The sequence below is a fragment of the Microcebus murinus genome, chromosome 18 (genome assembly GCF_040939455.1).
Source record: "Microcebus murinus isolate Inina chromosome 18, M.murinus_Inina_mat1.0, whole genome shotgun sequence".
NCBI classification, from domain to species: domain Eukaryota; kingdom Metazoa; phylum Chordata; class Mammalia; order Primates; family Cheirogaleidae; genus Microcebus; species Microcebus murinus.
The window spans coordinates 44,938,611-45,079,122 of NC_134121.1; the positions used below are offsets into that span (position 1 = coordinate 44,938,611).

Here is a 140,512-nt window from a genome sequence, read left to right on the forward strand (position 1 = left end):
GCACACAAATTCAGAAAAGAATGAAGGACTGAGTTTCCGTGTGCTCTGTTCATGTAAGGGAGCGGCGACAGTGAAAATGCCTCAACACACACGGTGAGACGATGCTGCACGGCTTCTATGACGGCCGTGCTGGTTTTGAGCCTGACTGTACTAGGGTTTTCCAGAGAGACAGGACCAATAGGATGTATAGGTAGACAGATGAGAGGGGATTTATTAGGGGGATGAGCTCACAAGATCATGGAAACCGAGAAGTCCCTCGATAGACCTTCTGCAAATGCTGGTAGCATGGCTCAGTCCAAGTCCGAAGGCCTCGGAACCAGGGACGCAGATGGTGTAACTCCCAGTCCCAGGCCGAGGCCTGAGAACCCCAGGGCAGGGGGTGCTGGTGTGAGTCCTCCAGTCCAAAGGCCGGGGAGCCTGGAGTGGTGTCCAAGGACGGGAGAGGAAGATTGTCCTCTGGTTCCAGCAGGCAGATCTACGTGCTCACCTTTGCTGTTTTTGTTCTCTTCAGACGCGCAGCAGATGGGATGGTGCCCGCCCACGTTGAGGGCAGCCCTTTCCCACCTAGTCCACTCAGACCAGTCTCCTCTGGAAACAAACACCCTCACACACACCCCCAAAATAATGCTTTACCAGGTTTCTAGGCATTCCTTAATCCAGTCAAGTTGACACCTAAAATTAACCATTGCATCGACTTTTTAGACTTTCTATTTTGAAATGACAGATTCGCAGGGGCTGCATATAAATGTACAGGGAGGCCTCCTGTGCCCTTCGGCCAGCCTCCCCCAGTGTCAGCATCTTGCATAACTGTAGTACCTTATCAAACCCAGGAAGCTGACATTGGTACAATCCACAGAGTGTGTGCAGATCTCATCAGTTATACATGCATTCCCTTGTGTATGTGTGTATACAGCTCCATGCAGTTTTGTCACATGTATAGCTTTGTGCAACCACAACTACATTCGAGATAATTAACTGTATTATTATCAAAAGACATGCTTAGGCCAGGCATGGTGGTTCACACCTGTAATCCCAGCACTTTGGGAGGCTGAGGCAAGAGGGTCACTTGAGGCCAGGAGTTGGAGATCAGCCTAGGAAACTAGTGAGACCCTGTCTCTACCAAAAAAAAAAAAAAAAAAGACACTCTTGCACCACCATCCCTAACTCCTCAAAATCACCAATCTGTTTCCCATCTCTATGTCATTTCATGAGTGTTACATAAATGGCATCATGCAGCACGTGTCCATCCTCTGGAGACTGGCTTTTTTCACAAAGTATAATTTCCTTGAGGTTCATTCAAGTTGTGTGTGGAATAGTTTATTCCTTTTTATTGCTGAGTAGCGGTCCACGGTATGGATGTACCACAATTTATTTAACCATACATCATTGAAGGACATCTGGGTAGTTTCTAATTTTTTAAATATCATAAATAAAGCTGCCTATAAACATTTGTGTACAAATTTCTGCATGAAAATAGGTTTTGATTTTTCTGGGATAAATGCCCCAGACTGCAATTGCTGGGTGGTATGGTAAGTATGTTTTCAGTTAAAATGGAACTACAAAACTACCTTCCAGAGTGGCTGTGCCATTTGACATTCCTACCAACAATGGATGAGTGCTCCAGTTTCTCCACATCCTCACCAACATTTGATGTTATCACCATTTTTTATTTTAGCCATTCAGATATGTGTGGAGTGAAATTTCATGTGGTTTTAACTTCCATTCTTCTAATGCTTAGTGAAATTGAACACCTTTCACGTATTTCTTTGCCATCTGTATGTCTTCTGGTGAAACGTCTGTGTATGTCTTTTGCTCATTTTCTAATTGGATTCTTTATTTTTTAATAATGAATTTTGAGAGTTATTTACATGTTCTAGATACAAGTCCTTTGCCAGATATGTGCTTCGCACATATTTTCTCCCAGTCTATAATTTTTCTTTTCATCCTCTTAATAAGGTCTTTTACAGAGCAAAATACTTTCATTTTGATGACATCCCATTTATTAATGATCAAACTGTTCTATATCTTGACTGTATCAATGTTAATATTCTTGTAATATTGTACTATAGTTCTGCAATATGCTACCGCTGGGAGAAACTGGGTAAAGACTTTATGGGATCACTCTGTTATTTCTTACATGCATGTGAATCTACAATTATCTCAAAAGGTTTAAAGAAAAAATCAAGATGCCCAAATATAAATTCATTACTAATTGGTTCCAGTTAATCTCAGTTTGAAGAAGAACCATTCTTCTAGATGTCCAAGTTAAAAACCTACGATCATCCTTTATTTCACACCCTCTCTCATCCTGGCCACCTTCCTACATATCTTATAGCTGCAAGTCTTACTTCTCAATCCATATGTGCTACTGCCTATATTTCAGGCACTTGTGCTTAACAACTGGTGTGATTTCTTTTCTTTTTTTTTTTTTTTTTGAGACAGAGTCTCTGTTACCTAGGCTAGAGTGCAGTGGTGTCATCATTGCTCACAGCAACCTCAAACTCCTGGGCTGAAGCGATCCTCCTGCCTCAGCCTCCAAGTAGCTGAGACTACAGACACGTACCACCACACCCGGCTAATTTTTCATTTTTAGTTGAGATGAGGTCTTGCTCTTGCTCAGGCTGGTCTCAAACTCCTAACTTCAAGCGATCCTCCTGCCTCAGTCTCCCAGAGTGCTAGGATTACAGGCATGAGCCACCACGCATGGCCCAACTGGTATTAATGCAAAAATATGCCCATATCACTTTCTGCTTAATACCTTCAGTGACTTGCCGCTCTTCCAGAATGAGCTGGAGCTTCACATGTGGCATGCAAAGGCCTCTATGATCCTACCTGTGAACTTCTCAGGTTGCATCAGGTGTAGTTTCAAATGTTTAGAGATTGTTCCGTTGTCTTTCTGCTATTGAATTTTAGTTTGATTCCATACTCTATAACTTCAATTCTTTTAAATTTCTCAAGGACATGTTATGACCCAGGATATGGTCTATCTAAGCGAATATTTTATAGGCATTTGAAAAGAATATGTATTGTGCTGTTATTGGGAGGAGATCTAAATGTGAGTTAGATTCTGTTGGTTAATAGTATTCTGTTTTATATCCTGGTGGTTTTCTGTCTAGTAGTTCTATCAATTGCTGAGAGTAGGATGTTGGCATCCCCAACTGTAATGTGGATTCATTTGTCCTTTCGGCTCTATCAGTTTTTGCTTCATATATTTTGAAGCTCTGGTGGTTGGTGCATACATATTTAGAATTGCTGCGTCTTCTTGGTGGATTGGTCTTTTTATTATTATATAGGGCCCCTCTTTGTCCCTAGTAATTTTCTTTCTCTGAAGTCTACATTATCTGATATTAACATAACCACTACTGCTTTCTTAAAATTAATATGTGCATTATATATTATTTTTTATTCTTTTATTTTCAGACTACCTATGTCACTATATTTTAAAAAACACACACTTGCAGAAAGCATATACACATGGTCCCTGACTTCTGATGTTTTAACTTGTGATATTTTTATTACATGATGGTGCGAAAGCAATATACTTTCGATAGAAACCATACTTTGAGTACTCACACAACCATTCTGTTTTTCACTTTCAGTACAGCATTCAATAAATTACATGAGATATTCAACAATTTAGTATAAAATAGGCTTTGTGTTAGATGGTTCTGTCCAACTACAGGCAAATGTAAGTGTTCTGAACACATTGAAGGTAGGCTCAGCTAAACTATGATGTTTAATAGGTGTACCAAATGCATTTTTGACTTAAAATATTTTCACCTTACCACAGATTTATAGGGACATAATCCCATCGTAAGTTGAGGAGCAGCTGAACTTCTATTTTTACTCATTCTATTGTCATTTATTTCTTTCCGAAGGTCTCAGTCTCCTTCTGTTAATTTCTGTTTGGAGAGCTTCCTCGGCCATTCTTTAAAGGCAGGTCTCAACAAATTCTCTTCATCTGAGAATGTCTTTATTTTTTCCTTTCATTCCTGAAGGATAGTTTCACCAGATACAGGATTCTAGGTTGACAGTTCTTTGTTTTCAGCACTTGATAAATGTTGGGCCACCATAGTTTTCTTTTTTTTTTTTTCTTTTTTTTTTTGAGACAGAGTCTCACTTTGTTGCCCAGGCTAGAATGAGTGTCATGGCATCAGCCTAGCTCACAGCAACCTCAAATTCCTGGGCTCAAGCAATCCTCCTGCCTCAGCCTCCCAAGTAGCTGGGACTACTTGGGACTACTACTCCCAAGTAGCATGCGCCACCATGCCTGGCTAATTTTTTCTGTATGTATTAGTTGGTCAATTAATTTCTTTCTATTTATAGTAGAAACGGGGTCTCGCTCTTGCTCAGGCTGGTTTTGAACTCCTGACCTCGAGCAATCCGCCCGCCTCGGCCTCTCAGAGTGCTAGAATTACAGGCATGAGCCACCGCGCCCGGCCACCATAGTTTTCTTTATAGGCAATGCAAAAATAACTGTCTGAACTGGCATTCCTTCCTGGTTGTTTCTCCTTGACTGTTTTTAAGACTTTTTTTCTTAATCTTTAGTTTTCAGAACATTAATTATTATGTATTTTTTCTATTTGGAATTCAATCAACTTTTTGAATCTGTAGGTTTACATCTTTCATCAGAAAGTTTTCAGTCATTTTTTCTCTGAATATTTTTCAGTCTCTCTCTTTCTCCTCTCCTGCTGAGACTCCAATGATACACACCTTAGTAACTGTTTGGGTTTTTTTTGAGCATTTATTTTTTTTCCAAAGAAATCCATGCAGAGAGAGAGAGAGAGAAAGAGACTCATAGAGAGAGAGAAATGTTTTTATTTTTTTTAATTGTCTCACGGGTCCCTGAGGCTCTATTTTTTTAGTCCCTAAGCTGTAGGATTGAGTAAATTTAATTGATCTGTCCTCATGTCCTGTGCTCTGATTTTATCTTCTGTTATCTTCACTCTCCTATTGAGTTCATCTGAATTATTTTATTTTGCTTATTGTATTTTTCATTTCCATAATTTTCATTTGGTTCTTTTTCATATCTTCTATTTCATTGCTAAGATTTTCTATTTTTTCATTTGTTTCAAAAGAATTTATAATTAACTTGTGAGGCATTTTTATTACAACCACTTTAAAATCCTTGTCAGATAAATTCCAACATCTAAATCATATGGGTGATATTGCCACCAGTCGACTGTCTTTTCTTATTTAGATTGTGGTTTTCCTGGTTTTAGGTAAGATGAGTGATTTCTTATTGCATCCTGAACACTTGGGTTATTATGTTATTTTTCCTATTTAAATCTTCTATTTTAGCAGTAGTAGTAGTACTGTTTAGGTACAGTGTTCAGGTTCTTGCCTTTTGTTTTTAGTTCCAATGTAAGTTCAACTTTCAGAGCCCTTACAGTGCTATTTTCTTGTCTGCTTTGTGCTTTGGGTGCTGCTGAGCTGCCACTCAAGGCTTGCTGATGTCTTCCCCTGCACCAGAAGGTGCTTCCTGGATTGCATGGTGTCACCGGACTACCTTCTGCAGAGGAGTGGCCAGACACTGCTGGACCTGGGTCTCTGTATGCTGCCAGGTGGAGGGCAGAGAGACACGGGCTCCACTGCTGCTACTCATGAATCAAGCAACCTGCTGGTGACCCAGCGTAGAGCTAGGGTTGGAGATCCCCACTAGGTCTTCCCCTTCCCCATCCTTTGGCCAGAGAAAACAAGCTTTTCTTGTTTTTTTTGTTTTTTTTTTTTTTTTTCTAGAAAGTTAGAGGTTGCAGCTTTTCTTGTTTTTTTGTTTGTTTTATCTGCCTATGCCCGTTGGTAGTTCTGGGTTGCAGGTCTCTCCAGGGTCCAGTCTTAGGTACACAGGAGAGAAAAAGAAAACCCAGGGAACTCACCACATTGTTGTTTCTCAAGTCCCCAAGTCCCTAGTCAGCCACCATCTTCTTTCTAGCTCTCAGAGTCCTTTTACCATTGTCTGTTGAATAATTTCCAAGGTATTTAGTTGTATTTAGAGGAGAGGAGGAGGAAAAAGTGAATCAACATCATCTTGTTCTGAAACCACAAGCCTGACTTAAAGGAAGCAATGGTTGGTGACTGTATTCAAAGGTCAGGAAAACAAAGAGTAAGCAACTGATCAGTATTAACTCCACCAAATAAAGAAATGCTGCTTATTGGTTCTTAACTATCTGATTAAAAATAGGCTTTGTGCATATATTGAAGTCTGTAGTAAATAAGCCATCAAGCGCTATCATTGTTTGGATACATGATCCTGTCATTGGTAACATAAATGCTGTGACACTAGATAAGTGGATACACAGTTTGATTTGCCACATGTTTAAAGCATGTATGTATCCGAACATACAATGGGAAAAGCACAATGGCTAATGTTTAACATATCTGAGCACTGCCTGTGAATGACAGATGGTTGTAACTTTCTTAAACCCATCTTATTTTTATTTTATTTTATTTTAGACAGAGTCTCAGTGTGTTGCCTGGGCTAGAGTGCCGTGGCATCAGATTAGCTCACAGCAACCTCAAACCCCTGGGCTCAAGCAATCCTTCTGCCTCAGCCTCCCGAGTAGCTGAGACTACAGGCATGCACCACCAAAGCTATTTTTTTCTATATATTTTTAGTTGGCCAATTAATTTCTTTCTATATTCAGTAGAGATGGGGTCTCGCTCAGATTGGTTTCGAACTCCTGACCTTGAGCGATTCTCCCACCTCAGCCTCCCAGAGTGCTAGGATTACAGGCGTGAGCCACCACACCCAGCCTAAACCCATCTTCTTTCTGCAAAGAATGGAATGGGTGGCAGGGAAGCTTACAAATCACTGGAGAAAGGATGGCAAATGGGATTAACTCACTTGCTATTTATGCTAAATTGATACTAAACACTGTGTCCAGAAAGATTCAAAGGCAGTGCCTAGACTCAACAGAAGAGCGCTGTGATCAATTAGTAATGTCTGCCATAGGTGCAGGAATGGACAGTTGCAGTGCATATGCCACTCATTTAACATCCCTGACTTAGAAAATTTCTCTAGAGCTCACATTCTCTTTTGTTGTAGACACAGAGAATTTACCTGTGTTTGAAGACTTAAGAATAAAAAAGGTACATCTTGAGGGGTTTGTAATAAGGAGATTTATTGGTGCAGGGGCCCACAGTGATGGACTTTTTCAAAATTTTGCCCATGGACTCAGATCATATGTACTGCTACCACTTCAACTGACAATTGTGTAAAAGTACTGTGTAAGCAGCAGAAAATGTGTGTTGAATGGTATGAAACACAGAAAAAATGTCACCTGTTGCTCAACCACTGTATTTCAACACTAGAGGAAAAACCAGAATTCTGAGAGTTGGTTAGGTCTCTATCATGTTGCCTCCTTAGGGTATTTTTAATAGTTCAAGAGTAATTTTTACTTATGTGTTTTTTTTGTTTGTTGGGTTTTTGTTTTTATTTTTGCCTGTGAGCAGCCTTTAGGTCCTAGCTGTCCTGCATAACAACTTTGCATGTGCCATTCATGCTTCAGGGGGTAGCCACCCTCCCTGGCCTGGTTCTCTGTGGAACAGCTCAAGACTAATTTCATTTGATAAGAATCCAATACTCCATAAATACAAAGAAGTCCCCATCCTTTTGCTAGACAGTTCTGAAGAATGTGACCCTGTTAGGTTGACCTACCAGGTTAGTGAGCTAGAGAACTGCAAAGGTGTCCTTTTGTAAGAAGGTAAAATAGAAATTTCTACATGAGCAGCAAACCTTCTCCCTGGTGCTTCAGCTTTGACCTGGCCTCCTTTTCTTCTCATGAGTAAAAGAATTTGAAAATGTACACATGTGTAAGCAGCCTCTTTTAAGGCTTAGAAGTTATAGCCACACTGCAAATTATTGTTAATTCTAGCTGTGAACACATTCCTCACTTATAAGTCAATTATGTTAAAGAGTAGCCTTGGTTATGAGACCACAAAGGAACGAGGCAGTAAAATATAGTGGCTAATGATCATTTCTGGTATTTGGAAGATTTAGGCTCAAATCCCATAGCTCTGCCATTTTTTTTTTAACCTGTAGAAGCTTGGGCACATTATTTAAAATTTCTATGCTTTATTTTTTTCTTATTCACATAATGGGATGATAAGAATCCTACCTCACTGGCTTGGTATATTTGTCAGGGTCATGTATAGAAAAGCCTTAGCATGGCATCTAGCACAGAACAAAGACTTATAACTGCTGGCTACTAATAACAAATAAAACCCTCTGAGCAGTAAGAAAAATCACAAATCCTGTGTGACATTCATCATTTTTGCTCAGAGACAACCCATCAGGCCCACACTCTGAGTCTATATACTTTTATTTGGACAGAAATGCTTTACCATGGCTTAGACAGAGTTTTAACAAGGAGAGGCATCTGGTTTCCCACCATCTAGCGCGACAGAAGCCCCTGTAATCTCAAAGTAGGGACAGGCTAGAACCGAGGCAATCGTCAGTAACAAGAGGGACAACTGATGACATAGACAAATCAAATAAAGCAAGGGCTCAGTTTTAGGAATCTGAGGGTATTTAGAATGGGGAAGGCGGCCTTCCATTCCTCAAGAGTCCCTGAAGGCACTACCACATTACACAATAGCACAGTAATTCACATTGACGGTGAAGTGTGCCTCAGTCTTCCAGAAAAAGGTCACGTATGATCACTATATAAAAAATTAGAGAGCCAAGTTTTCTATTACTAGGCAAGCACTCACTATCAAAAAAAAAAAAAAAAAAGTTAAAATCAACATTTTAGTGCTTGAAGACAGGAAAACTTCAGTTACATGGAAAATTCTCTTGGATAAAACAACTTAGCTTCCAAGAAAACTAGATAAATGAAGTGTCACTATGTTTATAAAGCTTAAACATCTCTACAAATCAGTGCTGTATAAATTAACCACCACCACCCCCAAAAGACAGTGGCTACTTGACTTTGGTACAAAGAATCAGGGTCAACTTGCCTGTGATGCTTTAATGAATAAAATGTGTTGTTTTCTGATATGCCCTTTTCAACTCACGGTCCCAAGAGGGGCAGTGCAAAACAACAGACAAAAACCAACAATGAACAAGACTTCCCACTTCTACTCTTCTTGATGATGGAATCTGTGGAGATTTCTGCCCCTCTCTGCACTTGAGATTCCCGATGGTGAAATGAGGGAGACTGGACTACACGGTCTTCAAAGTCCCGTCCAGCCGGGCTGTTCTGGGATAAAGTTACCTGACCCAACTAACAGGCACCCAGTGAGTGTCCTTGCTCAGCTTCTCCAAGACCACTTTGAGCTGGCTGTAGGTGCCCTGCAGATCCTCCTTCACCAGCACAGTGTCCACCAGGTGCCCGTAGTGCTGGTCTATGAATGCGGCAGACGCGGCCATCTCTTGCTGCTCCTCGTCCTGCAAGGAAAGGGGCAGTATGGAGCAATGGGCTGCTCTCCTATAAGAAACCTACAGCCTTTGCCTTGGGCATGTTCCAACCTTAAATTTTTAAGTGATTAGCGGATGACTGTGCCCATGACTAACCAACTGTGTACACAAGAACAGAGAGTAGGGACAACATCACATCAAACTTTGAAGAAAGTTAATGGGCAGCAGACATAATCACTGCTCATTCATTCACTCACAAAACAGCTACTGAGGACCTGGGAACTGAAAGCCATGATGTGAAGTGCTTTGGGGGTTGCGGATTCCTTCTCTGTGATTATACGTCCACATCTCCTGCCCCTAAAGTAGTTCCAAAGAAGTATTATTGTGTTGCATGGCAATTTAATACACAGGTTAAATAATTACAAGAACGAATGATAAATAATATTAACTGCATAAAGGCAAAGTTAGCCTTTCTGGAATCAACCGGGCAAGAAGAAGGAGAATAACGCCCTTCTGCAGGTTCCTAAATTCATAATGCAGAACTCAATTCTTTCCATTTCCTTATACCAGGGCCAAACCCTAGCACAGTAGACAAAGTGAAGTTATTTAAGAAAGTGCTGAGACAACTCTAATCAAATTCCCCATTTCCTTAGGGCACTGGATTTCTTTAAGACTGTCTTCCTGACATGTAACATTAAGGTATAGAAAACAACCCCATCTTACCCAATGTGAGCACTGTTTGCTTCTTCATTCAAAATAACCTCTAATAAGTAAACTTCAGGTGGGTACTTGATTGACAATTAGTCTGGTTTTTGGAAAAAAAGAAAGTGGCAGATCCACTCTAAGAAAAACTACAAAACAAATTTTTCACTGGCATTCCCCCACTTCCCTTTCTGTCCCTTTCCAGACAGACCTCTATTGCCTTCTCCCCTCTGCTTCTAGGGGCTCAGTGTCTTCATGCTGCCATTAGGGGGCAGGGATGGTAAGTTCTGTCCCCTCCCAAAGAAACGTCCATACTCCAAAATATTTCCTGCTCCTCTTCTCCCTGTCACCAATCAACACCTGATTCCTACTTTAGTGAGAATATCTGCAATGTCAGGAGATGCATTCTAAAGTTCTAGGAAACAGTTTTTGCTTGCTACCACAAAGTCTGAGATAATTTTTTCCTCTTACTTCTTTCTCCCAGGAGGGAAAAAACTAGACTAAATTGGGAGATGCTTCCAAATTCTAGATCCTATATAGAATATTCTATCAGGGCTACTCTTACACTCAGAAGCAGTCTACAGTGTCCCAGTGCTGCTCCTTGACCTTCAGCCCCACCCCCCACCCCATTATACACACATCCCATGGACCTGTCTGATGCTTCCAGAATTTCTCCTCCTTCAGGAACTCACAAGGTTCATCCTGGAAGCATTTAGCTATTTAAGAAATTCCAGAAGGAAAATTTTTGCTAGGTACCACCATCTTCCTAGTAAATATTTTCATCTGAAAAGAACTCAAGTAAATCTCTAATGGAGTAAAATGTGCGACATTTACTTTGTCACCATAGATCCCATGAACCCTTTTCCTGGCCTGTAAAGGCGGAACTCAGCCACTTACGGCTTCAGTAAGAAAGTCACAAGCCTGATGATCACATAGGATCCCCCATACTGGCCCTCGCCCCCTGCTGGATTAGCTTGCTGGATCAGAAGGCAGAAGCCCCATTAACTTGTTGGTGGCAAAGACGGACAGAGGATGTGACCATAGGGTGTTTTATATAATAGGTCCCCCTACCTGAACTTCAGGTACCAGATAATGGACAAATATTTAACATTCCACAAAACCCAGGCTTTTGTGAGGAATTTCTCCGAATGTGGTCTGGGGTCTGCCTACATAATCAAAGTCACATGAAAGGATGTATGTTAAAAATAGAGATGCCTGAGCCCCACTCCCAGCCTCCTACGTCAGAATCTCTGGGAGTAGAGCCAGGGACTCTGTATCTGAACAGCCTCGCTGTGACCCTACTTACTTGTTTTGAAAATGACTGTGGCTTCCAGCTTTTGATTTAAACAGAGAGAGAGAGAGAGAGAGAGAGAGAGAGAATGACTGTGGTTGCAGGGTCTGGAGACACTAAGGGGGCAAGACAGGATTTCACAACTGCCAGGTGAACCCATCCACAGACAAAGGAAAACATCACCCTCGCACTTCATCATTAGCCCAACTGCTCAAAGTGCAGCATTGTGACGGGTAATAATGGAGATGGAACAGATGACAAAACTGGTCAGGCTAGAAGGACACACTGGTAACAGACTGCAGCTCTGCTTCTCTTCGACAACCATGCACCAGAGACAGTTCTGACTCCGAGAAAGCTGGCACTTCCTATGGACTTGATGATTTGGCAGAACTTTCTTTGTGTCCTTGGGAAGCTGTCTTTTACGATCCTTTATGCCTTCCTGACTCTTTTTAAATAAGGCTTTCCTCCCAAGTTATCAAATTCTTTCAATCCTGAAATATTTGTAAAATAAAACAAATCCCCCCAAAATATAGTAAAACAGATTGACAAACTGATCCTAAAATTCCTATGGAAGTGCAAAGAACAGCCAAAAGAATATTGAGAAAGAACAAAGTTGGAAGACTCATACTTCCTGATTTCAAAACTTACTATAAAGCTAGTAATCAAAGTAATCAAGACAGTGTGGTACTGGCAAAAGGACAAACATACAGATCAAATCAGTGGAATAGAATTCAAAGTCCAGAAATAAACCCTTAGTTTTTTGCCAATTCATTCTTGTCAAGGATGCCAAAATAATTAAATGAGGAAAAAACAGTTTTTTCAGCAAATGGTGCTGGGACAACTGGATATCCACAGGCAAAGAATAAAGTTGGAACCCCTACCTCACACCATACACAGAAATTTACTCAAAATGGACCATAGACCCAAATGTAACAGCTAAGACTATAAATATCTTAAAAGAAAACAAAAGAGGAAATTTTTACAACCTCAGATTAGACAACAGGTTTCTTAGATAGGACACCAAAAACATAAGTGACAAAAGAAAAGATAGATAAATTGGACTTCACCAAATGTTTATGCTTCAAAGAACACTACCAAGAAGAGACAACTTAAAGAATGGGAAAAAATACTTGCAAATCATGCATCTGATTAAGGTACTTAAGTCCAAAATATATAAAGAATTCTTACAATTCAATAATAAAGAGACAAATAATATAAATTTTAAATGGAGAAAGTATTTCAATAGATATTTCTTCAAAGAAGATATAAAAATGACCAACAAACACAGGAAAAGATGCTTAACATGAATAATCATTAGAGAAATGCAAATTAAAACCACAATGACACACCACACCCACTAGTGTGGCTATAATCAAAAAGACAAACGATGACAAATGCTAACAAGGATGCAGAGAAATTGGAAGCTTTGAACACCTTTATTGGCAATGTAAAATGGTGCAGCTGCCATGGAAAAAAGTCTGGCAGTTCCTCCAAATGTTAAACATAGAGTTACCATATAACCCAGCAATTCCACACCTAAATATACACCCAAGATAAATAAAAACATATGTTCACACACTAACTTATACATGAATATTCATAGCATTATTCATAATAGTTTAAAAAGTAGAAACAACCAAAATGTCCATTAGTTTATGAATGGATAAACAAAATGTGATATTCTATATAATGGAATATTATTTAGCCATATAAAAGAATGAAGTACTGATTACATGAATGAACCTTAAAAACATTATACTAATTGAAAGAAGCCAGATACAAAGGTCACATATTATATGATTCCATTTACATGAAATGTTTGGAAGAGACAAATCTATAGCGACAGAAAGTAAATTAGCAGTTGCCTGCAGCTAGGAAGGAGTTGGAGGGAAACAGAATGGGATATTCTAATGGGCTTGGGGTTTCTTTTTGGGATCATGAAAATGTTCTTAAATTGACTGTGCTCATGGCAACAACTCTGTGAATATATCATCAAATTGTACACTTTAAATGGGTGAACTGTACGGTAGGTGAATTTTATCTCAATAAAGTTGCTAAACCCCCTCTCAAAAAAAAAAAACACATAGTAAAACAGAAAAGAAAATAAAAATTAGTCATGAGCCTACTATTCAGGGAGAACTGCCTTTGGCATTTTAGTGTATCTTCTTTGTGTATGACATAAAATTAAAATCATAATTTTTAATTTTCTGATTTATTTTCATTTGACATTTTATTGCATTTGGCTATGTCATCAGAATATTCCTCAAACACAGGACTTTTAAATGGCTATAATAATATTCCATTCCCTTCTGTGTCACATAACGCAGTGTATTAAACTGAGCCTCACTACTGAACATTAAGGTTGTTTCTGATTATTTTGTTCTTGCTACTACAACCACCATGATGAACATACTGTCTGTTTCTAGGTGATTCTAGACCAAGCTGATGATCTCCTTAGAGTTCCTAAAGGAGAAAATTTCTAATGTTCCTTCCAGGCATGTCATTCTAAATAATTTATCGATGTGGACAATTAAAACAGCAAATTAGTACGAACTACGATTGCATCAAAATGTTTACTTGGAGGGAACTTCTTGACCAAGGGGAAGGACCTGAAAAGGTTTCCTTCAGCTGAAACCAGCTGTATAGGATGGCAAGCAAAGTCTATTCCGGAACAACTTCCATCTCATTCCCGTAACCAACCCTGTTGAAAACCAGAAAATATAAGTCACCAAGCCCATGTGTCCTGGAAGAACTTGGTCAAATATTTCAAGTTTGGGGTGAGGGTCCTGACACAGACTGCAGTCAACAAAGAACTTACGACAGTGAAGCAGAAGTTCATTTAGGAACATATTAGATTATCTCACCCACTCATTTTAGAAATAGATTCATTCTCTGATGATTCGAACTGGTGTGAAAGCAATGATAATGACCTTGTTATTAATAGTTGGCATTGCAATTTATACTGGGGTTTGGCTTCAGGTCCCTGAGAGATGTCATGATTTGGGGGACAGGTGCTTACACGAGGCAGCGGAAGGTAGTGAGCCCAGGCAGAGCCACCCCTGCCTGGTTTGGGAGGCACTTCTGGCTGTTTCACTTTGAGCCTTCTGGCCACGGGACCATCTTCTCTAAGCTTTGCCCTCATGCAAAATGGAAAGATGGTTTCGTGCAGAAGGTATGCACAGCGTCCCTCTTCAGCTGCAAGCACCCTCGTGCTTCGGCAGCCTCCTGTCGGCCTTCAGAAAATAAACGATCAGCTTTAAACTTACAAGCGGCGCTGCTGTGTCCTCGCAAGCTGGGGACATAGGTGACGTCTTTCTTTTCTCCTGAATTGCAGGCTTTACAAATATAACATAGGGTTTGAACTCTGAGGTCCTCAGTTGTTTCAGTGCCTAAGAGAGAAAGTTCAGGATTATATACTTTTGAAATACTTTATTGTGAAACATACTTTTTAAAGCCCAAGGATCATGTGCTTCGATTCTATAACCTCAATGGCAAAGGTCCTGGTTACACTGATCCCATGACAATGGACTTGTACTGGGCAGATCAACTGCTCATTTTCTCGTCCTTCACTTTGACACTGAACTCAGTGGGGCCCTGAAGGCAGGTTCGCTGAGAACTGAAGGTTCCAAAGCCTCAGCTCAGAGAGTTACTGTCTCTCTTAGCTCTGGTCCCTCCAGCTCTAATTAACCTTCTAAGGCTCTGCCTCTTCCTGCACGCTCCTGCCAGACAACAAGGACTCCACGTGTATCTATTAATATTTAGTTAAATATCATCAATCTGGACTGCGCTAATACAAAATGTGTGCTATCACACAGCCCTCCTCTGGATAGTCAAAGAAGAAAAGCTTTGCAAAGCAAATGAGATCACTTGAAATAAAATTGCAGACTGTAGGTTTTTGATATGCAAATCGTGTAAATTAGTGCATTTTATCTGCCATGTAAGGGCTTCTATTTGAAAACAGTATTAAAATGCTGTATGCACTATCTGAATACACAAAAAAATCAGTAAAATCACTTTTCAAAAAAGTTTTTGAAATTTGGACTTTTAATTTTGACTACTAACTCCTAGTAAATCCAAATGAGTGAGGGTTTTCCTTCATAGGCATAATGTCATTTTTTGGAAATGTTTGTTTCAAGCAAACTTGTATAAAATGAAGCCTGCGGTTTATATAATAACATAAGAGATATGCTTCCATAGAGGGGAAAAAAAAATCCCCAGACTGAGTTGAAAGCTTGGAAGTTTTTCTGAAAGACAAGGTTAAAAAGACAGTTAAGCCCCCGCAGAGCCAGCAGCATGCTGGGCGTGCAGAACTGGAGATGTGTTTGAAGCACTTCACGGGGTCATGTCTTCCTCCTTCCTTTTCCCTTTCAAACTGCTCTCCTGACTGCCCCCCTCACTGGTCCCCTAAGCCACTGATTCCACCTACTCCAGCTGGGGCGGGGGTGGCCAGGAGCCACAAGTTCAGCCTCAGCTTTGCCTGAGGCTGTGGGCCACCCAGGGTCCATGAGCTCCCTACAATGAATGCAGTGTTTGTGGATAGAGGGGCATGTTTGGGGGTACAAAGCTTTCATCAGATTCTCAAAGGGCGAGCCAAGGAAATTTAACATCCAGTGTTATGGACTAAAAATTTCTTAGTCTGAGATCAAGTGCTCTTTAAGATGCACAATCTCCTACGTTATAAATTCTGTTAACCGGAAATGCCCAACTAGCCCAGGAACTCACTTCCGGTTCCACGTCCACCAAACAAACTTTGTTTTTGGCCATGACAGCCTGAATGGCATCCAGGCTGGTTCCGTAGAGATTCTCCTTGTACTCGCCGTGCTCCAGGAATCTGAAACGCCACCAGAGGAGAGAGGACCTTTAGTTCCCAAGCGTCCCTGAATTAGCAAAGAGTGGACGTCCCTACACCGCTTTTCTCCCGCTCCCTCCATCCTTTCCGGACACCCTTCCTGGGGGTCCAGTGGCCTATGGGACAGTCACAAACACCCAGGGCCAGTTGGCCCATCAAGCAACATACTTGTTGTGGTGTAGGTCAGCCTCGAACGCTTGCTTAGAGACAAAGTGATATTCCACTCCCTCCTTCTCATGGCTCTTTCGGGGCCTGGTGGTATCTTTTCAAGGAAAGAGAAGGACAGCTGGGCAAAGAGATGTCACATCACAGTGAGAAGGCACAGCAGCAGGCCTATGCCCTCACTCAGGGGGTCACTGTTGATTTGGGTGTGTAAACCAAACACTTCCATTCATCAGGCTCTCTGCCTTTCCAGACATACCACTGATTCGCACAACTCTTTGTGATGTAGGCGAAAGGAGGTGTCCAATTTTGCAGCTGAGGAAATTGAGGGGCAGGAGATTGAGCACCACGCCCAGTGGCCCTGGCTGCCAGTAGGGAGCAGAGCCAGCGTCAGTCTGTCTCATGCCAGGCACATGCCCTGAGCCACTCTGCTGAACTGCCTCACCACGGATGCCGTCGTGGCTTTTAAAGAATCACTTAGAAGACCCCAAGTCCTAGCTTTTATTTCTTCATTGTTTTTCTTTTTTGAGAGCAAAGTGGCCACAAATACATTTGACCCTGCTCTATGCTTTTAATTCTTTATTCAATTACTTCTCATTTGGGAGAAAAGGAGACATGAAGATAGTCCCTTTATGGATTAGATGTTTTTCAATAAGGCTGGCTCTCAAACAGAAATTTTAAAACACATAGAGTTTTCCCATTGATTTCCATAATAGAATTGAGATGTGCACTTCTTAGGAAAATCAGGTCTTCCACAGAAAAAGAACACACTCACGAAGCAACACATAATTTTTTCCAAATGAAAAGATGGCATCTTGGGGGACTGTGTCTCTGGCCCTTTGGGGACCCCAGGGATGCTCTGTGCTCTACGTGCAGCATCTTAGTCCCACCTCTGGTACAGGGTCACTTTTCCAACTACGTCATTCCCTTCTTAAAAACTTTTATCCATCTACGGATTACATGCTAAACACTTTAGATGAGTATATAAGACCTTCGTGATGTGCCCAACCTCTGACGCAGCTTCCTCTCCCGCCACATCATCCATGCTAATTTCCACCATCCCTAACAGCGCAACTCTGAGTCACACCTCCATCCAGGGGGCACATGGGGGTCCCTAGTGTCAGGCTGAGGCTTCCACTTTGCCTACAGTGTGCTCTGAACTCACTCCCCACCCCAGGCAAGAACCAGGCGGGTGGTCCTCCAGCTTCAGTCTCAGAGGGTCCTAGTGGACCACTGGGAGTGGTTTTCTTCCCATCATGCCTTGGTCCCACAATCCGCCTAAAGCAAACAGTGCCTGGCAGTCCCTCAGATCCAAAGTAAGGATTAGGATGGATCTAGGGAGTCAAATCCCCAAGAAATATTCATGTTTGTGCAAACAAACACACCCCCACACCCCCTCTTACGTGGAACAGCAACTCCAAAGTGCTGTGGGTTCTCGGCCACCACCTTTTGCTTCAGCTCGTGCAGTCGGGCTCCCAGAGACCCTGGGAAACAAAGGGCAGGCTGACCAGGGTCCCTGCTGAGCGACCTCCCTACCCCCTGGGGAGGAAACAAGCCCACTCCCTGGGACCCCAGGACGTCACCTACCGATCAGAACCACCAGGCGGGGCCGCTCTCCGGGCTGGTGTTGGTACCTGGCCACCTCTTCATATGTCAGCAGCTCCGGAGGCTCCGCTACTGAGGACACCTTCCCTTCCTGTGAGCCACCCAGCCTCTCCCTACAGCCCAGCCGGAAACTTCTCCGAAGACCAGCTTGGAGGGAGGAGCAGAGGGCCCCTGTGGCATTTGTCCCAGGATATTCCAGGAGAAAGTAAAGACTTTCTCCACCTGGCCACACTTGGAGGTAGGACTGAGTCCCCTGACTTCTCCCAACCTTCTCCTGCTACAGAAAGGGGTTGTCCAGCAAGCACGATAATATGATGACAGGGTGGTCCCTGGCATCCACAAACTAGGATTCAAGGTCACTGTTTTATTTGGCATGTGACTGATCTTGGACAAGTCTCTTCATCTCTCTGAGCCTCGATTCCCTTATCTGTGAAATGCGGATACAAATCTACAAAGGCAATCTGTGGTCCTAGATTGGATCCTGGACCAGGAGGAAATGCTCTAAAGCTGTGGTCCCCAATGTCCGGACCACAGACTGGAACCAGTCCATTGCCTGTTAGGAACCAGGCTGCAGAGCAGGAGGTGAGCAGCGGGTGAGCGAGCGAAGCTTCGTCTGTGTTTACAGCTGCTCCCATCGCTGGCAGCACTGTGAGCTCCGCCTCCCCTACCCCACCCACCCCAGAAAAATTGTCTTCCATGAATCTCGTCCCTGGTGCCAAAAGGTTGGGGACCACTGCTCTAAAGGATATTATTGAGACAACGGATGAAATTTTAATGACAGTATATAAGATAATAGAATTGTATGCATGTTAAATTTCCAGAATTTGATAATCGCCCTGAGAATGTCCTTGGCCTTGAGAAATACACACAAAAGTATGGCAAAGCGGCAACAATTGGAACGGGGTGTTCAATCTATGAGAGTTCTTTGTACAACTTTTACAGCTTTTCAGTAAGTTTGAAATTACTTCAAAACAAAAGTTAAAAAACGTTTTGCCTATCTCTAAGGCCTCTGAAAAAACCAAAATAAACAAAGTGAAGGTACTTTGGAGTACCTCACTATATGGTGGTGGTGTTAACGCTGAATAAATTCCAATTAAGATGATGATAATAAAACTGGTATTAATAGAGGGGCCTGTGCCCAGTGGCTGGGTGGGGGCCCAAGGCCTGTGAAAGCTCAGCCGCTCCTCTGGCTGACAGAGCTGAGGGGAGACGTGGGTCCCGCAGGCTCAGCTGCTCCAGAGGGTTCTGGAGCCCGAAGTGGGCGGGCTGTGTGTGGGGGCGGGGGTGTGAGGGAGAGCCCTGCTACTTACCCACATAGTGCCCTTTGAGGTACCCCTCACAGTCACAGGTCTCTGGAAACCAAACAGAGGGAGGGACACTCAGCCAGCCCAGAGGGACCCAACACCTGGAAGGCCAGGCAGGAAGCACCTCTGGGATAGTGTCCCAGGGGAGCTGGGAAGAAATGCCATGTCCTAGCCAGCCCAGGAAAACAAGTTCTGTCTCACTCAGGCCTCCACGCTTAGGGCCCCAACAGCCTTCCCGGGACCTGGCGGAGGTGCTAGTCACAGGCCCGTCCCTGAGTTGGGACGGGTGTGAACAAGGAAGAAGGATTCATTCCTCCCTGCCCCCCCGCCACCCGCCGTCTCCTGTCTCCTACCCAGCCCAGTCACGGGGACGGTTGGGCCCTGCGTGCCAAGTAGGCAGGGAAGGGCCCCCAGGCCTTGAACCCTGTCCCTAGCAGCTCTGCCCACCGCAAGAAACAGACCAGTCCTGATGGCAGAGCAGGGAGAGGTGTGCAGAGTGCCAGAGGGACACAGTCACCCAGAATGGGGGAAGGAAAAGAAGCCCCTCCAGCCCAAGATGTTCTACAAAAAAGGGGTCTAGCCCATGTGCACAGGGGACAAATGCCAGGCCTACCTTTTTCACAAGGCTGATCATCTGCGGTTTGCACAAAAGACAGATGGAACAGCATTAGTGGAGAGGAGCAGGGGCCCTGAGGCTGAGAGGCAGCCACGGCCCTGGGCGCCTGAGGAGCCGACCATCTGGCCTCTCTCTCCCCTCCAACAAACCTGTGATCTGAGCTGCAGTCCATTATTAAACCCCAAGACCTGCTCTAATTAGTCTTCTTGTGAGTGTCTCATTAGCAGCCCAGAGAAAGAAAGCCAGCTCATCACTGGCGCGGGCGGCCCCAAGGCCAATGCACCCAGTAGCCCCTGCAACCTGACAGCATGTCTGGAAACGTGGCCATTAGCAGTCACCCATGGAGCGGCTCACTCCAGGGCTCTGCAGTGGGGATCGGACCTGCTCTTTCTCGTCCGGGCTTTGAGACTTGTTCAGGAAAATGCAGGTGCCAGAGGATGGAGCAGGTAGAGCGGAGCTGCAGGCCAGCCGTGCCCTGGTCACAGGACACCTGCTCAGGCCTCTCCTCAGTTACGACCCCACAATCTCCCCTGACCCCCAGAGAGGTCACACCCTGAAAAAGCTTCCTCTCTGTATGGGGCCCTACGCTGGGACTCTGGTCACAGGCCTTCTGGAACCTGAGCCCAGCTTAACTTAACCTGTGAACCTCCATTTCCCACCTTGGAAAGAAGATGCCCCACGCTACCTACTTCACAGGGTTGCTGTGAGGGTGAAAAGGCAAGAAGGCTGGTGGACGTGTTTTCTAAAAGGTAAAGTGCTACACAGAGTAGGGTTGCCAGACAAAATACAAGGCACTCAGTTAAACTTGAACTTCAAATAAGCAACACATAATTTCTTAGTATAAGTCTGTCTCAAATATTGCACAGGACATGCTTATGCTAAGAAACAGTTCGTCGTCTACCTGAAATTCGAATTTAACTGGGCACCTTTTATTGGCACTTGCTAAATGAATCCGGCACCCCTGACACAGAGACACAGGATCTCTCGAGGGCTTCTCCATTCCCTTCCAACATCAGTGTTTCTTCAATCTGCAGGGTCAGAGAGCCCCTGGACTCCAATGAGCACTGTAGACCCTCTCCCAAACACACACACACACACACACACACACACACACACACACACGTTTGCACACCATGTGGGGATAGGTGTTAACATACCCCCCAGTGTCATCTATGGGTCCCAAATATAGAAGCTCCTCTCTTCTTCGGGAATAGCTGCCCCTAACCCACCCCGTTTCTCCTCCTCATGCCTCTCCCCACCCCCTCCTTCCCCTGGAGGCCCCCCAGTCCCATCCTCGATTCTTCCCGGCCCCTCCCTGGAGTGTCATCCGTGCTCATCTACTCACAGGGGGGCTTCCTGAGGCTCTGGGGGCTCGGCAGGGTGCCCGTGGCTCTCCGGTAGCTTAGTCGTCTGCGGGGAAACGAGGGGATGGGTGGGCCCATGATCTGGGCCAGAGAACCAGTTGAAAGGAGCCTTCTGGAAAACTCAGGAAACAGAGGCTGGATCCCACTGGGCACGAGCTGGCACTCTGAGGGCCACCTGCTTCGCAGTGAGTTCCAACGGTTCCCAAGGAGGAGGAAGCCGAGTCTCTCCCTCTGAGAAAGCTCGTCCAGCCCAAGCTGGCCACGCGCAGGATCTAGCCCAGGGTCCACGATCACCAGCTGGTCATTACTTTCTTAGGGCTCATTCCTGAGAAAAGGAGGCCCCTCTCTACTGTCACTCAGCGTCCCCATTGCTGAGGAAGCTGGGAGACAGCAGAATGACTCCCAGGAGAGGCTGAGGACAAGTGACCCTAATTGAACGCCCCTCCCCTGCAACGGAGAGCCAGCCCCGGGGCTTATCCAGTATGGCCATCAGTGGACAGGTGGCCAGAGCCTCACCTCTGAGTTGAGGAAACAACCCAGGTGTCTCGCAACTGTCTCGATTTCCACATTTAAATGCAGCTAAAGAACCCTCCCCCACGCCTTCTGGCAAGATGTAGCCAAGACCTGTGAAGTCAAAAGTGCAGGTGGGTCTGGGGCTCCCCTGAGGAAACGGAGCAAGACCTCCGCATCTCAGAAGCACCTGGAACGTCTGTGAACACAGGTCTCAGAGTCTGCCCTGGAGTTTCTGATTCAGCAGGTCTGGGGTGGGGGCCAAGGATGTGCATTTCTAACAAGTTCCCAAGTGATGCTGACAGCCTGGCCTGGGGACCACACCACAGAAGCCACTGAGGTTCTGTTGCCACTGCATCCCTCACACGAGATGGAGAGAGGGCTACAGGACACAAGGAGGCGACGCAGTCATGACTGACACAGCCCCAGACCCAGACTTTACCCTCTTGGAAATCTATACTAAGGATATCATTTAAAATATCCAGAACAGTCTGTGCAAGCTAAGTATTGCAACCTTATAACGGTGAAAAATTGGAGACGACCTGAAAGTGCAGCCAAAGGAAAGGAGTGAAGTCACTTACTTATGACCCTTCCTCCAAGAAGCCCTCCTTGCATGCCCAGGTGAGGGCGTAACCTTCTAATACGAACTCACAGAGCACCATGTCCTCCTGCCTCGCACCCATCACATTTATATACTGTTCGTTTGAGAAATGTCTGACTTAAGTGGGAAAACTAAACTACAAGCTGCTCCAGAGCAGAAACCATCGGCACATGGCAGTCTGCAAGACGCCAGGCACAAGGCCTGCTCAATTCATAATAAATACTTGTTGCCTAGGAATGAAAGGTTTGTCTCCTGATGAAATATTATATAGCCGTTAAAATCACACTGCACAGAATATGTAATAATATGCGAAATGCTAACATCAAATTATTAAGTTAAAAAAAACCACCAAGACCCCAAATTCTATATGTAGCACTCACAGAAAAAGCACAGGAAGGACAGAAATAATGCTGTTTAGATAGTGGCAGGACTTTGGGTAACTTTTTTCCCTAGTCCTCCACTTCTACATCATTATATTTATGTATCAACTTTACACATTATAAAATATATGTTAACTTAATAACATAAGTTTTCATATCTTTCTTTAAATCTTAAAGCAGCCCTCTTGTTAGGGAACAAGAAGAACAAACACAAGTGAAATTGGCACGTACCTCGGGGAACAACCCAGTGGGCCAAGCTGGCAGTGGTGGCAGAGACTAGGGGGTTTGGCATGTACCCGAGCCTCTGCCATTCTGGAACCAGCTCTTTACGACACGCCCCGGACTCACCTCTCCTGGAACCGCTTGGACGGGATGAGGCCAGCTCGGAGGTTGGTGTCCCCTACTCGCTTGGCCTGCCACCACGTGGGGTCGTCCTGGCTCACCACCTCCAGGACCTGCCTGCGCTGGAAGGGCAGGCCCGCCTCCTGGCAGGGGATGGCCCGGTCCTCCCGGGGGTTGTAGTGGAAGAGAGCCCGCATGAACACCTGCACAGGGAGGGCTCCGGTCAGGGGGCCCCTCTCTACGTGAGCCGCATCGAAGGCGGAATGACAGTGACTGACCACACTTAGGAAGAACAAGCAGCCTTGAGACTAGAAAGTTAATCAAACACACATTGCACCTAGGTTCTTACTGTTGTTCAATCATTATTGGATATTATCGTCAGGAAATTCATCCCGAATCTAAAAACTAACAGATGGGCAGAGGACTGAATTTCTCTTTCCCACCTAAATATCGCCCTATTTACCTGACCTGCTGTCCTCCTAACAGCCCCTTAGGCACACACACAGCAACAACTACTCCTGCAAACAAAAAGTAAAGGCAAGCACAATTTCTAACTCGAACGTTATTTCTGACATGCCAACTGCTCCTAAGGAAGTCAGCCGCCATCTGTTACATAAGTAATCTCGATGTTTTGGTAAGAACACAAACATCAACAAAACTACTGTTGTTACTGGTTCCTCAGCATCACTTTTCGGTGGGTAATTGACACCCACAGTTTTCACAGCTCGGTCCTGCCTCATCTGCCACGGACGTGGCCGAGCCCCAAGTCCCCCCTCCCCACTGGAGTCACCCCCACTGGAGAAGATGGGGTGAGGACACAGCACTTGTTCACACCTGCTTGTTCTCTTCTATAATTCAGGGGCATGCATTTATTTTATTTATTTCTATTTCTAGACCATTGAGGCCCAATGGCTTCAGCAGGAAATTGAAAAAATAAAGCAATCAGGGGTCTTCCTCGGACAGATCCAAACTCTGTTACTTTATGTGCCAACCAGAAAAGATCCAGTCAGACCACAGGAAGAACTTTCTGGCCATATATCGTGGGAACAGACACCCCCATCCAGCCACCGGTGTTAGTTACTTGGGTCCCAGGCACTCGGGAGATGGTGTGACCAGCCCAGACCAACCATCTGAATCAAGAATCAATGTTGGCCAGGCGCGGTGGCTCACGCCTATAATCCTAGCTCTCTGGGAGGCCGAGGCGAGCGGATTGCTCGAGGTCAGGAGTTTGAAACCAGCCTGAGAAAGAGCGAGACCCCGTCTCTACTATAAACAGAAAGAAGTTAATTGGCCAACTAATATATATAGAAAAAATTAGCCGGGCATGGTGGTGCATGCCTATAGTCATAGCTACTCGGGAGACTGAGGCAGGAGGATTGCTTGAGCCCAGGAGTTTGAGGTTGCTGTGAGCTAGGCTGACGCCACGGCACTCACTCTAGCCTAGGCAACAAAGCAAGACTTCGTCTCAAAAAAAAAAGAATCAGGAGGGAGGGACTGAGGGGCAGGCTACCCGTATGTCCTCTGGGAAAACCAAGTTCTCTCCTGTATCAAGTCAGAACCCCCAAAGCTGCATATGGGACCACATTAGCTTGTCCCAGGAAGAATCACCTTCCACCAGGTAAGAGTCAATACTACTTATGCCCCGGATTTAATCAAAGAGTACAAATCAAAAATATCCATATAAACATTATTTCTTCCTTGCTATAAAAAACTGTCATTGACACTGTCCACTATTAATCCTCATTCATCAAAGTATTTACTGACATCTCTTCTGTGCCAAATGCTGTAATGTCTCTCTCTTTTTTTTTTTTTTGAGACAGGGTCTTGTTCTGTCGATTGGGCTAGAGTGACATCATTACAGCTCACTGCAGCCTCAAACTCCTGGGCCTAAGGGATCCTCTGAGTAGCTGGGACTGTAGGCACGTGCCACCGTGCCCTGCTAATTTTTTTCTTTTTTAATTTTCTTGTAGGAACAAGGTCTCCCTATTGCCCCGGCTGGTCTTGAACTCCTGGCCTAAAGTGACCCTCCCGCCTTGGCTTCCCAGATTGCTAGAATTACAGGGGTGAGCCACCACACTCAGGCCTGTAATGTCTCTTCTTTCATACACTTGAGTATTGGGAGGGCAGGATGGGAATCAATCTTGAAAACGTGCCATACTTCCTTCTATCCACTGACAAATAGTATGTAATTCATTGTGTTCTCCTTTCTGCCTTAGCTGCCAAGAAGCTCAGATCCAAATTTATTGTGAAATCAAAGTGATGACCTCCTCTCTATACTCCTCTACCACCACCTCAGTTCAGGTCTTAATAATCTCTCACCTGGGCTTTTACAACAGCCTCCTACCAGGCCTCCCTGCCTCTAGCCTCTACCCACTCCACCCTCCTCCATGTGGCTGCCCCCGGGAGCTTTCTAAAACACCAGTATGGCTGCATCACTCCCTTCCTTTAAACAAAAAAAAAATCCTTTAAGAGCCTCTCACCACTTATGGGGATATCTTGTGGGTGGCTCCCCCATCCCCCAGGGCTGTACCATTTCAGTGCACCCTGGGCTGACTTCCAGGTCAGCTGCCGGCACCTGCATCTGCCGGCACTTGCTGGCAGCACTCGCATCTCTTTGCCTGAGGACTTCCACACCTGCACCCGTCTCTCTATGCCTAAGGATTTACTGTCTCTGGCCACTGGAGCCTGCTCCACCCTAATCGGTAGGCAGGAATTGAGAGGAATGAATCCCAGGAGCAGCCTGGCAGGAGTTGGTGCATAGATCCCCCAGTTCCCAGGTCTCTTGGGTGGGATGATGGAGGTGCGTGTTCTACAGGGGATCCCCAAGTTTCCCAGCAGGATTAGCTGTACGTGCCCACAGTAGCAACTTGCTTGATAACACAGCCCTTGTCAGATTGGCTGCCTTCCCTTCTGCACGCCTGTGCTGGCCTTTCCTGGGGTCGCCTCCCAAACAAACCATTGGCATTCAAATCTTTGTCTCAGGGTCAGCTTCTAAGAGGCCTCAAACTAAGCAGGGATTATGCCCAAACCCTTAACAAAGCATTCAAGACCATTCAGAACACAGGCTCAGCCCAGCTCCCCAGCAAAACCCACCACCACCCTCCCCAAGCGCCAGCACACCGCCCCTTCCCACCACTCCGGACACACTCCTCTCCGTGATGCCCCGGAGCCTCTGCACCTGCTCCTCCTCAGCCTCAGCTTCCCCCCAAGTCCTACTCATCTTCTTCTTCCTCAAGCCTCAGTTCCATACCCCCACTGTGACGCCCTCCAAGGTGACGGTAACTCTCCGTACAGAATCCTGCCAAAGCACTTATCACATAGCAATGAAAGACTTGCTCCCTGGCACCAGGAGCCCTTGAAGCCACTAATCGTCCCTGTCTCCAGCATCTGGCAGAGCGCCTGGCACAGAGGAGGTGGCCAAGTAAGGTAGGCTCGAATAATTAAGCAAATGGCAATTACTTAATTGGTCCAGAATCCGGCACATTTCGTGCCTTTTCCTCCTCTTCACGGCCCTGAATTTCTATTTCAATTCAAATAACCTTGTCTTTTATTAGTAAGTTACATCAAATCCTGTTTAAAAAGAGGCAGAGTACAAACAAATGAATCACTTTGTGACTGAATTAAAGTCCTCTACTGGGCACAGGTTACTAGGACCAGATCTGTGATCTGTTCCCGAATGATGTTTCAAAAGTCTGGACTGGGGCCGGGTGCTGTGGCTCACGCCTGTAATCCTAGCTCTTGGGAGGCCGAGGCGGGCGGATTGCTCAAGGTCAGGAGTTCAAAACCAGCCTGAGCAAGAGCGAGACCCTGTCTCTACTATAAATAGAAAGAAATTAATTGGCCAACTGATATATATATAAAAAATTAGCCGGGCATGGTGGCGCATGCCTGTAGTCCCAGCTACCCGGGAGGCTGAGGCAGAAGGATCACTCGAGCCCAGGAGTTTGAGGTTGCTGTGAGCTAGGCTGACGCCACGGCACTCACTCTAGCCTGGGCAACAAAGCGAGACTCTGTCTCAAAAAAAAAAAAAAAAAAAAAAACAAAAGTCTGGACTGGATCCCGAGCAGAGAGAAGCCCCGAGAGCCCACCTCCCCTACCTTGCTCTCCTTCAGGCGGTCCTCCTCCTGGGTGGCGGGGATGATTTTTAGGGTGATGGATCCTTGGGACTGGGCCTGGAAGGAGAGAGAACAGAGGCTCATCACCTGCCAGGTCCAACCCTTTGTGGGTCCAAGTCTTACTTCTCAGGTCCAAACACTGATATTTGGAATGAAAGTCAGACTCACAGCCGCCCCTGAGGCCCACCTTTCTAGGATGGTGCCCTGGCTGAGCTAACTAAAGCAAAACTCAGAAACCAAGCATCTGCATTTTCAGAGGACAAACAGACGGAAGATTTTAAATGGGAACCCAAGGATCCTCCATGCACTGAACCCCACCTCTTCTCCCTTCCTGATCTCCAGGGCCCCTTCCTTGCTTTCCCTTGGGTCGTCTGAACACCCAATTTCAGTCTCATGTTCCTCTTTCCTGCCTGGTTCAGGGCTGGGCCCTGATGAGTAAGTTCTCCCGCTGTGCTTCCATTGTCCCCAGCAGCGCTCCAATATCAGGCCACTCCCAGCTTTCTAGAAGTTCCCCTTCCCTCCACTCCAGAGACCCTGCACCCCAAGGCTGGGGGCCACGACGAAGAATGCTGTCGAGCCAGGGAAGCACAGCCCCCCCACATTGTCTCTGGCCCTGCGTCGCTACCCAGGACGCCCCCACCACGGCTCTGAACACTAGGAGGTTGGCACCCAAAAGCTGGGGCGAAAGGACTGAACGGCCTGCCGCACCCTGGGTCCCCTACAGCGGGGCCTTAAAGAGTGGGCCTCACCTCTTAAGACCTCATCCTGTTTCTGCCCCCAAAACAATCAGAAGTTCGCAAGGAATGTCATGCCGGAGGAGGATGCCCGAGGATGAAGAGAACAAAGCTACGGTGGGGGCTTTTCCGGGGAGTTTCAGTGTTGACTTAAACTCCCCAGAATGGACTATGGAGCTTGTTTCATCCCAGCATTTAATATCTAGAATCCCCTTATAGTAGCGAAGGACTGTATCCTGTTCCAGATGTTTCCACCCTCATGATAACCACATGTTTGTTGAGAAACCATCTCTATCCCTACTTTAGAAGAAAGGAGATTGAAAACTGAGATGATTTGATGACTTGTCCAAGCTTGCACTGCTACAAAGACTTGGAGCCAGGATTCGAACCCAGAACCCCTCAGTGTCCTCCTGAAAGGGAGCAAGGAAGGAGGAGGCAGGGAGGATGGGCTGTGCTGAAGGGTGGGTCTGAGAGCAGCAGGTGGATGGAAAGTCCCCCTCCTCCTGTCCCACCCCAGACCCCGGGCACACAGTAAGGCCACTGTGCCTGACGCCTCCTCACGGCAACAGCGAGGCTGAGCCAGAGCCTGCCCTGGCTCCAGGAAACGCCCTGCTCTTGGTGTCTGAAGCCCCCACATTCCCGCGGGCACGCAGCACGGACCAGGATCTGGCTGATCTCGTCGGGGCGCTTGTGCAGGACCGCGATCCCGTTCACTTCTCGGAGCTCGTCTCCCACGTGGACCAGGCCTAGGGGACACAGGAAGGACACATAGGACAACCATCAGCACAGGAAGAGGCCCCCAGAGCTCTGTGCTCTGAGCATCCGAGGAGCCCACTGCAGGGCAGACTCCAGGCGCTAAGGCAGCAGGTGGGACTGGGGTGAACTGAGCCCTACTGTGTCCTGGGCACTTCACTGGGCATGGCGGTCTCACAATCACCAGTCAAATCTCCAATTTATAAATTGGCAGCTGAGACCCAGGAAGATTAAGCAGCCTGCCCAAGACTATGCTGCTAAGAAAGAATGGAGCCAGTATTCAAACATGGCTATCGCGACATATAACGCCTGTGTTCTTCCTACTGCAACTTCTGCTTTTTAAAAAATATCAATTCTTCCCCTTTCTGGGTTTACAGACACACTCCAACAATGGCCTTCCTAAGTCTCAACAAGGAAACTTAAAGGCCCCAGATGCCATCAAGAGTGTTACACACACCGTCTATCAGCCGGTGCTTGACGACAAGTGTCCCTGCACATGGCGGGGTCCTATTTACAGCTCACCCTGGGCACTGGGCTGCAGCAGCAGTGTCGCCCAGGGGCAGGTGAGAAACGCAGAATCTCAGGCCCAGCCCAGACCTGCTGCACCAGAACCTGCAATTTAACAAGCTGCTCAGGGCATGCAAGTGCTCCTGAATGTTTGAGAAGCACTGGTCTAGGATTCTCTGCAACAATTCCCCAGTGTCCCCTGTGCCAGGTTTGCTTCGCAGCTTAGTAGTTCCTCCACACACCAGTGATTCTCACCTTGTTTTCCACCCAAACAAATCTGGGACATGAACACCCCCTCTCCATAAGAGCAGCTTGCAAGGCACCTGGGGTTAGGAGGAAGGTGTCATCCCTGCCCCCCAGTTAGGAACCTCCCCCAGCCAAGCCCTTGCTATGTGCTTAATTATCACAGACCTCAGGCTAAGCCAATGCATGAGCCCTCTCCTGGCGGCCCCAAAGTCCTCCATGACTGTTACACTTTCAACTAAAATTTCTACGGGGCTTGGGAGGAGATGAGAATTCCAGCCCCAATCCCAGAAAGCAAAGCACATCCCAAACAAGTGACCCAACAGGAGGTGGTAAGGAGGCCTGTGAGCAAAGGGGGAAGGCCCTGGGATGATGGCCGTCATCCTGGCCAGGCGATGCCACCACTCACCACTCCGGTCTGCCGCGCCCCCTCGCATGATCCTGGCCACCACGACAGCCCCCGAGCGCTCGTCCCGCCGGATGGTGGCACCCTGCATCAACACAGAGCAGGCAGGCGCCTGAGAAGCCATCCCAGACCACAGGCCTCCCCCGTCCCGCCCTCTGCCACCCCCTGAGCGCAGACCAGTGGGGACCTTCCCAATGTGGAGGACACAATAAAACCGACATCTCCCATTAGCACAGCACTGCACTCTACAGTTTACGAAGCACAATAACCATGAGACATTTTAGATGAGGGACTGGTGCTCAGAGAAGTTAAGCTTCCTCAAGGTCGCCCGGCCTGTAAGGTGGAAAGCTTTATGCGATGCCAAACCCTGTGCTGTCACTATCACCTCTCTGCCATTTCACAGCCCTGTCCACTTGCAAAGATGTTCAATAATGAGGATAATATGTGCCAGCAAATCCAACCTGCCTCTAGCCAACCACAGGGTTACTGTGCCTTCTGTTGTTGCCGAGGGGAACCAATTATGCCCCAGCCAGAGCTTCAGGACAAGGACTTGGTCCATGAAGCATAGTGATGATGACGCCTAGGATGACAAAGGCACTAATGAGCCCTGATTCCCTGCACCACGCTGGCTGGATTGTTGAGAGTTCTAGAGTTGAACAGCCCTGGGTGTGAACCCAGCTCTGCCTTTTACTAAAAGCATGTGGCCTTAAGCAAGGAAGTCCCTTATCCTCTCCGCGCCTATTTCCTGGGGGGGTACAGGATCGCATTTAACTGGAAGGGTTGTTGCAAGGATTACACCAGGTAATGCACGCAAGGCACTTGGCACACAGTAAGTGCTCGACTAATGTTAACCATTTATTATTGGCCGTAACTGCAAACAGCTTTGCACACTTATTAACTTCAGCCTTGTCACCTATTTGACTTGTCTAAGGAGAAGTCATCAGGTCAGAACTCCAAGGCCTCTTGCCCCCCAGACCTGCAAACCTTCCAGCATCTCTGCCCATCACTTATTCAGCTCTGAACTGCAGGCACCCAGCGTGGAGCCTGCACAGGAGGGCCCGTGCTACATAGCTGAATCGATGGCTGTCTCCCTACTGACAGATGAGGAAACAGAGGCAGAGAAGAGATCCTCATCTGTCTGCAGGAGTCGAAAACACGGAATGCCAGCTGGGGTGTTCTCTGGAGCAAGCACTCAACTGTCTGGACTTCCACCACTTTCCTCCTTCTAATAAACAACCCTGTCCCCTTGCTCAGTAAATCAATGCTGAACCAGGACCAGACAGACAACAATCTGTCAGCTGGGTGGAGGAGCGCTGGGCCCCGCGCTTCCCCAGGATTCAGAGCAGGGATCCACAAACTACTTCTATAAAGTGCCAAATGTAAATATTTTGAGCTTTGGGGGCCACATGGTCTCTGTCGCAACTTCCCGACTCTGCCATGGCAGTGGAGGGGCAAGCACAGGCCGCATGCAAGAGAGCAGGCACCGCCGTGCTCCCAAAACACCCTAGTTACAGAAACAAGCCAGGAGCGGGGCTTGGCCCTCGGGCTGCATTTGTCCTCTTCTGGGTCAGAGAGTGGTCAGGGCTGCCCCATGCAGCTGTGCGGGTTATTTACTGCACCACATGGCTTGGCCACGGTGGAGGGGGGCTATGTCCACCCAGAAAAATGGGGTGCCCTACACACAAAGGTGCTGCAGGGGCAGTGGCAGCCCTAACAAAGCTGCCACCACTCACTCTGAAGACGTCAGGAGGTCACCCAGTTTTCTGGGTGGGGGTGGGGTACAAGGGAAGGGTGGGGGAGGGAGGGGGAGGGAGGGGGGCACCACGTACCAGGGGTTCCTTGTTCTTCACCAAGCGGACAATCTTCACTGATTCCTCATCAAAATCCTCGTCGATATTATCAGGGAGAGGGGGGAGGACAGGGTCGAAATTCTTCTGGGCAACTGTGTCATGGACCATGAGCACAGCCTGTCGGGAAAGCAGGAGAAAGGGCTGGCCCGCGGCGCACAGGGCTCGGCAGGCCTTGGCTGAGCAGTGGGCTGGAGGGTCTCGGACGTCGTGCCAGAGAGACAAGCACCCCAGACACTGGGGCGAAGCAGCCTCCCTCAGACGGCTCCCTGAGGAGCGCTCCCACCGCCCCCATTCCCGGAGACACAGAGGCGTGGGCGGGCAGGGGCTGCAGCGTGACTACCCTGAGGTGGGGGGTGGACAGCAGCTGGAGCAGCTCCCTCTCCTCGCTGTGCACGGAGGCAGCCTGCAGCTCCTCCATCACCTGCAGGGGGATGAGACAGAACACCATAGCCAGCTGGGGGTGTCCCTCGCCCCAAGTCTACTGAGAGTCCCTCCTCCCTGGACCGCAGACTCAAGGGCACCCCCAGGACAATGCACCCAGGGAAGCCACGCCAGGTCTCAGGGGTGCTTGAGCAGTTCTATGGGGCTATCCTATGAGGGGCTAACATATTGAGCCCTTCCTGTGTTCCATCTGCTCTATGTGGACCTTGTCACCAATGCTTGCAACAAACTAGATGTAGCAGGTCCTATTATTTTGCCATTTTATAAATGAGAATTCCGAGGTTCAAAGAGACTAAACATCTTTTTTTTTTTTGAGACAGAGTCTCACTTTGTTCCACAGGCTAGAGTGAGTGTTGTGGCATCAGCCTAGCTCACAGCAACCTCAAACTCCTGGGCTCAAGCGATCCTCCTGCCTCAGCCTCCCGAGTAGCTGGGATTACATGCATGTGCCACCATGCCCGGCTAATTTTTTCTATATATATTAGTTGGCCAATTAATTTCTTTCTATTTATAGTAGAGACGGGGTCTTGCTCTTGCTCAGGCTGGTTTCGAACTCCTGACCTCGAGCAATCCGCCCGCCTTGGCCTCCCAGAGTGCTAGGATTACAGGCGTGAGCCACCACGCCCGGCAGAGACTAAACATCTTGCCCAAAGTCACAAAGCTATAAGTGAGCACAGCTAGGCTTCTGCGACTCTATTGTCTGTGCCCTCGCCATGATGCTATTTTATGAATGAGTTAACTGGAGGCGAAGTGGCCTGTTAGGTCATAGCACTACGGGTAAAGGCAGCGTGGAGCCTGGGAGCCGGGCAGTCTAACATGCACGTTTGGTGCAGGAGGGCACAGGGGAGGTGCACCCATCCGTCGCCAGGCCATCTCCTGGGCTAAGGTGATTGGCTCAGGAGCGATGTTAGTCATCAGCTGGGACACTTTTTCCCCAACCATGCTGCGCAGAGGACTAGGTCCACAAGAAAATAAGAAGCATTCCTTTAAAAAATGGGAAGCCTGAGCCAGTAACTGGGGACACAAGGCAGGTGGTCCCCTGACTTCAGGACTTCACACTGGCTTCCCAAAGCACAGTACAATGTGCTTACGTCAACTATTCAAATCGCCAGTGCTCAGAGCAGTTTGGGAGCTGCCAAACTGATCCAGCAAGGAAACTGACTTTCACAAGAACTTTCTCAAGAACATGCAGTAAGTGGGAGGCCCCATGTCACCGTGTCTCTCAGCCTGGACAAGGCTCACAATTTTCCTCCCTGCCTGTCGGGGGACCCAGGTAGGAAGAGGAGGAGGAGAAGGAAGGAGACACTTCTTTACTTTTGGACTCCCAATTCCCAATGTCCCCAGGCTAAGCAATGGTGACAAGCAAGATGAGGCAGCCCTACAGAGTGGGGACTTATAAGGAAACCTGGGGCTTACATCCTCCGCGAGAGCCACAGCACTGTGGAGAACTGGAGTCGGACTCTGCCGTTCGTAATAGCGAAGCTTCTCGTGAATCTGCAAAGACAGCCGACGTCACCACACACCCACCCACGGCTGTGGGAACACCTAGGGCCGCAGACGGGGTGCTGGGGCAGCACAAAACAAAGTCCTGCCTAGTTGGTCAGTGAAGTCCTTCCTGGAGCAGGGGGACGGCTAGGATGACCTCTGAGAGTCACAGACAGTTAGTAAGACCTCTAGAAACCCTCCCCAGGTGGGATAAAATGGGACTTCACCTTCATTAAGTAACTGAGGCTTTTTTCACTGAAAACGTCCCTCAGGAAGCCCATTTCCTCCTTGTGGTTGGAGTCAGGTCTGAGCTGAGAGGTGAGCAGTGCCAGGGTTTCATGCAGACCTGCAGAGACCGTAAGAAAAACAAGGTATAGCCAACACAATTGGTCGCCCCGAGGACTCTGGACCCTCAAACAACATTTCAGTCCTGCCCGGGGGACATTCTCTCCCCAAGCTCTCTTTGCTAGGGCTTGGAGGCTGTGGGGCTCTTGTCTTCAGGGCTGTGGAAGGCCCAGCCCAGGAGAGACACTCACCCGAGTCCTCCGATAGCACCGGCATGCCTGTGCCGGCCAGGTCCGGAGCACTCCCTGCAGATCCTGGGAGAAAGTGGGCAGGGTAGGTGCTGAAACTCCATCAAGCATATTCACTCAACAAACAGTAATCACACAATTTCTGTGTCTGTCTATGACCAATTTGTGCACAGAGAGGATGGGAACAAATAATCCTGCCCACTTTTTTCAGAAGGGAAGGAAATACATCTAAGATTTGCTGAGTGCCCCCAACGTGCCAAGCACATTGTGATGGGTGATTTACGTGATATTTTTCTGAATCTGGGTAAAGTCCTGAGGAATGAATACTAGTGTGCATTTCACTCATGCAGAAACAGAGGCTCGGAGAGGCTAGTGGGTAACTTGTGGGGCACAGTCCATACTTAAGTGGATCTTCCAGCCTGGCCTTGGAGGTGCCAGTGACTCCTGCCTGACAGTGGATGCTTCCCTCTGCAGCACCCCCCACTGTCACCTTCTAAGAGGCCCTGCTCAAGTCCCCAGACACACCTTCAACAAGTGCTGGGCCTACAAGCCCCTCTCCCCTAAACCTGGCCCCAAGCCCCAACCCAATGGGAGTCTCCAGAACGGAGCGCAGAGAAGGAGTGCAGAAATGAAAGTCAGGTTTCTACTACGCGGGAGGGGGAAGACCGCTATCTCAGGAGGCCCCCAAAGGTGCTCTGCAGCACGTGGAGCTCAAAAAGTCCTCCTTCAGAAGGGGACAAGGAGAGTCATGATTCATTCATTCCGCAAACATGGAGCCAGCCCGCCGCGCCGAGCATCAGTGACACTAAGAGGCGTAAGAACGGTACCCGTCCCTCCAGCCCCGCCCCCCCACGCCGGACTCACCGCGGCCGCTGCCAGCCGTGCCCGCCCCGGTCCCCCCGGGCGGCGGAGCGCCGGCTCCGGCTCCCTTCGGAGAGAACCTGTGGGACGAACAAGGAGCGCTGCTGGGCGAAGGGGAGGCGAAGCCCAGGGGACGCTCGGAGGGCGGTCCCGGAGGACACGGGGCTGCGGGGAAGGAGCGGGGCGCCCGCGGGTGGGGGTGCGGGAGGAGGGAGGCGGGGAACCGAGGGGCGGGGACTGAGCCCCCCAAGCTGGGAGCTCGCCGGGCCGCGAGGCTGCCGCGACACGCGCAGGGCGGGTCTCGGCCCATCCTCCCTCCCCGCCCGGCCCTCCCGCCTCGGCGACCGGTCCCTTGTCGTTCCTACCTCCTTGCGCCGGGATCTCAGCTCCGCGACCCGCAAGCGCGCGGGTGCCCCAGCTCCGCGCCGCTGGCTCCGCCCTGCCGGCCCCTCCCTGCCGCGGCCGCGTCGGGCGGGGGCGGCGGAGCCCGAGGAGGCGCGGGAGGAGGGGGAGGAGCGCAGGCAGCCTCGGCGGTGGGCACCGCTGTCCGCCGCGGGCCCCGGCTGCGCTCGCCCGCGTCCTCCCTTCCCGCTCTCCGGAGCCCCGAGGACCGCGCGAGCACGCGCGCGCGCGCGCGTGTGTGTGTGTGTGTGTGTGTGTGTGTGTGTGTGTGTGTGTGTGTGTGTCCCCTCGCCCGGGCGCACAGCCAGCCTTCCCCGTGACCCCACCGTCCGCACAGCCCCAACCCCCCGCGAGTGGAGGCCTGGACACCTGCTCAACGTAGAATTTGATTATGCAAACATTTAATGAGCTTCTTCCAAGTGCCAGGCACTGTGCCAGGGGCCGGGGCTTCAAAGACGACCAAAGCAGAGATCCCGGATTTGAGGAAGTCCCAAGCCGGGCGGGGGGCCGGGCAGACGCGAGGGCAACTCGCTGTAACAATGCAACGTGCTGGGAAAGATTTATAGGTGCGCGCTGCCCTGGGGCGCGGAGCGGGGAGGCAGGAGAAGTCGCGCCGGGGAGAAGGCGGGCTCGGATCTGCCGGGCTGTAGCCGGGTAGGGCTGCGGGGCGTGGGGGGTGGGGGAGGCGACTCGTGTCCACCGGGTTAAAAGCTCTGAAATGGCCATGACTATCGCTGACTTCTATTGTGCTGTCTCTATGCCCAGGTACTCCTCGGATCACTTCGCATCACATTAGCCCCTGAGATAGATACCATTATTATTTTGGCTCTGAAGTTGAGGATACTGAGGCCCAGGAGTGGACGGATGTGTGCGGAGGAGAGGGCAGGGGCTGCTGCGTGAGTGAGCAGGTGGCTGTAGGCATTAGAGGGTGAGCAGTGGGCAAGTGGGTGAGTCCCCTTTCCTCAACCCCAGCAGCAAAGAACAGCGCAGCAGATACCGGGAGGGCTGGACCAGAGGTTCAGTCTGGGAGTTGTTCTAGCACAGTCCATCAACCAGAGCGAATGGGTCGGCAGCCCCGCCCCCGCCTGTGGTGCCTGAGCTGGCTGGGAAAGGCAGCAAATGTCATGATGACGCTTCCCCTCGTTCCTCAAACATTACCCACACCAGTGCTCCTCAAATGTAACATGCCCGTGAATCACCCGGGGCTTGTGTAAGGCTGGTGTGGTGCCAGATTCTGAATCTCTAGCAAGTTTCCTGCCGATGTGATGCCACTGGTCTTCAGACCACACTTGGAGTAGTAAGAGATCACATAAGACACATTTTTAGCTGGGGTGCTTAGTGTTGGAAAGATATCAGGAGCTGTCTGACATAGGGTCAGATGACTTTCAAGAAGTGCACCAAGGGGTGTTGGAACAACTAGATATTCGTGTGTGAAGGGACTCAATCCCTTCACGCCATATTCAAAAATCAATTTAAGAAAATATCATAGGCCTAAACATATAGCAAGTTGGTAAAGCTACTAGAAGAAAATAGGAGAAAGTCTTTTCAGTCTTGAGGTAGACAAAGATTTCTTAGAAAGTTTACAAAAAGCATGGATCCTAAAAACAGTTGAGACATGGAGTTAATCAAGATGTAAAACTTCTGCTCAGGAAAGAAACACTGTTAAGAAAATAGATAGGCAAACCACAGACTGGGAAGAAATATTCATAAAATTTATATCTGCATAATATAAAATAAATGAAAAAATAAAGACACAGATATGCTAAAAGAAAATAAATGAAGCCTGGCACAGTGGCTCACTCATACTTGTAATGCTAACACTTTGGGAGGCCAAGGTAGGATGATAGCTAGAGGCCAGGAGTTTGAGACCAGTCTGAGCAACATAGCAAGACCTTGTCTCTACAAAAAGTTAAAAATTAGCCAGGCATAGTGGTGCACACCAATACTCCCAGCTACTCTGGAGGCTTGAGCCCAGCAATTTGAAGAAATTGCTGTGAGCTATGATGACACCACTGCACTTTTATTTTAGACAGAGTCTCACTTTGTTGCCTAGGCTAAAGTGAGTGCCATGGCATCAGCCTAGCTCATAGCAACCTCAGTCTCCTGGGCTCAAGCTATCCTACTGCCTCAGCCTCCCAAGTAGCTAGGACTACAGGCTTGTGCCACCATGCCTGGCTACTTTTTTGTTTATATATTTTTAGTTAGCCAATTAATTTCTTTCTATTTTAAGTAGAGACGGGGTCTCACTCAGGCTGGTTTTGAACTCCTGACCTCGAGCAATACGCCCGCCTCAGCCTCCCAGAGTGCTAGGATTACAGGCATGAGCCAGCAAGCCGGGCCTGACACCACTGCACTTTAGCCTAGCAACAGAATGAGACCCTGTCTCAAAAAAAAAAAAAGAAAAAGAAAAAAAGAATTTAAAAAGTCTTACTATAGAAACACTAATTAATAAAGCTGGAGTGACTGCATTATTATAAGGCAAAGTAGACCTCAAAACACAGAATATTACCAGGGATAAAAGGGGACATTTCATAATGATTAAGGAATCAGTTAATCAAAAAGGCATATCTTGGCCAGTCGCGGTGGCTCGCGCCTATAATCCTAGCACTCTGGGGGGCCGAGGCAGGAGGATCACTCAAGGTCAGGAGTTCGAAACCAGCCTGAGCAAGAGCGAGACCCCGTCTCTACTAAAAATAGAAAGAAATTAATTGGCCAACTAAAAATATATAGAAAAAATTAGCCGGGCATGGTGATGGTGGCGCATGCCTGTAGTCTCAGCTACTTGGGAGGCTGAAGCAGGAGGATTGCTTGAGCCCAGGAGTTTGAGGTTGCTGTGAGCTAGGCTGACGCCACAGCACTCTAGCCTGGGCAACAAAGCGAGACTCTGTCTCAAAAAAAAAAAGACATGTCTTATGTCTTTGTGTCTTATGTGTATGAAACTTACATGTGAACCTTAGATGTGTATGAAGCTAATAATCAAACCTCAAGGTGCCTACCAACACCAGAGTCCTTTAATATCACTCTACATGTGATAGCCAATATGAGTAAATGAGAAAAAGAAATAACATTATTATAAAGAAAGAGGCAGCACAGGTGATACATGGGTATACCTAGAAACCTGAGAGAATTGACTAAAAAGCCAATAGAAATGAGGAGGAAATCAAATAAGTGGCAGAATACATAATTGATATTAAAAATTCATGACTTTCCTATGAATAAAAATAAAGCATAATGAGGCCGGGCGTGGTGGCTCATGCCTGTAATCCTGGCACTCTGGAAGGCCGAAGTGGGAGGATTGCTCAAGGTCAGGAGTTCAAGAATAGCTTGAGCAAAAGTGAGACCTCATCTCTACTAAAAATAGAAAGAAATTAGCTGGACAACTAAAAATATATTTAGAAAAAATTAGCTGGACATGGTGGCGCATGCCAGTAGTCCCAGCTACTTGGGAGGCTGAGACAGAAGGATTGCTGCACAGAAGGCTACAGCACTGTACCCTGGGCATGAGAGCCACAGTGAGAGCAAGACTCTGCCTCATAAATAAATAAATAAATAAAGCATAATGAAAGGAAAAATTTCAAACTAAAATAGCAAGCAAAATATTAAATATCAAGTTATAAACTTAATAAGAAAAGTGAAGGAGCTATTGATATACAGGTGGAAAAGCCTTTAAAATGCTATGGAAGGAAAAAACATGTTTCAAATGGAGAAGGAACAGGACAGTTCAATACTGTAAATATGTTCGTTCATTCCCAAATAATCTCCAACCCAATGCAATTCCAATTAAAATAAAAGGATTTTCAGCCGGGCGTGGTGGCTCACGCCTGTAATCCTAGCTCTTTGGGAGGCTGATGCGGGCGGATTGCTCAAGGTCAGGAGTTTGAAAAGGATTTTCTAAGGGAATTTATTAAATGATACTAAAATTCATCAGGAAAAATAAACATTTGGTGAATAAGAGGAAAATTCTTAAAAAGGAGACTTATGGGACCAGGGAGGTGGGATGTAAGGTGCCACTAGCCCTTTCATAGAAGAAACATCTCAGATATGAAAACAAGTTTTAAAGTTTAGTGCCAAAGAGGCAGTCAACAGCTAGACAAATAGAACAGAATTGAAAGTACAGAAATAGTCCTTATGTATATGGTCTTTTAATTTTTGAAAAAGGTGACATGTTCAATAAGTGGGAGGAAAGAAATTACTTTTTTTTTTTTTTTAAGAAACAGGGTCTCATTCTGTTGCCTAGGCTAGAGTGAAGTGACATCTTCATAGCTCACCACAACTTCAAACTCCTGGGCTCAAGTCATCTTTCTGCCTCAGCCTCCCAAGTAGCTGGGACTATAGGCATGCGCCACCATGTCCAGCTAATTTTTCTTTTTCTTTTTTCTTTCTTGTAAAGATGGAGTCTTGCTCTTGCTCAGGCTGGTCTTAAACTCCTGGCTTCAAGCAGTCCTCCCTCCTCAGCCTACCAGAGTGTCTGGCCTAGGAATTACTTTAAAAAAAAAAAAGGGTGTGGGGACAATTACAACTAGCTACTTTTGCGGGGGGAAGGAAGAGAAAATTGGGGCCAGGTGTGGTGGCACATGCCTATAATCCCAACACTTGGGGAAGCTGAGGCAGGAGGATCACTTGAGCCAGGAGGGGTTTGAGATCAGCCGGAGAAACACAGCCAGATCCTGTCTTCACACAAAGTAAAAAAATTAGCTGAGCATGGTGGCACATGCCTGTAGTCCCAGCTACTCAGGAGGCTAAGCCAGAAGAATCCCCCGAGTGCAAGAATTGGAGGCTTCAGTAAGCTACAATTGAGCCACTGCACTCCAGCCTGGGCAACAGAGTGAGACTCTGTCTCTAAAAAATAAATAAATAAATAAATATAGAAAGAAAGAAAGCTGGATCTACCTTACTCCTCATATCAAAATACTTTCCCAATAGATTTATTTTTATCATTCTTGTCGTGAGAGAAAACCATTTCTAAGCAAAATCCAAACCCAAATCTATAAAGAAAAAGGTAGGTATGTATGACTACATAAAATGTAACCACTGTTACAGACAAAAATATTATTTGCAGCATGATATGATGTCATATGCAATATGATAAATTTCTTAATGTACAAGAGTTTACACTAATCAATAAGAAAAGATGAAAAATAAAAAATGGTCAAGAAAATACAGTCTGCTACAAAAGAAATACATATAGTCAATAAATGTACAAAAAGATGCACAACCTCACTCAAAATCAAAGAACTCTATACCCAAATAGAAAGTGATGTCCTTATCACTGACTAAGACAAAAATGTTTAAGTTTGTTGACATCCAGTGCTGTCAAGTATGTGGGGAAATAAACATGTTTACAGAGTTGGAAGGAATATGAGTTGGTGCAAACTTTCTGCAAGATGATTTAGCTATATTCACTAAAATGTTATATGTACATGTCCTTTAGGCCAGGGGATATTTGAGCAAGCAGGTTGGAAAGAAAGATAAGCACAGAGGGAGAGAGAAAGAAAGAAAGAGAAAGAGATGTTTGGGCGAGAGAGTTCAGAGCAGGACAGAGCAGGTGATGAGAGGGCAGAGCTGGCCAAGACAGCTGGAAGCCCGGGACAGAAGTCACCTCACCCAGCCAGGGCTTGGGCAAGGTGCTCTGTCCGGAGCAGCTGCGGGAGGAGGGAGACAAGCTCAGTGCCAGAGGAATGCATAACTCCGGGGGGCCATCTGCACAGGGAGCCTCAAGCTTAGGAAGCACTCTCTGGAAAAAATAGAATGCCAACGATCCTTGAAGAGGTGACAGAGAGAATCTGCTCAGGCTACAGGTGTGTAGCGTCATGCACTTTGGCATTCAGCCCAGACACGGAAGGGAACAAAGGAATCGTTCCAAGAACAGAAATGGGCACACTGGCAGGCACGCGTCGGGAGGGCACTGGGGAAAGGGCAGGCTCAGGTCTGCTCACATCTCAATGAGAAAAAGGGAAATTACTGTACATTTTTCCAGATTTCTGATAATTTTTCCTATCATTTGTGGCTTTTGTTACCCTATTTCTCTTTTTAGAGAAATAGTTTAGTACCGTGGAATAGAATGTGTACAAAGGAAAGTGTGTAAAACAAGACAACTTCACAAAATAATGAAAAGAGAACACCTGTGTAACCACCACCCTGATGAAGATATAAACCTTGCCGGCCCCCAGAAGCCCCCGAGAGCCCCTAATAGATCACAATACCCCCCCATGAAAGTAACCACTACCCTTTTATAGTCATCACTTCTGTGCTTTGCATTATGGTTTCAACATCTAAGTATCTATATGTATATCTCACGATACAACACCCTTTCATTTGGTCTAGGTTTTTTTTTTTTTTTTTTTTGAGACAGAGTATCGTTCTATTGCCAAGGCTAGAGTACAGTGGCGTCATCACAGCTCACAGCAACCTCAAACTCCGGGGCTCAAGCAATCCTCTTGCCTCAGCCTTCCTAGCAGCTGGGACTACAGGCATGTGCCACAGTACCCAGCTGTTGTTTTTTGCTTTTTTTTTCTATATTTAGTAGAGATGGGGGTCTTGATCTTGCTCAGGCTGGTGTCGAATTCCTGAGCTCAGAAGGCAATCCTCCTGTCTTGGCCTCCGAGATTGCCAGGATCACAGGCGTGAGCCACCGTGCCTGGCCCTGCTTTCATTTTTTATACTTCCCAGTTCTCTGCCAAAATGTCAAGCTTGGCTTGTACCTCCTTAAACACAGTAAAAATAGTTAGGTGAAGGCATCCCTGCATTTTGCAGTGTCTGGAGTCCCCGCTGGTCTGTTTCTGTTGTCCACTGTCTCTGTATGTTCTTGCTTATGGGGTCTTGCCCCCTCATATATTTGGTTATCTTTGGTTGTATAAGGGTTAGATTTGAGAAAACTATTTGTAAAACCAATTTGAGGTTTAGGCTTATGCTATTTTCCTCCAGAAAGGGTTTTTCACTGGTATCTTTAAAGTAGCTAAGAGTAGGGATGGGGAGGGCCCTATCAGACAAGAACCACTTTTAGTTCAAGTTCAAAGCTTGAAGGTTCCCAGGACACCTAAATATCAGGAAGCTGAGTGAAAGCCCACTGTGGCCTGGTTTATTTCCCAACATACAGCGCCTTGGGGTCCCAGCCTAGTGTGATAAAAAAATATGCCAAATTCCATTCCCCACCCTTGGAGGGCCCTTGACTCCTAGGGCATCCTCGTAGCTACTTCTGAATCAGTAAATGCTCCCAAGGACAAAAGCACCTCTCACACTGAGGTCATCTTTCTGGGTTCCTGTCTACTTGCAGACCCCGGCCTGGGAACCTCGTATGCTCTTGTAAGCTCTTCGCTGCTTTTTCTTCTTAATAAACTTTACATTTTGGAATAATTTTAGATTTATAGAAAAGTTGCAAAGACGGTACGGAGAGTCCCTGAATATCCTTCACTCTGTTTCCCCTAAGGTGACATCCTACATAACCATGATACATTTTTCAAAACTAAGAAATTAACATGGGTACATTGCTATTAACTAAACTGCAGACTTTATAAATATTCCACTAGCTTTTCCACTAATATCTTTTCTCTGTTCTGTGATCCAATCAAAGATACTGCATTGCAGTTAGCCTTCGATGGTTTTGAGAAAAATTTTAAAATACGTATCTGTTTCACCAGCTTCTAAGGGAAGCCAAGGCTAATTGCCCATTAGAGCCCTTCCCCACCATTTTCTTGTCATTCTTAGAAGTAAAAAGTCCTTATAACAGTGCCCATTAACAACTTGAAAGGCAGTCTTCAGGTTTGTTTCAGGGGAGGAAGTTGAAAAATTGAGTTTGCAACTGGCTGGGGATGGGAGGGCTGTGGGTAGAATGGAGAATGGAGTGTATGAGAGAAAAATTAAAACTTTGTGGAGGGCTATGTTACCACAACAAACAGACTGCAAGATTTCTGCGGCTAAACACAGAGAAGTCTCTGTCTTGCGCACGCCAAGTCTGCTGCAGGCTTGGTGGCTGTCTAGGGCAGCTGTCTCCCAGGTGGGGGCTCAGGAGTCCAAGTCTCCTTGTCTGTGGCTCACTCCTCTTTGAGGAGAACACATCTCCCCTCTCCTGAGGTCTCCTTCCACGAGAGCCCTGCTGGTATAACATGCTCGGTCTCTCTCCACGCCTTTGCTGATTTGAGTGATGAATGTGGAAGGAGGAACAAGGCGTGTGTCACCCAGCCCTTTCCTTCCCTCTCCCTGGGGAGCTGGTCCACCTGCAGAGAGTCTGTGTTCTGCCTGCTACACCACACCTTCCTTACCTTGAACGTCACAGGGACAACCCCAGCCCAGGGTTGGGGGAAGGGGACTGCCATTTTACAGCACTGCCTATGACTGCATAAAGTCTACCTAATTCTGGGGTTCAGTATTAGGAAGCCTACTCTCCCATATCCAAACCCTTGTTGCGACACCCGCAAAACCACAATTATACAAAAGTACACTTGTTTGTTCTGTAGATTTATTCATCATCTAAGGCAGTGGTTCTCAACCCAGAATATTTTTGCCTCCCAAAGGGACATTTGACAACAGCCTGGAGACATTTTAGATTGTCACAGCTGGGGAGAGAGAGACTCCTACTCTAGCATCTAGCAGGTAGCAGCTAGAGGTGCTGCTAAACACCCTATAAAGCTCAGGGCAGCCCCCAACAACAGAGAATTATCTGACCCAAAATGTCCATAGTGCTGAGGGTGAGGAACCCTGCTCTAAGGGGACAAATTACCATCTCAGACCAGCTGAAGTGACTTAGTCTCAGCAAGTCCAAACCAGAGAGGAACTGGACCAGGATGACCATCTGAGACCAAGCACCTCAGTCCCCTCATCCCTGCCACTGTGCCCCCAGGCCCCGCCGACCCGCTCTGGAGCACACAGAGCCCTTCCCAAGGATGTGACGAGGCTGCCGCCAGCCCTCCAGCCCTCTGGCCCTGTTGCCCTTCCCAGGCATGGTGATCCGGGTGTGAAGCAGGCCACTAGGGTCCTCTCCTCTCAGATCCCCAAACCCGCCATGCTGGTGTATCCCTTGGCCCCATCCATGCCAGGGTGTGGCCTGCGGGTAGAACCAGGTACAGGGCCCAGACCAGCACCTCCCTGATGCCCCCTCTCCAACTCTCCACTTCCCGGCCTGGCAGATCTGTTTCCAACAACGTCCTCAAGCCCGGCTCCTGGGCTGGGTGTGGGGCTGGTGGGGTACAGGGGGAGGACGTTCCCATTAGACTCTACACACTATATAAATAAACATTTAGTAACACCTCCCTTACTCTCCTGAAATGACAATCATAAATAACATGCCTTCTCATGCACTTAATTTTTTAAAATCTCAATATAATGCCTAAGCTGTACTAGGAAGAAAAAATAGAAGGAAACCAATTTATAACCAAATAACACATATTTCAATATGCCAGTGCTCAGGGCCCATGACACTAGAAAACATAATGAAGTGCCAGATGCTTGTCCCCACTTATAATAATTTTATTTAAATCCAATAGGATTTAAGAAAAGTAGAAGATTGGAAATTATTCTGTATAAGGACAAAAATAAATAAAAGAGCAGAGATAAACTGTCAAATGCAACAATAAATATTATTTTTATCTCTGTGGGGTTTTTTTTGTTTGAGGAGGTTGTTGGCTGGTTGTTTTTTTTTTTTTTTTTTTGAGACAGAGTCTCACTTTTGTTGCCCAGGCTAGAGTGAGTGCCGTGGTGTCAGCCTAGCTCACAGCAACCTCAAACTCCTGGGCTTGAGTGATCCTTCTGCCTCAGCCTCCCGAGTAGCTGGGACTACAGGCATGCGCCACCATGCCCGGCTAATTTTTTTTTATATATATATATCAGTTGGCCAATTAATTTCTTTGTATTTATAGTAGAGACGGGGTCTCGCTCTTGCTCAGGCTGGTTTTGAACTCCTGACCTTGAGCAATCCGCCCGCCTCGGCCTCCCAAGAGCTAGGATTACAGGCGTGAGCCACAGCGCCCGGCCTGGCTGGTTGTTTTGAAACAGAGTCTCAACGACTCTGAGTGCAGTGGCATCATCCTAGCTCACTGCAACCTCGAACTCCTGGGCTCAAGTGATCCTCCTGCCTCAGCTTCCGGAGAAGCTGGGACTACAGGCACACACCACAATGCCCAGCTAATTTTTCTTTTCCTTTTTTTTTTTTTTTTTTTAGTAGAGACTGGGTCTCTCAGAGTGCCAGGATTGCAAGTGTGAGCCATTGTGCCCAGCCAATCTGTGTTTTTTTAAACTGCAAAAACGGATTCTCTTTTGTAGTCTGTACATGCAAAACAAAAGGAAGTCAGGTTCTGGGCTGAGATCATGGTACCAGGGTTTTCACCAACATGAACAGCTGCTCCTGCCCATTAAATGGCAGCAGAGCTCCCCAATCATCGTGAAACCAAAGCACATCCCCCCACACTAACTCACACACACACAACTTCCCTTCCCAGAACCAGAGTTAATGCTTTAAATATTAACCTGCCAAGTGGGTAGCATTCCATCTGTACATTTGGAAGAATACATGCCAAAATATTAAAGGTGATTTTCCAAGGCAGAAGGAGAATTACAGGAAACATTCTCATCCTTATTTTACTTTTTTAGAGACAGGCAGTGGGCAATCTTGCTATATTGCCCAGGTTGGTCTCGAACTCCTGCCCTCCAGCCATCCTCCGGCCTCAGCCTCCTGAATAGCTGGGAGTACAGGCGTGAGCCACACCACCGGGCTTTTTACATTTCTGTATGGTGTAAAATTTTGCTTACAGCCTATTTGAACTTTGCAATCAGAAAAAAAAAATGACAGCTATTTTGGAAACTGATGAGTCAGGGCTCCGTCTAGCGTGCGTGTTTTCCTGTTCCTCTCAAGGAGGACTCAAATCTGCTGTGGGGAAACCACTAATTCGCTTTTTCAGACTCAGCGGGTTTCAAGTCCAGCCTTGCTGGGCGGCTCAGCCCTGCTTCGTTCAGCTCTGCCTGCACCGCCTCCCTGTGGCCAAGGGCGGTACGACGCCCTCTGGAGTCGGCCAGGGTGGGGCAATGGGCCCTGCCACAGGGGCCCTAAGCTCTCTCTGTACCACCGACCACGTGGCAGTGCGGTGAAGCTTATGGAGCCCCCGCTCAGAATAATGGCCCAGAAATACATAAAATAAAACACATATGCTTAAAAGCAGTAACAGCGAAATGGTTATCAAACTATTAAATATTTATGGTTGTGCAATATAGTAATAAACGTGCTTCGTTATTAGTGCTTTAAATAACCAGCTCTAGTGGCAGGTCTACTAACCAATGATTTTCCAAGCAGTGAGGAGTATACACAGTGTTTGGAGATATGGGAAATCACTTGATATGGTTGTTTGTTTTGCTTGTTTGTTTGTTTGTTTGTTTGTTTGTTTAAGAGACAGGGTCTCCCTGTGTCGCCCAGGCTGGAGTGCAATGGGGTGATCATAGCTCACTGTAGCCTCCAACTCCTGGGCTCAAAGCGATCCTCCTGCCTCAGCCTCCAGAGTAGCTGACAGTACAGGCGCGCGCCAATTTCTTTTACCTTAAATTTTTTTCTTTTTTCTTTTTGTAGAGATGGGGGTGGCTCTCAAGCGATCCTCCCTTCTCGGCCTTCCAAAACCCTGGGATTACAGGCGTGAGCCACTGCACCCGGATTTGGGATTTTTGCTGGTAAGAAAGTTACAGGTACTGCTAACACTACACTCCTAACGGGAAAAGCTAAATATAACAGGTTTGTCAAAGTCAATATGTTAATTTCTTCTCATCCAAATTCATGGACTCCCTGAGTTCTACTCACAGAGCTTGTGGGGTGCATGGCCCACAGGTTGAGGCCCCTGGAAGGGGCGGAGGTGGGGAGAGGTTGGCATGGGTTCTCGGGCCCAGGAGGTCAGCAGCAGCGCTGAGCACTCAGTATACGGAAGGCAGAGGCCAGGCGTGCAGAGGGGGACCCGCACGGCCCCTCCCATCCCTTCCGCATCCTCCTGGAGGAAACTAAAGCCCTGCGTGGCCGGGAGGGGAGCTCACACTTCCTGACGTCTCCTCCCGAGGTGTCCGGCGCCCACCATGCGGCCCCTGGTCCTGCTGTGGGGCTGCCTGGTGCTCCCAGGTGAGATGGGGAGGGCGTCGTGGGAGGGATGTGGGGCTCACACCCAACCTTGCCTTTGGGTCTGCAGAGGAAGGACCTCTGGGGCCATCATTTCCTTTCCCCAATGTGCATGTAGCTGTGACCATCCCCAGCGCCCGGTCGTTCCAGGCTTCACCCCACCCCACACACCCTCAGCCTCAGGTCTCATAGGGAGTCCTTGCTGTTTCTGAACCCCACCGCCAGGTTTTGTCCGCCTGTGGGTTCCGATTCCTTTATGGCCGTGTGGCTGCCAGAGTAGCTTTACCTCTCTAACCTCCATTCCCTGCCCTGCACCACGCCTGGAGGCACACAAGACAGCCCCCACTCCCAATCTGGTTGCCCAGCAGGCATCTATTGAATCTCTTTCTCTACCTTTGAACACTTAAAATCAGGCTGTGTTTTAGAACTGATTGTCAGTTGTTCAATTGGCCATGTTGTTTCTTAGTGGTATATACGATTATGGTATGTCTTATATATGATGGCATCTTAAATTCAGTGACATAGGGCATCATTATCTATAAATGAGAAAACTTAGAGGCCCAAAAAGTCAAGCATCTTCCCCCCGGGTCTTAGAGCTAAGTGGCAGTGCCGAGATTCAAACTCCCCCCACCTCACCCCTGCCCTGCAACCCTTCAATGTGCCAGGGTTAGGGAAACAGGAACAGGGCTGCCCCGAGGTTTCCTAGGGGGGAGGGGAGTGCTGGCTCTTACAGGGCTGTCCCCAGAAGGAGTTTCGAAGGAAAGCCTTCCTTCTTCCCCACAAAATGGAAGCTTCTGGTCTTGACCCTGATACTTGGGTCCTGGGGATTCCAACCTCCAGCCCTGCTGTGGTTTCAGGTTATGAAGCCCTGCAGGGCCCAAAGGAGATCAGCGGGTTTGAAGGTGACACAGTGTCCCTGCAGTGCACCTACTCGGAAGAGCTGAGGGCCTATAAGAAGTACTGGTGCCGGCAGGCCGGGTTCCTACTCCTCCGCTGCTCCGGCATTATCTACGCGGGAGAAGAAGGCCAGGAGACGACGCAAGGCAGGGTGTCCATCCTAGACCGCCCCCAGGAGCTAGCCCTCACCGTGACCCTGCGGAACCTCACCCTGCAGGACGCCGGGAAGTACTGGTGTGGGGTAAAAAAACTGGGCTTCGATGAGTCTTTCCTGGTGTCTCTGTTAGTCTTTCAAGGTAACAAATGCCTCTCCTTCCCCTGGCTGTGGGCCAGGAGGTGCGGAGGGAAGAGGGCGGGGCCGTCAGACCTAATCTTGGCACTGACCTTGAGGGGCCTCTCGATGACTCGGGTCAAGTGTGGAGCAGTGTCAGGACATTGGCGGGGCCGTTTGAGTCTCACGAGTTCTTTCACTCTTGCTGCCCAAGGTCAGGCCACTAGTAGAAGGCAGAGCAGGGTGGAACCCACATCTGTCCAGGACTATGGTCAGGGTCCTTTCCTCTCTGCCCAGATGTGCCAGAGGGAAATTGCCGTGGGTTGGGGACAAGATGGACATCTCAGGGAATACAGAAGACTCACTGCCTGAGGCCCCTGAGGCTGGGCCAACCATTGCATTATCCCTACCCAGCCCACAGCATCACGTAAGCGCTGGCCACGCTGGCCTCTCCCTGCTTGTGGCCCCAGCTCCCCTTCTTTGCCCTCCTTGTCCCCAGATCTTGAAGTCCAGGGACAGGTTCTGGGGTGCCTGGCAACCAGCCTCTGGGTAGGATGCCTGAGGGAGGGTCTTGCTGAGCTCAGGGACACTAGAGACAGGGGATAAAGCACCTGTCTGAGTGCCTGGAAACCCACCTGGACCTGCTGAGCTAAGGCGAAAGAAGCCAGGGAGAGCCCAGGGGAGTGGGAGCCCCAGCTGCTGGTCAGTGAGGGCCAGATAGGTCTTTATAGCCCCATTTCACAGATGGCAACTGAGGCTCTGAGAGACTAAGTGATTTGTCCAAGTGATTTGTCCTCATGACAGGAATCGGCAGAGCCAAGATTCAAATGCAGGTCATTGCTGGCTTTGGTGTCTGCTCTTTCCCTCTCCTGGCCTCATAGCTGGGACTTATCCCAAACCCAGGCCACATCCCCGTCATCATGGGTCTTTATTTTAATTCAGGGAAACAAAGTTAAACTCACCAAATAATAACAGTAGCATCAAACCACATTGAATCTGTTCTCCATTATTTACAAGATTCTCTGATCTCTTCCAATCTTACCAGTATTCCCATGTCATTTTTACCTAGTTATGATCAATTTTACCTATATTTGAGGCTCTCCTGTGTTTTATACTTACCCTCATTAATAATTATTTATTTGTGCATGATATATGCATTATCCCCCTGTGTCAGATCTTGTCGGCCTCTGATGACAGTTGGGATGTTGAAAATGAAGAAGACTGGCAGAGGTGTGCTGGTCAATGTTTAGCAACAGGAGAGGGTGCTCTAATTTCCAGTGTTTGCCAATTTCTGTGGTGTAAATGCTCCTGCCATGGCCAATTTCCAGCCATCGACAGTTTAACAGCTGTCTCGCAAAATTCCTGAACAGTTAACAGTTCGCTCTTGGGAGCCATCGTGAGCCATCTCCAGCACCCCACTGAGTGTAGTGAAACGTTAGAAGAGTTTCTGGGAGGGTCAGAGCTAGGCAAATGTGATTTCTTTTATTCATCTTCGCCTTGGAGGCCCTAGGCAATGAAATATGACACGATAAAGAAGTATAAATATTGGAAAGGAAAAAATAAATACTCTTTATTTGCAAAAGATTTGGATCATCTACTTAGAAAAATCCAAGAATAAACTGACATAGTATTACAGATTGAGTATCCCTAATCCCAAAATCCAAACTGCTCCAAAATCTGAAGCTTTTTGAGCACCAACATGACGTCCAATGGAAATGTCCCTTGGAGCATTTCAGACTTCAGATTTCTGGATTAGGGTTGCTGAACCAGCAAATGCAATGCAAATATTCCAAAATTTAAAACAAAATATTGAAATCCAAATCATGTCTGGTCCCAAGCATTTTGGATAAGGGACACTCAGCCTATAGAATAGAGAATGAGGAGGCCACAGATGGACACCAGGGAGTGGGAGGCTCAGCAGCTCCTGGGGGACTGGTCACACCAGGTTTCTACCCACTGTGCTGGGCACGGAGGATCGGCGTTTGGTCCTTGAGGAGTCCCAGCCTAGTGGGAAGACCCCCTAAACCAGTAACTGTGGTGTAATTGCACAGTAGCAGTGACGGAGGCACACACAGGGTACTGGGTATTGTGGGTGCCCAAAGGAAAGAGGGACTTGCTCCTTCTGGGGAAGGCATTAGGGAGGAGTTGACTTTTGAGCTGGTGCTAAAGGTGGGAAAGAAGTGTGTTAGGCAGAGATAGAAAGGTGAGGGAGGCGTCACACGCTAAGGAGCAGCATGTCAGAGGCAGGGGGTGGTCAGCAGGCTCGCTTAACAGGACAACCCTGCACCGAGCCCCTGCTGGGGAAGAGGTGAGGCTCACAAGGTGGTTTGAAGTCTGAGTTTAAAAGGCCTAGAGTCCGGGCGCGGTGGCTCACGCCTGTAATCCTAGCACTCTGGGAGGCCGAGGCGGGCAGATTGCTCGAGGTCAGGAGTTCGAAACCAGCCTAAGCAAGAGCAAGAGCCCCGTCTCTACTATAACTAGAAAGAAATGAATTGGCCAACTAAAAATATATAGAAAAAAATTAGCCGGGCGTGGTGGTGCATGCCTGTAGTCCCAGCTACTCAGGAGGCTGAGGCAGCAGGATTGCTTGAGCCCAGGAGTTTGAGGTTGCTGTGAGCTAGACTGACGCCACAGCACTCACTCTAGCCTGGGCAACAAAGCGAGACTCTGTCTCAAAAAAAAAAAAAAACAGCCTTGAAAGGCGTGCTAAAAAGTGTGAACTTCGGTGTATAGGCAATGGGGCCACCAACTGTTTTGAAGCAGGGAGGGCGGAGGATGTGATGGGACTCAATATAGACCTGAGAGACCAAGTGGCACCAGTGAAGGGTGGCATGGAAGGGCAGGCTGAGGGGCCAGGGAGAGGGTGGGGTGATGGTGCTGTCAGAGCTGAGGGTCTAAGCTAAGCAGGAGGCCAAGGGGGCTGCAGGAGGGGCAGACCCCGATCAGCAGGAATCAGCCCTGGTTGGCGGAGGTGAGAGGATGGCAGTGGTCCTCGCTGAGGTCGGGGGTGGGAAAGCAGCTGGCTGCTCCCAAGGAAGGAAAAGGGGTGCAGAGCAGTGACCCGTGCAGCCCCTGAGAGCAGCCTGTCCCTTTCCTCTAGGGCCCTGTTGTCCTCCCTCCCCCACTCCCTCCTTCCAGCCTCTTGCTACAAGGAGCCCGAAGCCCAAGGCAAAAGCTTGGCAAACGCAGCCCCCAGAACCGAGTGAGTGAATGGTTCTTCCGTCCCTCCTGCCCCCCAGGTACAGAAACACCCACTCAGGACCTCCCTGGTGCCAGCTGCTGCGTTTCATGCCTGGGAGCTGCATTTTCCAGCTGTGGAATTGGAGGCTCAGTGGGTTAGGTCACTCGCTCAGTGTCGCACGGGCAGCAGCAGAGCCCGGAAGTGGTCACAGCCTGACCCCAACGACCATGTTCTGTCTGCTCCATCCAGGGTCTGGGGGACAAGCTAGAAGGGCCAGGTCTTGGTCCCCAACCTCTGCACTTTTCCCTGCCACCCTGCCCTGCCTGTCCTCATGGCTGTTGATGGCGGGCAAGGCCCTGGTGGGGCGTGGTGAGGGGGAGCCAGCATTGGATGGCGATAAGAGGGCCCGCCCTTCCGGTGAAGAAGGAGGTGACAATTGGCCAGGACTGGAGGAGGAGGATGGGAAGGTGTGGTCATTGAGTGGTCATTGTAATGGGTCATGGATGTAGGGGTGGGATGTGATTGTACCCCCCACAGAGCGGACAGGCTGTGGCACAGAGAGACTCAACACTGTGCGCAGGTGTGGGTGTGCGTGGTAGATGACGTGCTTGCTCCAGGTGGCTTCATCTGAGCCTGTTTGCTTACTGGGTTGTCCTTTAGCTAGGGTTGTTCTGAGAAATTGGTCTTGGGGAGGCTAGGGGTCAGGGGTCAAGGGTCAGAGGTCTGGGGATGCTAGGATTTTAAGGGTCAGGAAAGGTGCTGAGGCACTGCTTTTGGACTTGTAGCTTCTCCTGGTCGCTACCCGACAGTCACCACAGCCAAGCAGGGGAAGACAGGGGCTCAGGCCTCTCCGGTCACAGGGACCTCCCCGTATGGGCACGCAGGACCCTCCCTGCACACAGGAACCTCTCCTCACGCAGCGACCTCTCCTCACGCAGGGAGCTCCCGCCCAACTATGCAGCTGGACTCCGCCCGGGCAAAGGACACCAGGTCTGTTCCCAGCAGGAGCAGCTCCAAGCCCAGGTGAGCCCGAGGTGACCAAGGTCACCTTTCAGGCCATCACTAAACCATAAGGTGTCTTTGAGCAAATAAGAACCGACACTCCTTCCTTCAAATGGACACACCCTCTTGTCATGGCCACAGCCTGCAGCACAGAGGGAAGATTTCAGTCCCCATTCACCAGACATAGGGGCCCTTGAACAGTGGACAACCTGCACTACAGGACCCAGCAGCCCTGCTGTACCAGATTCAGGCCCATCCAAGGAGAAGGTCCACCACGGCCCTAATCCCCACCAATCTTGCTGCCCCAGCCTCAGGGACGGCCACCCAGTTCAGTAGCTTTTGCCAGTACACTTTGCACTGAGTCCTGTGTCAAGCATGAAAATATGGAATCTAAAAGAGAAAAATGTTTTTCCTTACCCAGCTGCAGTCCCAACCTGAAGGATCGGTGCAGGGGGTTATAACCGCACTCAGTTACTGACATCCAGGCAGCCGCTGGCCGGTTCAGGCCCAGCTAAAAGTGAATCCAATGCTGAAAGTTCAGCAATGGCGGGGAGGGGGGTTCCTTCCAACCAGTTAGGGCTGACCAGGCATCAGGGCCCTGTGCCCTCTCATCTCCCAGGAGAGACAAGGGACAAGGCTGGACTCAGAAGAAGATACCATGTTACCCACGTGCCAGTGATGCCAACCCCCATACAGGCCCTGGAGAACTCCCTGCACACCACCGGGCTTAATCTCCTCATGTGTCGGTCTCCCCCGTGCAAAACACAGGGTCGTGGAATTTAACAGCTAATGCTGACGTAGCGAATGGCGAGTGTCAGGCCCTGGACTAAGCACTTTACATATCCCAACCTGTCTGGTCCTCATGACAGCCATTTTACAGAGAAGGAAATGGACCCCCTGGGAGATTTAGTCACTTGCCCAAGGTCACCTATCTAGAAAGTGGTGGACATAGAGTTTGAAGCCAGGCAGCTCAGCTTCAGGGTCTGTGCTAATTAAATAGCATATGTCAAGCGCCAATGGCAATGAATGCTCTGCCAGCCTTTGCCGCATTGATTTGGGTTCACACTAGGGGTTGGCTTTCTCGGTCTGTGCCTGGGACCCCAAGGGTCATAGCCTTTGGCTTGTCTGATGACAGCCACTAGGCTCCTTTCTTCTCGCCTCCAGGGTGTCCATCCCGCTGGTCCGCATGTTGGCCCCGGTCCTGGTGCTGTTTGGCCTTTTGCTGGCCACGGGCCTGATCGGCCTGGGCAGCCGCATGCTCCGCCGGAGAAAGCAAGGTGAGCGACAGCCGATGGGAGAAGGGTGGGACATGGCTGAGCCAGGGCCTCACTGGGACCCGCAGCCGCCCCCAACCCTGGAAAGACCTTGTGGGCCCCAGCGTGTCTGTCTGAGATACGGGGCATCGGGAGCCCTACTCCTCCTGCTGAGCAGTCGACATCAGGAAGGAGCAATGACGGGGGAGTGGGAGCATGGAGGGGTCCTCGGCTCCTTCCTGTCTGCCGAGCCCAGCAGTCTCTTCTCTCGCTGTCCCTCCCAGTCTCTTCTCTCCCTGTCCCTCCCGGTGAATCCACCTCCCGCCTCTGCAGCGCCAGCTTTTGTAGCGGACTGACTGCAAGGGGGAACGCAGGACTGAACACTTGAACTTGAGCAGGGCAGATATTGTGGCCCCATTCCTGCCACTGCATCTCTAGAGGTGCTCAGTCCTTTTCCCAGGTTTGGGTTCAAATCCCAGCTCTGCCACTTTTTAGCTGTGTGACCTCGGGCAAGTCATCTAATTGCCCTGAGCTTCAGTTTTCTTAAATGATAGATATACATCAAACAGAAATAGCCATATATACAATTTAAATTTTTCTAGTGTGAGCAGACATGGTGGCTCACGCCTATAATCCTAGCACTTTGGGAGGCTGAGGCAGGAGGATTGTTTGAGCCCAGGAGTTTGAGGCTGCAGTGAGCTTTGATGACACCACTGCACTCCAGCCCAGGCAACAGAGCAAGACTTTGTCTCAAAAAAATAAAAATAAAAATAAATAAATAAAATTTTCCAGTAGCCACATAAAAAAAGTAAAAAGAAACTAGTGACCTTAATTTTAATAATATAGTTTATTTAACCCAATATATGCAAAACATCATCATTTCAACATAGAATCAATATGAAAATATTAATGATACTTGTTACACATCCATTTTTTTCAGATTGAGTCTTCAAAGCCTAATATAATTTGAAGTCGTAACATTTCAGTGCCCCATGGCCATATGTGACATGTGGCTCCAGTGCTGGATAGCACAGATTTAAAGGATTGCCTGAAATAACAGCAATAAGAGTTACCTGTCTGCAGCCTGTGTCACTTATATCCTTTAATCTCCTCAACACTGCAGAGTACGCCCATTGTACAGGGGAGGAAACTGAGGCACAGAGCGGTTAAGCAGCTTGCCCTGTGCACTGTGTTTGCACAGCTAGGCAGTGGGGGAGCCAGGAAAGCATCTGCAATGTCGTCCCAGTGAAGGTGGTGGGGGCGGGGAGTCCTGGGCCTTGGAGCAACCCCAAGGAAGAAGTGTCTGCTTTGCCTACCTCCCCAGGTCCCCTCAGAGAAGTTGGAGAGGGAGCAGGCAGAGTGGGAGCACTCCCGGTCACAGCCTCAGAGCTACTTAGCACCTTGCCTCTCAAACTGTGGTCCCCAGCTAACGGCAGTGGCATCCGCTGCTCGCCAGTTAGAAATGCAGACTCTCAGGCCCCACCTACTGAATTAGGATCTGCATTTTAAGAAAATTTCCAGGGGTTCCTGTACACACATTAAGGTTTGAGAAGCAATGACATTAGTACTCAGATTTCTTTCCCCAGCCAGCTTCCGGCCCTCACCAGGTGATCCCCACGTACTGATCGCAGAAGGCTGCGTCATTCCCGAGGGCTGAGCTGTAAGGGCCTCCTCTGCCCGCCCTGCCTGCCAGCTGCCTCTGGGCATGCCCTTCCCCTGGGTGTAGGGAGGCCAGTCCACCTCTCTGGGAGCAGCTACAGGCCACTCCTGGCTACTCCTAGCTTCAAGGTGCTCGTTTTGTGTCTCTTTCAGCCCAACTGGCCGTGGAGACACAGCGGAATGAGAAGGTCTACCCCTCACACTTGGTAAGAACGGGGGCAGCCAGAGCCCAGGCTCAGATCCCCTTGGGGCTGGAAGTCAAGATGCCTGGGCCTGCCTCTGGGTCTTGCTACCTACCTGGTCCTCCATGTCTGACCTAGAGACCAGGCTTGCTCCCCAGCCTGGAGGAATTTGTGTGAGCCCCAAGACCAGCCCTTCGGGGTGTGGGCCCGATGGAGTGCCCATCCTCGCCACCAAGTGCCAGGCAGGGTGTGCACAAGGAGCCATGCGAGCACCCCCACCCCCAGGCCAGCACCTTCCTCCTCCCCTCCCCCTTTAGAATCAGACAGCCTCAAAGCCAGATCCAGAGGAAGCGTTCTATGAGTCTGAAGCAAAAACCCTCTTCACCGCACCCGGGGATCAGGGAGCTGTTAGACACGCACTTTCCCAGGCCCCAGTTCCAACAGAACCCCATAGAGGTAGTTGCTAGTGCTTTTGCAAAAGATGAAACGGAATCCCAGAGAGGGTAAGTTCTTGCCCCAGGTCACACAGGACCCACATTTCTCAACTCCCTGCTCTCCTCTTTCCAGAACACCCTGATGTTTTCTCCGAGCCGTCCAAGGGGGCATGGCTACTCTGGGACCCAAGCTGAGGCTGGCACTCTGGGGACCAGGGGGCAGAGGGAATGGGGGTCCCAGTCCCCATCTTCCTGGAGCAGGGAACCTGCCCCAAGGCTACTCCTGCTGGAGGAGTCCCTGCCCTCCCATGCCAGCACTCTTGCTGAGGGCCTGCACACTCACACCTCAGGAAACAGAACTCCCTCCCCCCTCGCCGGCCCCCTCCCCCATCTGTTTACTGAGATGCCTCCACTCTGATTCTCTTAAATGGGAGGGCAGGAAAGGGGCCTACCATTGCCTTCTTTCCTGGCGCCAGTAAGGACAAAAGACCCAGGCCTGATTCCCCCAGGGAGGGTTTGAGGTGGGAATAGGATCCTGGGCTTAGGAAGCAGCCGATGTTGTCTCAGGAAGCTCAACAAGGCCAAAGGTGGTGGAAGGGACTGAGGGAAAAGTCATGGAGACAGGCGGATGGATGGACAGGGGTCACAATGGCCCCTCCAGAGCCCGCCCTTGGCTGTGCGTCCTGGGGCCTGGGGCTCATGCCACCCAACTCCAGAAGAGGGGCTGGGTATGGGGAGGCCAAGGGCACCTGTACCAGCCACACTGTCCCACGATGCTGCCTCCGTCCACTCTGGGAATGGCTGCCTTGGACTTTTTCCTGCCCATGGCACCTGGCCCTGACCCGACTGAGGCGAGAGGGGACAGGAAATGGCACAGGACCAGTGGGCAGAAGGGCTCTAGGGGACAACCCCTTGTTGGGGAAAGATGGAAGGGCCCCCCCAAGAGGGCCCACACTGGAGCTTAGTGTTCTTTCCCTCCTTGCCCCTCCCTGCCTTGCCCGCCCCCTCCCACGTGTCCTTCTTCTTGCCTGGGCTCAGCCCGGCTCGAGACCATCTCTGCTGCCAAGAACGGGCTGTTCTGACCGCGTCTCTGTTACAGCCGCTCGGGAATGGCCGGGACCCAGAGGACGCTGTGATCCACCTCACAAGGCCCACTGGGCCCCTCGCCAGACCCGAGCCCTCTGCTCTCTTCTACTCGCAGATCCAGGACCCGAGCCAGGTGTGGACAGAAGGGCCTGGGGGTCTGGGGCCACCTAACCTGACTCCACTCTGACAATGCCAGGAAGTTGGGGAGGTTCTTTCCTCAGCAACTGCTCCCCACACTCCACACGCCTGCGCCTGCCCACCCACCCCACTGTAGACACGGCCCAGGCTGTTTTACCCAACAAGCCAGGGTTCTTGGCCTCATAGCCTCTTTTTATCTGGTCCAGAAAATTCCTGCATAGCTTGTTGGGAGTCAGGGCTCAAAGAGCCCTGGGGTGGCAGGATGCCTGCCCACAGCTGCGGCCAGAGCCTGGCCCGAGGCCTCGAGGGTTCTGCCCTGGGAGGGGTGGACTGGGGTTCCGGGGAGGAGAACCTGTTAGGTCCCGTGCCCCTGTGGGTAGACGGAGGCCCGGACTTGTGGGAAAGGCTGGGGTGGACAGTGCGGCTACCTAGAGACCACCCCCAGCCGGTGCTCCCCACCCCCACTGTTGTCTTCACAGACTACGGAGGAAGAGGAACCCCCTTCCCAGGACCTCGAGGGGGACATGATCCCAGTGCCTCCCTTCCACATGTCTGAGGAGGACCTGGGCTTCTCCAAGTTCATCTCCGTGTAGCTGCAGAAGGCCCTCCTGGCTGGGCAGCCGTGGAGCTGAACAGTGGGTCCTGCAGTGGCTCCCACAAGCTCTCTGCCTTTCTCCCCACCCTCCCATGCTGCCCTCCTGCCTGCGCCAGCCTCAGCTAGAAGCATCTGTCAGCCCTGGAGCCCGGAGTGGTGGCCTCACAGTTCCAGCTAGAGACTGGGACTTGCCCACGTGTCCACCCCTGAGCAGCGCACACAGCTGCTGGAGCCTCCCGGGGCCGGGCAAGGCTCAGCAGGTCTGGTCCGAGCTTGTGTCTGCTCCAGGAGACCCCTGGAGCCTGGGTGCCAGCGTCAGCCCCACTGTCCTCCCTTCTCCTCTCTTCCTGGCACCTGACTCGGCACCATGCTCCTGCACCAGCTGGGAACAAGGCGGAACGTGCTGGGGTCAGATCGGATTCTGGACTCTCAAAGCATGGCTATGAACCACCTGCATCCCAGCCCTCAAGGGGCTGTTAAAAATGTAATTTTTGATCCACCAAAGCCATCTCTGAGGCTGGGCCCAGGACTCTGCATTTCTAAAAAGCACCCCAGCAATTCTTACATTCGAGTTTGAAGACCAGCCAGCCTGATGAATGCTCAGACCCTTGCAGCTTAGAGTCTACATGAGTAGGGGTGTGGGGTCCCTCGCTTGCCCCATATACTGTCTGCTCTGTCCACAGCACGGTGACCCGGTTGGGGGCTTCCCTGGCTCCCCGCTGAGTCCTGGCCCAGGCCAGAAGCACAATAGAAGGGAGTGGCTGCCTTTCCATTCGCCCTGCCCTGCCGTGCATTCCTGTCTTTGCAAGAATGGTGGAGGAAACCTCGGCTCCTTCCTTGTCTAGGAAGGGTCACTGCCACTGGGTTTTGGTGGCTGGGGTGAGGGTCTAAAAGGGAGGAGGGAGGGGACAAGGCAGGAACCTGAAGGTGACCCTGAGTCTAGTCCCCTAGAGAAGGGGTGGGAGGTGTGGGTATCATAACAGAGCTACTGGGTTTTTTTCCTTTTGCTATTTTCTTTAAAAAGTGATATGGGGGTTGCTCAGTATGCAAAACTTAGAAAGATGAGGAGAAAAAAAAAGAAGGAAGAAAACAAAGTCACCCATAGTCTCACTCCTCTCCAGGGACAATCATTATTTCACCTCGTTGTATTTCCCTCCACTCTTTTTTTCTCCATATAATTTGCTGGTGTTCTTTTTACAGAATAATTATCTTGTATGTTCAATTTTGCATCTTGCTTTTCCCGCTTAATTATTCCATCATAAGCATTTCTCCGTGTTTTACAAACCTTTTATAAATAAAATGTTCATCAGCTACATAATATTTCATCCTATCAGTGTGCCTCAATTTATTTAACCAATTCTCTATCATGCAATATTTAATCTGTTTCTATTTTTGCTGTTATAAATAACAGTGTAGTGAATCTTTGCCTGGGGCTTTATCTGGATTTTGAGATTTCTTAAAGAAGGGCTTACATGCTTGGAAGTGCCAGGTTGCAGGGAGCGGACATTTTTGAAGTTACTGGTGCCCATTGCCAAACACAGCTTTCTAGAGTGTTACTCACACCAGGGGCTTTCAATCACCTTTTCTCAAAGTCCTCACCAGCCTCTGCACCTGTCCCTGCAGCTCAGTAATGCCCCTGTGGTCAGAGCCTCGAGGGCCCGGGGGGCTGGGTGGAGGTGGAGCCAGTCCAAGCTCACCAGAAGGTGCCAGCCAGTGCCCAGGCCCCAGGGGCAGGGTACACACCTCTTACCTTCTCCTGGAGGGAGAGAGCGCTCAGGCCTGAGCTCTGCGGGCTCTGCCCAGGTTCCAGGCGCTGCATGTGCCAGATGTTGGGGAGGTAGGGAGCAGCGAGTTTCAGGTGGTCTCAGAGAGTCCCTAACAGCGCATTCTAAGCAGATTTTCCCCTTGAAAAGCCCCTCGGCTGGGGAAAAGCCCCAGCACTGGAGGCAAAGAGCCAGGGCTTCCAGGGGACCAGGAGGTGCTCAGCTCCATCATCCCACTTCTACCCCTGCCTGTTCAAAGGCTGCGTCCCAACTAAATAAATTGCCGTCTTTCGTGAGACAGAGCTCTCTCCAAAGCAAACTAGGATTGGCATCCATGGATTCCCAAGTTTCAGTGGACTTAGCAGACACTCATCGTCACTCGTAGACTCTCCCTGTACTCTCACAGTGCTATCGAGATGCCCCAGCAACATGCAACAGGCAGGGGACAAAGACCACTCCCTTACCAGTTGCCACTTTGCAATCCCCAGTTTTGATTGGTTTTATATGTGTACACCAAAATAGTCAGATCTGCATTCTTTGTGCATATGTGCAATTCTATTCAATACCCTTAACAAAAGAACACAATGAGTCACTGTTCACCCATCCTGAGGACAAGGGTTTCTAGTTCAGGGACTTTTGCTGGGAGGAAAAGCTTCAGAAAAAAATGGGAGACTATCAGAGTTTAGTTTTGCCAAATTGGGATAATAAATGTAACAATAATAAACTATAATAAACCATTTAATCTGTTTCCTCAAAAGAAACATTTTAACACCAAACAGGTATATTGATAGGAAAAACGGATGAATTGAGGCCTCATTCTCCACCTCTCCCCTGGCAAAGAATTGGATATCATGATTCTAATCCACTGAGGTCCATTAAGGAGAGATTTCATAAATTCATCCAGAAGGTGGATGAGGGGGAGGGAAAGTGGAACGCCCATACCATGTGCAGTGCGCTGGGATGTGCTTTGGGGGCGTCTCACCCAAAAATGAACTTTAAGAAGCAACTTAAAAAAAAATTTTGTTGAGACAGAGGCTCTGTCACCTGGTTAGAGTGCAGTGGCATCATCACAGCTCCCTGTAGCCACAAACTCCTGGGCTCAAGCAATCCTCCTGCCTCAGCCTCCCTTGTAGCTGGAACTATGGGCATGTGCCACTACCCCCAGTTAATTTTTCTATTTTTTGTAGAAATGAAGTTTTGCTTTTGCTCAGGCTGGTCTCGAACTCCTGAGCTCAAGCAATCCTCCCGCCTAGGCCCCCCATAGTGCTAGGATTACAGGTGTGAGACACCACGCTGGACCCCAAGGCCCATATGCAAGGGAGCATCTTTCTAGCTCACTAATCTCTTTTCAGCTTGTTTAATTTGCTATTAAACCATCCTCCTCCAAAAATTTTTATTTTAATTATTATATTTTTTATTTCTAAAACTTCTGTATGATTCTCTTTCAAACCTGACTGGTTATTATAGTGTCTTGTTGCTTGTTCATTTTTATAATGTCATCTTTTATTTCATTAAACATTGTACATGTACATAGTTATTTTATATTTTGTGCCTAATATTGGAAAGCCTTGGAGATAGAAATATGTTGCTGTTTTTGTGGACTATCGCTCATTGTGGCTTGTTTCTCTGTGTTTTTTTCTTTTTTACTTTTCTTTTTTTTTTTTTTTTACCACTTTACTGCAGCTGCATATTAACAGATAATCTTTTTTTTTTTGAGGCAGAATCTTGCTCAGTATCCCAGGCTAGAGTGCCGTGGCATCAGCCTAGCTCACAGCAACCTCAAATTCCTGGGCTCAAGCAATCCTCCTGCCTCAGCCTCCCAAGTAACTTGGGACTGACTACAGGCATGCACCACCATGCCCAGCTAATTTTTTCTATTTTTGGTAGAGATGGGATCTCGCTGTTGCTCAGGCTGGTTTCAAATTCCTGACCTTGAGGGATCCACCCGCCTCAGCCTCCCAGAATGCTAGGATTACAGGCATGAGCCACTGTGCCCAGCCTGTTTCTCTGTGTTTTGAAATCTCACATTATAAACTCATGTTTGGATGATCTTAATCTATAGACAATCTGGGGGCTGGAATTGAGTGTGCTTCCTCCTTCTGCCAGGTCCAGAAGGTGATTCCAATTTGGGACCAATTTGGCCCCTTCCTTGGTCCCCACCTTACCAGAATCTCAGGTTGCCTTAACTTGCTTCCTATTTATATTTAATTTTCCAAATGTGATGCTACTACTGGCATCTCCACCTGTTCTGTATGCCCATCCACTTGCCATGCCAGTGAGGGTTGTCGTGTTTGGTTTCGTGGTCTCTAGAAGATTTCCCTTAACCCAGCAACACAATGAAAATTGTTTTATGTAGGATCTCACCATTTCGAAGCATAAGGTACCATGTTCACCACTCTGCCTGAAATAGAACCCTGGACTCCCATTGTCCAGCCACTGTGTAAGCCACGTAGATTTTTGTGTGACTCTAAGAAAGGGAAGACACCCTCCAAGACAGGACTGAGGTTTCCTTGCTTTCCACTCTGATGAGTAGGGGCTCAGGGGAAGATTTGACTCAAGTTAGAAAAATGCTGGAATATTTCTTACACCAGCATGGGATGGAATAAAAATCACCACATCAGAATAAAAGATAATCATTAAAATTAAATATGTTCAGCTTACTGAGAAACTTTCAGCGTTGTCCTTAATTTTCTCCTATTGCCACAGACAACGTTTGGGCAACATCACCACATGATACAAGGGAAGTTTCATGGGGAACTGCAGAGAGAGGAAGATCTGTTTCCAGAAGGAAGACTGAGCCCTAACAAAAATGGTGAGGGGGTCTTAACCACTTAGATAACTTGTGAAATTGTCAGGCACCGCGCCAAGACTTATGAAAGTGAAATATGAGAGGATACAAGTACAAACAACATCCAGGCTGGGCGCGGTGGCTCACACCTGTAATCCTAGCACTCTGGGAGGCTGAGGCGGGAGGATCACTCGAAGTCAGGAGTTCGAGGCCAGCCTGAGCAAGAGCAAGACCCTGTCTCTACTAAAAAAAATAGAAAGAAATTAGCTGGACAACTAAATATATAATAAAAAAAAAATTAGCCGGGCATGGTGGCGCATGCCTGTAGTCCTAGCTACTCAGGAGGCTGAGGCAGGAAACAACATCCAGATGCTGCCTACACTGGACTTTCTCCCTCTTTGGCAGGGACAATGGTCAGAGGTGCACACGGATGCCCGACAGCCCTGGCACATCCGGCTCCCACAGAGCAATGTAGCTCCAAGATGGGCTTTTCCCAGGGCATTGGCTGTCCCCAGGGGCTGCTCTCCCGCCACCTGAGAGATGTCCTTGGTGAAGCAGGTGGAACCTTTTCAATCATCAGCTCCGTCCTCTGGCAGCTTTCCACAGACGTTCCCTCAGGCTCAGTCTCACTTTCCAATTTCTTTTCTCCTTGCTTCCTTTGCATAAAATAAATTTTCAACTCACTCGTGACAATGGCTACCAATATATTATTTCATAACCGTCACAGTCATTACGGAAATTACCAAGTACTTTGAAATGGCGCCGTAGCTGATCTCAGGCGTGAAGCTGTAGTGGGGGGAGGCCGTGCTTGTGGGTCTGTCGAGAGAGTGTTTACACTCTTTATCTTCTAATGTAGTAATTCTCAAACTTAAACAAGCCTACAAACCACCAGGGAATCTCGTTAAACTGCAGACCCCCTGTCAATCTCGTTAAACACGGGGTGTTTCCTGCATTACAGATGTGTGCTCACTCCTCAGGAGACAATCCTGTATTTTCCTTTGCCTACTCTGCCTCTTCTGATGACTTTCTGACACTTAGTACCTTTTTAATATTTTACCTTTTAAATACATCAGCGTAATTAATATTGATGTATTAATGCATTCTTATTATACATAATTATATGGACACTACCAGAATGTTCTCCCCGCTGGCCCCGCCTTCTTCCTCCTGCCCCACGGGGACCCCCACGCCACTGTCCAGAGGTAAATATTGTTGGCAGGATCATGTGTCTCCTTCTAGGCCTTGTTTCAGTGGCGTGGAGCACGTGGCAGTTGAAGAGAAGGATTGGGAGTCTTGGGATGTGCAGGCCTGGGGAGCCCACAGAGCGGAAAGAAGAGAGAAAGCTGGAGGCAGCTCAACCCAGAAGAGATTGGCTCATTACATTCCCATGTGTCCCCATGCTTTTGTCCCTCTTTGGAGAACACAGCTTTATTTTCTCCATTAAATAAGTAGATAAAGACACACCTTAGCCTCCAGACAGGCAAAAGTAGGGGCACTCATCGTATGGCAGCAATTCTAAGAGTCTGAAGTCGGGCCCGAGGTCAAAGCAGATGAGAAATCGAGGGCCAGGGGTGCTCTGTTACTAACTTGGTAATCTGTGGGTGGAAGGCGGAAGAGAATTTGGTGATCTGCACCTTAAGCAAAAGCTCCACCACCGTCATCCCCGTCTCACTCATGTGCACACATTCACGTCTAGGATCCTGTGGTGGACAAATCCAATACTAAAATTACCAAATACCTATCCTTTCTCAACGTACAGCAAGCATTCATCCATTCACTCGGCAAACATTACCTTATTTCCAAGAAATCACTCCAGCATCAGCACCTTGGAAATGCTTTCTGACTGCCCCCGCCCCCAAACAGGCTGATTGAGAGCCTCCCTCCTGGCTCCTAGAACAGGTTCTCGGTACAGTGCCACCATCAGGGCTGTCTTCCTTTCTCACTGGGCTCTGGACCTCTGGATGTTGGGACCTTGGCTTGTTCAAAGGTTCTCAATAGACGTTGACTGAACACTTAGGCTCTATGTTATAATTTTTCAAGGAACTGGGCGACTTATTAGACAATGGGGTGGGAAAGACCCCATTCACAGTAGTAACCTGGATGCAAACATGCAAACTACTCAGCCAAATGCAAGGCACCTGTGTAAACCTACAGAGCGCTCAGATCAAACTTGAGAGTTCACAAATCCGATAGGTTTTATACACATATAGATAGATAGTCTATTTATGCGTTTAGAAACAAGCCAAAAAATTCTAATATCACAGTTCTTTTAACCCCAAAGAATAAGGGGTGGGGGAAGAACCTAAGGATAAACGGCAGGGTTTGTGGTTTTTTTTAACCACTTCAGTACCGCGCTCACCTGCTGCGAACCCTTGCCCACAGCCGGCACTCATAGTCTACAGGATAGTTCGTGCTGTGCATTGACGACGAATCCATTTTGCTCTTGTGTGACGAGGAAAGCTTTAAAGCACTGAAAGCTTGTTTTACTTTACAGGCAGCTTTAGGAAAATAACTATAATAACTCCTACTAAGGACTTGTTAAAAGGTCACAGATTCATAGTAACTTATTAGCTGAACGTGCACACTGCAACTGCAGAGATAAAAGCTGTAAAAGTAAAAGCTTTTGGCTGTTGACTAAGTCGATGCTGGGCTGTGCGTGTTCATCTGTGGCTATGGACTATAGTGGACGCTCGTACCGAAGTGGTTAGAGAAAGGAATTTTGCTTTATAAGAAAGTCCTGTGTTATCTTTCTTTTCCTCACATTGCTACTGGCTGGAGAACATGCCAGTCGGCTTAGCAGACAAGCAAGTGGAGGGCCCTGGGCTGAAAGGAGACCCAAGTGCATGGAGAGGCAGACCTCGGTTCTGGATGGGAAGACTGAACATGGAAGAGTGCTAATTCTTCCCAAATGAATGCACCAATATAATGCTATTCCAATTAAGATCCTGATAGGAAGAGAGTGTGCTCTGATGAAATGATCCTAGAGTCCATCTTCTAGGACAAACAAGAAAGCATGGCTAAGAAAAGATAATTGATCAAGAGAGTAGTTGGAAACATTCCTTTTTAGATAGTAAAACATAAGAATCTCTAAATGATTAAAACTGTAAGAATGGCAATTAGATCAGATGACTAGATCAATAGAACCAGCTAGATGGTCCTCCCTGCTCCCTTGCACCTCTGTCCCCTGGAGGTCTTGGTCACCCGCAAAGCCAGCCATGAGTGAGATAGGGTGGAGTCCCAGGATGTCCCTGGTGATGCCCTCAACCACCTAGAGCACCTGGATCTCTTGAAGAGCTGAATCTGGAGACGACAAAGTGTCCCACACTCTCCCTTGTGGTCCCCTTCTTCCCCCATGTTCCTGCTCAAAGAGTGCTTCACCAAGCACCCCTCCCCCTGAATCTAGTCAATCCCCCCAACTCTGGGAGGCAGCATGGGAAGAAAGCCCCAGACTGGGAGCCAGGAGTGCTGGCGTCTGGTTCCAGCTCTGCTGATGGCTGTGCGTGACAATGGACAAAGCTTTCCACCTATCTAGTTTCCCAACAATGATGGGATAAGAATCCATTCTGCCCTACTAACCACATGCTATTGTGCCAAAACAGGAAATGGATTTTTAAAAATAAAAACAGACTGGTAACACGATTACTTTTAGAATTCAGCTGTATTTATATAGGAAAATACCTTGATGCCAATTAGGGGCCAAAAGAAATTTCCTCGTGGAAACAACCAAAGTGCCCATCAATACATGAGTGGATTAAAAAAATGTGGCATAGGTATACCATGGAGTACTATTCAGCTATAAGAAACAATGGTGGTATAGCACCTCTTGTATTTTCCTGGCTAGAGCTGGAACCCATTCTATTAAGTGAAGTATCCCAAGAATGGAAAAACAAGCACCACATGTATTCACCAGCAAATTGGTATTAACGGATCAACACCTAAGTGGACATATAGGAATAACATTTATCGGGTGTCAGGCAGGTGGGGGGGAGGGGATGGGTATATACATACATAATGAATGAGATGCGCACCAACTGGGGGATAGACATGCTTGAAGCTCTGACTCAAGGGGGGAGGGGTGGCAAGGGCAATATACATAACCTTAACATTTGTACCCCCACAATATGCTGGAAAAAATAAAAAGAAATTTCCTCCACCCCAAGTGTATGGCTGAAATGGACTAGCAGGGATTGGCAAACTTGGTTACACATTAGAATCACCTGGGGAGCTTTTAAAACAAACCGCTTCTCAGGCTGCACCCTCAGCTGGGCAGCCTGGCTGGATCCTGATTCCTCTTCCTGAGCACAAAGAAAGACCAAATTTCCCAGCCTCCCTTGCAGCAATCTGGGGCCACAGGACTAGGTTCTGGCGAACAGATGGGGGCACACAAGCCTAGCCCACAAAATTCACGAGCAATCTACACTCTCTCTTCCTCTTAGATGACACCTATGGAATCCAGTCATTAAAGACGACAGTATCCTATAATCCTAGCACTCTGGGAGGCCGAGGCAGGCGGATTGCTCAAGGTCAGGAGTTGGAAACCAGCGTGAGCAAGAGCGAGACCCCGTCTCTACTATAAATTAATTGGCCAACTAATAGATAGAAAAAATTAGCCAGGCCTGGTGGTGCATGCCTGTAGTTCCAGCTACTCGGGAGGCTGAGGCAGCAGGATCGCTTGAGCCCAGGAGTTTGAGGTTGCTGTGAGCTAGGCTGACGCCACAGCACTCACTCTAGCCTGGGCAACAAAGCGAGACTCTGTCTCAAAAAAAAAAAGACGACAGTATCACAAGATGGAAAGAGGCTAGATCCCTGAGTCACTGCTAGGAGCGCCACCCAACCCGAATGAGATGTGATGTGAGCAAGAAATGAATAACAGAGGCGTTCAGTTACTGAGATGTGGTCATTAGGAGAGTTAGCCTTTCCTGAACTTCTGATTCAATTGATCTGGAGAGGGGCCCAGACAGTTGTTTGTTTTTTAACCCCCCAGGTGATTCAAATGGGCATCCAAGTCTGAGAACAGAACTACAAGTGCAGAGTTGCTAGGTACAGTAGACAAATACTGAGTTTCCAGGGGTGACCCAGGAGATGGCGAGAAGGTTGTCCAGAAATGAGAGGAGGGAGCAACATGTTGGGAGGCAGGGGGACCCAAAGAGGAAAGGTTGACCAGAAGATATTCTTTGTGCTGGGAACAGTCGGGGGGCACTTTAGAATAGGGGTGTTTAGTAATCAATGCTAAATTCTCATCAGAACGGTAAGGTGGGTGACATGAGCCCCTATGGCTGCCTCCAAACCCTCAGTCCAATTGACCCATGCTCATCCCTGTGTGAGTGGGTGCTTTGGGGAAGTCCAAGGAAGGACACCAGCCGCACATCTGGCCATTGCGGGAAGGAGGGGACAGTCAAAGGCCCCTCTTAAGAATCCTCTTACAAACAATCCCTAAGGAGTGGCAGGCCCGGCTCTCCCAAAGAGGGCAGGTGGGAAGGAAGGTGGATCCTTTAACCCCAAAGGATTTTCCACACACCCCCTGTGGTGACATATGGATGGCATTGTGATGCCACCTGTGGCCCCTGTTGTTGAGCAGCTGGAACCAATCCTACTGTTACCACTGGGAGAACCCATGACACTTTCACAGAGGGTGAGCCTGTGGCCACCAGTTCCAAGTGGGGCTGAGTGGATTGGCCGTGGAGTCCCCACGTACGCTCAGGGACTCCTGGCCCAGCCTACAGAAGGAGCATCTTCCGGGGTTGCGGAGTGCGGAAGGGAGGGACGGGGAGAGGAAAACATCACAGAACACAAGATGTGTCGCTCTGACTTCCCTTCTAGAATCATCTCTGCTGTGCTCCCCGCTCCACCCAACACCAACCAAAGACAAACAGAGCCAGAAGTCTTTCTTTTTCACATTTAATCAAGGGAAAAGAAAGAAAACCAGTCAGAGAGAAAACTGGAGAATTGGATGGCTGGGGGAGGGGAAGGGCTGGGACGGAATGTGGACGGTGGGCGGCTGGGTGCTCACTCTCCAGAGTCCCCCAAACACAGGCATTCACAATGGGAGGAGGGAGGGCAGAGTCACAGAGCTGATGCCTGTCACAGAGCACACACACCTGTTCCACCCCATCCCCAGCAGAGATGGTGGTCACTGGTTGGGGGCTTCGGAAGGTTACCAAGGGGCAGGGTGGCTGCAACAGCAGATCCTTCCCAGCCTCTACTCCCAAGTCCTACAGGGACAGTGGGAACTGGCAAGTGACCCCATGGCCTCAGGGCAGCTGGAAAACACCCTATTTTCTCCCCACGTCCAGTCCCTTTAGGCTGAGGGTGAGGTGACTCGAGGGAGAGCTGAATCGAGGATGAAAAGGACACCAACTAAAGGGGAAAGAAGAGCACAAGGGTGACTGCATAGCGTGCGCAGAGCTACACAGATGCAACAGGTGCAGGCTGACCACTACATCTCCTGTATCTCCTATGCAAATGCAAATGAGAGTCTAATATAATAAATATATTTCTAACATTTGTAATAAATATTCTGTGTTTTCTCCCTCCCCTCCCCTAGGAAATGGGCACACAGTGGTTCAGGGGCCAGCTTTGGCTGACACTGCAGCAAGGACTAGACACTCAGAGGAACTGGGAGGCACAGGGTTGGGGGTGGGGATGACCTGGGTGGTCCCCCGGGAGGTCCCCTGGGAGGGCAGTGGTGGCAGAGGGAAGAGGGATGAGGATGAGATGCCTGGGGGAGTCTAGGACAACATTCTTTTCTTAAAGGGGATTCTATTTTACAAAACTGCCCTCCCCAAGGACTGGAAGGTGGCATCTAGGGTGGGGGGACAATAAGAGCAGAGGAGACATCTGGGGGAAGGGCAAGGCTCTGGAAGCTGGGACAAAGGTTTCATAAGAAATAGGGCTGGTGGGGAACCCCCAGAAAGGGGCCACTCTCTCCCCTTCCCCAAAACCACACACACACACACACACACACACACACCAGTGCCCCAGCACACGGACCCACAGGCTGTGCAGACTACAGTATGAATGGCGCCCCCTGGAGTTGTGCATGAGGAACCTGCCAGAGGGCAACCATCCCTCTCCAAGCCCATGCTCAATGCCCTGGGGCTCACGAGGGCTCCACTGCACTCCTCCTTAGCCCCTCCAGGCCAGCAGCCCTAATGCAAGTGGGCTAGCAGGACCCAGCCCAAAAGAAGGCCAAAATCGACAAAGGTCATGGTCTGGGAGCCCAAATGTGTCCCCACTGTGGGCCATGGAGAGCTGGGGGCTCTTCGGTCAGTAGTAGCAGGCTCCTCATCACAGGGCTCAGCCCTCTAACCCATCCCTCCCCCGGATGACCCGCTGGCACTGCCAGCCTTGCCCGCAGGGAGCAGGGCTGACCTGCCGGGCACATTGGGGAAGTCTGTGGAGAGACTCCGGCAGTGAGACGCTGTGGGTGAGGGGTGGACAGGGCAGCATCTGCCCCTGGGACCTGCCCTTCTCTGAGGAAGCTGAGAGCTGCACTGCTCCCCAGCTGGGGCCACTGGCTCTCGCTTTGGCCCCTCCAGCCTTTGGGATGGCACCAGGCTAGCACCACTGCCCCAACTGCCTGGCTCCCAGTGGGCCTGGCTTCCCTGGCCACATGGAAAGAGCCCAAGGCCTGCTCCTAGGATGCAGGGGTGAGAGGTGGGAGGAGCCCAGGCACAGGGTGAGGGTGGCCAGTCCAGAGGAGAATGGGTGACCAGGGAGAGGTGTCGGGGGGCAGGGCATCTATTGACCATGTGGTCCCAAAGGAGCTTCTTTCTTCTCTGGACTGAGCCTTATGGAGGGGACGCTGACATACTCCTAGGCACAGCTTGGCCCTCGGGGGTGATATCTAGTGGCCAGTGGACACTGGGAGTAGGCAGCACCTGGGCACAGAGGTACCCCACGAAGCCCACCTCCCTGGCAGTGCATGTCTATATGCTGGAGCCAGACCGAGGGCCTGCCGGGAGCTGTTACCCAAGGAGGGCCAGGGTGGAGGCTAAGGACTGCGGCAAGGGGCCAGGGTGGGGAAGGGGATGGATTCAGGTTCTGGGGCTCAATTAAAGGGAGCTGAGGCCCAGCTGAACAGGCTCAGTACACCCAGCTGACAGGCACCCACTGGGGCTCTGTCCGAAGCTTCTCCATGGCTGCCTGGAGCTCGCGGAAGGTCCTCTCCAGGTTGCTGTTCACCAAGCTGAGGTCAAAGTAGTGCCCGTAGCCCCTCTGGATGCGGCTGCTCTCCTCCACAGTCCGCCTCAGGTCGGCCTCCTGCCGGGCACCGGGGGACCTCCCTCCAGTCAGGGGGCTGCATGGCCTGCCTCACCTCCCCCTCCCCAAACCCAACCACACCCCTCCCTGCATGTCCCCAAGATGGCTCTACTGCCATTGTGGACAGATGAGGGAAGCACAGAAATAAGTTTTAGCATGTGCCAAGCATGACACCAAATGCTTTGCAACCCATGCAATTTTCACTACAGCTCTGCAAGGCTGCAAGGCAGGACGAACTAGCTCCCATTTACTACAGAGAAAACTGAGGCACAAAGAGGTCCCACAGCCAGCCAGGGGCTGAACAGGGTCTGCCTGACTCCCAAGCCAGTGCTCCCTCCAGTCTGACTGGGGCCCTTGCAGTGTGGCGACTGGTACCAGGGCAACCCCCAAGTGCCCATGGCAACCCCCAGCCCTGGCCCAGGGGAAGCTGGCTGGGCAGGGAACTGGACAGCTGACTTAAATAAACCGAATCCAGCTGTGTCCCAGCAGCTCCAGTTGGCCACATCTGTTGCCAGGGAGGAGGTGGCCAGAGTCCCCTGGGGGAGGAGGGGCCACGGGGAGAAGGGAGTCCAGCCCAGGCAGCGTCTCCTGAGCCCCCGCAGACCTGGGGCCTAAGAGCTGCAGTACCAGGCGTGGCCAGCAGAGGGACCCCTGAGCTCAGAACTCTGCGAAACCCACACCTGGCAAGGCCCGCATCCTGCTACCAAGCTCACAGCCTCTCCTCCAGACACTGCCTGCTTCCAGTGCTAACTCACCCCTCCAGCCAGCCGTCCAGCCTCTGGCTTCCTCCCTCCCTTCAGCCTCCCCCGAGCTGTAAGCAACCCCTAGCCCACCTAGCCCACCTCTGGCCCACAGGTCTTCCACTGGCCTTTGGAAGTCCTCTGGCCAGCCCTCTGTCCCTGCAGAGTGGACCCAGCAGTGGGCCTGGATGCAGAAGCTCCTGCGCCCCAGGCTAGCTGTGTCCCCGGCTCGCTCTGAGACTTTGGACACTTCACTTCCTCTCTCAGACCTCCCTTTCCACATCTATAAAGGCAGGATCGCAGTCCTCCCTCGCTGACAACCTCAGAAGACACCTCTCCCCTCACCCAATACCACCTCCTTCTCTTCATTAGCCGGGTCTGTCCCCCAGCACCCCAGGCAGCCAGCGGACCCCTCCCCCAATGCCTCAGAGCCCTCACCGTCAGCTGCTTGGTGGACACTCCACTCTCTAGGGCAGCCCGGTTCATGGCCCGCAGGGTCTCAAAGTCCGGGGCCTCGATGAACACCACGTAAGGGACAAACTCCGCTGTTCTCAGCACCTTCACGGCCTGCAGGAGGAGGATGCGGGGGTCTGGGAGTATACCCCCACGTCCGCCCTGGGAGTTGGAGGAAGACTACCTGGGGTGACTGACTGGGTGGTGGGCACCTGAGAGTGGATGAGAAAGGAGTGTCTGGGGCTCTGGGACATGAGTCCTGGGGACAAAGGGTTGCCCGGCAGCCCTCATGTGGCTGGAGGAGACCATAGGAGGAATGGGAGACTGAGAAAGAGGTTCAGGGTGGGCTGGGTCCCTCGCAGTAGTTGAGGGTGGAGGGGGTGCATGGGTGTGCTTGGCTGACAAATGCCTGGAAATATATGGGGGAGCACAGAGGATGCTGGAAAGGAGTGGGTGGGGGCGATACCTGGGGGTTGACATCCAGCACGCACACCTTGCCGGCAGCGACCACACCCCGGATGGAGTCGATGCGTGTGCCATACAGGTTGCCCTCGTATTCACCGTGTTCCAGGTAGCGCCCGGCACGGATGTCAGCCTCCATCTCCCCCCGGGACACAAAGCTGTAACCCTGGCCTTCCCGCTCTGAGTCCTTGGGTCGCCGGGATGTGTCTAGGGTGTCGGAGGGGCCGAATGGGCACAGGCAGATCATCCGCCTCAGACACTCATGCACACGTCCTACCTGTGCTCCCCAGTTCTCACCTTGCCAGCACTGCTGCCTCCCACGCCCCTGCCCTCATCCTGGACACTGGCACACACGCAGAGACACGAGATGTCCATGCTGGGAGGACCGGGTCCAAGCCAGTGTGCACAGATGGGAGGCTGAGGCCCAGAAAGGGTAATGTGCAGCCCAAAGCCACACAGTAAGGGCCAAGCAGACCTGGGCATTCCTGCCCCCAGCAGCCAGGAGCTTCCACCACTCCCGCTGGTCCTGTCACTAAGAAGCCCTGTCTTCCCCAAGGGCACACGCAGCCCATAGCGTTGTCTTACCCGGGTCCCCAGTTGGACACTCATTTTTTTCACAGCTTTTATTATAGCAAGTGAAACCTGAGAGAAGGAAAGCCCAGCCCACTTGGCCACCCGCTGGGGGGCAACTCCCTCGCCTCTCCGGAGCCTGCAGGTCCCCCACCTACCCGCAGAGGGCGCACACCCCACACGGCGCACCCCAAGGTGCTACCTGTGCCCATTCGGTGGACCCATCCCTGGCTCCCAGGGCAGCCTCTACGCCATGCCGCCCACTCAGCAGTGCCCAGCAGAATCCACTTACAGGGCACCGTGGTGCCGTAGCGGTCTGGATCCCACATGATGAGCTTGTTCTTCAGGCTGCGCCGGCCAACACCCTGAGCGCCAATCAGCACCAGGGTTTTCCGGCGGAACGGGGGCATGCGGGCCACCTCCTCGTAAATGAGCAGCTCATGGCGGTCAAACTCTGGACATAGGGAGATGGCACTGCTCACCAGGCTACACGGTGGGGGAGGGCAGAGCTCTCAGGGAGGCCGAGGGTAAGAGGGCTCAGGACCAGGGGAGCAGGGAGGAGCTGGGAGGAACCGGGCAGGCCAAGGGACAAGGCTGGTGGGTGTATTGACAAGTCATGGGGCGGGGAGGGAATATGCAAGGTCAGAGGAGGACAGGGTAGGGGGGCTCTAACACCCACCTGCATTCTTGGTGGTTAAATACATCATTCTCTTCTTTTTCTTTCCTGAAAGGCTGCCACATAGGGTCCCTAGCCATAGTGAAATGGGTGAATGAGGCAGGCGGGGCCCTGCCAGGTCCCAGTTGAGGTCCGGGGTGGGGGGACCTCCTACCTGAGGTCGGTGTCAGCTCCAGGTCCCGCTTGACAAAGGCTTTCCGCTTCTCCTCCAGCAGCTGGCTGGGGATGAGCCCGGCACTGCCCCCTTCTACGTGGCATGCCTGAGACGACATGAGAGGAAGACCTGCCTCAGCCCGAGGACCTCTCCCTACACCTTCAACTACCCCACACGCCATACCTGGGGAGGCTGCAGGGCACCCAGGGCTCACCTGCCACCAGTTGGCATCATCCTGGTTTACAATCTGGAGCAAGTCCCCAGCGTTGAAGCGCAGGCCTGCTTCCTTGCAGGGGATGAGGCTATCTCGGACCGGGTCATAGTCAAAGTGGCATTTCACAAATACCTGGGCCCAGGAATCGGTGAAGGGTCAAGGGAAGGGGGAGGGGAAAGCTCTCGAAGGTGGGGGTGGGGTTGTCACACAGTCCACCCCCTGCCCACTCCCCTCATAAAGATGCAAGAGGTGCTGGCACTGCCCCCCCATAAGAAGAGTGATGCCACCAGACCCACCCGACCCACCTCCCTGGTACCAGCATCCCTTCGCACGCAGAACTAAGAGGACTAGATCGAAGGCTGGGGAAACTGCTCAGGGCTGGGACGGGCCTCAGGACCAAGGAGGTGGGATTACCGGGTAGTGGACAAGACCTTGGCACCTAATCCTGGATCCCTCCCTCCACCCACCTGCACCCTTTGGAGGAGTCTCTAGTAGGGGGTGAGAAAACCAATAGGAGAGATAGGCAGAGCAACCAGACCTACGCAACCCACCAATCAGGAGGCAGCTGTTTGGGACACGTGACAAGTCCCTCCCCCCCCCCCCAAGCATGCGCACCCGCACATGCACATGAAGACCGCTGCACACAATGCAGGTGCTCACTGGGACACATTCCGGGTAAGGATGTGTACACAACCTTTGCATATGCGCGTGAGTGTCTGAGCATAATATGGGCAAATGCATGAGCACATGCACGTGCATCACACACAGAGGCCTGAACTCAGCTGTCCCCAGCCTGCAAGTCCCACTCCCCATCTCGCCTGGAGCAAACACACTGGAGGGGAGAGGCTCCATGAGACCTGCCACCCCAGCAGCTAGGAGGCTCGGCCATCCCTTAGGCCTTGAGCTGGGTGAGGGACTGGGTGGCGGGGCCCACCTGGCGGGGTAGATGCGGCTCCTGGTAGCTGGGCAGGATCTTGAGGATGACGCTGCCGCTGGCGCTGCGCAGGAGCTCCTGCAGCGCGCGAGGGTCGCTGCCCACCGGCTGCCCGTTCACCTCCTTGATGATGTCGCCCACGTGCAGCAGGCCTTGCTGAGCCACCATGCCCCCGTGCAGAATGCGCGCGATCACCAACTCACCGCCCTCCACGCGGAACGTCACACCCTGGGGGACCGAGGGCATGTATGATGGGGCTCCAGCTGCTCCAAGTCAGAATCTTCAAATAGGTCTCCTAATGGCCCTCCATTCCTGTCCCCACCTGCCCTCACATAGTCGTTTTCCATCCTCTGCCCAAATCCTTCACTTATAGGAGGTGCTAACGGGGGAACCGGGCAGACGGAGAGGCTCCTGACCCACGTATGCGTGTACAGTGCGTGTACAGTGTCTAAACAGGCCCTGCCTGGGGCAAAGCTGAGTCCATCTTCCTCATCCTGGTAGGGTTTTTTTGTTGTTGTTGTTGTTGTTGTTTTGTTTTGTCCTCGACTGGTTACACTCAATCCCCGCCCCCACCAGACCCCACTCTGACCCCGCCCAGCCGCTCACCAGATGCTCTCCGGCCGTCTTGCGGATGCCCACCATGCGCACCGCGTCGGGAGGTACCGGCTGGTTGCTGAATGTGGGGTCCAGGCCAGGGCTGGGGGGTGGTGTCTCATAGGTCTTTGAGGCCACGGAGTCGTGGGTCTCCAGAAGGGACTGAGGAGGTGGCGGGATGAGGAGGAACAATGGGGCAGTGCCCTGTGGTCCCTTCCCATCCCAGCTCCCAACTTCCTGCCCGCCCCTCCCCCAGCGGCACGTCCCAGGTGCCACCCTGGCCCCCTTCTGCTCTCCCGCCCCAGCCCCAGCAGCCAGGAACCTGGAAGTGGGGCTCCTGGAGGATGCGGGCCAGCTCGGCGGCGGTGCTGCTCTGCTCCGCCAGCTGCGCCAGGTCCCGCAGGATCTCCTGCACCAGCTCCAGGTTGTTGTCTCGGACAGCTTCCAGCTTCGTCTCCTCCAGCCTTTCGTGGGCCTGGGGGTGGAGGCAGAAGAGGTGAGGTTGGACTCTTCCCCAGAAGACCCCAAACAGTGGCCCCTCCTCAGCTCCCAGGCATTTCCCCACCCCACCCCCAGCCCCTTCACAGCTCCAGCCCCGAATCCTGACTTCAGAGCCAGCCACAGCATCCTGCTCACTCCCTCGTGCACAAGCACACTCACGAAGGAACGCATGCAATTCCTTGCTTTCTCCTTTCTTCCCCAAAATGATGATTAGGACCCAGTTCAGGGGAAGGAGAATCCACAAGACAAACCTTCATTTCCATCTCCTTGCCACAGAGGTCATCAAACATTATCAAACTGCCCCTAGCCCCCAGGACCCTATGCAGATCTGAGTTCAAGGACAGCTTCTTCTCCCCGACAGCATGGTTGGGTGTGGCCTTGGAGACCCTGTAGCCCAGGATGAGGAAGCCAGGAAGGTGGAGTAACTTTCCTAAGGTCACTGGGACTTGAACCTGGGTCTCTAGGCCCTCAATCCAGTGTTCCCAGTGAGTGAGGGAACAAAGTATCAGTACATGGTGCCAGGAGGGGGCCCTGCACCTACTTGTTGCTCTACTGGCTCTGGGCTCCACGACAAGGTGCTCTGAAAATGGAAAAGGAAGCCTTCACCAGTGACAGCCCAGTGAGGAGCATTATGTTAGGTGGGTCAGAAGGAAAGGAGTTGCATTTCAGGAATATACGTGAAGACTTTTTCCCCCTCTAAATCATTTGGAAGATAGTTGTAAACAATACCAGCCACTTCATCCCAAAGTATTTCAGCATGTATCTCCTAAGAACAAAGACATTCTGCTGCATAAACCAAAACACCATTATCCTTGCAAGAAATTTGATATATTGATGCAACATTATTTAACAGAGCCTATATTCAAATGTTCACTCTTGTCCAAAAATATCCATTATACTTCTATTTTTTTTTCTGATCCAAGATCTAATCAATCATCATATGTTGCATTTGGTTGTCATATCTTTTTATTCTTTTATTTAGAACAGATGCCAATAAGTTTCGGACTTTCAGGTATTTTTAGATTTATCTGATTGTTTCGTCATGTTTACACTTGTTTTGGGAACGGTTCTACACAGGTGATCTTGTGTTTTTCCCATCCTTTGAGACCATGTGACAATGCTGTTCCCCAATAATCCTTCACCAATGGATTTAGCATCCATGTACGGCCCTTGCCCAAATCAATCATCATTAATATATTGGAGACTGCAAAATTCTACTATCTATCTTCCCTTCTACATTTATTAGGTGGCATTCTACTATAAGAAAGAGCTCTTCTTTTCTTCCTCCCACCCTGCCCACCTCCCTCTCTCTCTCCCTCTCTCATGGTATCACCGTGGATTGTTGTTTACTCAATGTGTTCCAATCCATTACTGTCACTATCTTCATTGGCTCAATTTATCCCGAATTTGTCCAGTGGGTGCCCCCTTCATACCTGTGGCCTGTTGACATGTTCTCATCATTCTTTTTTTTTTTTTTTTTTTTTTTGAGACAGAGTCTTACTCTGTTGCCGAGGCTAGAGTGCCATGGCGTCAGCCTAGCTCACAGCAACCTCAAACTCCTGGGCTCAAGCAATCCTCCTGCCTCAGCCTCCCCAGTAGCTGGGACTACAGGCATGCACCACCATGCCCGGCTAATTTTTTCTACATATATTTTTAGTTGGCCAATTAACTAATTTCTTTCTGTTTTAGTAGAGACAGGGGTCTCCCTCTTGCTCAGGCTGGTTTCGAACTCCTGACCTTGAGCAATCCACCTGCCTCGGCTTCCCAGAGTGCTAGGATTACAGGTGTGAGCCACCGTCCGTGGCCCCCATCAGTTCTTAAGAACCTCCCTCATTCTGGCACAGGCTCATCCGACACTTTCCCCACATTAGATGTGGAATCAGCAATTTCTCCATGCAACTCAGACTCCTTTTGGCAGGGAACGGTATTTAGAAACCGAGATCTGAGCACCCAGTACTCATTGCTTCTGATGTGTCATTTCTCCAGTAGACATCTGTCAATACTAATAGCTCCAATTAATGTCAAACTCTTTAGGATTTTCCCCGTCTTCTCCCATTCCATATTTGTATTTCTCTTCTCCTTCAGTGGAACTTATTTCCCCAGAACATCAACATATTTATTTTAGGCTGGGCATGATGGCTCACACCTGTAATCCTAGCACTCTGGGAGGCCGAGGTGGGAAGATCGCTCGAGGTCAGGAGTTTGAAAACAGCCTGAGCAAGAGCGAGACCCCGTCTCTACTAAAAATGGAAAGAAATTAATTGGCCAACTAAAAATATATAGAAAAAATTAGCCAGGCATGATGGCACATGCCTGTAGTCCCAGCTACCTGGGAGGCTAAGGCAGGAGGATCACCTGAGCCCAGGAGTTTGAGGTTGCTGTGAGCTAGGCTGATGCCATGGCACTCTAGCCCAGGCAACAGAGTTAGACTCTATCTCAAAAATATATATATATATTTATTTGTTCTGTCCTTTAATATTCAAAAAAGTATCAGAATTGCTATATTACCACTACTCCCTATCACAAAACCACTAAGAAAAAAATCAAGATGTATCTGCAATTCTCTTTGTCCTCAGAATATTGATGTCTAATAGAATTTACAGCATTAATGGAAATGTCCTGTAGTTCTTCTGTCCAATATGGTAGCTGCTGGCCACATATGGCTATTGAAATGTGGCAAGTATCTTATTTAAGCATTTTAGTTTAAGTATTGCCTTAGTCTATTTTTGCTTCTATAACAAAATACTTGAGACTGGGTAATTTATAAATAATATAAGTTTATTTCTCACAGCTCCAGAGGCTGGGAAGTCCAAGATCAAGGCACTGGCATTTGGTGTCTGGTAAGGGCCTTCTTGCTGCGTCCTCACATGGCATACGGTGGAAGGGCAAAAAGGGTCTAGCTGGTTCCCTCCAGTCCTTTTTTTTTTTTTTTTTTTGAGACAGAGTCTCACTTTGTTGCCCGGGCTAGAGTGAGTGCCGTGGCGTCAGCCTAGCTCACAGCAACCTCAAACTCCTGGGCTCGAGTGATCCTTCTGCCTCAGCCTCCCGGGTAGCTGGGACTACAGGCATGCGCCACCATGCCCGGCTAATTTTTTATATATATATATCAGTTGGCCAATTAATTTCTTTCTATTTATAGTAGAGACGGGGTCTCGCTCAGGCTGGTTTTGAACTCCTGACCTTGAGCAATCCGCCCGCCTCGGCCTCCCAAGAGCTAGGATTACAGGCGTGAGCCACAGCGCCCGGCCCCCTCCAGTCCTTTTATAAGGCCCCTAATCCCATTCATGAGAGCTCCATCCTTATGACTTAATCACTTTCTAAAGGCCCCACCTCTTGATACTGTTACATTGGCAATTAAGTTTCAGCATGACTTTTGGAAAGGATACAAACATTCAAACCATAGCAAGTATTTTCATTTCAATTTAAGTATTTAAATAAACAGCAATATGTGGCTAGTGGTTACTGTATTAAATAGCACGGCCTTAGAATATATCCCACTTAGGGTATATAGGCAAATATTGTGGGCAAAAGTTACTTGAATTAATTCCTCTTCTGTACGATTATGCTAACAATTTGACATATGGGTAGAGTTGCTTATCTACACTTAATTTTAGGATTGCCTTTTTAAATTATTTTTAATTTAATCTTGTTTTTTGAATACATACATTTTCATGGTTCAAATTTCAACTCTATATGAAAAGTAAACACAAAGTATCAATTCCATTCTCATTGCTTATGCCTCACTCACATCTATACCCTATAGGTTAATCCTTCTTGTTAGTTTCCAATTTATCCTACCAGTTTCTTTACACAAAAATAAGTATTTCCCTTTCTTTCTTATATCAAAGTTAGAACACTATATATATTCTTTGATACCTTGGGGTTTTTGTTTGTTTACTTGATTACGTTTGTTGTCTGGCTTTTTACTTACCAATATGCCCTGGAAATCATTCCATGTCACTATATGCAGATCTTCCTCTATTATTACTTTTTTTCAATTACTGCATTTGACTTCATTGAATGACTAGAGTCCTATAATTTATTCATCCAGTTCCCAATGTTTCTAATAATATTTTGCTATTGCAAATAATGCTGCAGTAAATAAGCTTGGCATAGTGTTCTATATCTGTGGAGAAGATCTTCCATGTAAATTCCTAGAAGTCTTGCTGGGTTGAGCAGTAAACATATAAATATAAAATAAACATAAGTAATTTTCTTAGATATTGACAAATTCTCCTGCATAGGGCTTGGACGAATTGCCCTCCCACCAGCACTGTCTGAGAGATTTTCCCAAAGCTCACCACCAGAGTGTTGATCAAACCTCTGAATGTCTGCCAATCACATGGATGAGAAATGATCTCTCAGTGGGGCTTAATTTGCATTTTGCTTATTATGAGTGAAGCCAAGCATCTCTTCATATGTTTAAGGGCCATCTGCATATCTTTTCCTATGAACTATCTGTTCATGTGTTTTGCCAATTTTTCTATCAGGTCTTGGATGTTTTCTTTTTCCCATTTTAAGAAAATGTTTCCTCTATTTTGGGAAGATTAGCCCTTTGTGATATCTCTTGCAAATCATTTCTCCCCAGTTTGTCATTTGTCTTTTGATTCTGCTTATGGTATTTTTGCCATACAAAGAAATTTTTAGTGTGGTTATCTTTATTAATCTTTCATGCATCTGAATTTTGAGGCATAGTTTTTTAAAAGGGGAGGGGGCTTTCTCCAGACACAGATCCTTGTTTTCTTCTAGGACAAGTATGGTTTATATTTTCACATTTAGATCTCTGGTCTGCTTGGAGTTCATTCTGATGTATGGTGTGAGGTCCGCATGCACTTTGATGTCTTTCAAAATGACTATCTGGATGTCTCAATATCATTATTTAAAAATTCATAAGAAAATTATTCAATTTTTTTTAAGTGTGAGAATAGTGGTGTGATTATGTTTAAAAGAATCCTTATATTTTGATACACATACTGAAATATAGATAAAATTGTGTTATGTCTGAGATTTGCTTCAAAATAATTCAGGAGAGAGGGAAGTGGGTGGAGATATGGATGAAACAACATTGTTCACGAGTTGTTAAATGTTGAAGTGGGGCGACGGATGATGGGGATTCAGAATATGGTTTTGAAATTTTCCATAATAGTAAGTTTTTTCAGCCCATGAGATAGGAAGATTTTAATAACATCTCAGGAATCTATGAGGATTTGCTGAGAAGGGCACAGTGGCTGGCACACCGCAGATGCTCAGTGAAGGTTAGATGCTCTCTGCCTCTGTTTCCCTAAACAGGCCTGGGCAACAGCACTCACTTGGCCCCACAGTCACCCAAACCATCCTCTGCCAGGTGGCCAGCATTTCGGACTGGCTCCCATAGCCTGGCTGGGCAGAGTGTTCCTACTGGGGGAAACAGACAGCCGAAGGGGCAGAGGAGTAGCACTCAGGACAGGGATGTGATCCTAGTCACTTAGCTCAGCACAACCCACAGAGCCGCTCAGTGAGAGATGGAGGTAGCCCTGGCTATGTGTCACCACTGTGCCTAGGATAATGCTGGGAACTGAAACCCCAACAACTGAGTTTCAAGAATGAACAAAGAGGCCGGGCGAGGTGTCTCACGCCTGTAATCCTAGCACTCTGGGAGGCCGAGGCAGGTGGATCGCTCAAGGTCAGGAGTTCAAGACCAGCCTGAGCAAGATCGAGACCCCGTCTCTATTAAAAATAGAAAGATATTAATCAGCCAACTAAAAGTATATAGAAAAAATTAGCCGGGCATGGTGGTGCATGCCTGTAGTCCCAGCTACCTGGGAGGCTGGGGCAGGAGTAAGGCTTGAGCCCAGAGTTTGAGGTTGCTGTGAGCTAGGCTGACACCACAGCACTCTAGCCCAGGCAACACAGTGAGACTCTGTCTCAAAAAAAAAAAAAGAAAGAACAAAGGCACTCAGGCAGCGACAGTCTCACCACGGCAACCCTAGTGGTGCTCCTTCAGTTTAAGAGAAGCCAGCTCTGGCCCAGGTGTCCTGCCATGAGCATTAGAAAGATTGCTTGTTTAGGACTTAGCACCTTGTGCACTATGGGTGGGTAGAGGACATGTCTCCTGGGGACAAGTTTCCCCAGGAGACTCGCTTGGTCAAGGTGTTGCCAAGGTGCCTCCTAAGCCACTAACCTCCCAACTTTGACTTAATGACATCCCCTACCCTACCCAGAGCTGATCCATCCCTCCTCCTGTGGCTACCCCTGGGCACTTTATACCTGCAGATGTGAAAGCACAGCTCTCCAAGCTTAATCCGCACAGCCCAGAGGAAGCTTCAAACATTTAATCATTCCAATACAAAACAAACACCTCAGCAGGCTGACCGAAAGAGCTGATGGACCAGCATGATCACAATTTGCAGCACACCTTTTGGGACTTTGGAAACTCAAAACTGGATTAATCATAACCCTTGATTCATAGTATGTGCTCATGATTGGTTTGCACATGGCTTCTTTGTAGTTAGTTAGTATTAGACATTTTTATGGATATAACAAGGATCAAGAACCCACCACCCAGAGCAAAAACGAGGCTCTTGACAACATCCTACATCTAGCCACATGCTCCACCCACCCTGTCACTCTCAGAAAGCCCCATCTTTGTTCCCTGTATTCATCGTCCCCAGCTTCCTGTTTAAAGAGCTTTATAGGACTCAGATCAGATAGCAAAAATAAAAATTAAAAAATTAAAAACAAAGAGCTTTAATATATCTATATGTAGTCTACATAGTCCTAAAATGGATATAGATACATTTACCTTTACAAAAAAGGAATCATGGTTTTATTTATATATTATTATATTAAATATTATATATTAATTCTATATAATATATTATTAAATATTATCATTATATAATATATTATTATAGGCTGGGCGCAGTGGCTCACACCTGTAATCCTAGCACTCTGGGAGGCCGAGGCGGGTGGATTGCTCAAGGTCAGGAGTTCGAAACCAGCCTGAGTAAGAGCGAGACCCCGTCTCTACTATAAATAGAAAGAAATTAATTGGCCAACTAATGTATAGAAAAAATTAGCCGGGCATGGTGGCGCATGCCTGTAGTCCCAGCTACTCAGGAGGCTGAGGCAGCAGGATCCCTTGAGCCCAAGAGTTTGAGGTTGCTGTAAGCTAGGCTGATGCCACAGCACTCACTCTAGCCTGGGCAACAAAGTGAGACTCTGTCTCAAAAAAAAAAATAAAAAAAAATAAAAAATAATAATAATATATTATTATATATTCTTTCTGGGGCCTGATTTTTTTCATCTAGTATTATTACATAAAAATTATTTTACTTACTACTTTTTCACTTACTATTATTTTGCTAAGATTTGTGCTTATTTTTCATATCAAGTGATAAATGCGGTATTAGAGGCTCCAGGCCCCAGAACCAAAAGCATGACTTGAATTTCTGCAGCAACCATTTATCTCATTCTGCTCTGAAAATCATCCTCAGCAAAGCAGGGGCTCAAGCTCATGACAGGCCAGAAGCATGGGCCAGGGACACACCAGTTCATGGTGGGCCAGTGCCCCCTCCTGGCTCTGCCAGCTCCCGGTTCGGGGCCATGGTAGGCTGCAAATGCAGAAACACCACACAGCCACTTCTTGGAAAAGCTTTTCCCTCCGCCCTCCCACTCCAACCGCTCTGACTGTGGCAGAAGGATTTCTCATTTGAAGCCCAGGCTCATAATTAAATAGTTCAGAAACTAAAAGGCATCCCAGGGAGGGGTGTGCCAGAAGGTAAAGGAATTGTTCAATCTGAGTTTGATGACTGTGACTTGCTCTGGCCAATAGGGCTTAGCAAATGTGATGCAAACAGAGGCCCAGAGAGTGCTTGGAATGTGGGGCATGTCCCCCCTTGCTGGTGAGACCACCACATGAAGAAGCCAGGGCCACCCTCCTAGAGCTGGAAACCACATGGAGCGAGAGGTCTGGCCACTACAGCCATTGCAGCCTTCCCAGCTGAGACACCAGACATGTGAGTGAGGCCATCCTAGACCACCCAGCCCCGCTGAGCAAGCCCAGACCAGACAACCACCCAACCAGCAGCCAGAACCAGGAGAGCCAAAGCACGGTTGTTTTAAACCACTACACCGTGGGTGAGCGGTTACCAGCAAGACCGAGCTGATACCCTGGGCTCCCTGCTGCTGTACCCTCTGCCTGCCATGTGCCCTTGTCAGAGTCCCCAACTTAGTGACCTCACTGGACCCTTATTCTCCTAGGGCCCTGTCTTGCTTTGCCAGTTCTCCCACCCCCACCTCCCCACAAGACTAGAGTCCTCCCTGGGAATTCCAGTCCAATGCTAAGACTCTATTATAACAACTCTTTTCAGTTTAAAATAAAATCATATCCTCTACCTAGCCCTACCATGACTCTGAGAGATCAGAATCATTCTCCCCTCTTCTCAGAAGAAATAACTGAAGCTCAAGAGGTTGACAGACATGCCAAAGTCACACAGCAGTCAGTGAATCTTCTGACTCCAGACCCTGTGTTCTTAGATCTTAATCTCATGTGGATTAATTCACGTACTGCATTCACTTGCCTCCCAGTTGGCAGATGTCCCCACTGGTAACAATTTTTTGGAATTTCTGAATATCACCTCCCTTGGATTCCTCACCTTGGCCTTGCCTGCTGTGAAAACACCTGATTCACGTCAGCCCTTCCAGATGCCAGCCACCTGCCAGGGCTGCCACCTGCTGTCTGCAGCCAATGCCTGGATTTATGATCTGCCTGCCAGCTTTGACTTTCCTCCAGAGTTTTAACTCTCTGGGTTTGTCCCCTCAGGTCCTGCACCCCCCTGGTTCCAGATCTGCCCAGCCTGGCCCCTCCTGCACTGTCTGCCACATCCCCAGAGAGGACAGTCAAGGCCAGATCCACAAGGGTAAGGGCGTGAGGCCAACAGCTACCACTTGTGGTTCCAACCTGGTTCCTTTCCTGTGGGTTTTTGCACCACTTTGCCAGGAGAACCAAGTTTTTGCAGCTGGATTTTTTTTATCAAAGTCTTGTGTCTATTAGGTTAGATATCTTAGAAATCTACGTATGTATAATAATTAAAATTGGTGAGAAGGAAGAAGTAGACCCCCTTGTCCAACATTATCTATGTTTGAAACATGCTTAATTACTTGTTTTTGTGTGTGTGTGTATATATATATATATATTTTTTTTTTTTTTTTTTTTTTTTTTTAGAGACAGGGTCTTGCTATATTGCCCAGACTGGATTCAAACTCCTGGGCTCAAGCAGTCCTCCTACCTCAGCCTCCTGAGTAGCTGGGGCTAAAGGCACACTTATTTTATTTTTAATAAATGAGTAGAATCCTCAATCACTGAATGAAAAGCAACATGCCTTTCTCCAGTCTCCCTCCATCTGCTCAGCTTTCTCTTTCCCAGAACTTCCTGCTGTTAACCCTCTCAGACTTTTCATCTTCTGTTGTCAACGGCTCCTCAAGTCTTCAACCATCCCACAGATGATAAGTGACCAGGTCGTGTCTCCGAGTCAAGCATGCCCTGTGGCTGGTCCTCCTCCACATCCACACTCCATGCCAGGCCCGGCCATAGCCATCCTGTGACGCAGAGTCCCCTCCCGGTAGAAAACCCACCTGGTACAATCTGGCTGTACCACCTTCTCCCTCCCCACCTTCACTGTCATTGCTGACTTCCTGGTCACTCCCACCACAACTCACAGAAGACCGTGGGGACTGCCTCAGCCTTCTCCCCACATACCATAGCCCCAGATGCCAATGCCACCGTCACATCACTGCTTAAAAACCAGAGAGGCTCCTCAGTGCTCATAGGAGGATGCCCAAGCCCCAGGCACAGCCCCCAGCCCCCCAGACCTGCCAGCCTCCGCCCAGCTCACACTCCTTGCCTCACTCCTGAGGCTCCGGCCTCACACCAGCACTTACAGCCCCCGCACACTTCTCTTTCTCACCTCTGCTTCCGCCCCAGCTCTGCCTGGGGCCCAGAGTGCCCTCCCTTTCCCCTCATCCTTCCATACTCAGTTCAAGTGGCCCTTCCTCCAGGAAGCCTTCCTTGCCCACCCCGGGCTGGGTTAGGCACCTGCTCCCAAAATGCCTAGTGTATCTGCTTCTGTCACTGCCATCACCAAATTGCCTTATCTCTTTCTCTTTCTGTGAGTCTCTCCCCAACCTGACATGTAGCAGACCTTAAAAGGACATCTGCACAAAACACCCAAAGGCAGAGAGACAGGCAGGACGAACACTGGAGATTCCACCGCACAGGCATGCTGGCCCCGCCAATCGCACCCTCCACAATCATCTGTCCCCACACTCGCCAGCCAGGTGTGGGGGCAGTCCCTCTACCTGCAGCTGCTCAGGTTCATCACCTGGGCATGATGTTCTTCCACGTACACCTTCAGGGGGCCTCTTATGCCACACGCGCCATTCTCAGCGGCCCCTGTGGCCAACACCCCACCCCCTACCTGCCTCCCGAGGCACAGCGTCATCTGCCCACCTCCCAGGAACACTGTACCTTGGCCAAGGATCTTACTATGGGACTTTCCATAATGCCTCGAAGGAAGATCAGGTCCAGCTCCGCAGCCCCCGTGGCATTAGGGAGGGATCCCAGGTTGTCCAGGACTTGCTGCATGGCTGGGGGAAGGGGTGGGCAGTGAGACACACAGGTAGCAGCTGGGCATAGAAGACTCAAAATACAACACCTCCCCCTCCCCCACTCCCACATCCTACAGAATACACCCCCTCCCCAGCAGCACATCCCTCCCTGCCCAGCACAGGCACCCCAGGCCTAGAACGAGGGCCCTAGGGGAAGAGGGGCAGCGGAGAGAAGCAGCTTCCTTGGCCTGTTCTTTCTACCCTAGGTAATGCCAGCCTGGGCAGGTGGGAGGCTCCAGGCAACAGGAAAGGACTCTGAAGTGGGTGCGAGGGACAAAAGGAAGCAGGCGTCAGGCTCCAAGTTCTGCCCTGCACAAGAGAACCACAGGCTCCTCACTCAAACTCTAGATGAGCTGAAGCCCCAGTACTCAGCCACCTGCACCTGGCAGGCTCAGGGATGAAGAGACAGCTTGGCGCGTGTCCTTGAGTGCAGGCCAGAGTCAAGCAGGCAGGCTTTGTGCAGCATCTAGTCCAAGCCGCACCACTAATTCAGTGTGATGTTGCACAAGTCACTGTTACTCACTGGCCTCAGTCTTTCCATCCTGTAAAATGGGTGTGTTGGACTAGATGATATCTATAGACCCTATAGCTCTGACATACAATGATCTATAATCATTGAGAAATTAACAAGGATGGCAGGAACCGAAGTTGAGGCCCAGAATGTTGGCAAGAACTGGGGAAACAGGCGCCAGGAGCCTGGGATGGGTGTGGGCACCCAAGGGCAGAGGTCAGACCAAGTCATCCCAGGAATCAGCACACTCTCAAGCTGGGACAGGACATAACCAAGGACATGAGAACACCTGAAGCTGGGCAACAGCAATGGCAGCGAGGTCTGCGGTGGGGGTTGCTTTCACCCACTGGCAGAGGTGGGAGCTCCAGGCTGTGGCAGGTTTGGGGGAAGGAAGGAAGAAGCAGAGTGTGCCCAGCTGGGGGCAGAGATGGGCAAGAGGTATCATTACTCTGCCACCCTGCCACCCACACCTACATCTACATAGCAGCACCAAACTATGAAGGAGGGGGTTAGACACACTCCCTGGCACCTCTCAAGGCTCTTGTCAGTGCTCCCCTCCTCCAGGAAGGAATGGGGGTGGGGAGGAGGGGCACGGAAACTCCAGCTGGAAGAGACGGTTCAGGGACTCCTGGACTCCCATCTCCTTCCCCCTCCTCTCCCAGCCTTCTCCAGAAACAACATCTAAGCCTGCCCTCCAGATCCCTCCTGCCCAGGCCCGGGCTTGGCATTGGTCAGAGACCTGCAGGGCCCTCAGTGGTCTCTGAAAGAGGCCAGGGTTGGGCCCACTCCCACTCTGCCAGGGTATGCAGGGATTCAGCCTCCGCAGCCTGCCAGCTATGGGGGTGGACTGAGACAGGGAAGTTGGTGCCCTCTGCTCAGGCCAGCTTTCCTGGAGGGCCGTGCCCCTAGATCCCTCCGGCTCCTGGGGGCGCTCTCCTAGGGCACCCTTCCCAAATGCCCCAAACCTCACCAGAAGGGGGTAGGTTAGGGGCCGGCTTCCCCCGCCCCCGCCCTGCCCGCCCGCCGTCTCCTACCTTCCCTCCGGAGCTCCGCTTCCTCAGAGGAGCCCAGGGATATACCCTCCAAGGAGGCCCCGCTGCCTGGGCTGCCCGCCATGGCACCCCAGCCCCAGGAGTAGCCCGCACGCCGCCGCCAGCCGCCTTCCCAGCCAGAGCGGGACGGCGCGGAGAAGGCGGGCCTCGGGGAACGCCCTCTGCAGCGTCAGCCAATAGCAAGGCTCAGCCGCCGTGGCCGCCCTGCTGATTGGCCAAGGCCCCGACTGGCGCTGCCGCGTGGGGAGGCGGCGGAACTGGGGTGGGAGAAGGGCGGTGGGAAACTGAGTCCTCATCCTACAGATGGCCCGATCGATCCCCAGATCCCCAGCGTTTTAGTACCTGTGGGGGTGGGGGGAGGCGGCTAAGAGGTGTGGGGGGAGGGCGTAAGCGTGAAGCACCCTTCACGACCAGTGGGGCCGCCAGAGACGCTCGCCTCACAGCTGGCTGCAGGAAACCCGGGGAGAGGGGTCTTGGCCCCATCTTGTTCCTGTCCCTCTCTTTTCTGGAAGTCCTTCCTCTAATACACCCCTTGCCACCTTCTCCTCGTGCCCTCTGACCTCTGCTCTCTGTCTCCTCGCCAGGCCCTGTTTCCTTTACAATTGACCCCTTCTGTCAAACAAAGTCCCCAAGAATGACTCTGTCCTCCACCAGGAGGTAGTAGCACCACAGTGGCTTGGTGCAAACACCTCAAGCCCCAAATGCCTCCCCTCACCTACCGCCAGCTCTCCACAGGAGGAGGCGGGGCACACGGGGTAGGTGACACCACTGTGGGCAGGAGAGGACTCCCAAGCACTTCTGGCCCGCACCTCAGCAGCAGCCTCTACCCACCCCATCTCCCATTAGCTTTTCCCCTTGGCCAAGGGGGTGATGCCCAGAAGGCAAGTCAGGCACCCTGGACCTGGGGAAAGGAAAAGGTGAGGGCACATTTATGCAGCAGGGAAAAGGGAAAGGGTAAGCAAGTGGGAGGGACTTGGCATCAGCTCAGAGCCCCCATTCCTCTGAGACCCTGTACCCAAGAGGCCACCACAAGGGTGCTGCAGCCACCAGTCAGCCAATCCTTGAGGAGTGGCATCAGGTCTCATTGCACCCCTGGTTGCCATGGCATCGGGATTACACACCAGGACAGTAACCCAGGGATGCGAGAGAGATTTAAAGGGACAGCTGTACCTGAAAGCAGCTGCCCTGACCCCTGCTAGCCCAGCCTTGATTCAGTGGGAAAGGCTGCAGGTCAGGAGACACCAGGGGCAAGATAAACTCTCAGCAGCCTAAGCAAGAGCGAGACCCTGTCTCTACGAAAGAAAGAAAGAAAGAAAGAAAGAAAGAAAGAAAGAAAGAAAGAAAGAAAGAAAGAAAGAAAGAAAGAAAGAGAGAGAGAGAGAGAGAGAGAGAGAGAGAGAGAGAGAAAGAAAGAAAGAAAGAAAGAAAGAAAGAAAGAAAGAAAGAAAGAAAGAAAGAAAGAAAGAGAGAGAAAGAGAGAGAGAAAGAGAGAGAAAGAAAGAAAGAAAGAAAGAAAGAAAGAGAGAAAGAGAAAGAGAGAAAGAGAGAGAAAGAAAGAAAGAAAGAAAGAAAGAAAGAAAGAAAGAAAGAAAGAAAGAAAGAAAGAAAGAAAGAAAGAAAGAAAGAAAGAAAGAAAGAAAGAAAAATTCATTGGGCATGGTGGCACACACCTGTAGGCCACAAGGTTAATGCCAAAACAGAAGGGAAGCACTGACAGCATAATAATTGTGACTATTCCTAACAGTGATGAGCTTTCCCCTGTCATAGTGTTTGAGTCTCTTTCCAGAAGAGGAAATGCAAGCTCCAAGATGTTAAACAGATACTCCCAGATACTCGGGAGGCTGAGGTTGCTTGAGCCCAGGAGTTTGAGGTTGCACTGAGCATTGATGAAGCCACTGCACTCTACCCAGGGCGACAGAGCAAGACTCTGTCTCCAAAAAAAAAAACATAAAAAGATAAACTCTCAGCCCCTGTCATCAACCACATATCTCCCACCCCACCCCAACCCTCAGGGAAAGGCTCCTCACTTGACTCAAAGTAGTGTCCGGGTCTCTCTGCAAGAGGAATTCACCCACATCACTGCCCTCCCTCCAAATGAGCATGCTGAGCCAGCGACCTGGGCAAAGGGTGGCAGAAAGACCTTGCTGGCTTCACCCTCTGCAGAATCCAAGGCAGGGATCTCCCAGGGAAGGAGGGGAAGGGGAGTCTGACCTCAGAGGCAGGGGCAGCAGTCTCTCTGTCAGTCCTGTGGGAAGTGTACTGACCACCAGATGATAAGGGGCAGAACCCGCCATGAGATTTTTGAGGCTGGGAGCTCATACCGCCTGAGAGGGGCCGAGGCCACCCCAGGGTACTTCTTCCTTTGGATATGGGAAGCCAGAAGCAGCCTGTGGCACAACAGGACAGCATGGGGTAGCAGGAGCCCCAGAAGTCCTTTGGGGAAACAGGCTCCCCACCCACACCCCTAGGCTCCACTCCCTGCCCTGTCCACCTCACCCTCCATGTGCCCCTAGCAAGTGGCCTGCAGCACGGAAGCCAAACTGCTCAGCCTGCTCCTCCCTCTCCTCCCAGCCAGGCACTATTAATGGGTTTACTGCACAGCCCAGATTGGGAGGCCTTTAAGCACAGGCTCAGGGATGGGTTTAACCCCTAAGCAGCTTAGAGTAGGGCCCAGCAGGCTGGACAGGAGATGGAGGCCCTGAGCGCTCCCATGCTGCAGAAGCCGAGGGACACCAGCACAGTCCCTCCGTGGCCTGGAGAAGAGGTCTTTCCTTCGGGACAAGGGTGTCATAGGTTAGGCTCTGGCTCACTCACAGCAGTCTTCACTTTCTCAGAGGAGAGGGACAGAGGAGTCACTCTGATCAAAATGGGGGGGAGGGGCTGGAACCTCTTACAGAGGCAGCAGCAGGGCTAGAGCAAGGATAGGAGCTGCATGGGAGGCAGGCATCCAGGCAGGGGGCAGCTCAGACAACTCAGAGGGAAACCATAGCAGCTCACAGCTGCTAGGGCGCTTCGAAAGCCTCTAGCACAGGGAACTTAACCTGGTGGGTCCCTGAACACACCTAAGGGGGCCCATGAGCCCCTGGAGTGGAATGCAGATTTCGTGCATGGAAACACGTGTCCGTGATGAGGGCCCATGGCTGCCATCAGATTCTCAGAGATCCAGGATCAGTAATAGTTAAAAATACTGACCTCGTCCCATCGCCTCATCTTAGGGGAAACTTAGGTCCTCCAAGGGAGGTGACCAACTCAAGGCCACAGGGTTAATGCCAAAACAGAAGGGCAGCACTGGCAGCATAATAATTGTGACAGTGATGAGCTTTCCCCTGTCACAGCGTTTGAGTCTCTTTCCCGAAGAGGAAATGCAAGCTCCAAGATGTTAAACAGCTTGCTCCTGAGGCTTTTCTGGCTTGTCTAAATGGCCCACTCTCTTGCCTGTAAGCCTCCTACACAGCCACATCCAGGGATCCTGACCTGGTATTCTTGCCCCTCCAGTCACAGCTTCCTGTGCCCCAGCATCCCTGTCCACCTCTAGCACATGCTGCTCTAGTGCGCGCCCCACTGTGACCTTCTCAGTCCCTCCGTCCCCAAGCCATTCTCCAAGGGCCAGCTCCAGGCCACCTCCCAGGGGCAGTTCTCTAACCAGCCTGGCCCCACGCCATTGCCCCCAGCCATTGCCCCCACCCCTCCACAGAGGTAAGTCACGTTGTGCCTCCAGCCCTACCCTGGAGAGGTGTGGGTCTTTGATTACTCCTCTGCTCTGTCCCAGCAAGGGGACCCACATACAAAGGAGGTGGCCGCAGAGGCTTCAGGAATGAATGGCTGAGTGGGTGGAGTAGTGGTGGGGGCACTTTGTTTTTACTTGGAGCTTTGCAAGTGCCCGTCTGCTGCTCCCCACCCCTACGTCCTCACCTGGCACCATCTAACCCCCTGAAATCAGCTGACATCCTTACTGTCTTCTTACCAGACTCGGAGTTGGTGGCAGCGACCGGCATGGTGAGGTAGGCAAGGGCTCTGAAAGGTCTCTCCTGGAGGGGGGAGAGAGGAAGATGAGAGAGTGCAAGCACAAAGCCATGGGCGAGGGAGCAAAAAGGGCCCCACTTCAGGAACAGCCAACAAGGTAGAAGAGAGGGCACTGCCCACAACCTGGGGGTGGGTGGTAACAGAGACCCCAACAGTCCTGGCATGGATATTACACATGTATTTCTCTGACAAGTATAGGAGACTGAAGAGGGCCGGGAGCGGTGGCTCACGCCTGTAATCCTAGCACTCTGGGAGGCCGAGGCGGGCGGATTGCTCTAGGTCAGGAGTTCGAAACCAGCCTGAGCAATAGTGAGACCCCGTCTCTGCTATAAATAGAAAGAAATTAATTGGCCAACTAATATATATAGAAAAAATTAGCCGGGCATGGTGGCGCATGCCTGTAGTCCCAGCTACTCGGGAGGCTGAGGCAGCAGGATTGCTTGAGCCCAGGAGTTTGAGGTTGCTGTGAGCTAGGCTGATGCCATGGCACTCACTCTAGCCTGGGCAACAAAGTGAGACTCTGTCTCACAAAAAAAAGAGAGACTGAGGAGGATCAGGGGGTTAATTTATTTGCCCAAGGTCACAAAACTACTAAGGACAGCTACAATGAATATACAGGTTTTATGACTCAAAAAAAAGGCCGGGCATGGCTCATGCGTGTAATCCTAGCACTCTGGGAGGCCATGGTGGAAGGATTGCTTGAAATCAGGAGTTTGAGACCAGCCTGAGCAAAATAAGACCCCATCTCTACTAAAAATGGAAAAATGAGCCAGGCACGGTGGTGCATGCCTGTAGTCCCAGCTACTTGGGAGGCTGAGGCAGGAGGATTGCTTGGGCCCAAGAGTTTGAGGTTGCTGTGAGCTAGGCTGATGCCATGGCACTCTAGCCGGGGCAACAGAGTGAGACTCTGTCTCAAAAAAAAAAAAAAAAAAAAAAGTGTTTCTGCCTGCTCTCACTCTTTTTTTTTAATGGGGGTGGGTAGGTAAGAATCCAAAATTTGAGTCAAAAACAGGAAAAACGAGTGTTCTTAGATAGTAAGTGCCATGAGCACAAGAACCACATCCATTTTATTTGCCTCTGGAACTCAGGTAGATGCTTCACAAACATTTGTCCCCTTGGCCTGGCTGACAGAAATGACATCCTACCACTCCCAGTCCTCTCAGGCTTGCTCTCTCTCCTCTGTCCCCTTCTCAGCCCAGAGCTGGCACAAGGAAAGCAGAGGCTCTGGGCAGAACCAGGCATGGATTCTATAGCCCCCAACTCCCATCCCTCTCCAAGCTAGGGTGGCTCCCCCAGTCTCCCAGAAGGGGATAAAAGGGCTTACACCCACCCTTCCTCCTTTTGCCTTCCTGGGCATGTGCTGCTGGCTAAAACCCTAATTCCCAGTTGCCATGACAACAGGAGTCAGCGGCTCACAGCAGGGGTGGGGGAGTGGGGAGAAGCAGCTGGCAATGCCCACTTTAGGACTGAATGCCTGCTGGGGGGGGGGGGCACAGCAACTTCATATCCTCCCCCAAAAGCAGATTCTTCCCAGAGGGACCACCACCTGATTTCAATAAAACTCTCTCTGTTCCCATTCCCCTCCCAGGCCTGAGCCAGTCACCTGAGCTCAGGTGGCAGAAATTACAAAGGTGAGTGGGCTGGTTCCCCTTCCTCCTGGATCTGCCCCTAAGGACGCAGAAGAAAGGGGCTTTCAGGGAGAGGAAGGGCACTCGCTCTCAGCCAGCACGGAAGATGGAAGAAATGCCCAGGATCCACTGTGCCGGCCAGTGTCCCTGGTGCCAATCCCTACTGTCCCTATTCCTGGATAGCAACAGAGAGAGATCTTTTCCTTCCCCCTCCCAGGTCCTGATGACCTGGAACCTCGAGCCTTCTCCTGGCTGGCGCTAGTCTTCCGCATGGAAACACTGGCAGGATCAGAGAGGAGACTCCAGGAGTCCTCCTGCCTAGAGGGTGGAGGGTAGGAAGAGGCTGGGAGGGTCCTGTATAGAATCCCTCTGCCCAGAAGTGTTGCCCAGCCTGCCTGGGCTTCTCTCTGGGGAGTCGTTTCCCAGGGCCTTGTTCACCCTGCGCTCGCCACCCCCAGCCTCTGAGAGGGCGGGCCGGCTGTGCCCACAGGAGAACGGCAGTGCCAGGCAAGCCAGCCTGGCTCCGTGCCAAGGTCCAGGGCCCAGACATCTGGGAAGCCGCAGCTCAGCTTCCAAAAACCTGGGCCCAGGTGCCCTCTCACCTCTGCCTGCAAGCTGTCCACATCCCCCAGAGTGTCCCTAGGTAATGCGCCAGCCGTGAAAGGGGGAGGTTTCCTTCAACCTCCCCCCCACCCTTCCATCAAAACACATACAAAGAGGTGTGAAGAATGAAGCTCTAACAAAGGCGTTTTGGAGACCGACAGGTCGTGGGGAGGGCTGGACAGAACCGAGGGTCAGAGGATGGGGTCTAGAGGCCGGGCCAATGTGCACGCACTAACGATCCGATCGCCCCCGCCCCGTGAGCCCTAACTCGCTGGGCGCTAGGACCTGGGGGGAGGGGGGCGTGTGGCGAGCCATCAAAGGAGGCTCTTTGCGTGCGCTCGCTGGAGACCAGGGGATGAGGTCACTGAATGACTGTCCCCCACCTCCCGCCCCCGTCCTCATCCCCCCCCCTGCCCCCCGCCTTAGTTGACCTAACTTCCTGACCCCGCTCCTAGCTTCTGGCACGGATCCCCTCCCAAGTCCCCAGCCCCTAACCCTGGCGCCGACCCACCCCCCAACAGCCTGGGAGGTGGGAGAAGCAGTGCACCCCCTCCCCGGGACCCCCTCCCAGGGAAGATCGGGGTGTTGACCTCCCGAGGTGGGGGGCGAACGTGCCACCGGGACCCAGCGCAACCTCAGCCTCGCTCCCCCACCCCCGGAAGCGTTCACGGCGCGGTCCTTACGTAATGCCGGGCTCTGAAGTCCCCCCAACTCGCACAGCCCCCGAGAGGCCGCGGATACCCGGGCCCTGCGCAGCTCCCCACCTCAGTGCCTGAAGTCACTTAGGAACCCTTACAGCGGGGGCGGGAGACAGCGTCAATGGGCGGCGGGGTTTGTTTCTCCCTCCTGACACCCCAGAAAGAGGGCCCGGGGGCGGGGGGAGGAGAGGGAGGGGACCGGGCGGAGGGAAGGGGCCGAGGGAGTGTGGACCCAGAGAATAGGATCCTCAGTGCGATGCCAGGACAGAAGGGAGGCAGGGGTCCTGGGGTGGGTGCTGGCCGGGGGGTGGGGACACCTACCTGCGCCCTGGGGAGCCCCTAGCTCGGGGCGGCTCCAGCGCAGCCTGGCGCTCGGCGTTTATTGCTTGTCAATCGCTAGCCGGGCTCTTAAAGCGGCAGGGCCTCCTCTGCGCGAGGGGGCGGAGACCGAGAGGGGAGGACAGGGGAGGGGAGGAGAAGAGGAGGGAGGCGAAGCGAAGGGAGAGGGATGTGGATGCTGCGGGACATCTCCCAGGAAGTACCTTTCCTAGCAGCTGGTAGGCGGGCAGCGAGATGGTGATCTGCGAGACACTGCACAGCCCACGACCCCCTGCTCGCTTCCCACTCGGGGAAGCAGGACTGGGACCGGTCCCCACGAGCGTCCCTTGGCGCCAGGATCCCTTAAAAGGGCGATGGTGAAAGATAGCGCCGAAGAGGACGGGCTCGATTACTCCGCCCGCTCCTCTGGGCTTAGACCCCTGTTGCAGCTCCAGGCGAGTCTCACTTTCCTCGTTATCCTGCTTCCCAGTTGGGGAAAGGAACAGGAGGACTTTAGCGAGATCCCCAAGAAGCAGGATACCAACCGCCATAGGGCCTCGGATGATGGATACCTGGATCCTGGACTTCCCAGAAAATTCGCAAAAAAGAGGAAATGTCTTCGTGAAGAGGTTTGAACCCCTGTTTTAAGCCTGGGTGGGGGAGCTGGTCCATTCCTCTGTCTACAGAATAAAGAAAGAAGTTATTCGCTATCCTTGCTCAGAGTCCCATCTCAAGAAGTAAACAAAGGGTTAAACCCACTGGCCCGCCTTTGCCAAAGCCTCTGGCTCCTCCCCAGACCTGCTAGTAAAAGATACTGGGCCTTGAAATACCTGGAAGCCCTGTGCAGTGCAGTGTACGGAGAATTTGGGGCCAGCTGCTGCTACTTCTCTGACCTCAGTGCCTGCCCCCCAGTTGCCCTCTGCAAAATGTCAGGGTTATCCCTCTTCCTTGCTAACTGGATTCCTAAGATCAGCATAGACTGCATCCTAGAAACTTGCTTGGAAATCTCAGAAATGAGTTTAATTTGGAAATTCATCCTGGAAGCAGAGGACTGATCCCCAGGGTCCCAGGGGACTCAGCCAGCCCCTGAGCTCCAAGGGTATAGGTCTGCTTATAGGTATAGGCAAAAGTCACAGAGGCCACCAAACTGCTGAAAGTCACATGGTTTAGGTTCCTTGCCAGGGGTGGGAACCTGCTGCCTCAGGGCCACATGTGGCCTTCTGGATCCTTGACTGCGACCACTTTGGCTGAATCCAAATTTTACAGAACAAATCCTTTTAATAAAGGACTCAGCCGAGGGGCTGTACTTGGGGATCTGGAGGGCCACATGTGGCCTCGAGGCCACAGGTTCCCCATCCCTGCCAGGCCAGATGGCATTGACCGGAATAGCAGTCTTCAATCTCTGACCAAAATTGGCTTCCTACAGCACATTTCTTCCATCCCTCTCCTCTGCCCTCAAGCCAGAAGATCCTCCTAACTGAACCCAGGAAAAGATTTCCCCTTCCCATTTTAAGGCTATCCTCCACTCTCACCTGTCCACTTCTGGGTGGGCAATCACTCAGTTATTTGCCTTTGGTTGGGAAAGGGAAGTATCTTGAATCACTACAAAATATGAATTACTTCTCAATCAGGCAACTACCCCACAGCAACCGGCAGCACACCTCCCATTCCACTCCATTCAGGATCCTCAGTGTGGGACCCCAGGTTCTAGCCCACGTGGGGAGGGCAGCCTGACTCATGATCCTCGAAAACTGCCTCCCCTCAGTAGTCAGCCAACAAGTCTCTTTCTAATAGGCAGAATGACAGCCTCTCACATCTGTTTGGGACCTCACAATTGATAGATTGTTTCATTCTCGCCACAGCCCTGTGAGATTACAGAGTGGGGAGAAACGTGTCATGATGGGGAATAAAGTGTTCCTGTGCCAGACAAGGTGCCAGTTTCTGTGATACCGAGCTAAATAAGGGCCCTGACATCTGGAGTTCACTGTCTGGGCGGAGGTCAGGGGGCGTTGTGTTGCATAGACACAGAAAGCACTTTCTGGTAGGATAATCGAATGCCACAATAGAGGTGCAGTAAGTGGCCTGAGCTGGGCCCCAAGGAATGGGGGTGCTACTGGTGGGAAATGGAGTTGCCTGGAAGGGAAGCAGGTTTGAGGGGTCCACAATGCATCCCATGGCAGTTAAGAGCTGCCCCTCCCCAGAAGGAGGACTGAGTCCTCTCTCTCTGTGTTCTGTAATTGCCCCAGAGGTAACCTGGATGCAGGCAGTGTCTCTGCTTCCCCTAAAATCAAGGTTTGCCTATGATAGTGTTCAGCCCAGAGCTCTGGGAATCAGGGAACAGAGAGAAATAAAAATCGGAGCCGGTGTTGTGAATTTCCAACAAACCCGGCCCAGCATTGAGTAAGCTTGCACTTCCCATAAAGACCAGCAGGGACCGCCACCAGCTACCCCCGTCTATCTTCCACAAGAGCACTCTGAGTTTCTCCACCCTGCACCGCCCTCTGCCTGAACCTTGTTCTGGAAAACTTTTTATTGAATATATTAATACTTCTCAGTAAAAAAAAAAAAAAGTTTGGAGTCCTCAGTGGGCTATATAAAATTTCATAAATATTTGCTTATACATTATTATATTTGTGCTATTGAACTAAGTAGTATTTATATGAGAAACCACACACCAAAAAAGAAACTAAAAATAATTAATTTTAAACTGTAAATAGAAGTTGTAACATTTTCCCCATTCCCCAAAGGATGCTCTTGCACACTCCTAGTGCGCCCCCACTTTGGACACCACTGTTCTAAAGGAAAAGCCATGCTGCCCTCCCCAGTCCCAGCCTCAACAGGGCATCCAGACAGGTGTGGATCCAGACAGCTTTGCCTCCCCTGCAGGGCCAAACAAAGGCTTCCCCGGAGGAAGTGTCCTGGCCCCTTGCTCCCCACACAACCTCAGGACAGAGCCCAAAGCCCCCCCCATCACCACCACCAGCCGGCCACACACCCACCTGCCCTGCATGCAAGTCAGATTGCCTGTCTGGGGGACAGAAACCCAAAACCGCTCTTGGAAGCAGCCTCCTTGCCCTCATCCCATCCCACCCCTGGTCCAATACTTGCACTTTGCCCTGCCTCCTGCTTTTACTCTGCCCACTACCCCATTAGGGTGGAAAATTCTGGAACCAGACAACTTTGTGTTGAAATCCTGGTTCAGCCACTTGGTGTGTGTCCTAGGCCAGTTACGTAACCTCAATTTCCTCATCTGTACAACGGGGATAACAACGTCCACCTTGAGAGAAGACAGACATAAGAGGGGCTGTCACAGTGCCAGGCACACAAATGGTGCTCCATAAATGCAGTATCCTTCTGGGAGTAGGTCTGGGCAGGCTCTATCTAGGTGCCAGTGGGGCAGTGGGTGGTTAGTCCCTCTTTCTGGCTGTCTGATGTGCCCTGGGGAAGGCTGGGTCCACCCCAGGGCTTCTGAAGCTGCAGTTATCTGGTACAGATAGCATGTCCCCTTCCTGCTGCCCACACACAGTTTAGTGGCACCTTGCCCGGCCCTATCTGAGCCACGTACTTCTCTTATCCTCCTCTCTCTCCAGTGCCCACACCAAGGTGCCAAGGGCTTTGATGTGGGCACCATGTGAGGGGGCCAAGAGCAGGTCACCCGTCACCAAAGTGGGGAAGAGCTTTCAACAATCAGTGCAGACTCTGGGAGTGGGTGGAGTCCTGCTACCCACTGGAGTAACCGAATGTCCATTGCTGGAGACACCCCATAAGCCAACAGTGCCTTGGAGCGCCCCCTGTAGACCCTGCACAAGGCAGGGATTGATGGGATGAGGTGAGGGAGGTTCTGGACAGTAGCAGGGGGAAGGAACCAAAGTCATAGACAGACCCATGTTAGATGCCCTGGGGACTATGTGAGGTGCTTGAGTTGCTATTTGGGGACAGAAAGAAAAGACAGAGGAGTGTCCTCACTTGAACTGTGACATGGAGGAGAGCTACACACACACACACACACACACACACACACACACACATGCCCTATGCTGCTTCCCTCCCCATTTGCCCTGGGCCAAGGGAGCACTTACAGAAAGTAGTTTGGGGCTGAGACAGAGATAGAGGGCCAGAGGCTATGGAGGACATTGGGTGACTTTGGGCAAGCCACTTGGTCTGGGCTTTCCCTGCTGTAAAATGGGCAGGATAACATGCACCTCGCCTGCTAACATGCTTTGTGAGCCAAGATGGGGGAGCCCCCATCACCCACATGTGCCCTGGCCATGCCCTTCCCAGGGGTGGGGGGACTCTTCTCCACCTGTCTCTGGCCTCAACCACATGCGACTCTGCCCCCAGCCCTGCTTGGCTCCAGTGGCTCAGCTCCAGCCTCTTCCATACCACCCCCCTGCAGGGATCTTTGCTGCCCTCTCATTTTTTGTTAGCTACTCGGGCTCCCCCTGTGTACCTCTCCTCTCTGAAGTATCTGGGGGCAGAGTGGGGGACCTCCTGCTATCCCCTGCTGTCCCACAGGGGCTTCAAGCCCTCTGGCTCTTCTGCTTCCAGCTGCCTGCCCTGAGCACTGCGTGGGAGCTGTGGGGTCCTGGGACGAGGAGAAGCTGCACCCCCACCAAGGCCCTTTTCCAAGCCAGAGCCATTGCAGGGAGGGGCTGTCCCCCAAGCCTGTCAGTACAGAGTGGGGGAGCGCCTGTGGTCACCCCAAGCAGACTGCAGCACGCAGGTCCCGGGCAGCAGGCTTCAGATGAAGAAATGAGGGCACAGAGAGGGCAATTCTTTTGTCCCAAGGCACCCACTGGTTAGTGGAGAGCTGGGGTCAACCCTAGGCCACCTGGCCTCAGGCTCCACTGCAGCTGCTGCACCTCACTTCACAGGTACTGTGAGTAGCTTCCTTTTCTATGGTGAAGCCAAAGATCAGAGGCGTTAAATGACTCGCCCAGGACCACACAGCAAGCAAGGGGTGGAGCCAGGCTTAGCGGGGACGCTTGGTAAAGAGACTTGCCTAGTGTTCCACGACCTATTCTTCAGTTTCCAAAACTGATAACTCATAGAAACAGCTGAACTTAAACAGCACTTTAATTTTGCCTCATTTAAAATGATAATTATCACTGTTTAAAGAAATAAACCCCTAGAAACAATTTGTAATCTCTCTTGCTAATCCTTACCTAGCATCCATCATGACTGAATCCAATCTTGAATTTATCAAGACTTGATTAAGACACTTTTACTAATGTGCCCTCAATCGTTCAGTAACCTGGCATCAGACACGGGAGCTGAAGAGAGCCTGGCAGCTCTGCAGAGCGGCTGGCAGGGATGCCCCAACGCAAGAACCTTCTGGCTTCCTCCTCCTGTGCAGAAAACTCAGCTCTTTGCTCTTGGTTTTCTCATCTGTAAAATGAAAGGTTGGGGCACAGGGACTAGATTACTAAATTCCCTTTCAAACCCATCAATCCAAGGAGACAGCTTCACACTCAGCTCGTAAAAGAGATTAAAAACTTTCTTTCCAACAGAGATTTCCAAGAAGTGGCCTCTTGGTAGATATTTCTTGAAATGTGAATTATTCCATTCACTAAATACCTGCTCCCACTATAGACTGTGAAGTTCTTTGAGGACAGTGACTGTACTGACTGACCACTGTAACTGTGGCACCTAGTGCAGTGCCTGCCATCAAGTATGCACTCCAATTTATTTTCAGTTTTTTAATTTAAAAAAAAATATTTTTTGAGAGGAGTCTCACTGTGTTGCTCAATCTGGTCTTAAACTCCTGGGCTCAAGAGATCCTCCCACCTCAACCTCCCAGATAGCTGGGAACATAGGTGGGCATAGCCAAGCCTTCGTCTAGGTGCTCAATTAATCCACGATGCAGAATCCCTGGGGGCAGCACCATACAGCAGGGGTTTGGGGTTTCGATGTACAGCCAGGTGAGGCCTGCCAGGCTACCAGATGGAAAGAGGACCCCCAAGACCTCTTTCCTGAGAAGGTAGCTGTGGCCATGGAGAGCACTCAGGGTGACAGGGCCTGACCCCAAAAGAGCTGAGAGAAACCAGGGGACAGAGAAGAAAACAGGCCACCAAGAACAGATGGCCCCAACCGGGCTCCCCAATGCCCACCCTACAAACGGGACTTCCATTTGGTTCTAAGGACATGGAAGCTCAGAGAGTCTGATGGACTGGTCCCTGACCACACCACCCAGTGGCTCCAGGGTCTCTGGTCCTCACTGTCCCTGATAGCACATCTGAGAGCAGGGCAGAGCTGATGCCATCAACAAGAGTCATCTCTGTCGCTTCACTCAGAAGAGACCATCCTGTCCTTACTAAGGGACATGCAAAAATAGCTGATCAACAGCTGCATAATGAAATATGTTTCTTTATGTGAAAGTTAAATATACACAGGTAATGTTTCCATCAGATGTTTTTATTAAGTCAATGCCAAATTCCTTCCTGCTTCTCCTGGGTCTGGCATGAGGCCACCCCATCTCAGGAGCACCCCGATTTGCAGGGAGGAGGAGGGCTGGGAGAGAGCACATTGGGCATTTGGTAGGTTGTGATATAATGCAACGAACTAATAGAACTGTCCTCCCTCTCCTCCTGGGTCTGGGATAGCAGGACAGGAGGGAGCCCTCTACCACCGAAACCTGGATACAGTTCCTCCTCCTCCTCCTCCTCTTCCTCCCTCTCCCTGCACAGGCCTCAGGAGCCATGCATGGGGGCATCTCAGTGCTGCTCACCCTGCCGACGAAGCCAGACCAGGCATCCGTCAGGCTGAGAATGGGGCCCATGGCAGTGGGCTCCGTGTCGTTTTATGAGAAAATGTAGAGACCAAGTTCAGGAATGAATTAGCTTTTATATTGAGCCCGCATCAGCAGGCTAATATTAAAATGACAAGAATGGGCCGGGCGTGGTGGCTCACGCCTGTAATCCTAGCTCTCTGGGAGGCCGAGGCGGGCGGATTGCTCGAGGTCAGGAGTTCAAAACCAGCCTGAGCAAGATCGAGACCCCGTCTCTACTATAAATAGAAAGAAATTAATTGGCCAACTGATATGTATATAAAAAAATTAGCCGGGCATGGTGGCGCATGCCTGTAGTCCCAGCTACTCGGGAGGCTGAGGCAGAAGGATCGCTCAAGCCCAGGAGTTTGAGGTTGCTGTGAGCTAGCCTGACGCCACGGCACTCACTCTAGCCTGGACAACAAAGCGAGACTCTGTCTCAAAAAAAAAAAAAAAAAAAATGACAAGAATGTAAATAATGTAATCCTAAACTCAGGCTGGGGAAAGACATGTGGTCTGGAAATTACTGATATCTTGTTTTTCAGAAAAAGTGAGGGGCAGCTAACTGGTTCTCACACTGCTCCTGCCCAGGGGAACCTCGCTCAGTAAAAGTCCATAGAACAGATGGGATGGCTGCTGTGAAAAGCAGTCAGGCAGTCCCTCAAAAGGTCAGACGTCCAGTTACCACATGGTCCAGCAACCCCACTCCTAGGTATATACTCAAGAGAAATGAAAACTTATGCCCACCCAAAAACTTGTACATAAATGACCATAGCAGTATTATTCATAATAGCCAAAAATCAGAATCACCTCAAATGTCTATCAACTGATGAATGAATAAAATGCAGTATGTTCATAAAATGGCATATTATTCATCCATAAAGGAACATATGTAATGAAGAATTTAACATTGCCCCAAAAGAGGTACAGCCCTCAGCTTTTGAGAGGTGATCTTTAATCCCTTGGAATGTCATGCCTAATAGGACTATTTTTGTTTGCCTGGAGGTTTTGGGTCACACCAGGTAGTCTAACAATATGATATAGGGTGGGGACTCTGGGTCACACAGTATCAGGCTCAACCTCTGAGGGGCATAAAACTGAGATCAGCAGTGTGGGTAGCCAACCATGTCTATGTGATAGAGTCCCAATAAAAACCCTGGACACCAAGGGAGTTGAGCCTGGTTGAGCTTCCATGGTTGGCAGTATCTCGAGCATATTGTCAGACATCATTTCTGGTAAAGTCATGCTGTCTACAACTCAGTTAAACAAAATAAAATTTCAGGACCCTCTAAATTTAGTATGGCAAAGGAGACTGAGACACATAGTATGTTTGCCACTTCTGCTTCCTAGATTATAAATTAACTCTTTTCCTTATTGTTCCTGTTTTGTAAATGACTAGGAAAGACCAGAGCTTCTCCCCCTTCCAATCGCTGATCTTTGTCATAGATTAGCTTCCTGTTTTATTGCTCTATACCTAACCCAGACTATGTTGCAAAAGACCCCATGACTATTACATCTTTAGTGTGGAATGTTAAATGTATCTTTCCCAAAAGAAAAAGACCATTTCAACTAATCAAATTGTTGTAACTATGCATTAAGTCTTATATGGAAAGATGATGAAATTCTGTTAAGCCTGCCTAAATTTTGTCTACATAAACAATTCCAAATTTCTACACTTCAAAACACTGAGCCAGGCACCATGGCTCCCAGCACTTTGGGAGGCCCAGGTGGCAGGATCACCTGAGGCCAGCATTCCATATTACATTGAGCTATGATCACACCACTGCACTCCAGCCTGGGCGACATAGTGAGACTTTGTCTCTAATAAGAAAGGAACACTGACTTCTATTCTTTGGAATTGTGTTCCCCGGGGAACCATCCTCAAACTTTGTACTTGAATAAACTCTCTTTAAACTAGATTACAACCCTTTTGATTGTTTATGTTGACAACTGGAAGCTCCATGACTCCATGTTTGGAACTTTCCTGGATGCTGCCATACATGCCTCTTCCTTTGACTTTAAGCTGTAAACCTTTAGCTAAAAAACATAACCATGAGTATCACACCCGGCAGTATATTCTGGGACCCAATCTAGCAAATTACCAAAACCAATGGTGGTCTTAGGGGCTTCTGAACTTGCAGTTGCTGTCAGAGGTGAGGGTGGTCTTCTGAGCTTCCCTTCTAATTTCACAAAATAATACATGCTATAACATGTATGAACTTCAAACATTATGCTAAGTGAAAGAAGCCAATCACAAAGACCACACATCGTACAAGTCCACTTACATGGAATGTCCAGAATAGACACCTCTATACAGAAGGTAGATGCGGACTGCCTAGGGCAATGGGAGGTGACTGATAAAGGGGATGGAGTTTCTTTTAGGTTGACAAAAATGTTCTAAAATTGATTGTGATGACGGTTGCACAGCTCTCTGCATGTACTAGAAACCACTGAACTGTATATTGTAAATCATTGAATGGTATGGTATGCGAATTATAGCTCAATAAAACTTTTACCAAAAAAGTGGGGGTGTGGAATTTCAAGGTCCTGGAAAGGGGATTGTGCTGTGTTCACTGGTGTGTCCCCAGTTCCTGGAACAGTTCCTCCAACCCCTGCTCATTGGAGCACAATGAATGCCAAGGAATAAATACATCAAGTGACTCCTGAAACAGGAGCAGGCCCTTAAGGGCTCCCCGTGTGCAATTTCCTGGACCACTGCCCTTTGCAGACAAGAGCTGTTTTAGAATAGTGCCTGCACCGCCACCTGCTTTGGAAAGAATCCAGCCAAAAAACTTTGCTGGATCAGGTCAAGGCCTTTCACCTGGGTGTGAGGGCTGTACCAAGGAGGATGGGTGGAGATTGACTCACTCTGTCCTAGCTTCAGAGCAGCCCCTCCAGCTTCCCAAGGGTTAACCCAAATCATCAAAGGAATTCCTTCAGGCAAAAGGTTTGAGTCTGCAGCTCTGAGATCTCAAGGATGTAAGGAGGGACCCAGGCCTGTCTCCTTCAGGAAGGGCCTCAAGCTCAGGGAAGAGGTACCGGATGCCCCAGCAAAGCTCAGGCAGGAAGAACCAGGCTCAAGAACTGTCTCTCTCCTTCCTTTCTGGGGCTTTCTGCTCCCTCCCTGTTTAAAAATGTAGGCATTGGTTTATTCAGGTATGGTAAAGCTAACATGTTAGGACATGAAAGCCATTGAAAAGATGGCTTGTTACGATTCCCAAGAGGAGGGGCATGCTACGCCAGGGACCAGACAGGCAGGACCACACGGGAGGTGCCAGGGTAGGTCAGGAGGCAAAGTGAACAGATAAAACATGGACAAGGGCCCTTGTGGTTTCTGCAGGAAGGAACCAGCGAGGCCGGGTAACTAGGCTTAGGACTGGCTAGTTTAAATCATTTCAGCGGGCTCTGGGACATAGAGGTTGTCCCTAGTTGTCTGGTACCTGGTCCTGGGGCAAGTAGGTCAGGGCAACAGTGGCCTGAGCATGAGAGGGGACGGTGGGCTCTGGGAAAAGCAGGCTGGCAGGTGAGCCCGTTACTGTCCCTATGAACTGGCTAGGCCTGGGAGGGGCAGTCTCTCCAGGGTCAGAAATTCAGAAAATAGAAAGGCTTATTAGTACACACTCCTCCCCTGAGGCTCTCTGATCCTTCCCCAGATGACTTGGGTCCCAGCTAGGAGGTGACCTGCCTTCCCCCCTTCATCCCCTTCTGAACTCAAAATATAATAATCTTGAGCCTCAGTCCCTTGAGCCTCGTCCCCCAGTCTGCTTGGCTTGCCAAACACCATTTTCTCTTGTCTGGGCCAGGAGGGAGAGTAGCTGAGCACTGCACAGCCCCCCAGGACTGGCAGTTCCTGCAAGGAGCCAGGGAGGCTGGAAAAGGGACAGAGAGCCCTTGAGTTTGTGAAGGCAGCCTGGGTCCTCACAGCCAATGCTCCAAGGGGACACATCATTTGTCTTGTCGTAGTGGGGGCTGTGCCCAATGGGGATAAGTAATAGCCTGTTTGCTGGTGTTTAGGGTACACTGGTCCCAGGTGTTGCCGCCTACCCTGTACTACAGAATTTTATCATGGAATCTTGTTCCTTTCCCTGGAGATTTCTGTCTCCATAGAAATGCAGTCCTGGTCTCACTTGGCTACTGAGCTGTGGCATAAACTTCAGGGACATTGATATTGCATTTCTTACCCCTCCCCTGACAGCAGGTTTTAATAAGGAGAGGAGGCCAGAGGATGACACACTTGCGAGAAAAGTGGGGACGGGCCAGAGGGTTCGTCCATGACTAGAGGGGCTCACGCATGTTAATCACCTATTATGCGCCCAGAGCTGTCCAGGGCCTGAGCTGCAACACCCGACTCAATCTTCAGCACAATTCTATGCTCTAGGTGTAATCAGTTCCATTTCAAAGATGAGGATGTGGAGGCTCAAGGGAGATAATGTCCCTTAAGCAAGGTCACAGCCAGGAAGTGCTGAAGTCAGGATTCCTACCCAGAAGCCCCTACTCTTCCTATGGTGCCCCTTCTGGGGGCAGGGTGGGCAGGAAGAATCAGCTCGTGATTCACAGCCTTGCCCTAGAAAAGCAGCAATGTTGAGCAGCATGTGGAGGGGTCCTGACAGGCCACATAGCTGAAGCTCAGCCCAAGGCTTGAGTTCATCATTCAAGCAGCCAAGACCCACCACCCTCCAGAAGGCTCAGTAAGTTATCCATCTGGCTCTCCGCAACGGCTAGGCAAGCTGGGAAAACCTCCAAGGTGTGCAGTGGGCCTGCAATCTTGAGAGCTTAAACTGCAACTGCACCCCCTTCCTGTAACAGCAGGCCTAGGGGCCAGGAGTAGGGGTGCTGGGGCCCCACAGCAGCCCCACAGGGAAAGGAGGCACCTTGGATGCAGCCAGATGGGAAGGGGCATCTGGTGTCTCAGCATAGTGCCCTTCCCAATGCTGAGAACAGCCCAGGGGAAAATCACAGCCCCATCGCAACCCCATAGACAGCTCCTGCCTAGGGTCTGGAGACTTGGCGCAAAAAGTCACCCTACTCCCCAGACCTCCCCGCCTCTGCCACCCACACCTCTGGGCCCCTGGCAGGGACTGTGCTCTGGTTAGGAAAGCTGGCAGCCTGTGTGCTTCCACCCCCACCCTCTCCCTGTTCCCAGCTTCCAGGTCACAACACAGGGGCAGGAGGAGGCGGCCAATCTGGGGTGGAGCATTAGAGGGAAAGAGGGCATGGATCACAGGAATATAAAGGGCCTGGGAGGCCCCGGCCAGAGACCCTTTACTGTGCTGCTCTGCACCTGCCCTGCACCATGGTAATGTCTGCTGGCCAAGTCTGGGCCCCCTTCAGCTGTGTTCTCCAGGAGCTTGGGGATGGGGGTTAATACCGAGGGCCCCTCCCCAGGCCCATTAAGGGCATGAAGGAGTGAGGCCAGGGCAGCCTCCTCTGTCATTCTGATTGCCAGGACAGCTGCCAGGGCTTCCTGTCCCACTTGGGGAGGTGGGGATGAGGGGCATTCCTTGTTAAGAGAGGGTTGAGGGGCTCAGGAGCTCTGGGAGTGCATATTACCGTGTTTCCCTGAAAATAAGACAGGGTCTTATATTTCTTTTTCCTCAAGAAGACACCCTAGGGCTTATTTTCAGGGGATATGTTATTTTCCCCTCAAAGCCTCAGCTTGCAGCACGCACAGGATGGCCGGGACCTGACAGGGGGAGCCGACCTTGTTGGTGGGGCTGCCCGCACCTTTCTGGTCACCTCTGGGATAGTAGCTGTCATGATGGGGCAGATGAGAAGGGCTGCTCATCTTCTTTACCACTCCAGGATGAAATGCACAGGTTGTGCAGATGCGCTGTGTAGCCATGCCCATCACTAGGTCTTATTTTCGGGGTAGGGCTTGCATTGTGCAAATGCTTAGAAATCCTGCTAGGGCTTATTTTATGGGTAGGTCTTATTTTCAGTGAAACACGGTATGTTTGTGGGCTTCACAGTCTGTAAATTGTTATGTGCCATCATGTTGTAGGCACAAATTCTCCATGCGTTAGGAGTGTGCATGTGTGTGCATGTGTGTGTGCATGTGAATCCCAGGGCTGGCATTCCTGTATGCAACTGTGCTCGTCATTCATTTAACATGTATTATTAAGCATCTACTAAGTGCCAGGCTCTGTTCTAGGTGCTTGTGATACATTAATAGACAAAATGACGAGCAATGAGCCCAGCAGTAATTTATGGTGCTTATACTGAAGGTGATGTCACTGGGAAGGGACTCAGACAATAAATACAAGTACATCTTTAAGTTAGAAAATGCAGTGGGGAGAAAGTAGAGCATGACGATGGATTTGGGTTGCAATTTTGAATAGGGGTGTCAGAGTAGGATCCATCTAGAAGATAAATTTTGAGCTGATGCCTAAAGAAGGCAGCCGGGCTGGCCACGTGGATATCTGGAGGAAGAGTCTTCCAGGCAAACAACAGCATGTCTGGTATTTGGGGGAACAGGGAGGAGGAGGAAGCCTGTGGGAGAGGTCAGCGAGGTTAGGGACCAATGGCTCCACGCCATCTTCTCGTGTCCATCTCAGGTTGTGCCTCCCCGTCCATTTTTACCACGGCACCCTGTGTGCATCACTGCGCATCCAGGTGTACAGTAGGATGTCCCTTATGGCGCTTGTGCACCTGTGTATGTCCCAGAGGCAAACACGCCCCTAGATCTGAGCGCCCCAACACTCCAGCTTGCCGGCTTGGCTGCGCGTCCTTAAGACCGGAGCCTGGGCGTTCCATGCATGCGAGGTCCTGCGTCACGTGACCGCCCGCGGCTCTGTCTGCCCCACCCCCTCCAGACGCCCGTTCTGCGCTGCGCGTGCGCACTGGCCATAGTGTGCCTCGCGTCCCTGCTGCGGTGGCCTGAGGGCGCTCACGGAGTGGAGCTGCAAGCGTCCCAGCCCCGCAGGTCCAGGGCGGCTGGTTGGCTGGATAACTTAGGCCAGATCTACAAAAGCGTGGGGAAGCTCTTCGGCGGCAGGTAGGCCCGCGGGGGGCGCGCGGGAGGGAGGAAGGAAGGGGGTGGGTGGGGGAGGCCATGAACGCCACCGGGCGCCCCCGCGCGCATCACGGCCCGAGCTGCAAAGACGTGTTCCCCAGCTCGAAGAAATCTAAAAACAAGAAAACCGAGAACGCCACGAACCTCTCCCCACCGAACGCCTCGAACCTCTCGCTATCCAACGCCACGAACCTCTCCCCACCGAACGCCTCGAACCTCTCGCTATCCAACGCCACGAACCTCTCCCCACCGAACGCCACGAACCTCTCCCAATCCAAGGCCTCTATCCTCTTCCTATCCAACGCCTCGATCCTCTCCCCACCGAACGCCACGAATCCTCCACCGCAGGCCACCGCGAAATGCCAGGCACGGAACGCCATGGAACCCCTGCCACCCACCCCCTTCCGGGGCCCCAGGTAGGAAAGCCCGGGCACTACTGGCACCGAGTCAGGGGCCTCGGAACTCGGGGCAGCTGGGGTGGGAGCGAGAGGAAGCTCCCAGGGGTGGAGGCTGGGGAGACACCAGCGCCCCAGAGTCTTCCTTCTCCCTGACCTCCAGACGCCTGACCCGGCGGTCTCGCTGCCCACCAACCCCTTTATATTGTGAAAGGGGCCTCAATTCCTCCCATCCCCTCAATGAAAACAATAAAGAGAAACAAAAGCTCTGTTGCTTCTCGACTTATGTGGGCCTCCTGGCAGGGTGGTACCTGTCCTTAAAGGAGGACAGGGGACCCAAGAGTTCCTGCTGTGGGAGAAAAAGACCTCAGCTACAGAGTCCTCCCTGTGAGCCACCCACCCTCCCCCACCTCACCCGCATGCACCCCTACCAGGGTGGGGGTCTAACCTGGAGGGAGAACAGGGGTGAGAGAAGCGGGTTCCGCAACCTCAAAGAAGGGGCTGCAGTCAGACCCACACCCCACCCTGCCCAGGTTTCTCCACAGACCAGCATAGAATGCCAGCCTGTCCGTGTTCCCGTCACTGCTGGCACAGGGATGCACAGAAGGGCATGTCTGCCTTCAGTGTGCAGAGTACAGGGAGCCTCCTTTGCCTCCTGGGCCCTGTGAGCCCCTCTGTTGGTGAGCACAGCAGGGGAAGGGGAGACAGCCAGGGCCTGTCCCCAAAAAGTGGGCTTGAGGGTGGCACTCTCCTCTGAGGGTCCCCACAGCCATCAGAGAGGCCTGGGCAGAGCCAGAGGCCCCTGCCATGATCCAGCCCTCACACCCAGCTGTGTGTCGGGAGCTGGGTCGTAATCCCTGCCCTGGAAAGTGTCTACACTTCTCCCCATTCAGAATCATCCCCTTAGCTGCCAGAGACAGTGCCGGGACATCACACTCTGTCACACAAACTCAAACTCTGTTCTCCTGCTGAAACCAGCTCCCCATCCAGGCATCCCTTGGATTTAAGAGTCAACCTGAGCCAAGCAGCTGCAGCCTCTAGAAGCCCTTTGCTTTTTAGGGTCTGGTTTTGACCTGGTTCCCAGTCATTCGTACACACCAGATGGAGCCTGAACTTGGGGGGAAACGTGATTGTGGTGCCACTGCCATTACCAAAGCCACAGCCCCATCCCTTCACGTGGGAGAGGCAGGAGAAGCCACTCTGAGAACCAGAAAGGTTCTAATTCTCTCACGTCTCCCCTTTATACACACCCCACCCCGTCCCCACCTATTTGGGGTGCCTGAGAAGGGCCAGGGCGAGTCAGGCCTGGGGACCCACTGGGACTCTCAGGACTGGCCTCCTGGGGACAGGATCTGGGTCCTCACACTCCCAGAGCCAGAGTGTGCAGTCCACACACAGGATTCATGCAGGTGGCCAGATCGCTCAGGTACAGAAGGAGAGTCCTCGGCCCCCTCTGGGCCACTTGTCCCTCTGTGAAGTGGGGAGGATGAGCTGAGTGACGAATGAGTTTGCAGACATTCTGGATCATTTATAACAGCCTCCTCAGCCCCTTCCCTTCCTCCCTGCTCTCCCCCTGGTGCATCTGGCCGACTCGTGCCCCCAGGGGCCCACAGAGACTCAGAGAGAGGCTGTGACTTTGACTTGCTTTATTTAGCCTGTGTGGGAGCAGGGGCAAGCTCTGGCCAGAGCCAAGGGTGTGGAGGGACGAGCTGGGCTGGCAGTGCTCATGGAGTCGTAGGAGGCAGGAGGTGGCATTACAGGTCCATCGGGCTGAGTTCCCTATAAGGACAGGACAGAATGTGGCAGTGGGAACACAGGCCTCGTGCCCTGGGGAGACCTCAGGCCAGTGCTGGGCCCCTGTTCTCTCTCCTCCAACCCCCCCCTTCCAGGCCCTGATTCCACCCCGAATTTCAGCCCCAGGGAGCTGGGCAGACAAGGCAGGGATCAGACCCACCTGGGGGCAGCTGCGTGGGGGGAGTCCCACTGCAAGGAGTCCAGCGTGTCTTCTTTGTCTCTTTTCCCATACCTGGGAGAGAAGAGACAGTTGGGGCAAGCACTGTGCCCAGGTGCCAGTTCACCTGCCTCATACCTACCCTTAGAGACCATTCTGCCTGGGGCACTAGAGCCCAGGCCTGATCTGTAGAGATGCTCCATTTTCCCCAAGAGCAGGTGTGGAAGGGGTTGGGGACAGGCATGGGGATGGGGTTGTGGCCAGGAATGTGAAGTGGGTCCAGGGTCTCAGGGGCCAGGATCCCTTTCCCACTCCCTCGCACACACCTTGGCCTGGTCAGCATGTTGATGTATCTGCGGAGATCAGCCACGTACTGGGCCATCTGCTCTGGCGTGGCATCATCCCCTGGGTATACTGGCTCCATCGGGGCTCCTTGGGCGCCCAGCAGTGGCTGCAGCAACAGAGCCACACAGGTGGACAGGAGCAGCAGGGAGATGCAGCGGTGCGTGGCAGCCATCTGAGGAGCAGGGGGCAGGCAGCTGGAGGTGGAATAGAGTCTGGGCTGCAGGTCCTCTTGCCCCTTAGCCCATCACCCCTCCCTCCAAGCCTGGGGACAAGGGACAGGGCAAAGGGCCACTCAGAGCTGATCACCCCACCTCCAGACCCTGCCCTGGAGGGCACGGGCAGCTGCTCCTTGTGAGCAGCAGCAACCAGAGGTCAGTCACGGCCTCGGCAAGGTACAGAAGTGCAGCAGAGAAGAGAGGACATGAGCCCTGGCGACAGAAGGCAGAAGTGGAATGGTGGCTCAAGGGAAGGGGCTGGTGGGAAGTAGGGACGCTCCAGCTCACCCAAAGGGCAGGGGCACAGAGAACTTGTGAAGCAAAGGATGGAAATCCATGGCCTGGTGGGTCTGGCCCTCCCCCCAGGGGTAGAGACGCAGTATGGGTCCTGCTGACCATGTCCCCTACACAGGCAAGGACAGGGGCACACACAGAGATCCCAATCACTCACAAGGTCGCTGTCACACACTCCAGCTCACAGCCACACACACAGGTGCACACCCGCTCACAGTCAGCAGACGCCCAGTGTGACAGAGTTGTCCAGATCTGGACCCAGGGGGACCAGGGCCCAAGCAGGAGCTTAGGCCCTCTCGGGCCCCCAGCCCTGCAAAGCACCAACCCCTTCCCTCCAGCCTAGGCCTCAGCCCTCAGAGCCCTCCAGAGCCCAGGGCGTGCAGAGGCCACTCACCCTGGGTCCGAGAGAGTGGGCACTGGACCAAGCGGGCACCTGCCTGGGGCCAGATGGGTCCCCCTGCTCTCCGCTGCGCCCCTTTATAGTCCTCAGCCCCCCACTGAGTCCCCGCCTCCTGTCAGCCTCTGTCACTCCCCAGCCCTCACCCCTTCCTCCCACTGTCTCCCTGGCACCTGCAATGCCAGCATGGGGGCCAGGCATGGGAGGGGAACAGGGCGGTACTGTGGGTGCCAGGCTAGCAGCATAATGGATAAAACTGGGTCACAATAAAAGTCTCAAGTCTCCTGTGAGTCTCCATCCCAGAAGCCCCTTCCCTTTGGGCGCCAGAGCAGGCTTGATTCTAGAAGGCCTGGATTCTGGGACTTCAGGACAACTGAAAGGTTTCGGTCACAGGTCACAGGCCTCGGAAGGAACAGCCCTTCCCGCCGCCCAAGGACCACCCCAAATCGGCAAAAGGATTCCCTCCGGTCAGAGACTGAAGCTGCAGCTCAAGGCTGCAGGGGGGGGAGGGTGGAAACTCAGGCCTTCCTGTCCAGTTTGCAACTAGAGCAAGGTGGGGACAGGCAAGGGGCCTCGGGTCCTTAGGCAACGTGGGAAGGTGTGGGTCCCAGGCACAGAGAAACCCATTTGGCAGACGTACAGGACGCAGAATGAGAATCCATGCCTGGTTTCATGGGAATGGGGCTGGTAGCCATTTCCCTTCCTTTCTTGGAGCCCCCGCTCCAGGGGAGTAATAAAAACCATTATCATCTGTAAAGCTCAAAGTGCTCTTGCTTAATCACATCACTAAATCCCTACCACAACCCATTTTACCGATTCAGAAACTGAAAATCTGCTCAAAGATGTTAAGTAACTGGCCCCAGACCACACAGCTAGCCAATGGGAGACCCAGGTTTGAAAGAAAGTCTGATTCCAAAGTCTAACTCCAAAACCTGGTCTTCTTTTTCTGTGTGAGGCTGTCATGGTATTGCCATAATTTCCCATTTTGGAGCTGAGAAACCTGAGGCTCACAGAGGTGAAGACACTCACTCAAAATTTCACAGCGACCTAGGTCTCCGATTCCAGCTTAGATGCCCCACTCCCTCCCCGGGCCCACCAGAAGCCCCTGAGTCTCCTCTGCCCAGTGTCCCTTCCCATCCCCCAATCTCCTCCCCAGCTCAGGCCAAGAAGCAGTCACTGGCTTTGTCTGAATGACACGTTGTTGCCTGAGTAGGGAACAAAGGACCACCCACCCCTGATGTTCTGCTGTCCCACGTCAGGACACCAGGAAATGTGTGCAGGGCGTCGGGGGCGCAGTTCTTGGGCAGGAGAAGACTGGATGTGACACCAGGGATCTGGCATGGTGGGCTTAGCAGTCAGACAGGCCTGGGCCCCGATCCTGGCTTCACTATCCCCTGGCTGTGGGAGCCTGAGAAAGTAATTCCTTTAGCCTCTCTGAGCCTTGCTTCTCCTCTCTGTGAAATGGGCTCATCATGCCCATCTCAGGATGGGGAGGATAAGGGAAGCCTCAGTAAGCATCTGTGTTTTGCCTTGTCCTCTCTCTTCTGATTTCTGGCAACAAGAACAATAATGCTTCACAGACAACAACTTACATTCCCCAAAGCAAGTATGAAGATCGTTCTGTCTCAGCAAGCCCAGGTCCTTTTCTGGGCCAAGATTTTCCACTTTGCAAAGCAAGAGCGGGGAACTGACGGCTGGGCCTAGGCAGGCATCTGGTATGGCCGGTAGAGGCAGTGGGACTCCACCAGGGGGCGCCAGGCTCCAGCCCTAGTTCCAAGGGTCTGGGATCCCTGGGGACCACAGCGTGGGGGCCTGTTCTGGCTATCACCCATTAGGACCCAACCCCACCAGACAGATGATGGATTCAGGGATTAACTCAGGTGCCTGGGGCATTTATAGTTCTGTCCTGTCGCAGAGATAAACCAGCTTTGTCAGTGCCCAGGAAATAACAGGTACTCCACAAATGTCAACCAAACCTACAGCTTTCATTTTTCTCCTTTGCAAACAACTGGTTCCCCTCAGTGTGGTGACAGTCAAGGAGGAAGTGGTAGTGGATTTGCTTTCTAAACGGCATGGCCATGTCCAGAACAGAACAGTCCATGTGTCCCCACAGTGCCCGCCACAGAGCCCTGCTTAGAGAAGGCACCGATTACTAACCTGCAGATGCACTGAATGGAGATGACAGTGGTCCCTCTGTCTCCCCCCAACTCCATGCCCTCTGGGACAGGGAGGATGGCTTTTGGCAGTGTTGGGGATGAATGAGTGCACTGATACTGAGACCATGAGAGGAACATCCCAGAAATGCCTGGGGTCACAGGGCAAATGAAAGCAGGAGAATGGGGGCCCCCACATACATGGCTGCAAGGACAGGAGTCTGGCCAGCACCATGTCCCCCAACCCCCTTCCCCTAAGTTGTCTAATCCCAATCCCTGCTGCTTTCAGTTAATTGTCAATCAGCAGTCATTTGTGGCACATCTGTCCTGGGCCTCATACCAGGTAGCCCCTTGGGGGCCTAGGGGGAGGAGTTGAGGATAGCTCTGCAAGGAGGTCACAGCAGAGTGAGGAGCTGGGGCATGGCTGCTTCGGAAAGTGAGGACACTGAAGAAAGGGGAGGGAGTGGTCAGCAGCCATCCCTCACCCTGGCTTTATTTTATTTTATTTTATTTTATTTTATTTTATTTTATTTTATTTTATTTTATTTTATGAGACAGGGTCTTGCTCTGTCACCCAGGCTGGAGTGCAGTTGCCCAATCACAGCTCACTGCAGCTTTGAACTCCTAGGCTCCTAGCTTTGATCCTCCTGCCTTAGTCTCCCAAGTAGCTGGGACTACAGGTGCATGCCAGCATGTCCAGCTAATTTTAAAATGTTTTTGTAAAGATGGGGTCTTACTATGTTGCCCAGGTTAGTCTCAAATTCCTGGCCTCAAGAGATCCTCCTACCTCAGCCTCCCAAAGTGCTGGGATCACAGGCATGAGCCACCGCACTGGGCCTCACCTTGGAATTTAGAAACTGGGTCACAGGTCATCCTATGAGTGCCCCTTACTACCTTATGAAAGAGGCAGGAATTACTTTCCCACTCACCAGATGAGAAAACTGAGGTCCAACGAGATAGCTGAAGTTGCCTATGGTCACGTGTGAGTCAGGCAGGGTTAGGATTAAACTCAGGTCCTTATGGTTCCAGGTCCTACACTTTATCCCTGTTCTAGGCCACATCTGGCCCCATTCTTATGCCAATATTTTATTCCCAAGTTGGGTGGCGGCAGCAGGGCTAGACTTGGAGGGGCTGCCCCTAGATGCCAGGACCTATCCCTTGGGCTGAGGATAGCTATGATACTCCCACACATACCTTGAGCCCCTTGTCCCATCCTCTCAGAGCCAACTCAGGCCCAGTTGGGAGTTTAGGACACTAATTTGGAGCCTGGGCCTGCCTCCACTTCCCTCCACCCTGGAGGCTCATCTGTATCCAGGGCTTCCTAAAGGCATAAGAGTATTCAATATTTCTCCCTTCTTGCCCCCAGTGCCTACAAAAGCAAATCCCATAATTCCCACTCCAAATTTTCCTAAAGAGGAAGGTTTCTTGCTGAGATAGAGACTAAATCAATCTCCATAATTAAGTGTTGCAGGGGGTGAACAGGGAGGAAAGAAACCAAAGGTGCTGGGAATGGCAAGGGAGGAATTTCCCCTTGGGATAGTGGGAGGGGAGAGGTGCCAGGTCGGAGGGGACAAGAATTGAGGAGAGTGAAGGAGAGGAAGGGGATTTTAATGAATATTGCTGTTGACCTGGGGTTGGATATGTGATGTCTTTTGAGGAATGGGAGTAACAGGTGGAATTCCTTTTCATTGCTTTTGGTTATGGAGCTGTTTTTTTCTCGAATGCAATGTCACTTGGAGCCTGAGCCATGTGGACTCGGGTTTTACAAGGGTTACACGTGTGCCAAGCTGTGTCGGGCCGACCTGGCCCATAGACTCAGCTCTACCACTCACTAGCTGGGCCATTCGCTAGTTGCGTGACCTTTTGCAACTTACACAGTCTCTCTCAGCTGTAAAGCAGTTAACTTTCTTTTTATTTAAGGTATCAGTATCCCTGTTTAACCCGTGCAGAAACAAACACAGTGAAATGAAATGACTAGGTCAAAGTCAAAGCCAATTAATGGCAGAGACAGGACTCCGATCTGGGTCTTCTGTCTCTGAGGCCGCTGCACCAACTGCGGGGGCCCGGCCGTTGAGATGGCTCCTGCTGTTGGCTAGACCTGTGTGAGAGCTCAGATCCAGGCTGCAAGTAAACTCAGGACAGGGCAAGAAAGTTCTGGGGGAAATGAGGCTTTGAGCTGGACTTGACACCAACACACAGACACATCCTCCCGTCCCCAGCCACACAAGGAACCAAAGGTCCAGGCAGCGCTGTGTGCTCCCATCTTACTTGTCCTGGTGCAGGAGAGAAGGAAGGAGGCAAAATGGGATGGGAAGTGGGTCTTAGAGAATGAGTGGGGAGAGGGAGCCAAAGAAACTAACTCCATCCGCAGGAAGGCTTCTGGGAGGAGCCGACCACCACCCTGAAGGTGTTTCCCAGCCGAAGAGAGGGAAAGGGCTCTGCAGGCAGGGAGAATGGAGGGCGAAGGCACAGAGCATTAGAATTGATGGAGTTGGTGACTTATACAGGCCCTGGGCCCTTCCTGCCCTACCTCCAGGGTGACTGGAGGGCAGCACTGGGGAAGGGGGGTATCAGAGCCCCTTGGCCCCCTAGGGCAGATTGTGTCCAAGCCAGGACCTCCCCTGCAGCTACGGCAGAGCCAGCTTCAGAGAATTCTCTCCTCCCAGAGCCACCTAACTGCAAATAGTCCTGCACGGCCCATGCCCTAGGGCACAGGGACAGCACCCAGCCTTCCTGCCCTTCTTACCCTCTCTGGGTATGGGGCTTTGGCCTCAGGCTGATTCTCCCCCTCATCTCCCAGCCCCCTACCTCAGACTTGGGCAGGTCCTACTGAACTGGAGGCCCAAGAGAGAGCCCCCAGACAGAGGAAGCTGTGTCTGAAGGGGGGAAGACACAAGCCCTTTCTTCAGGGGGTCCCCAGACCTAGATGGGAGACAGGACACAAAGAACTGTCAGTGAACAGAGCAGGGGCCATGAGAGCTGGGCAGCCAGAGAGGGAGGAAGCGCACGGCGTGTCAGGGGCGCAGGCTGCAGGCAGGCTCCGGGATAGGTGCGCAGTGGTGAGGGACCGGAGTTGGACTCCTATTTAAACACACACAGCGCCTTTAGACTTCATCGTCTAATCCAGGGGAAGGGGAACACAAGAGGGTGTCCCTATGGCCTTGTCCTAGGCAAGCACATTCAGTGACTCATCCCCTGGGTGTGAATTCAGCCAGAAGCGGGAGGGCGGTTGCTGGAGGAAAGGGCAGCCTCTACACTCCCACTGCTCCTCTATTCTGGGCAGTGGGGACAGTAGGAATGGCCTGCCCGTCCCACCAGCACACACCCACCCACCTGGCCCCCACACGGCTCTTCTTGCACAGCCCCATCTTGGATCCCACTCTACCTCTGGCCACTACAGCCCTGGGCTGTAATACAGCTCCTGCGGGAACCGCCCTGGGGTGTTGGCGCCTGCCCCCCCAACGCTTTGCGGGGTTGGGAAGGGCAGCGCGGCCCCAACTACTCCCCTAGGCTGTCTGGCACGATCCCTTCCACCTCCCCATCCTCGAGCCACTCTTCTTGCTCCTCCCTGCCCCTCTTTCAAGAACTCCCGTCCAGCCCACCGCTAGAGCTCCTTCCGCAGAGGCCGCCCGTCCGGGCGCTGTCCAGCCCCAGGCCGGGCCGTAGCACCTTCTCCGAGCTCCGGGCAGAGGGAGGGGGCGGGCCACCCTCCCAGCCTTGTCCAGGGCGCCTTTGTCCAAGTCTGAGTCTTCTCTTCTCCAGCCTTCGCACTTCCACCCTCCACTCCCACCAGATGCCACCTCCACGAAAGAGAAAGGAAAGAAAATACAAGGACACACTCCGTTTCCGTGAAATTTGCTCTTTATTTTGGGACCAGGGAAGGACCACCCACAGCCCTCCAGCCCAGGGGACGGGGGCCCCACCCCAGCCCTGCCGCGACAGTGGGCAGGGAGGTGAATCCAGGTTCCGGGGTCAGGAGCAAATATGCAAATGAGACCGTTGTAATTAGCATATCTCCCAGGAGGCCTTGGGGGTCATCACCACAGGTCGGCGCCCTCCGACCTGCAGGAGAGAAAGGAAAGGATCTGGATCTGGGGAGGCGAGACGGGGAGAAGTCGTGAGGGACGGTGCCAGGGTGGGGCTTCCGTGGGGCTGCAGGACCAGGCCGCGCTCCAGGACGCAGGGTGTGGTGAGGCGGGCGTTTTTACCGCGACCTGACGGGGCGGTCCTCGCCGTCGGGGAAGAGCAGTTTGGAGACTACAGGGTCCGGGCTGTCGCGTTTCCCATACCTGGGGGCGGGGTCACAAATGGGCGTGGTCGTGTGTGGGCACGTGACCTGCGCGGCCGGACGGAGGACTTGAGCCCCGCATGCCCAAGTCCTCACCCCCGCGCATGCGCTCACCGCTGCCGGGTGACCAGGTTGAGGTAGTGGCGCAGGGACGTGTAGTAGCGATTCAGCTCCTCCGGGGAGGCGTCTTCGCCAGGAGCCTCGGGTTTGATGGGATAGGCGTCGACCAACGCCCCCAGGCAGGCGAGCAGGGCCACGAACACTGTGGCCATGGCGGGCCACGGCCTACGCACCGTCACCATCTGGGAAGGGGACATTGGAGCGCAGATCGTGCTGAGCCTCGACTCTATGGCGGGAGGCTACAGTTACCGTCGGGGACCAAGGCTCAGCCACCAACTTGCTGTGTGTTCTCAGGCACCAGGCTCTCTGTAGCCTGTTTCTTCCTCTACACTGCCTGCCTGCCCACCCCAGCCCCTCCACCACTCCTGCCCAGAGGTAGATGGAGGAAGAGGGCTATGCTGGCCACGGGGTCCCGAGCCTCTCCTTCCCACGTCTGCTGGCTCCCTTCCACTCCAGCTTCCCGCCACTCAGCCCCAGCGTCCACCATCCCAGCCTCAGTTTCCCCACGAAACAGCCTAAGTCCCCAGCACCAGACCATTCCTGAGCCCCAGCCACTCACAGGAATAGCTCCCGAAGCGAGATGAACAGAAGGTGGAAGGCGGTGGAAGGCCAGAGGGGTCCCCCGGAGGCTGGACTGCTGCAGGTCAGGCTGGGGCCTCCTCTGCTCAGAGCTTTCCCTGCGGGCTTATATCCCGGCCTGGAAAGGGAGGGGAGTCCCAGGTGGAGGGGGAGCCAGCAGGGGGAGGGCCCTTCCTCCTCCCTTCCTCCGCCCCCGCCCAGCCAGTGCGTGCCTACACCCAGCCAGTGTGTGCGTGATGTCTGGCAGTAGCTGAGGGGGCAGCTGCCATGCTCAGATTCAGGGTCCCACTGCGTGCTGTCTGGCAGTAGCTGAGGGGGCAGCTGCCATGCTCAGATTCAGGGTCCCACTAGATGGGGTGCCTAGCCTGAACCCCGTGTTCACCCCACGGCCCCCCAGTGGGGGCTCTAGCCTCCTGAGGAAGTGAAGCATTTGGAGCTAGACTCCTGGGGCAGCCTGTAGGACCAGAGCTGAGATTCCATTTCTCCAGCCTGTCCATGAGTGGCAGTGGGGCACGGAGGGAGGAAACGTGGGACATGTGGCCACTCTTTCCAAAAGGCAATCCTTTTGAGCCTCTGCTCGGTAATACTTCAGGGAAGGGCTGAGCAGTGACAGGACCTGTGGCGGGCAGACTTTCTACTGGAGGCAGGGATGGCACATATGGGCTTGGTTCCTGGCCTTCAGTTTATGGTGTCCTGGGGTAGGACCTCTCGGGACACTCATTATGTCCTCTGTCCATGAGAGTCAGGAGGAGGCAGAAGCCTGTGACCTCCCTCGAAGCAGCTGAGTCGGCCACTGGTGCATCCAGCCTGGCACACACAGACCTCTGTCCCGCCAGGCCTGGCACAGAGCCCCCTCCCAAGGCAGAGTGCCCCCGCCCCCATCCAGGGGTCATTCAGGGCACTGGTGTCTTATGGGGCTGAGTGATGCCAAGGCTGCCCAAGCACGTGCCACTACTCTCTAGGGCCAAGACCCTCACCCAGAGCCTTTGAAGGAGAGAGGAAAGGGCTAGTGTTTACTAAGCACCTACTATGCAATGGGTAGTGCAAAATCTCAGGCATAACTGCAATGAGCTGGGGTTTCCCCCTTTTCCGAATGAGGAAACTGAATCTCTGAGAGGTGACACAGCAGCCATGGTCACCCATGATTCAAAGAGGAAAAAGAGCGTGGGGCAGACCCCAGGAAGAGGCCCATTCAATCATGAGGGCAGGAAGGCTCAGCACAGCAATACCATGGAGCTCAGGAGTCAGGCTTGGGGGCAGGGAACAGGAGGCTGAGTCTGGGGCCACCACCCTCGCTGAGAGGCCAGGTTGGGGGAAAGGCCTCCAGACTCTCAACCTCCTCAGATATACCTCCCCCCAGGAAGAGAGAGGGCTGTTGGGGGGTCCCCCTATAAAGCCCTTTCTGGCCCCCTCTCCCCAGCCTGGCCTACCCTCCAGTGTTTCCAGACATCCCATCAGCCCAGGGGGCCAGGAGGGGCCGTCTTGGTCCAGACCCTGGTCCTGAACCAGCCCTTGGTCCTGAACCAGCCCCTCCGGCCTCCAGGACAGATGGCTGTGGGTGCTATTTTTAGAGCTCTCCTGAGACAGAGAGTCCAGGGCTCCGTCAATCACCTCTTTATGGGTTCACTCACCTGCACTCTCCGGAAATGGTTCCTTGGCAGCCAGTGCCGTGGGCCTCCACATCCCCAGAAACACCATGGCACCTACTGGGCGTGAAGGTGGAAGAGGAAACCAGGGACATGGGCCTCACCCTTGGAGGGAGGAGAAAAATCATTCTTAGGAAGCGAGGGCCTGAGGGGCAAGGCACAGCCCTGTCCTCCAAGAACCCCTGTCCCAGAGGAGAGTCCTAGGAGATCCTGAGGTGAGGGGCACAGCAGTACCACTGGGGACCCCCAGCCCGATGGGGAAGGCACTCCACTGTCCTGGGATCCCCAGTCTGAGGAGTTCGCAGAACACAGGTACAAGGAGACAGAGACAAGCCTATGTCCAGTGTGGAGGGGAGACAGCAGAAATAAAAGAGTATCACTCCTCCATGGAAAGACAAAAGACGGTGCCTACCCTAGGGTGGGGGGCTGGTGAGGACATCTGTGATCCCAAGAGTCAAGGCCTAGACGAGGACCCTGCCAGCTAACTGAAGCAAGGGTTTCAGACAGTGAGGGCTGTTTGCTCTTGTGACCCGTGGCGCTAGCCAGGGTGCTGATGAGGGCTCTCTAGAGCTCTGATCCTGGAGGAGAGAGGTGAAGGAAGCTGAGAGACGCCCGCAGGGAAGCTGACATCTCTGGAACCCCCTCATGCCCTGGGGGGCGAGGGGTCTGGGGACAGATGGGAGGAGTGGAGAAGCAGTGCAAAAGCTAGAGGGCAGAGACGGTGGTCCAGATTCAGGCTACAACCTCTGAAGAAGTCACTTCCACATCTACCTTTGGAGCCAAAGCGAATGAGCCCGAGGTGGTCCCTCAGTGTGGCCCAGGAGCCAGCCCTGCACATCCTCACAAACGCTGCCTACCCGTCACGCCCCTGCCCTCCAACTCCACTCCCCAGTTACAGGGCAAGCAGATTGGTTCATTAATCACCGCCTCCTCAGGGAAGACTTTATTAACTTGTTGATTAGCGGGGAGGATGTCTCAGCCCTCGATCAATGGGCTCAGCTTCCCCCCACCCCACCCCCACAATTATTGACGCATGACTCAGTTGCCATGAGACGCGTCTGGCGGTGGGGCTGACATCTACGAAGGGAGAAACTTCAGCAACAATCGTTATTGTAGACTTGAGACGAGCGCCTGCCTCCATCTTATGTCTGAAGGGTAGCGGAAAGCAGCGCTGGGCTCCTCATTCTCAGTGCACCTAGCAAGGCCACCCCCCTCGGGAGGCCATGGACCTGGGCCCTGGCCCACCACTTCCCTTGCCCAGTGGGCTCAAGGGCCACTCGTTGAGATAGGGTGGCACATGCCACCCATCCCAGAGGCTTAGAATTTGGTACCTTGGAATTCTAAGGGTACAGTGAGGCCCACCTACACCCCCGCCCACACACGAGGCCTGGCTTTGCTACAGCGTGCTCTGGGCGGTGCCGGTCCGCTGCCTCCCACCTTCAGGCAGAGCCTCATTCCCAGCGTCGTGCAGACAGCAGGTTGTCATTCAATCCTCATTCAACACGCACTTGTTAGGCCCTTACTGTGTGCTAGGCAGTGACCTAGGCACTAGGGCAGAGCAGTGAACGAACAGGCAAAATCCCTGCCCTCGTGAAGGTCACATTCAAGTGGCAGGAAATAGAAAATAAACAAGTAAGCATGGAGTGTGTCTGATAAGTGCTATAGGAAAAAGTCAGGGTATCAAGAATGGAGAGTTTTGGGGTGTGTGGGGGCTTATTCTATGTTGGGTGGTCAGGGAAGGGCTCAACTATAACGTGGCAGTTGAGGGAAGTGAGGAAGCAAACCATAAAGGTACTCTGGGAACAGGGCTCCAGGCAGGGGCCCCGAGGCGGGAGCATGCCGGCGGTTGGAGGAAGAGCAAGGGGCCTGCATGGATGGAGTGAAGTGAGCAGTAGCCAGAGTCAGAGGAGACAAGATTAGGGGGCAGCAGGGGACGCATCACACAGGGCCTCGTAGGCTTCTGTGAGCACTCTGGCTGTGGCCCAGAATGAGATGAGCGGAGAGAGCTACATCCAGAGTTGTATGATTGCCCACCTTATCTGACTGTTTTAGGCTGGGTGTGGTGGCTCACACCTGTAATCCTAGCACTCTGGGAGGCCAAGGTGGGCGGATTGCTCAAGGTCAGGAGTTCAAAACCAGCCTGAGCGAGACCCCATCTCTGATAAAAATAGAAAGAAATTAATTTACCAACTAAAAATATATATACAAAAAATTGGCCGGGCATGGTGGCACATGCCTGTAGTCCCAGCTACTCAGGAGGCTGAGGCAGCAGGATTGCTTGAGCCCAGAAGATTGAGGTTGCTGTGAGCTAGGCTGATGCCACGGCACTCACTCTAGCCTGGGCAACAAAGTGAGACTCTGTCTTAAAAAAAAAAAAAAAGACGGGTCAATGACCCAGACCAGCTTATGTCAAAACAAGGGCTTCTCCAGTACTTTACATATTTTCTATATAGTGTGAATGCTTTTATAGGCTGTATATATTGCTTTAATAACTTCTAATAAAGATTTTCATTTTAATAAAAATTCTAATAAAGAATTTTTAAAAATCAACAAAGATAAAATGCCAGTGTATGTTGTGACTCCTGGGATTAGATACTTTGAGGGGCCCTGGGCTGCGGCCCCCAGGAGCTCTGTGCACCCCCCCACCCCCACAGTGCTCCTGCTCTTAGGGAGGAACCTCCCGTCAGAGTCTGAGCGTCAGGGCCCAACAGTCACAGAGCCCTGTGCCGCTGGCGCAGAAACCCAAGTCCTGAAAGAGGTGCGGATTTTGGAGAAATAGTTATAACCTGTGCCAGACCGTCAGCTGCCTGGTTCACCAGGCCATTGTGGACTTGTGTCTTTGTGACTCCTGGTACTCATGTGGTGTTGGCATGTCGTGGGCTCCTAGGAAACAGTTGTTGAATCAATCAATCAACAAGTGAGCCATATTAGGTAAGATATTGGTGCAGCTGCCTTAATAGAGACCAAATAACAGTAGATTAAATACCACAGATGTTTGCTACTCGCTCATATAAGGCTCCAAGCTGGCAGATAGTGTATGGGGGAGGGTGACTAGCTTTTAAAAGTGAGGTTATAAGTCCACGTGCAGTGGCGCATGCCTGTAGTCCCAGCTACTCGGGAGGCTGAGGCAGGAGGATCACTCAAGCCCGGGAGTTTGAGGTTACAGTGAGCTGTGAATGACACCACTGCACTCCAGCCTGGGCAACAGAGCAACACCCTGACTCTAAAATAAATAAATAAAATTTAAAAATAATATTTGTCACTTTCTCTCAAATGCTTTTTATCTCTTTCTTCATTTCTTTTTTATTTTTTCATCTTCTATTTCTCTTAGGGCATTAATTGTTATACGTATTCACTATTTTGTTCTTTCTAGGTTTGTCTTTATTTCTAAATTGTTTTCTTTTCTTTTTTTTTTTTTTTGAGACAGAGTCTCACTTTGTTGCCCAGGCTAGAGTGAGTACTGTGGCATCAGCCTAGCTCACAGCAACCTCAAACTCCTGGGCTCAAGCAATCCTGCTGCCTCAGCCTCCCGAGTAGCTGGGACTACAGACATGCGCCACCATACCCGGCTAATTTTTTCTATATATTTTAGTTGGCTGATTAATTTCTTTCTATTTATAGTAGAGACGGGGTCTCGCTCTTGCTCAGGGTGGTTTCGAACTCCTGACCTCGAGCAATCCTCCCGCCTCGGCCTCCCAGAGAACTAGGATTACAGCCGTGAGCCACCTTGCCTGGCCTGTTTTCTTTTATTTCTAATCTTTCTTGAATTCTGTCACCTCATTCTAACTTTGATTTTTCAAAGTTGTATGTCTTTTAGCTCATTTGAAATAGTGCACTATAATTTGCATCTCGAGCATGTATATCTTTCCATGGTCTGCAGAGCTGTTACTGCTCCTTATTTTTTTTCTAATAATACTTTTGTATGGGATTTGATGTTAATACTTTATGTTGCTAATTTTTATGTGAAACTAATTTTCCTGAATTTTTTTTTTTTTTGAGGCGGGGTCCCCAGGCTGGAATGCAGTAGCGTGATCATAGTTCACTGTAACCTCAAATTCCTGGGCTCAAGTGACCATCCTGTCTCAGCCTCCTGAGGAGCTAGGACTATAGGTATGCGCCACCACACCCATCTTTTTTTCTTTTTCTTTTTTTTTTTGTAGAGACGGGGTCTCACTATGTTGCTCAAGCTGGTCTCAAACTCCTGGCCTTAAGCAATGCTCCCACCTTGGCCTCCCAAAATGCTGGGTGAGCCACCACACCTGGCCTCTAGTTTTCTTTTCTTCACGGTGCCCACACAGTTCCATGTCAGGGGCAGTGGTGACAGTAGCATCAGTGGCTGCAGGGGCCCACACATATCCAAAACTGAGGAAAGGGAATCTTCCCCCTACAATCAACAGAGTTGTGGTCCCAAGAGGGTGGGGCAAACCCCCATTGCTTTTTTTCTCTCTCTGTCCTCCTTCCAGTTGGCCCTGAACAAGGGCACAGTCACAGGAAGTGAGCAGCGGAGCAGGTACCTAGAGAAGAAATAACACTGATTTTATGCAATCTCTTCCAGAAAACAGAACGAGAGCAAATACTCCCCAACTCATTTTATGAGGCCAACATTATCCTGAGATGAAACTAAACAAAGATATTGTAAGGAAATAAAACTACAGACCAATCTCTCTCATGAACATAGATGTAAAAATTCTCAACAAAGTATTAGCAAATTGAACCCAGGGATATATAAAAAGAAATATATGCTACAATCACGTGGGATTTATCTTGACAATGCAAGGCTGGTTTGATATTCAAAAAGCAAACACTGAGGCAGGAGGATCACTTGAGCCCAGGAGTTCAAGGCCAGCCTGGGCAACCTAATGAGACCTCATCTCCAAAAAAAAAAGGACTCTGCAGAGGCTAAATTAACTCCACCTTTGTTGCTAATCTGCCATGTTGACTTCCAATTAACCCCAGTTCCACTAATGCTTCTAATATTTCTAGTTTACCTATTGCTCCATGTGTATACCATTTTTGTCTTTTCCTGGAAGGGTTGACTTTAGTTGTCCTTCTGGAGCATGTATATTCTTTTCCTATAGTATATAAGTCCTGGGTCTGGGGTGCAGCAGCAGGGAGATCTGTCTGTCTCCCTGCCACCCAAGACCATGTTTCTGTCTATGAGTTTCCCAGTAAATCGCCTTTTACTGACAAACTGAATGTGTCTGCCTCATTCTTTGCTTTCTCAGCTCCTTCTGTGCTTGGGGGTCACTTTGCATATATTGCCTTTTCACAAAACACAACCACTGTAATCCACCATATTAACAGCCTTAAGCAGGAAAATAAAATGATCATATTGATTGATAAAAAGCATTTGGGCTGGGCACAGAGCTCACAGCTGTAATCCCAGCATTTTGGGAGGCTGAGGCAGAAAGATCTCTTGTGTAGTTCCAGATTAGCTGAGCAACACAAAAAATTTAAAAATTAGCCAGGGATGGTTGCATGCACCTATAGTCCCAGCTACTTGGGAGGCTGAGGCAGGAGGATTGCTTGAGCCCAGGAATTGGAGGCTGCAGTGAGCTGTGATTGTGCTACTGCACTCCAGCCTGGGTGACAGAGTTAGACCCTGTCTCATAAATAAACAAATAAAACTTTTAGAAAAAGTAGGGGGGAACAAAAAAAAAAAAGAAAAAAAAATCAAAAAAAATCAAAAAAAAAAAAGTAGGGGAAGATCTTCATGATCTCAGGCTAGGCAAAGAGTTTTTAGACAAGATGCCAAAAGCATGGGCCATAAAAGAAAAAAATTGATAAATTGGACTTCATTTTAATTAACCTTTGCTCTGTGAAAGACACTGTTACGAAAATGAAAAGACCAGCCACAGACAGAAAGAAAACAGCCACAACACACATATCCAACAAAGGTCTTGTATCCAGAATATATAAAGAACTTTTGAAACTCAACAAAGAAAACCAACTTCAAAAATAAATAAATAAATAGCCACTTCACCAAAGAGGCTATAAAAGACAGCCAATAAGCACATGCATAGATGTTCAACATCATTAGACATTAGGGAAATGCAAATTAAATCCATTATGAGATACCCCTATACACATACTAGAATGGTCAATATTAGAAATATTGACAATCAGAAGTGTTGAAAGGGCCAGTCATGGTGGCTCATGCCTGTAATCCTAGCACTCTGGGAGACCGAGGAGGGTGGATTGCTCAAGGTTGGGAGTTTGAAGTCAGCCTGAGCCTGAGCAAGAGCGAGACCCCATCTCTACTAAAGAATAGAAAGATATTAATTGGACAACTAAAAATATATAGAAAAAAATTAGCCAGGCATGGTGGCGCATGCCTGTAGTCCCAGCTTTACTCGGGAGGCTGAGGCAGGAGGATTGCCTGAGCCCAGGAGTCTGAGGTTGCTGTGAGCTAGGCTGACACCACAGCACTCTGGCTCGGGCAACAGAGTGAGACTCTGTCTCAAGAAAAAAAAAAAAAAGAAGAAGTGTTGAAAGGATGTAGAGAAGCTGGAATTCTTGTCTATTGATGGCAAAAATGCAAAATGATGTAAACATATCCTTACATATGACCCGGAAATCCCACTAAGGGTATTTACCCTAGAGAGATGAGTATGTCCACACAAAAATCTGCACACAAATGTGTATAACAGCTCTATTCATCATTTCCCCAAATGGAAGCAGCCCTAGTGTCTTTTAATGGGTGACTGAATAAACAAAGTTTGGTACATACATTGGGATATTTACTACTCAGCAATAAAAGGGAATGAACTATTAACACGAAGAACAAGTTGGACTAATCTCAAAGGCATTCGGAGTGGAAAAATCCTGTCTCCAAAAGTTAGAGATAACTTTTCTGAGTAATAGTTTATAAAAAGGAATGTACTATTAATCAAGAACAAATTGGATTAATCTCAATGACATTAGGAGTAAACAAAGCCTGTCTCAAAAAGGTACACACGGTATAATTTCATTTACATGACATTCTTAAAAAGATAAAACTACAGTGATGGAGAACAGATTAGTGGTTGCCAAAGATTAGGGGTGAGAGGAGTGACTACAGCTTCAGCGCGAGGAAGTCCTTTGGAGGGATGCAATTATCCTGCATCCTGATTACAGTGGTGGTTACAGGAATCTATAATGTGTTCAAAATCACAGAACTGTACACTTGCAAAAAGAGTCAATTTTGTTTTATGTTACTTTAGAAAATCACTTTTAATTATTTCAGCTGGGTGCAGTGGCTCACACCTGTAATCCTAGCAGTCTGGGAGGCTGAGGTAGGAAGACTGCTTAAGGTCAGGAGTTCAAGACCAGCCCAAGCAAGAGCAAGACCCCGTCTCTACAAAAAAATAGAAAAATCAGCCGGGCATGGTGGTGCATGCCTGTAGTCCCAGCTACTTGGGAAGCTGAAGCAGGAGGATCACTTGGGCCCAGGAGTTTGAGGTTGCAGTAAGCTATGATGACGCCACTGCACTCTAACCAGGGTGACAGAGTGAGACCCTGTCTCAAAAAAAAAAAAAAAGTTATTTCTAAAATGCTTAGTGACTGGAAAATAGTAAGCTTTCAGAAGCTGTTTGTTATTTAAAGATAAATACATTGCTGCCATCTTAGGTGAGGCACTCTGATAAATGCCCATGGGCAGCTACTGAGAGACAGGAGAGTGTCTGGGTTCACTGGGGTTTGTGCCTTTCATGGGTCACATCCCAGATGATGTTCCCAGATGCTTCTGTGCAAACAGAAGAGAAGCAACTCGGAGATTTGTGATCGTCCCGCACGAACAGCCCAGCAGAGGGTGCGATGGAGGGGCAGGCCAATGCCAGCACGTTTGGAAGGAGGTGCCCGTGGTAACTCAGAGCCTAGCTCGAGCCAAAGAAAACCTGGTTCATATCCTGCAGATGGATCTCACAAGGGTAAAAATAAATAAATAAATTTTTAAAAAATTAAAAACATAAATAAATAAAAGAAAACCTGGTTCAAACCCTGCCTCGGTGGCTCACCAGGTCGCTGTGACCTGAGCAAGTTGTCTTATCTCTGAGCCTCGGTTTTGTCGTCTATGAAAAGCAGGCTGTAAAGTGCAAAAGGCTGGGAGGAGGTGAGGAAGTGATGCCTGTCAGGTGCTGGGGCCTGTTATGGCTCAGCTCATCGTAAGTGCCCAGTAACACGCTACGTTTTATTGCTATTGTTGCAATAAAAGCACTGGCAGGATGCAGCTGTGAACCGTGGGTTGCCTTTTGTTATGGGATTTTTAGCCCCAACATTTCATTATGAAAATGTTCCAAGTTACAGCAAGTTGAAAAACACTGTTCAGCGAGTGTGTTGGTGAGATTTAAAGACACTTTTTTCTTTCTTTTTACTTATCCATAGTATATATTTTTCTACAGCAGGCATATATTACTTGGGTAAATAAAAATAAATACCGGGAAGGGCAGAGAAAAAAAAAGTTAAACAGGGCAGCACCAAGGACAGAGGCCCGTGGTGCCCCACCACCACCTCCTGCCGGGCTCAGCACCAATGGTCTCTAGAACCAGCATGAGCACCTCATCGAATCAGAAATTCCCCCAGCCGTTGAGCCATTTCGCCCACACATCACCCTCCTGTCCATAGCATGTCAGGAGAGATTTTGCTGAGTGCCTTGCTGAAGTCCAGACACAAGAAGCTCCCAGCACCCCCACCCCTGACCAAATAATTCCATCAACGCAGGAAATGAGATGAACCGAGAGTAACCTGCTCTTAGCTGTTTTTGAGCATGTCTTTCCTTTCCACATACTTACAAACTCAGGGGCCGTGGAAAAGGTACAAATTCTGGAGTCAGACGGTTCTGGGTTTGAATCCCACTTGCATTTCTCAGCTGTGTGGCTTTTGGCAAGTTGCCTGACTTCTCTGAGCCTCGCTGTCAAGAGGGAAAAATAAAGCACATTTCACAGGCTTCTTTTTGACAATGAAAACAGTGGATTATTTGCATACATCTCCTTTCCCTACCAAACTGTAGTCCCCTCAAGGACAAGGCTGAGGGCTTCCTATCTCTGTGCTCCGATGCCTGGCACAGAAGGGGACCCTCACCCCATCCCACCCCCTACATGTCCCTTCTCCTCTCCCACGTCTCTGCTACCTGCCTCTCCCCATCTCTGTCCACAATTCTCACTGACTCCCTCTCCACATACCCTCTCTCCTCTCTCGCTCCCTTTCTCTCGTTTCACCCTACCCCTGCCTTCCTGCCCAGCCGGGGTGACAGGCCCGATCTGCCAAACCTATTCTGTGTCCCCAGGGGCCACAGGTGCTGTGCAGCCCATGGCCCTCAGGGGGGGGAGGGGGCAGATGATGAAGGAGCCAAGACTCATTTACGCAGTCACTCGTTAGCAGCCTCATTAGTCCCGAGGGCTCTGTGGAAAGCCATTAGTTGTGACTCAGTCTGTGCCATCCATCAGAGAGGGGGCTGGAAGGTGACAGCAGAGACAGTAGAAAACAGGAAAATGACCCACTCCCACCCTCGGGCCACCTCCCGGGGAGAACAAGGCCTAGGACCAGCCAGGCGGAAACTATGTTCTGGGGCCTCTCCCGGCCACCCCTGGCACAGAACTCCTTACCTCCTACAGGACGAAGGGAGTGCTGCCCCCAGCGGGGGACACTGGCTGCAGCCTGTTCCCAGGCTTTCCCTCCCAACCCCACCCGCTGACCTGCCTTGGCCCGGCATTCCTCACCCTCCCTGCTCCCGTCTTCCTGTCCCCCTTCTACTTTCTCCCACCCCTTCACCCCACTCGCTCTGTCTCCTCAGCCCAGCTCTGGGTCCCTTGAAACTGCGGCACAGTCGCAGAGTCTTCTCTGCTGACACGCATCTTCCTGTGCAGAGTCCCCACTCCAGAGTTGGGGCTATTCAGGGAAACCTAGTGAAGCTGCCGTCCCAGAGCCCGGAGCTCCTGCATCCGCCACCCGCTGACGTGGAGAGTCCTCCATGATAAGGGTTCTTAAGTGGGCTCCCCAGTGGGCCTCAGGGGCCTGTGAAGCCCTTAAGGTTGCCTGGCAAGACTTGTGTGACAGTGCATCATTCTGGGGAAGAGTGTCCATGGCTCCCATCAATAATACTTACAGTCCCCCAAACTCTCCCCCAGATGTCCTCTCTCGTGGGTGTGGCTCAGTGCATCGCAAACCCCTCACCCCTGCTCCAATTGGGGCCTATGTCTCAGAGAGAAAGACAGTGAACTTCTCTATAAGACTTGTTTGTAAACCCCATTCACTGTGTTTTTGTTTAAGTGTTTTGCTTTTGAGACAGGGTCTTGCTCTGTCACCCAGGCTGGGGTGTTCTCTGTCACTCAAGCTGAGTATAGTGGTGTGATCACACCTCACTGCAGCCTCGAACTCCTGGGCTTAAGGGATCCAAGCCTACAGGCATGCACCACCTCACCTGACTGATTTTTCTATTTTTTGTAGAGATGGGGTCTCACTATGTTGCCCAGGCTGCCTTTGAACTCCTGGGCTCAAGCAATCCTCTCACCTTGGGCTCCCAGAGTGCTAGGATTAGAGGCGTGAGCCACCGCGCCAGGCCTACATTCACAGCCATTTTTAAAATTTAATTCTTGCAACAACACTAAAGGTAGGTGGGAATTGCTATTTGTAGAGGTCACCTCCCACCCTCATCCCTAGCTGGGTCAGGACCCCTCCCTGAGCTCCCGGGAGCACAGCCCTTAACACCCTGCCCCAGAAGCACTGAGCCATTTGTCCATCTGCCCCCTAAATTATGGGCATCCCTGGACAGTGCCCTCGTCTTATTCGTCTCCATCCTGAGCTCCCAGCACAGTGCCAGGCCAGGGAAGAGACTCACTAAGTGTGTATTGGATGAAGACAGGCATAAGTCTCCATTTCATAGACAAGAAAATGAGACACAGAGAGGCAAAGTGACTTGTCTTACCTGGGGTCACCTAATCTTAACTTGCTGGGCCTGGGCCCCTGGTGCAGGCCTGGCTTGCCCGCCCTGGGCAGATGGGTGGGGCAGGTGTGTTCTCTGGCCCCTCCTGGTTGTCCCCAATATCTGTTCTTCCCCCATTAGACAGCTAACCCCAGACTTAACTGACACCCAGCCATCCATAATAAAAAAATCACACTCCCCAGCCTTCCCTTACAATCAGCTGTGTACATAGGACTAAGTTCCTACCAGTGAATTGCAAGTAGAAATGGTATTTGTAATTTCTAGAAAATGTAATTTCTGGAATATTTAAGGCAACATAAAGGTATGCTTTTCTGCTGCCTTTTCTTCCTTCCTGTCTACTAGAATTAACCTCTAGTGGCTGGAGCTCAAGCAGTCATTTTGGACCATGAGGGATGGCCACACCTTAGGGAAAAGCTTGAAGGATCCTGGGTCCCTGACAATTCACTGCCACACCAGTCTTGAGAAAACCTCTGGGCTTTTTACAGAAGAGAATAAAACTTGGTATATTTATAGTTGTCATTTCTACAGAGTGGTTTCCCTGGAGGTGAGGCCCAGCCATTTGTGTTTGCACCAGCCCTCCGAGTGACCCTGAGGCCTTCCAAGTTTGAGAACACCTAGTTAAAGGCATTGTTACTTTGAATTTTTCTTTACTCACAGCTGAACTGAATCCCAGCTGTTAAAATATCAGGGGAAATAAGGCTTCCAGATGAGGGCTACACTAGCCTACACAGCATCTCCATGGGGGAAAAAATGTAAACACTTCTTTCTCTAACAAAAAAAAAATTTTTTTTTATTTCGGCATATTATGGGGGTACAGATTTTTTTTTTTTTTGAGACACAGTCTCGCTTTGTTGCCCAGGCTAGTGTGAGTGCCGTGGCGTCAGCCTAGCTCACAGCAACCTCAAACTCCTGGGCTCGAGCGATCCTTCTGTCTCAGCCTCCCGAGTAGCTGGGACTACAGGCATGCGCCACCATGCCCGGCTAATTTTTTTTTTTTTTTATATATATATCAGTTGGCCAATTAGTTTCTTTCTATTTATAGTAGAGACGGGGTCTCGCTCTTGCTCAGGCTGGTTTTGAACTCCTGACCTTGAGCAATCCACCCGCCTCGGCCTCCCAGAGAGCTAGGATTACAGGCGTGAGCCACCGCGCCCGGCCCGGGGGTACAGATTTTAAGGTTTCAATAGATGCCCATTTCCCCCCCTCCCCCCACAAGTCTGAGTCTCCATCATGACCATCCCCCAGATGGTGCACATCTCACTCATTATGTATGTATATACCCACCTCCCTCCCAAAATTTTTTATATATATAATAGAATATAAGTGCACAACCTGGACAACCAGCACAGGCCAGCCTGGGGGGATGGGCATGTGAGTAGCCAGATGAGACCCAGGATAGAGGAAGGGGAAGGAAAGAGTTTAATCAGTGGCACATGGCTTAATTCCATCCAAATAATAGCTCCACAAATGTTTAAAAATCTTTTTCCAACTTTTATTGAAGCCTAGCACACTACATTAAAGTGCACATTGTAAACGTTCAGCTCAATGGGTGTACACAAACTAAACACAACAGTGCAACAGCACCCGGCTGCAGATTCAGACACACTACAGCCCCTGGCGTCCTCCCCCTGCCCTCTCCCCTCCCGTCACTTCCCTGCTGAGGGGGACCATTTTTCCTGACTGCTAACACATATATGGAATCACACAGTAAATATTCTCTTAGGTCCAGTTTCTCTTGCTCAACATTGTGAAAGTCATCCATGTTGTCGTGTGTAGTTATGGTTTGTCCATTCTTATCTCTGTATAATGTTCTGTTGTGTGAACATACCACAACTTATTTATCCACTCTCCTATTGATGGGCATTTGGGGTGTTTCGGGTTTGGGAATGTTATGATTACTGTGGCTATGAACGTTCTTGGAAGTATCTTTTGGTGAACATGTGAACACATTTCTGTTGAGTGAAATATCTAGGAGTGGAATTGCTGAGTTATAGGGTGGGTATATGTTAAGTTTTAGTAGATGTGGCCAGTTTTCCAAAGTCCAAAGAGGCTGTACCAATTTATACTCCCACCAGCCGTGTGTCAGAGTTCTGGCTCCACATCCTTGCCAATACTTGGTATTTCCTATTTTGTTTTGTTTTTCTCATTTCAGCATTCCTGTGGTTGCTCATTGTGGTTTTAACTTATATTTTCCTGATGATTAATCAAGTAGAGAGTGTCTTTTCAAATGCATATTGACCATTTGGTTATGAATTGCCTGATCAAGGCTTTGTCCATTTTTCCACAGAATTGTCTACCTTTTTCTTATTGATTTATAAAAGTTATTTATATATGTTGGCTATGAGTCCCCCACAAATATCTTCTCCTACTCTGTGGCTTGCCCTTTCATTCTCTTAAAAGTACGATCCATACAGTCTAATGTATCAACTTCCATAAACATTTGAAATCAGCAGCCAGAACATATGCATCCTCTCGGGAATGAGATGAAATTGCCACTTCAGGAAGAAATTGGCACTCCCTAGCTCTGTCCAGCTCTGCCCAGGGAAAGTCCCGAAGCACACACTGAACACTTGTACTTGGCAGGCTTGCTTTCAGGCAAGAGTCAGGCAAAAACTAGAGACAGAGTTTAGCCAAGGTCGTGGTGGAGGTAGCAAAAGAATCAGGGAGAAAAAAAGCAGATTTGGGTATGTGGTGGGAACAGACATGACTGCACAGGACCAGACAGGACAAAGTTTTTGAAGCTAATGAGAAGTCATGTCGTTAAGGCTTATGCCTGACGCTACCTTCTGTGCTCAACCGGTGCTGGAACCTGATGCCTGTGATCAGTCTATGTTCCATGGGCTTCTCTGGTCTGGGGGCAGCTGCTCATTTTGGCCTGGATAAGAAGGTTTCTTCCTCAGATGGCCTTGGTAAGGAGTGTTCTGAGGAGAAAAAGGAGGGAGGTGGCCCCAAGGCCGCAGCCTCTAGCAGCATGTTGGGGTTCTGAGGCCGCTGGAGTAGGAGACAGGAGCCCAAGGAGAGCTTTGGGGTGGAGCTGGCCCTGGGATGAAGGAGGCAGTCAGGGGTGCTGGTGGCCTCCCAGTGGCTCTCCTACCCTGGCCTCTGCCTGATGTTGCTCAGTTCTAGGGTCTGCTCAGTGTCCCACAGACCCAGCCCTGCTGAGACTCGGAAAGCCCAAGCCTCCTGCTTCTGTGAGCCAGGGGTGTGGGTGCCTGTCCCCCAGGGGAGGAGAGCGAGACGTCAGGGAGCTGTGGGCAGAAAGGAACCTGGCTAGAGGGGACACTGCTGGGAGTGAGGTGCTGTGCCCTGGGGCTCTCCCCAGGTCCCTCAAGGCACACATCGTAGGAAGGTCCCTCAGACGCCCACCGGTGCGCCCGCTGCTCACATCCCACAAGCTCAGCGCCCAATTCCCACCCTCAGGGCCTCGCGCGCTCTACAGCACCCGGGCTCCGTCACAGCCCCACGCCCTCACTCCCACGTCGTCGTGACCGCCGCTGTCGCACCCCAGCCCGCCCTGCCACGGGTCGCCCCGGCGCGCGCAGGGGGCCGCGTGTCCGGTGCCATCCCGCGCCTGAGCGTCCCGAGGCGAGCGAGCGGCGGCTGTTTGCGCAGCTAAGTGGCATCTGTGTACCCAGCCGGGCGCAGCGGCCGCGGGCGCTTATCTCCAGCAAACACCAAGCCCGGATCCGCCGGAACCGCCGCCCAGGCCCTGACGCCCTTATCGCGCGCTTATCCGCCCATCTCTGATAAGGACTGAGGGCCACTCCCCAGCACCCTGCCTCGAACCACCCCTCCAGCCCCAGAAGTGAGGGGGTCGCTGACAGGGGACCCAACCCCGAGGCAGTGGGGATCCTCCCAGGCCCCCGCCCCCAGCGGCGCCGCTCCTTGGTGGCCCTGCTCCTAGCCTCTGGGGGCACCCAGGCCGTGGCCACCAGCCCTGGCTGACCCCCAGACATCTCTGTCTCAGCCCCCCTGTGGCCGTCTACACAGCCAGAGCCCTACCTCTGGAGCCCAAGTGCCAGCGGGTGAGTGCAGGGGGCTCGACACGAATTCCTAAACACTGCTACCGCCACAACCACAGCTGCTACTGCCACAACCACAGCTGCTGCTACCGTCTACGTGACCGAGGCTTAACTGGGGCGCAGGCCTGCCTGAGAAGCATTACTGCCATCTGAGTTCACTTTCCCAACAATTCAGTGAGGGAGGCACTCTTGTCCCCATTTTACAGAGGTGGAAACTGCTGACTTAGGTCGAAATCTTTAGGACATGCAGCTGGTCAGTGGCAGGGTGGGGACTTGAACCTGTTGCTGTCTGAACCCAAAGTGTGTGCCTGCCTCCTAAGGGACCAGCCAGCTAGTCCAACATTTACAGATGAAGACACTGGGGAAACCTGGAAGGCAGACAGCAGCCAGTCCCACGTCTGTGCCCTGCCCACTGCCTGGGGGCGTCAGGTGCCAGTTGCTCTAAGGTTACAGAAATTGATTTTCTAAGTCTAGACCAGGATCTGGTGGGTACATTAAATCTCGATTTTGCTCTTAATTAAATCCTGTCTGGTTGCATGAGATGGTGGCATCAGGCATGACTTTGTTTCTCTTTTGAACTTGTAGAAAAGTGATTATATGACTTTTATAAAGAAAAAGGAAAGGCCCTTCTGAGTATAAAAACAAATGAAACAAACAAATTTAACACTGCTATGTATAATAAAAAACTAAATTAAAGGCACCCCTCAAAACTGAGAAAACATATTCACAACATCAACAACCCAAGAAGCACTAAGATCTGGAATACAGGAAGGGTACCTGTACATCAACATGAAAATGACAGACACCTCCATTTGAAAAGATGAACAAGGACGATGCACAAATGATTAATGTGAAGAATAATGTGCAGAATATTATTCAGTGGGGGCAGGGGGGAATGGGCATTTATTGAAACCTTAAAATCTGTACTCCCATAATATGCCGAAATAAAAAAAAGAATATTATTCAGTCCCACTATTAATCAAAGAAATGCAAATTAAAACAAAGAGTTCCTTAAAAAACTAAATAAATAGGCCAGATATGGTGGCTCACACCTATAATCCTAGCACTCTGCGAGGCCGAGGCAGGAGGATCGCTTGAAGCCAGGAGTTCGAGACTAGCCTGCGCAAGAGCGAGAGCAGGTCTCTGCCAAAAATAGAAAACTTAGCTGGGCCTCCTGGCTCAAGCCCGTAGTCTCAGCTTCTCAGGAGGCTGAGGCAGGAGGATCACTTGAGCCCAGGAGTTTGAGATTGCAGTGAGCTAGACTGGCGCCAGAGTGAGACTCTGTCTCAGAAAAATAAATAATTTTTTTTTTTTTTTTTTTTTTTTTGAGACAGAGTCTCACTTTGTTGCCCAGGCTAGAGTGAGTGCCGTGGCGTCAGCCTGGCTCACAGCAACCTCAATCTCCTGGGCTCAGCGATCCTACTGCCTCAGCCTCCCGAGTAGCTGGGACTACAGGCATGCGCCACCATGCCCGGCTAATTTTTTGTATATATATTTTTAGTTGGTCAATTAATTTCTTTCTATTTTTGGTAGAGACGGGGTCTTGCTCAGGCTGGTTTCGAACTCCTGACCTTGAGCAATCCGCCCGCCTCGGCCTCCCAAAGTGCTAGGATTACAGGCGTGAGCCACCGCGCCCGGCCTTGTAAATACATTTTTAAATGATAGTGCCCAGTACTGCCCAGGCCATAGCAAGCCCCTCTGCAACACTACTGATGAGACTACTGCAACACTCCTCCTCTCACGCAGGAGGCTGGTCTAGGGTAACAGGTATCCCCCCTTCAATCCAGGGTTTCCATTTTTGTGAATATAACCAACAGATATATCCAGATGAGCCCACGGATGTCCACCCAACAGTGATGAATATCTTGATCGCAGAGGGAAACAATACAAATTTCCAAAATGTCCAACAACAGATAAATTATAATATTTATGAAGGATGTCATATTGCAATGGAATCACTAAAAGACATGTTTTAAAAAATGTTAAATGAGGCCGGGCGCGGTGGCTCACGCCTGTAATCCTAGCACTCTGGGAGGCCGAGGCGGGCGGATTTCTCGAGGTCAGGAGTTCGAAACCACCCTGAGCAAGAGCGAGACCCCGTCTCTACTATAAATAGAAAGAAATTAATTGGCCAACTAATATATATAGAAAAAATTAGCCGGGCATGGTGGTGCATGCCTGTAGTCCCAGCTACTCGGGAGACTGAGGCAGGAGGATCGCTTGAGCCCAGGAGTTTGAGGTTGCTGTGAGCTAGGCTGACCCCATGGCACTCACTCTAGCCTGGGCAACAAAGCGAGACTCTGTCTCAAAAAAAAAAAAAAAATGTTAAATGACATGGAAATATTTATGATATATGGTTTCATGGCAGAAAAAATACAGTACAAAAGATATACATGAGGCCGGGTGCGGTGGCTCACGCCTGTAATCCTAGCTCTCTGGGAGGCCGAGACGGGTGGATTGCTCGAGGTCAGGAGTTCGAAACCAGCCTGAGCAAGAGCGAGACCCCGTCTCTACTATAAATAGAAAGAAATTAATTGGCCAACTAATACATATAGAAAAAATTAGCCGGGCATGGTGGCGCATGCCTGTAGTCCCAGCTACTTGGGAGGCTGAGGCAGAAGGATTGCTTGAGCCAGGAGTTTGAGGTTGCTGTGAGCTAGGCTGACGCCACGGCACTCACTCTAGCCTAGGCAACAAAGTAAGACTCTGTCTCAAAAAAAAAAAAAAAAAAAAAAAAAAGATATACATGTAGAATGATTCCAATTTTGTAAAAAATATCTATACACAGGAAGAAATCCTATAACGGTATTCTATATATGAAAATGTTAAAAGTGGTTATGTCTTGGGGTGAGAATACAAGTGATTTTTTTTCTTAATATTTTCTGTATGGTTTGTTTGTTTGTTTCTAAGGTAGGGTCTTGCTCTGTCACCCAGGCTAGAGTGTAGAGGCATGATCATATCTCACTGTAACCTCAAACTCCTGGGCTCAAGTGATCCTCCTGCCTCAGCCTCCCAAGTAGCTAAGACTACAGGCGTGTGCCAACAAGCCCAGTTAATTTTTTGTAGAGACAGGATCTTGCTATAGGGCTCAGGCTGGTCTCAAACTCCTGGCCTAAAGCCATCCTCCCTCCTCGGCCTCCCAAAGTGCTAGGATTATGGCATGAGCCACCATACCCAGCCAGCCTTCCCTTCTGTAGTTTTTATACGGTTTCCAATGAATATTTATTATTTTTATAATCAAAAAAGTTTTGAGAAGAATAAAATCAAACAAAAGAAATGAGAACCAAAATTGTGTGCTCCATAAAGCATGGTTTCCTTTGTCTTATCTGCACTCTGGCCCAGGCTTGGGGCGATACCACCTTCTTGAAGTTTGCTCAGGGGTAGAGGACCCCATTTGCTCCTCCATGGGGGCCCCAGACTTCCTGAAAGCTGCCCTCAAGCTGGCCTGCCCACAGGGACCTCTGCCTGCATGCTGTCTTGCCCCAACCCCCTTCTTCCTGCCTCCCCACTGCAAGCCAGCGCTTTGTTCTGCCCATGGCACACTGCCTCCTCTCCCCTCATCTTGTCGTGAGGCCTCAGGACCACAACCTAATGCCTCCCACTACCCCGCCCTGCCCCAGCACCAAAGC

At 50.5% G+C, this 140,512-nt stretch overlaps 5 protein-coding genes across 9 annotated transcripts; 1 reads left to right on the forward strand and 4 right to left on the reverse strand.

The window, feature by feature from the left end:
* Window positions 1-8,956: 8,956 nt before the first annotated feature.
* Window positions 8,957-35,458, reverse strand: MPP3 (MAGUK p55 scaffold protein 3). The gene is made up of 20 exons (XM_012786664.3): window positions 35,378-35,458; window positions 35,016-35,092; window positions 34,155-34,217; window positions 33,846-33,964; window positions 33,550-33,627; window positions 32,033-32,113; window positions 31,672-31,809; window positions 29,846-29,927; window positions 28,594-28,679; window positions 27,182-27,256; window positions 23,091-23,287; window positions 21,233-21,297; window positions 19,885-19,905; window positions 19,278-19,319; window positions 17,950-18,114; window positions 17,766-17,846; window positions 16,369-16,462; window positions 16,074-16,182; window positions 14,618-14,740; window positions 8,957-9,388 (listed from the first exon to the last, which is right to left on the reverse strand). Exons 3-20 carry the CDS (start codon window positions 34,177-34,179, stop codon window positions 9,212-9,214), a joined length of 1,758 nt encoding a protein of 585 aa, XP_012642118.2. The 5' UTR covers window positions 34,180-34,217; window positions 35,016-35,092; window positions 35,378-35,458; the 3' UTR covers window positions 8,957-9,211.
* Window positions 35,459-47,411: 11,953 nt separating this feature from the next.
* On the forward strand, window positions 47,412-59,518 carry CD300LG (CD300 molecule like family member g). 3 transcript variants are annotated; one of them, XM_012786646.3, is made up of 7 exons: window positions 47,412-47,496; window positions 48,351-48,686; window positions 51,762-51,863; window positions 52,628-52,865; window positions 54,009-54,121; window positions 55,910-55,962; window positions 58,076-59,518. In XM_012786646.3, the coding sequence occupies exons 1-7, from the start codon at window positions 47,454-47,456 to the stop codon at window positions 58,187-58,189; spliced, it is 999 nt and encodes a 332-aa protein (XP_012642100.2). In that variant the 5' UTR covers window positions 47,412-47,453; the 3' UTR covers window positions 58,190-59,518. The 3 variants fall into 3 exon arrangements, with proteins under 3 accessions (XP_012642100.2, XP_012642099.2, XP_075850725.1); XM_012786645.3 differs by lacking the exon at window positions 51,762-51,863 and adding an exon at window positions 57,472-57,591; XM_075994610.1 differs by lacking the exon at window positions 51,762-51,863 and having other exon boundaries at window positions 52,781-52,865.
* Window positions 59,519-68,624: 9,106 nt separating this feature from the next.
* MPP2 (MAGUK p55 scaffold protein 2) lies at window positions 68,625-95,869 on the reverse strand. 3 transcript variants are annotated; one of them, XM_012786670.2, is made up of 13 exons: window positions 95,786-95,869; window positions 92,477-92,540; window positions 86,810-86,928; window positions 76,124-76,276; window positions 75,814-75,963; window positions 75,208-75,435; window positions 74,274-74,405; window positions 74,060-74,165; window positions 73,909-73,977; window positions 73,522-73,683; window positions 72,664-72,866; window positions 72,183-72,311; window positions 68,625-71,004 (listed from the first exon to the last, which is right to left on the reverse strand). In XM_012786670.2, exons 2-13 carry the CDS (start codon window positions 92,505-92,507, stop codon window positions 70,828-70,830), a joined length of 1,659 nt encoding a protein of 552 aa, XP_012642124.1. In that variant the 5' UTR covers window positions 92,508-92,540; window positions 95,786-95,869; the 3' UTR covers window positions 68,625-70,827. The 3 variants fall into 3 exon arrangements, with proteins under 3 accessions (XP_012642124.1, XP_075850706.1, XP_012642120.1); XM_075994591.1 differs by lacking the exons at window positions 92,477-92,540; window positions 95,786-95,869 and adding an exon at window positions 88,495-89,026 and having other exon boundaries at window positions 86,828-86,928; XM_012786666.3 differs by lacking the exons at window positions 92,477-92,540; window positions 95,786-95,869 and adding an exon at window positions 88,495-89,024.
* A 15,840-nt stretch (window positions 95,870-111,709) lies between these two features.
* On the reverse strand, window positions 111,710-112,423 carry PPY (pancreatic polypeptide). Its single transcript, XM_075993916.1, has 3 exons — window positions 112,059-112,423; window positions 111,910-111,981; window positions 111,710-111,734 (listed from the first exon to the last, which is right to left on the reverse strand). Exons 1-3 carry the CDS (start codon window positions 112,421-112,423, stop codon window positions 111,710-111,712), a joined length of 462 nt encoding a protein of 153 aa, XP_075850031.1.
* Window positions 112,424-119,153: 6,730 nt separating this feature from the next.
* Window positions 119,154-119,900, reverse strand: PYY (peptide YY). The gene is made up of 3 exons (XM_012786681.3): window positions 119,713-119,900; window positions 119,519-119,599; window positions 119,154-119,372 (listed from the first exon to the last, which is right to left on the reverse strand). The coding sequence occupies exons 1-3, from the start codon at window positions 119,898-119,900 to the stop codon at window positions 119,348-119,350; spliced, it is 294 nt and encodes a 97-aa protein (XP_012642135.1). The 3' UTR covers window positions 119,154-119,347.
* Window positions 119,901-140,512: the final 20,612 nt, after the last annotated feature.

Coding starts and splice junctions, on each gene's coding strand:
- MPP3 (XM_012786664.3), bottom strand. CDS start 34,179: ATGCCGGTGCTATCGGAGGACTCGG. Junction 29,928..31,671: donor TGAAGAACAAGGAACCCCTG/GTACGTGGTGCC, acceptor GTGTTGATGCAG/GGTGCCACCATCCGGCGGGA. Junction 16,463..17,765: donor CTTTGGAGTTGCTGTTCCAC/GTAAGAGGGGGT, acceptor TTCCTTGAAAAG/ATACCACCAGGCCCCGAAAG.
- CD300LG (XM_012786645.3), top strand. CDS start 47,454: ATGCGGCCCCTGGTCCTGCTGTGGGGCTGCCTGGTGCTCCCAG. Junction 52,866..54,008: donor AGGAGCAGCTCCAAGCCCAG/GTGAGCCCGAGG, acceptor TCTCGCCTCCAG/GGTGTCCATCCCGCTGGTCC. Junction 57,592..58,075: donor AGATCCAGGACCCGAGCCAG/GTGTGGACAGAA, acceptor TTGTCTTCACAG/ACTACGGAGGAAGAGGAACC.
- MPP2 (XM_012786666.3), bottom strand. CDS start 88,576: ATGGCGGGCAGCCCAGGCAGCGGGGCCTCCTTGGAGGGTATATCCCTG. Junction 86,929..88,494: donor AGCGGAGCTCCGGAGGGAAG/GTAGGAGACGGC, acceptor CCCTTCCCCCAG/CCATGCAGCAAGTCCTGGAC. Junction 75,436..75,813: donor AGACGGCCGGAGAGCATCTG/GTGAGCGGCTGG, acceptor TCGGTCCCCCAG/GGTGTGACGTTCCGCGTGGA.
- PPY (XM_075993916.1), bottom strand. CDS start 112,423: ATGGCTGCCACGCACCGCTGCATCTCCCTGCTGCTCCTGTCCACCTGT. Junction 111,982..112,058: donor CTAGTGCCCCAGGCAGAATG/GTCTCTAAGGGT, acceptor CTTCTCTCCCAG/GTATGGGAAAAGAGACAAAG. Junction 111,735..111,909: donor CCCCACGCAGCTGCCCCCAG/GTGGGTCTGATC, acceptor CTGTCCTTATAG/GGAACTCAGCCCGATGGACC.
- PYY (XM_012786681.3), bottom strand. CDS start 119,900: ATGGTGACGGTGCGTAGGCCGTGGCCCGCCATGGCCACAGTGTTCGTG. Junction 119,600..119,712: donor AACCTGGTCACCCGGCAGCG/GTGAGCGCATGC, acceptor CCCCGCCCCCAG/GTATGGGAAACGCGACAGCC. Junction 119,373..119,518: donor GACCGCCCCGTCAGGTCGCG/GTAAAAACGCCC, acceptor TCTCTCCTGCAG/GTCGGAGGGCGCCGACCTGT.